At 46.3% G+C, this 128,274-nt stretch overlaps 1 pseudogene; it reads left to right on the plus strand.

Annotated features, from left to right (window-relative positions):
• The first annotated feature begins 13,866 nt into the window (after nt 1–13,866).
• On the plus strand, nt 13,867–112,646 carry LOC143786293 (FAST kinase domain-containing protein 1, mitochondrial-like; annotated as a pseudogene).
• Nucleotides 112,647–128,274: the final 15,628 nt, after the last annotated feature.

Raw genomic sequence — 128,274 nt, forward strand, 5'->3', positions numbered from 1 at the left:
AGGCCACTACTAGCTAGAAAGAATTAGTACAGGACAGAACACTGTGCGGTCAGTAATAAAAACTAGAAAAAGTCCACCGCAGAGAAATGCAAAAATCTCCACACCTGACTAAAGGTGTGGAGGGCAAACTCTGCTGCCCAGAGCTTCCAGCTTAGCTGACTAGATACATACTGATAAGCTGGACAAATGAGCAAAACATAGAAAGTGCAAAACAACAAAGTCCACAACAAGTGAACTGCAAAAAGACAAGCAAGGACTTAGCTTTGCTGAAATGGTCAGAGTGACAGGGAAATCCTCAGAGAGCCATGACTCCAAGCTCAACAATTGACAACTGGCATTGAATTAGGGAAAAGGCCAGACTAATATAGCAGAGCCAGAAAGACGATCAGTGAAAACAGCTGCTGATGCTAAATCCAAGAAGCAGCCATACCACTCAAAACCACAGGAGGGAGCCCAAGAGCAGAACTCACAAAAATGCTACTTATAACCACCGGAGGGAGCCCAAGAGCGGAATTCACAACAGGGACCACTGTTTGGGCGCACGGCAGAGCTCGAAAGGGAAGGAGCGCTGTTTGAAATGTAGACTTAGATGGATTGGTCTGCAGGCGTCATGTTGCATTTGCAGAGTCCCTGATGTACCTAAACAGTAGAAACCCCCCACAAGTGACCCCATGTTGGAAACTAGACCCCCCAAGGAACTTATCTAGATGTTTTGTGAGAACTTTGAACCAACAAGTGTTTCACTACAGTTTATAACGCAGAGCCGTGAAAATAAAAAATATTTTTTTTTTCACGAAAATGATTTTTCACGTTTTTATTTTCCCAAGGGCATCAGGAGAAATTGGACCACAAAAGTTGTTATCCAACTTGTCCTAAGAACGTTGATACCCCATATGTTCGGGGGGACCACTGTTTGGGCGCACAGGAGAACTCGGAAGGGAAGGAGCACTGTTTTAGTTTTTCAAAGCAGAATTGGCTGGAATTGAGATCGGACACCATGTCGCGTATGGAAAGCCCCCTGATGTGCCTAAACAGTGGAAACCCCCAATCATAACTGAAACCCTAACCACAGCCCTAACCCTAGCCCTAACCCCGACCTTAACCCTAGCCCTAACCCCAACCCTAACCCTGGCCCTAACTCTAGCCCTAACCCTAGCCCTAACCCTAATCCTAATGGGAAAATGGAAATACATACATTTTTTAAAATTTTATTATTTTTCCCTAACGAAGGGGGTGATGAAGGGGGGTTTGATTTACTTTTATAGCGTTTTTTTGGCGGATTTTTATGGTTGGCAGCCATCACACACTAAAAGACGCTTTTTATTGCAAAAAATAATTTTTGCATCACCACATTTTGAGAGCTATAATTTTTCCATATTTTGGTCCACAGAGTCATGTGAGGTCTTGTTTTTTGTGGGACGAGTTGACGTTTTTATTGGTACCATTTTCGGGCACATGACATTTTTTGATCGCTTTTTATTACGATTTTTGGGAGGCGGAATGAACAAAAACCAGCAATTCCTGAAATTCTTTTAGGGGGGGCGTTTATACCATTCCACGTGTGGTAAAATTGATAAAGCAGCTTTATTCTTCATGTCAGTACGATTACAGCGATACCTCATTTATGTAATTTTTTTATGTTTTGGCGCTTTTACACAATAAAAACTATTTTATATAAAAAAATAATTGTTTTTGCATCGCTTTATTCTGAGAGCTATAACTTTTTTATTTTTCTGCTGATGATGCTGTATGGCAGCTTTTTTTTTGCAAGACAAGATGACGTTTTCAGCGGTACCATGGTTATTTATATCCGTCTTTTTGATCGCGTGTTATTTCACTTTTAGTTTGGCGGTATGAGAATAAAGCGTTTTTTGCCTTTTTTTTTTTTACGGTGTTCACTGAAGGGGTTAACTAGTGATATAGTTTTATAGGTGGGGTCGTTACGGACGCGGCAATACTAAATATGTGTACTTTTATTGTGTGATTTTTTTTTTAAATTTAGATAAAGAAATGTATTTATGGGAATATTTTTTTTTTTTTTATTTATTTAGGATTTTTTTTTTAATTTTTTTTTTACACATGTGGACTTTTTTTTTTTTTTACTTTTTTACTTTGCCCCGGGGGGGACATCACAGATCGGTGATCTGACAGTGTGCACAGCACTCTGTCAGATCACCGATCTCACAGACAAGGGCAGAGGCTTGCCGGCGCCTGCTCTCAGCAGCTCTTGCAGGCGCCGGCAAGCCAGGTCAGTAAATGACCCGGAAGGAGTCCCGCAGCCATCTTGGATCCGGGGACTCCTTCCAGGTCACCGGAGCAGCGCGATCTCATCGCGTTGCTCCGGTGGGAGAGCGCAGGGAGCCCCCGTCCCTGCGCGATCCCCCTCTATGCCGCTGTCACTATTGACAGCGGCATCAGAGGGGTTAAATGCCCGTGATCGGCGATAGCGCCGATCGTGGGCATTGCTGCGGGGTGTCAGCTGTCATATACAGCTGACACCCGCACCCGATCACCGCGGCGCTCAGCGTGAGACCGCGGTGATCGGTCCGCCGTACTAGTACTGCGGCTGGCACAAATGCAGTGCCGGCAGCGCAGTACTAGTACGGCGGATGTCGCGAAGGGGTTAATATCTGACATTCTTATCCCCCTGCCTTGTTAGCAAATAGTTTCAGACATGCTGTGTATTTACATCACATGGCCAAAGAAATTGGGTGGGAGCCACTGATTTACTATATATCTAACTCCAAGTGACTGTACATTTACTTAAAGTCATAGGAAAGGGTCTAATGCTCAAATGACTTTATACAATTGTTTTCTTTGCATCCACCCAAGAACTGGTTGCAAATTCATGACCACTAGGGGTCTCACTAATCCACTGTCCACAGTCTGCGAGGCGTGGTCCTTCTGGGCAGCAAAAACAGGAACTATGGGAGTGTCCTACACGATCTGATTCTGCAGGGGAAGTGCATGTCTTCAGTGCCATCTCACAGATCTGCGGAGCATCATTTCTCTCTGTACGATATACCTTGATTCAACTTGTCCAAGTGTTTTTGCAGTACCATTATATCTCCATCCATGATTTCTCAAGCACTTTTCCAAAATTGTGTAGTCAAGCTAAGTGAATTCACTATATACCTTTCTGTTATTTCATAAGCAGTTGCGATGATCGGCATCTTCTCTGAAGTACTGATGAAAACAGAATCATTTTACTTCTTTTCAAGAACAGTTTAGTGCTTCTATTGGTTTCTGTTCTAACTTGGCTTGTCCCATGACTTCTATCTCACTAAGGCCAGTCTCACACGTCCAGATAATTACGGCACTGGAAAAATCGGTACCGGAGTTATCCGTGTCCGTGTGTCCGTGAGCTCACGTGGCACATCAGTGTGGCACACGTGCGGCAGCCGTGTGCCGCCCGTGTGCCAACTGGGTACCACACGAACCGTGCAGGAGACAGCGCTACAGTAAGCGCTGTCCCCTGCTTTGGGTGCTGAAGCCGCTATTCATTTCTTCTCTCCAGCAGCATTCGCTGGAGAGAAAGAATGAAAAATCATTGTTTTTTTATTTTTTTTTTCCGGTTAAAATAAAGTACCCTGTAACCAACCCCCTCCCACCTACTGTGCGCCCGCCCGCTGGAAATAAAATACTCACCCAGCTCCCTCGATGCGTCCTCTCAGCGCCGCAGCTTGTCCTGTATGAGCGGTCACATAGTGCTGCTCATTACAGTGATGAATATGCGGCTCCACCTCCCATAGGGACACACAGATGGCATACGGACAGCATCCGTGTGCGGTACGTGTTTTACACGGACCCATTGACTTTAATGATGTGTGATACGTGCGCTCCCACGAACACTGACATGTCTCCGTGTTTTTCAAACGGACACACGGTCCGTGAAAACACACTGACATGTGCAGAGACACATTGATTTTAATGTGTCTACGTGAGTCAGTGTCTCCGGTACGTGAGAAAGCTGTCACCACACGTACCGGAGCCACTGACGTGTGAAACCGGCCTAATGATACAAGGAGTTTTCCATTCTCTACCAATGATGTAGCAGCATGTCTCCCCAGTGTCAGACTGGGGTGTTTAGAGCCCAATAGACGAATGCGAAGGGTCACCCCACAGCTGCAAGAAAAGATTTTCTTTTTGATCTTATGCTCAAGGACCAAGTGTTCTACCATTCAGTACATGTGCAAAACAGGACCCTAATGTACATGCTCCAAGTTAAAAATTAGGTGTCCATCAAGCAATTAAAACCCTTTTTTAACAACTTCCACTGCCAATAATAATAATAATAATAATCTTTATTTATATAGCGCCAACATATTCCGCAGAGCTTTACAGTTTAACAGTTTCAAACACAGCAGTCATAGGTAACAACGTTAACAATACAGTAATAAAGCACAATAAGACGACCCTGCTCGTGAGAGCTTACAATCTACAATGAGGTGGGGAGATACAACGTACAGAAGCTTATTTACAATGATGGTCCAGCCATCTTCAGGGGGTGGGGGGTAGATGGAGATAGTGAATGGGCTACACACACACACAAACATAAAATGAGTTTGATTAGGGAACGTGACAGGCCGCTCTGAACAAATTTGTTTTGAGCGAGCGCTTAAAACTATGCAAGTTGTGGCTGGTCCTAATATCTTGGGGTAGAGCATTCCAGAGGATTGGCGCAGCACGGGAGAAGTCTTGGAGTCGGGAGTGGGAGGTACGGATTAGTGCAGAGGTTAGTCGAAAGTCATTTTGCAGAGCGCAGCGGTCGGTTAGGCCGATAATGGCAGGGAGTGCTGCTGTGTGCTGGAAAAAATCAAGGTAAAGTTTATTGTTACTGTTGTACAAATATGTATAAACCTAGATTTGCTATTTCTTTTAAAATCTTTGCATACCCTTTCCACCTTTTTCATAACTCATCACATTTTTCTCCTGTTAATTGTAATGTAGGCCAGCCTCTTGTCTCCGTACATTTCATAATACACTGTTGGGGGAACATTTATCAGGACCGTCATGTCATATGACGGTCTTGATATCTCCCTTGCAGGTGCAGGATGTCCCATAGGGTCACATGACTGATATTTTTGGTTCATGTTTTGGCAGTGTAGTGCGCAAGCTTCCTCCCTCCTTATTTTCTTCCTGACTTCTCGATGTATACATCCTGAATGCGCCCAGTGGCATGAGGTACTGCACTATGTGTGTCTTACAACACAATGAGTGTTATAAAGAGTAAAAATACGCGTGGAAAATAAAATTGAGTTGAAAATATTGTTTGCATGCAGTTTCAGATCTATCCAATATATTTTTTTGCTGTGTTACACAAAAGCATTCCACCTCAAGCCACAAATATTAATTACTTTTAATAACATATTGTAAAGTAATATCTTATAAAATTAAAAAAATGTATGTCTGTCTATCACCCTACCTGTTCCCTCTGTTCTGCTAATGACCTAAGGCCGACGTCACACTGGCATATTGCATCGGATGCGAGAGCACAGTCCTCTGCACAGTCAAAACACATGATCCAGTGTTATTGGGTTTTAGTAACGTCAGCTGATCCCCAGCTGTGTATGCGGCAATGTGTCCTGCAACCGCCACGCTGACACAACAACTGAAATTTAAGGGAACCTGTCCCCCCCACAAGCGTTTGTTACTGAAAGAGCCATCTTGTGCAGCAGTAATGCTGCACAAGGTACAGGTAGCTCTTTTAGTTTTGCTCCTTGCTCATGCTGAACTTAACACTTATACAATGTGTCCCCTGATGCCGTAAAACTGTCCCGGAGGTGGGACTTTCCTTCGTAACGGGACTTTCCCAGCCGTCATCCCTACCCCCTTGGCGCCATGCGCCACCTCCTTAGCGTTGTTTGAATCTGTCTAGTAGCCTGTGCTGTTTTGTTCAACCTTGGCCATGCGCAGTCTGCGCTGCCCGTCTTCTGACATCATTTGGTGTCAGGCAGACTGGGCCTGTGAGGCCGCGCTGCCCGAGATCCCTCCTCGCAGTCTCTTCTGATTTAATCATACTGCGGGCCTGGGATCCATGGGCATGCGCAGTGCATATCTTCACCTCAGGCTCTCACTCATCTCCCTCCGCCTTCTTCAGACTGGGCCACTGCCGTGACGCGCGGTGCATATATTCGCCTCTCACTCATCTCCTTCCGCCTTCTTCAGACTGTGCGGCTTCACGGCCGTGGCATGTGATTAGGGATCAGCTACCGCCGCACAGTCTAAAGCAGGCGAAAGGACGTGAGTGAGAGGCGAACATATTTACTGCGCAAGGCCATGAATCCCAGCCCCACAGTGTGAATAAATCACAAGACACTGCGGGGCTGGGATTCATGGGCAGCGCGACCGCACAGGCTGACATCAAATGATGTCAGAAGACAGGCAGCGCTAACAGCGCATGGCCAAGGGATAACAGCGCAGACTCCGGTACACAAAAAAGCAGCGCTCAGGAGGCTGCGCCCAGCGCCAAGGGGGTATTTTTAACAGCTGTGCTGCGTGTCATTAAGAAGGAAAGTCCCGCCTCCATGACGGTTTCACGGTATGAGTGGCACAATTTTAAAAGTGTTTCGTTCAGCGTGTGCAAGGAGCATAATTAAAAGAGCAACCTTTTCCTTGTGCAGCATTACTGTTGCACAAGCTGGCTCTTCTAGTTACTAACGCCTGGGGGTTTAAAGGTTCACTTTCAATTTGCTCCAATTAGGCCTCAGCCTATACTCTGCTCCTCCTGCTGACCCTGGGCTCCAACACCGCTAGTTGCTGCCTGGAAGTGCTGAGAAAAACAATTGCTCCTGTGTTAGTGGGGTTCAGTAACGTCAGCTGCTCCCCTGCTGTGTAACCGACAATGTGTCCTGCGACCGCCACGCTGACACTCCATCAGATATTAAAGTGCCTCCAGTGCAGGCTTCGGCCTGCACTCTGCTCCTCCTGCTGACCCTGGGCTCCAACACCGCTAGGGGCTGTAGGATGACAATCTTGAATAGGCCCCCATCCTGGTTCCAGTACTGTCAGCTGGTTCCAGGCAGAGCCTTTGGCTTAGGTGCCTCCTTCTGGGTATCCGAGTTCCACCAACGTCAGGTGGTCCTTGGTAGTGCTTTCTGGCACGGGTACATCCTGCTTACTAACCGGGTTCCAGTAACGTCAGCTGGTCCTCGGTAGTTCCATTGGCTCTTGGACCTTTGGGTAGCCATCCGGGTTCCAGTTCCATCAGCTGGTTCTCGGCATTTTCTCAGCCTTCATGTACCTTCTGCTACATTTCCAAGTTCAAGACCCTAAAGATGACGACCCTGAAGACCACCCCTAAGATGACAACGACACCAGAGACAACAACCCCTGAGATGACGACCCTGGAGACGACGACCCTGAAGACCACCCCGATGACAACGACGACCCTGGAGACGACGACACGGAAGACCGAGAAGCAGAAGAACAAGACGCTGCAGAACAAAGAGCAGAAGAACATTAAGCATAAGACTAAACATCAGAGCAAAAGATATTATCTAAATTATAAGCAGAAGAAGACTAAGCAGTGTATGGGGGTGAGTCCGTTCCTCCTCGTGGTGCCCCTGGATAAAGCCTGATGCTGCAGGCCTAACTGAACGCAGACAAATGTAACTCTTTTGTGACAGGCAGAACGGAAGGTGTAATCTTCAAACTTTTATAGACAACAACTACAGGAATGCCTGTCACAAATAAGAATATGATGAAGAAGTAGAATATGAAGAAGAATAATAGTTTAATAAAAAGAATATGAAGAATGTAACAAAAAAAATAATAGGTAGAAGATGAAGAAGAAGATGAATAAGGTGAAGAAGAAGTTGATGTCAAAGATGCTGCTGAGGATGATGAAGAAGAAAGTGTGGGAGAAGTAAAAAAGAAGGTGAAGGGCATGGAAGTAGTGAAAGATCAATATCTGACAAATTAAAAAAAATCTTAACATGGTCAATATGTTTGTAACTCCGAACGTCTTAAATTTTTTTTTAAATTCCTGCTATTCTATTTGATTGGGCTAAACCTCTGTGCCTTTAATGTCTCCGCCACCTCCCCCAATACATCCTACATTATTCTTAGCTGTTTTCCTTCATGTAGAATGAACCTACAAGGAAAGAAAGGGTTTATTTTAATTCCGATATTTTGGTCCCATTGACTTGCATTGGTATCGGGTATCGGTATCGGCGATATCCGATATTTTTTGATTATCGGCCGATCCAATCCGATACTGATACTTTCCGATATCGGAAGGTATCGCTCAACACTAATTGCGACGTATTGCCACACGTCGCAACCGTCGTGCGACGGTTGCGTCGTGTTTTGGGGACCGCCGCAACAAAAAAATGTTACATGTAACATTTTTTTGTGCATCTAGTCCGCCATTTCCAACCGCGCATGCGCGGCCGAAACGCCGTGCCCTCCTCCCTGGACCTTGCAATGGGGCAGCGGAAGCGTCGTAAGACTACTTCCGCTGCCACGTCGGGCATTTTTTTCACAGTATGCGTCGGTACGTCGGGCCGACGCAGTGCGACGACCCTGTACCGACGCTAGTGTGAAAGCAGCCTAATGGAACTGTTGCTGTATTGCAGGGTAGTCTGTAACCATGGAAATGAGAAGTGTATACTGCAATAGAAAGATGAGTCAACCCAACAAAGGAGGCAATGTGGACAATTACAAAATACTAGTAAGTGCCATAGATTTACTTTCTGTACACAGTCAATATCATTTATTAATGTGAAGCAGCCCGTTTAAGAAGCAAAAAAGGGACAATGAAGTTTGAGAAAAAAAGGGGAAAATAACAAAAGTTTATATTTTTGGTTTATCGCTTTCCACTCCCGCCATTCTCGCAGCCATAGCTTTATATATTCATATAGTTTTATGACCAGCTTATCTTTTTGCAGGACAATTTGTAAGTTCTAATGGCTGCACTTAATATTGGGTTCAAGTGGAAAGCAGAAAAAAAAGCAAAATGGGGTGCAATTTGAAAATTCAATTTTGTCACAATTTTATGACTTTTATTTTAATGCCGTTCCCCACGTGCTTTGTGGAACCTGTCAGCAGGATTGTGTTCAGCAAACTACACACAGTGTCAGGTCGGCGCCGTTATACTGATTACAGTGAGACCTGGTGCTGAAATCCGTCTTGTGGTTGTTGTTTAATCTTTATTTTCAGTATTGAGTTAATGATATGCTTGTGCTTCGGGGCGGCCTGTGGGGGTCTTCATGTGATGCTGTGATTAGCTATTCATAATGCAAAATGCTGACAGGTCACTGATCCCTCACTGACCCGCCCCCTAGTTTCCATAATGAATACAATCACATAGTGAATAAAAAAAAGAAACGCTTTTGCAGGCAGATGCCAGCCTTGGCCCCTGCACTGCAGCATAATCGCATGGTTACTGTGCACTTAATCCCTTTTGCAGATTTCCTTGAGCAAAAATAAAATATCAATTTTGTCAGTGGCACTTGGGGCACCTGTGCAATAGCAGCTATCGGTTTGTATAGAGATCCGATAGCTGCAACTGCGCATGCGCCAGCGTCACCATCTTACTAGAGAAGATTTTAAAAATCCTCATCAAATATGGCGCCGCTTGCGCAGTAGCAGCTGTCGGGGATCGCCAAGGGATCAGTGACCTGTCAGCAGTCTGCATTATGAATACCTAATCAGAGCACCACATACATGAACCCCGTGTTAGGACTCGAGCATATCAGCACCACAAAACTGAGAATAAAGATTAAGAAACAACAAGATAGATTTCATCACCAGGTATCATTGTAATCAGTATGACGCCGCCGACCTGACACTGTGTGTCGGTTACTGTGCACAATCCTGCCGACAGGTTCCCTTTGACGTCCTTCTCCAGGTCAGTATGACTACAGCAGCACAACAATAAGTAGAGCTTTACTTGTGTTTACTAGAAAAAAACTAAACGTGGGAACATTTTTATTCTGCTTGTTTCATTGCCATATTCTAATATATTTTTTTTATATTTCCGGATCTGTGTGAGAGCTCATTTTTTGGTGTCACAGCCTTTACTTTTTAATTATATGATTATATAGTGTGTATCACTTTTTGAATAATTTTGATTCGATATTTTCACAGATGTGACGTCACTAACCAAAAGGAGAATCAGCCATTTAGATTTCTTTTCTATTATGCTGTTTGCCGTATGGAATCCAAAAATATATTGTAATAGTGCAGGCAACTTCAGATGGTAGAACACTTGGTCCTTGAGCATAAGAGCAAAAAGAAAATCTTTTCTTGCAGCTGTGAGGTGACCCTTCGCATTCGTCTATTGGGCTCTAAACACCCCGGTCTGACACTGGGGAGACATGCTGCTACATCATTGGGAGAGAATGGAAAACCCCTTGTAGCATTAGTGAGATAGAAGTCATGGGACAAGCCAAGTTAGAACAGAAATCAAGAGAAGCACTAACCTGTTCTTGAAACGAAGTAAAATGATTGTGTTTTCATCAGTACTTCAGAGAAGATGCCGGTCATCGCAACTGCTTATGAAATAACAGAAAGGTAGATAGTGAATTCACTTAGCTTGACTACACAATTTTGGAAAAGTGCTTGAGAAATCATGGATGGAGATATAATGGTACTGCAAAAACACTTGGCCAAGTTGAATCAAGGTATAACTTACAGAGAGAAATGATGCTCCGCAGATCTGTGAGATGGCACTGAAGACATGCACATCCCCGGCGAAAAAAAAACGGATCCGGCGGAAAAAAACGGATCCGGCGGGAAAAAAACGGATCCGGCACAAAAAAAAACAGATCAGCAGGAAAAAACGGATCCGTCGGAAAAAACGGATCCGTTGGAAAAAAAACGGATCTGGCTTGTCAAAAAAACAGATCCGGCGCAAAAAAAACCCCGATTGGCGGGAACAAAACGGATTCGGCAAAAAGAAAAAACGGATCGGCGGAAAAAAACGGATCTGGCGGAAAAAAACGGATCTGGCGTAAAAAAAACGGATTAGGTGGGAAAAAACGGATCGGCGAAAAAAAACGGATTAGGTAAAAAAAAACGGATCGGCGAAAAAAAAACGGATCTGGCTTGTAAAAAAACGGATCCGGCGCAAAAAAACCCCGATCGGCGGAAAAACATGGATCCGGCGAAAAAAAAATGGATCTGGGGTAAAAAAAAAACGGATCCGGCGCAAAAACAAACAGATTGGCGGAAAAAAACGGATTCGGCAAAAAAAAACGGATCTGCGGAAAAAAACCGAATCCGGCGGAAAAAAAACCCGGATCCGGCGGAAAAACGGATCGGCGGAAAAATACGGATCCGGCGAAAAAAAACGGATCTGGTGTAAAAAAACGGATCCGGCGCAAAAACAAACCGATTGGCGGAAAAAAACAGATTCGGCAAAAAAACACGGATCGGCGGGAAAAAAACGGATCCAGCGGAAAAACAAATAGATTGGCGGGAAAAAAAACGGATTCGGCAAAAAAAAAACGGATCTGCGGAAAAAAAACGAATCCGGCGGAAAAAAAACGGATCCGGCGGAAAAACGGATCGGCGGAAAAATACGGATCCGGCGGAAAAACGGATCGGCGGAAAAATACGGATCCGGCGAAAAAAAACGGATCTGGCGTAAAAAAAACGGATCCGGCGCAAAAACAAACCGATTGGCGGAAAAAAACAGATTCGGCAAAAAAACACGGATCGGCGGAAAAAAAACGGATCCAGCGGAAAAACAAACAGATTGGCGGGAAAAAAAACGGATTCGGCAAAAAAAAACCGGATCTGCGGAAAAAAAACGAATCCGGCGGAAAAAAAACGGATCCGGCGGAAAAACGGATCGGCGGAAAAATACGGATCCGGCGAAAAAAACCGGATCTGGTGTAAAAAACCGGATCCGGCGCAAAAACAAACCGACTGGTGAAAAAACGACGGATTCGGCAAAAAAAACCCGGATCGGCGGAAAAAACGGATCCGGCAGAAAGATAAAACCAATCCGGCGGAAAAAAAAAAGGATCCGGCCGACAAAAAATGGATCCTGCGTCTAGAGACTACAGCCGTCGGCCTTACCATTGCACCACAAGGTCAAGTGATCCCAGGTACTAATTTTTGCTAATTTTACTAATTTTACTAATTTCCTGTATCAGAGTCAAGTATCAGACTCCGGTATCAGACAGAGTATTTCTGAGGTTTGACTTTCATTTGTGACTTTGATATGTGAAAGTCAGGTATCAGAATCAAGTATCAGACTCCGGTGTCAGAGTATTTCTGAGGTTATTTCTGATGTTACTGTGATTTGTGACCATGTTGCAGCGGTATACTGACTTATGTTACTGACTTTATGGCAGGTTCATCCTGCAGACACTAGATGGCGCTGTGGCTCCCGATGACGTCACGGCTCCTTGCAGCCTCTAGTCAGTAATAGCAGCACTAGACAATCGCCGGGCGCGGTGGCGTGCGCCTGTAATCCTAGTTACCAGGGAGGCTGAGTGCTGGAGCGCTTGAGTCCAGGTGTTCTGGGCTGCCCTGTGCTATGCCGATTGGGGTGTCAACATCAGGTCGGTATTTGTGACCCTGGGGGACCTCAGAACTAACCAGTGGTCCTGAAGTGGGAGGAGGCCGGACGCGGCCTAAGAGACCCCATGCCGATCAGCGGTGCGGATCGCCCCGTCCATAGCCCTCGTTGTAGAGTCTACAATGGGGAGCAGGCTGGACAACACAGCGTGACAACCACTTTTTATACACACAGAAAATATTCATTTTAGATCGGGAAATCATTATTAATGTAGAAAAAGATCCAATTTCTTAAAATTGTGATGTTTATTAGAAAATTCAATGCAAACATTCAAGACTGTCTATGTAAATACTATGCATTGAACTTTGTACTTAGTTCTCTAATAAACATCGACATTTTAAGACGCTGAATTGTTTCTACATTTGATCCCTTGGCTTCCGTGCTACAATGCCCCTAGAGTCGGAGCTGTTTTTTCTTTTTTCACCAGATCATTATTAACCCTCAGTCACATCTGCAATAATTATTATTCGGTTGCTGCTTTGAAGGTAAAAATAATGAACTATGCAAAATATGAAAATGTAAATATATATATATATATATTCCTCCTGTACTTTCTCACTATCTCCCCAGATTCTGATATTACGTCTCCTTATCTCTCTGTGATGCGGTTACACTGAGCGCTACTGACACCTACTGGCGAAACCAATAAAATGCTTCCATCTGTTGTGCAGTACTAGGTGTTACCAGCAGAGGCCACTCCAGCTCTAAACCTTCAGGACGAAACATGAATCACCTGCAAATATCACATTATAATGAGGTTACGCTGAAGGCCTCATGAGAAAATGACCTATTGTTTATATCAGGTTTTTTTTCTTCAATGTATTTTTTTCCATATAACAATCTGTATTAAAAATATAGTAGTAATATAATATATCAAAAATTATTAACACAAATAAATATATTTAAAAAATTACCAATAATAAGTATAAAATAAACAGACCACAAATCAACCCCCTAAAAACACAAGAAGATCCTAAGGGTGCGTGTCCACGTTCAGGATGGCCGGCGCTTTGGACGGAGCGGAAAACTCGCTCTGCCCTAAGCCCCGCCCCCTTCTGGAGACACGATGATGCCGGATGTGTTCATTGCACACATCCGGCATCATCGCACCCCACACATAGGGCCCTGTGATTTACCTTGCAGCGGCGCAGCAAGGTAAACGGACATGCTGCGATCTAAAAAGACGCGCCGCATGTCCGGAATCGCAGGGCCGCCGGGTGCGTATTAGCACGCATAGTGGAGAGACGGGATTTCATAAAATCCCCTCCACTATGCTGTAACATCTGGACGCGGCAGATTGAATGCTGCGGCTCTGCTCAGCGTTCAATCCGCTGCTATTCCGGATGTAAAACGGCCCGTGGACACATACCCTAAGACAAACACACTGACGAGCAAAAGAGTAACAATGTTTTGACCTTTTGACTTTCAGGCTCCATATCTCACCATCCACTACTGCTTCCAACGTGAGACTCCCATCATTTTATAGACAATCATCTTGGCTGTCTTATACACAAATGTATTGTTTATTGTTGATGCGTTTCAGATTCCACCGACTCCTTCCTCAGGATAACCATACAAAAATCAATCAATTGTCCTGCAGACGTTACACAAGTCTGGAAGCTGCAAATAAGGTGAGAGACTTCAACTTCACTATTGTGATGAGAAGCGTTGGCTTGAGTTTGCAAAAACGTATGACAAATGGACAGTATAAGATTGAAGATGGGTGATTTGGAGCGATGAGTTGAAAGGCAACAGACTAGTCTCTGATGGGTGCAAATGGGTCTGGAAGAAACAAGGGAAAACGGGGCCAATGGCTGCAATCATTGAAGGAACTGTCAAGTTTTGGTAGAGGAAACCTGATCATATGGGGTTGTTTCAGGGTATGTACACACTTTCCGGATTTTTTGCGTTTTTTCGCTATAAAAACGCATACATATGCATCCCATCATTTAGAATGCATTCCGCAATTTTTGTGCATATGTCACTTTTTTTTCCCACGAAAAAAATGCATCGCGGTAAAAAACGCAGCATGTTCATTAATTTTGCTGATTTTTTGCGGATTTCCCACCATATTATTGCATTTGGAACCCCCGGAAAAATCTGCAAAAAAATCCACACAAAAAATGCGAGAAAAACATGAAAAAACGCACAGGATTTCTTGCAGAAAATGTCCGGTTTTGGTCAGGAAATTTCTGCAAGAAATCCTGACGTGTGCACATAGCCTCACAGCCAAAGATGTTGGATACTTGACCAGGATCGATGGTGGTCTCACGGCTGAGCTATATGTGTATTTTGATCTGACGTTTAGATCGGACTCGGACATCACTAAGATGACAGTTCTGTTCGATTTTTACACAGACCCATAGACTTGCATTGACAATTTTGTTCTGACGTTTGGATCAGTATGGAACATATCTCCATGATTTTGTATGGACTACAAACAATCCCGGACATGTGAACTGCCCCATTCACTATTTTAGGCACAAGTGTTATCTGTGAAAAGCACGGATAGCACATCCCACCCTATTTCCTTATAGATTGTAGCTTGCGAGCAGGACCCTCACTCCTCCTGTACCTGCTGATCTGTGTCACTTTGTGATATATTTATTGTCTGTTCATGTCCCTGCTTAATTGTAAAGTGGTCAGAAAATGTTGGCGCTATAGAAATAAAAATATCATCATCACTAGTATAAGAAAATATAACGTGTGAATGAGCCGTTGATAATTATCAATTGTATTAATTAATTTAGTTCCAAGTTTATTAAGCTAATTTATAGATGAATGGGAAAGTGTCTAATATTTCTAGGGAAGACCACAAATGTATTACATAGGGCAAAAATGTGACGGGTTTGGCAGAGGTTTTAGGACAGTTAGGCCGGCGTCACACTAGCGAGTTTTACAGACGTATGAGCGCAAGAAAATACGTCCGTAAAATACGCATTACACACGGCCCAATGATTCTCTATGGCCCAGCTCCTATCAGCCGTATTTTACGGATCTGTATTATACGGCCGTAGAAAATCGCAGCATGCTGCGTTTGTCACCGTATTGCGCAAAAAAATTGCCAATGAAAGTCTATGGGGGCGAGAAAAATATGGATTTCTCACGAACCAGCAGTGTGACTTGCAAGAAATACGCAACGGTGTTATAGAGAAAAGCCGGCAATTCAATTGCCGGCTTTTGCTATCTCCTTCCCAAACCCGACAGGATATGAGACATGGTTTACATACAGTAGACCATCTCATATCCCTTTTTTTTTGCATATTCCACACTAATAATGTTAGTAGTGTGTATGTGCAAAATTTGGGCCCTCTAGCTATTAAATTAAAGGGTTAAATCACGGAAAAAATTGGCGTGGGCTCCCGCACAATTTTCTCCACCAGAGTGGTAAAGCCAGTGACTGAGGGCAGATATTAATAGCCTGGAGAGGGTCCATGGTTATTGGCCCCCCCCCTGGCTAAAAACATCTGCCCCCAGCCACCCCAGAAAAGGCACATCTGGAAGATGCGCCTATTCTGGCACTTGGCCACTCTCTTCCCACTCCCGTGTAGCGGTGGGATATGGGGTAATGAAGGGTTAATGTCACCTTGCTATTGTAAGGTGACATTAAGCCAGATTAATAACGGAGAGGCGTCAATTATGACACCTATCCATTATTAATCCAATAGTATGAAATGGTTAAGAAAACACACATTATTACAAAGTATTTTAATGAAATAAAGACAGATGTTGTTGTAATATTTTATTAGACTCTTAATCCACCTGAAGACCCTTGTCACCTGAAACAAAGTAAAAAAAAAACAAACAACAATATTCCATACCTTCTGTCGTTCTGTCCCACGTTGCAAATCCATCTGAAAGGGTTAACTAATTTTACAAGCAGAAGCCTGTTAATGCAGCCGCACCTGCCTGTAAAAACCAGGGGAATGAATGGAAAGCAGGGTGACCTGTAGTTACCTTGAGTTGCGGTGATGCGCCCTCTGCTGGATGTCCTCATGAACTGGAGCCTGTGAAAAGTTCCCACGCTCGAGTTCATATGAGGACATCCAGCAGAGGGCTAGGTAGTAGGTAGGGATGTGAACGCTGTGTTCTGGGATGGGTGGGCGCAGAGGAGTCTGCGGGATGTGCCGTGGTGCTGTGCCTGGATTTGCCATTGTGCCGCGTCGGGATGTGCCGTGATGCTTGGATGTGCCGTGATGCTTGGATGTGCTGTGGTGCCGGCATGTGCCGGTGCCTGCGCCGGGATGTGTTGGCGCCGAGATGTGCCGTGGTGCCGGCATCTGCCGGTGCCTGCGCCGGCATGTGTCGGCGCCGGGATGTGCTGTGGGGCTACGCCGGGCGGTGCGGTGGGTCCGCTGGCCGTGCTGGGGTCTGCTGCAGGCGTCATTGCTGTGTGTGTCTCTGTGTGCAGGCGTCGTCCGATGGGACTACAAGTCCTATCGGACGATGCCTGCTACAGTGACAGTGAGTGACACATTAGCCAATGATGGGACAGTAGTAGTCCCATCATCCAGCTAATGTGTTGAATGTAAAAAAAAACAACACACACACACACACACGTACATACATACAGACATACAGTACATACAACATGCAGACACAGTACATACAGACATACAACATACACCATGTGACATGCAACATGTGGCGACATGAGAGGGAATGCGACATATGACATGCAAAATGTTACATGCAACATGCGACGACATGCAACATGCCACATGCAACATGCAACAACATGTGACGGCATGTGACATGCAACGACATGTGACATGCGTCAACATGCAACATGTGACAACATGCGACATGCGACATGTGACATGAGATGACATGCGAAATGCAACATGTGGCAGCATGCGACATATGACAACATGTGACATGCAACATGCGACGACATGCAGCATTCGACGACATGCAGCATTCGACGACATGCAACATGCGACAACATGCGACGACATGCGACATGTGACATGCGGCGACATGCAACATTCGACAACATACGACGACATGCAATGACATGCAACATGTGACATGCGACGACATGCAACGACATGCAACATGCGACAACATGCAACATGCGACGGCATGCAACAACATGCAACATGTGACATGCGACGAAATGCGACATACAACATGCGAGGGCATGCGACATGTGACAACATGTGACATGCGACAACATGCATCATGAGACATGTGATATGCGACATGCACCATGCGACAACATGCAACATGCGAGAACATGCAACATGTGACGACATGCAACATGTGACATGAAACATGCAACATGCGACGACATGCAACATACGACATGCAACATGCCACATACAGTACATACATACAGTACATACATACAACATACATACAGACGTACAGTACATAAAACATAGAGTACATACTCACTATCACTTGTCACTTTGTTCCTCGAAGCCAGTGTTACCTGTAAAAAATATTAAAATAATAAACAAACACTATACTCCCTGATCCGCAGAAATCCAATTAAAACGAGTGTCCCTCGCCGATCTCCCGTGGAGAGCAGGAGCATCAGCTGATGCGACCGCTCTCCAGGGGCTCCAGGAATACAATGATGGAAGGTATCCTTCCACAATGTTTTCCCCACAATGTATTCCTACGCCCCTGTGAGATAATAGTCCCTAGTCTCACTTTTGGCATTGCTGTGTGAGAAAGTTCCCACGCAGCTTTTTGCCATAAAGTGAGACCAGTGAACTATAGTAACCTCTCAGTGATGCACTGCAGGAGCCATTGTCTCCTGTCAGTGTGTCACATAGGGTCCTATAGAGCAGTGACATCACCCGATGTCACTGTTCTATAGGGGAGATCGTCATGGGACACTCGTTATTAATTGGACTACGGTGGACAGGTAGTATACGGTTTATTATTTTACATTTTTTGCAGGCGCCGAAGTATGGTAAGTATGCTTAAATGAAGAATATTAACCCCTTTCTGCCAGCTGACGGAATAGTACGTTAGCTGGCAGATCCCCTGCTTTAAGGTGGGCTCCGGCGGTGAGCCCACCTTAAAGCCGCAATATGTCAGCTGTTTTGTACAGCTGACATGTGTGCGCAATGAGCGCGAGCGGAATCGCGATCCGCCCGCCCCCATTAACTAGTTAAATGTCGCCGTCAAGCGCTGACAGCGGCATTTAACTAGCGCTCCCGGCTGCACGGCCGGAAGTGCTCACACCGCTGACCCCCGTCACATGATCAAGGGTCAGCGGTGCATTGCCATAACAACCAGAGGTCTCCTTGAGACCTCTATGGTTGTTGATGGCCAATTGCTTTGAGCGCCACCCTGTGGTCGGCGCTCAAAGTACACCACCATTTCTACTACATAGAGGTGATCTGTACTTCACCTCTATGTAGCAGAGCCGATCGTGTAGTGCATGCTTTTAGCCTCCTATGGAGGCTATTGAAGCATGCCAAAAAAAAAAAAAAAAAAGTGTTTAAAAATATAAAAAATATATAAAAGTTTAAATCACCCCCCTTTCGCCCCAATCAAAATAAAACAATTAAAAAAAAATCAAACCTACACATATTTGGTATCACCGCGTTCAGAATCGCCCGATCTATCAATAAAAACAAAGGATTAACCTGACCACTAAATGGCGTAGCGAGAAAAAAAATCAAAACGCCAAAATTACGGTTTTTTGGTCGCCGCGACATTGCATTAAAGTGCAATAACGGGCGATCAAAGAACGTATCTACACCAAAATGGTATCATTAAAAATGACAGCTTGGCATGCAAAAAAGAAGCGCTTACCTGACCCCAGATCACGAAAATTGGAGACGCTACGGGTATCGGAAAATCGCACACTTTTTTTTTTTTTTTGCAAACTTTGGAATTTTTATCCACCACTTAGATAAAACATAAACTAGACATGTTAGGTGTCTATGAACTCGTAATGACCTGGAGAATCATAATGGCAGGTTAGTTTTAGCATTTAGTGAACCTAGCAAAAAAGCCAAACGAAAAACAAGTCTGAGATTGCACTTTTTTTTGCAATTTCATCACACTTGGAATTTTTTTCCCATTTTCTGTTACATGGCATGGTAAAACCAATGGTATCGTTCAAAAGTACATCTCGTCCCGCAAAAAATAAGCCCTCATATGGCCATATTGACTGAAAAATAAAAAAGTTATGGTTCTGGGAAGTAGGGGAGCGAAAAACAAAAACGAAAAAACGGAAAAAGCTCTGGGGGTGAAGGGGTTAAAATACTTTTTTCCTAATGTGTGTGTGTTTTATTAATCCTTTAATACTATTGGATTAATAACGGATAGGCGTCTTATTGACGCCTCTCCGTTATTAACCCGGCTTAATGTCACCTTACAATAGCAAGGTGACATTAACCCCTTATTACCCCATATCCCACCGCTACACCGGAGTGGGAAGATAGGGGCTAAGTGCCGGAATTGGCGCATCTTACAGATGCGCCATTTCTGGGGCGGCTGCGGACTGGTATTTGTAGCTGGGGGGAGGGCCAATATCCATGGCCCCTCTCTAGGCTATGAATATCAGCCCGCAGCTGTCTGCGTAGCCTTTCTGGCTATGAAATATAGGGGGACCCCACGTCATTTTTTTTGGGGGGTCCCCCTATTTTAATAGCCAGTAAAGGCTACGCAGACAGCTGCGGGCTGATATTCATAGCAGGCTATGTCATGGTTCCCTAATGGCAAGAGAACATAAATACAGACTAGCTCTTGGAAGATGGAATCTCGAGCTGACCGTGAGCTAAACCTATCGCACAACTAGCAGTGGCCGGGTAGCGTGCCTACGTTTTTATCCCTAGACGCCCAGCGCCAGCCGGAGGACTAAATAACCCTAGCAGAGGAAAGTACAGACCTGGCTTACCTCTAGAGAAATTTTTCCCCAAAGGCAGACAGAAGCCCCCCACATATATTGTCGGTGAATGCAGAGGAAATTGACAAACGTAGTATGATGATAGGTTCAGCAAAGGGAGGTCCGCTTACTAGATAGAAGAAGACAGAAAAGGGAACTTCACGGTCAACTGAAAACCCTTACAAAAAAACATCCTGAAATTACTTTAAGACTCTAATATCAACTCATGATACCAGAGTGGCAATTTCAGCTCACAAGAGCTTCCAGCCACAGAAATAATCAATCTCTGAGAACTGGAACAAAAATGCAAACAAACATAGGACAAAAGTCCAACTTAGCTGATAGTTGACTAGTAGCAGGAACATGCAACAGAAAGGCTTCTGGTTACATTGATGGCCGGCATAGGAATGACTGAGGAGCAAGGCTAAATAGAAAACTCCCACATCCTGATGGAAACAGGTGAACAGAGAAGGTGAAGCACACAAGTCCAGTACCACCAGTGACCACCGGAGGAGCCCAAAAACCAAATTCACAACAGTACCCCCCCCTCAAGGAGGGGGCACCGAACCCTCACAAGAACCACCAGGACGATCAGGATGAGCCCTATGAAATGCACGGACCAAATCGGAGGCATGAACATCAGAGGCTGTCACCCAAGAATTATCCTCCTGACCGTAGCCCTTCCACTTGACCAGATACTGAAGTTTCCATCTGGAAACACGGGAGTCCAAGATCTTCTCCACTACGTACTCCAACTCACCCTCAACCAACACCGGAGCAGGAGGCTCAACGGAAGGCACAACCGGTACCTCATACCTGCGCAATAATGACCGATGGAAGACATTATGAATAGAAAAAGATGCAGGAAGGTCCAAACGAAAGGACACAGGGTTAAGAATCTCCAATATCTTGTACGGGCCGATGAACTGAGGCTTAAACTTGGGAGAAGAAACCCTCATAGGGACAAAACGAGAAGACAACCACACCAAGTCCCCAACACTAAGACGAGGACCAACACGACGACGGCGGTTAGCAAAATGCTGAGTCTTCTCCTGGGACAACTCCAAATTGTCCATCACCTGCCCCCAAATCTGATGCAACCTCTCCACCACAGCATCCACTCCAGGACAATCCGAAGACTCCACCTGACCGGAAGAAAAACGAGGATGAAACCCCGAATTACAGAAAAAAGGAGAAACCAAGGTGGCAGAACTAGCCCGATTATTGAGGGCAAACTCCGCCAACGGCAAAAAGGCAACCCAATCATCCTGATCCGCAGACACAAAACACCTCAAATAAGTCTCCAAGGTCTGATTAGTTCGCTCGGTCTGGCCATTAGTCTGAGGATGGAAAGCAGACGAAAAAGACAAATCAATGCCCATCCTAGCACAGAACGCCCGCCAAAATCTAGACACGAATCGAGTCCCCCTGTCAGAAACGATATTCTCCGGAATACCATGCAAGCGAACCACATTCTGAAAAAACAGAGGAACCAACTCGGATGAGGAAGGCAATTTAGGCAAGGGAACCAAATGGACCATCTTAGAGAAACGGTCACACACCACCCAGATGACAGACATTTTCTGAGAAACAGGGAGATCAGAAATAAAATCCATCGAGATGTGAGTCCAAGGCCTCTTCGGAATAGGCAAGGATAACAACAATCCACTAGCCCGAGAACAACAAGGCTTGGCCCGAGCACAAACATCACAAGACTGCACAAAACCTCGCACATCTCGCGACAGGGAAGGCCACCAGAAGGACCTAGCCACCAAATCCCTGGTACCAAAGATTCCAGGATGACCTGCCAATGCAGAAGAATGGACCTCCGAGATGACTCTACTGGTCCAATCATCAGGAACAAACAGTCTACCAGGCGGGCAACGATCAGGTCTATCCGCCTGAAACTCCTGCAAGGCCCGTCGCAGGTCTGGGGAGACAGCAGACAATATCACTCCCTCCCTAAGGATACCTGTAGGTTCAGAATTACCAGGGGAATCAGGCTCAAAACTCCTAGAAAGGGCATCCGCCTTCACATTCTTGGAACCCGGTAGGTAAGAAACCACAAAATTAAATCGAGAGAAAAATAACGACCAGCGCGCCTGTCTAGGATTCAGGCGCCTGGCAGACTCAAGATAAATCAAATTCTTGTGGTCGGTCAATACCACCACCTGATGTCTAGCCCCCTCTAGCCAATGACGCCACTCCTCAAAAGCCCACTTCATAGCCAAGAGCTCCCGATTACCAATATCGTAATTTCGCTCGGCGGGCGAAAATTTTCGAGAAAAGAACGCACAAGGTCTCATCACGGAGCAGTCGGAGCTTTTCTGCGACAAAACCGCCCCAGCTCCGATTTCAGAAGCGTCGACCTCAACCTGAAAAGGAAGAGCAACATCAGGCTGACGCAACACAGGGGCGGAAGAAAAGCGGCGCTTAAGCTCCCGAAAGGCTTCCACAGCAGCAGGGGACCAATCAGCAACATCAGCACCCTTTTTAGTCAAATCAGTCAACGGTTTAGCAACATCAGAAAAACCAGTTATAAATCGACGATAAAAATTAGCAAAGCCCAAAAATTTCTGAAGGCTCTTAAGAGAAGAGGGTTGCGTCCAATCACAAATAGCCTGAACCTTGACAGGATCCATCTCAATGGAAGAGGGGGAAAAAATGTACCCCAAAAAAGAGATCTTTTGAACCCCAAACACACACTTAGAACCCTTCACACACAAGGAATTAGACCGCAAAACCTGAAAAACCCTCCTGACCTGTTGGACATGAGAGTCCCAGTCATCCGAAAAAATCAAAATATCATCAAGATACACAATCATAAATTTATCCAAATATTCACGGAAAATGTCATGCATAAAGGACTGAAAGACTGAAGGGGCATTTGAAAGACCAAAAGGCATTACTAAATACTCAAAGTGGCCCTCGGGCGTATTAAATGCAGTTTTCCACTCATCCCCCTGCTTAATTCGCACTAAATTATACGCCCCACGAAGATCAATCTTAGAGAACCACTTGGCCCCCTTTATTCGAGCAAACAAATCAGTCAGTAGTGGCAAAGGATACTGATATTTAACCGTGATTTTATTCAAAAGCCGATAATCAATACATGGCCTCAAGGAGCCATCTTTTTTAGATACAAAGAAAAAACCGGCTCCTAAGGGAGATGATGAAGGACGAATATGTCCCTTTTCCAAGGACTCTTTAATATATTCACGCATAGCAGCATGTTCAGGCACAGATAGATTAAATAAACGACCCTTAGGGAATTTACTGCCCGGAATCAAATCTATGGTACAATCGCAATCTCTGTGCGGAGGTAGTGAACCAAGCTTAGGCTCCTCAAAAATGTCACGATAATCAGATAAAAATTCCGGAATCTCAGAGGGAATAGATGACGAAATGGAAACCAAAGGTACGTCCCCATGAGCCCCCTGACATCCCCAGCTTAACACAGACATAGCTTTCCAGTCGAGGACTGGGTTATGAGATTGCAGCCATGGCAATCCAAGCACCAACACATCATGTAGATTAAACAACACAAGGAAGCGAATAATCTCCTGGTGGTCCGGATTAATACGCATAGTTACTTGTGTCCAGTATTGTGGTTTATTACTAGCCAATGGCGTGGAGTCAATACCCTTCAGAGGTATAGGAACTTCCAGAGGCTCTAAATCATACCCACAGCGCTTGGCAAAGGACCAATCCATCAGACTCAAAGCGGCGCCAGAGTCGACATAGGCGTCCGCGGTAATTGATGATAAAGAACAAATCAGGGTCACAGACAGAATAAACTTAGACTGTAAAGTGCCAATTGAAACAGACTTATCAACCTTCTTAGTACGTTTAGAGCATGCTGATATAACATGAGTTGAATCACCACAATAGAAGCACAACCCATTTTTTCGCCTAAAATTCTGCCGTTCGCTTCTGGACAGAATTCTATCACATTGCATATTCTCTGGCGCCTTCTCAGTAGACACCGCCAAATGGTGCACAGGTTTGCGCTCCCGCAAACGCCGATCAATCTGAATAGCCATTGTCATGGACTCATCCAGACCTGTAGGCACAGGGAACCCCACCATAACATCCTTTACGGCATCAGAGAGACCCTCTCTGAAATTCGCCGCCAGGGCGCACTCATTCCACTGAGTGAGCACAGACCATTTACGAAATTTTTGGCAGTATATTTCAGCTTCATCTTGCCCTTGAGACAGGGCCATCAAGGCTTTTTCAGCCTGAATCTCTAAATGAGGTTCCTCATAAAGCAACCCCAAGGCCAGAAAAAACGCATCCACATTGAGCAACGCAGGATCCCCTGGTGCCAATGCAAATGCCCAATCCTGAGGGTCGCCCCGGAGCAAGGAAATTACAATCCTGACCTGCTGTGCGGGATCTCCAGCGGAGCGAGATCTCAGAGACAAAAACAATTTACAATTATGTTTGAAATTCTGAAAGCGAGATCTATCCCCGGAGAAAAATTCAGGTAAAGGAATTCTAGGTTCAGATACAGGAGCATGAATAACAAAATCCTGCAAACTTTGAACCTTCGTAGCGAGATTATTCAAACCTGTAGCCAAACTCTGAGGATCCATTTTAATCAGGTGAGATCAGAGCCATTCAAGGATTAGAAGGAGAGAGAGACGAAGGCTGCAATATACACAGGGATGCTAGTGATTCAACTATAGAGCAAACTCTACCAAAAAAAAAAAAAAATTTCCTGCAGACTTCTTTTTCTCTCCTTTCTTCTGCCAATTATTTTAACCCTTGGCCGGCCATACTGTCATGGTTCCCTAATGGCAAGAGAACATAAATACAGACTAGCTCTTGGAAGATGGAATCTCGAGCTGACCGTGAGCTAAACCTATCGCACAACTAGCAGTGGCCGGGTAGCGTGCCTACGTTTTTATCCCTAGACGCCCAGCACCAGCCGGAGGACTAAATAACCCTAGCAGAGGAAAGTACAGACCTGGCTTACCTCTAGAGAAATTTTTCCCCAAAGGCAGACAGAAGCCTTCCACATATATTGTCGGTGAATGCAGAGGAAATTGACAAACGTAGTATGATGATAGGTTCAGCAAAGGGAGGTCCGCTTACTAGATAGAAGAAGACAGAAAAGGGAACTTCACGGTCAACTGAAAACCCTTACAAAAAACCATCCTGAAATTACTTTAAGACTCTAATATCAACTCATGATACCAGAGTGGCAATTTCAGCTCACAAGAGCTTCCAGCCACAGAAATAATCAATCACTGAGAACTGGAACAAAAATGCAAACAAACATAGGACAAAAGTCCAACTTAGCTGATAGTTGACTAGTAGCAGGAACATGCAACAGAAAGGCTTCTGGTTACATTGATGGCCGGCATAGGAATGACTGAGGAGCAAGGCTAAATAGAAAACTCCCACATCCTGATGGAAACAGGTGAACAGAGAAGGTGAAGCACACAAGTCCAGTACCACCAGTGACCACCGGAGGAGCCCAAAAACCAAATTCACAACAAGGCTACAAATATTGGCCCTCGGCTGTCGGCTTTCCCCCTCTGGCGCAGAAAATTTCGCGGGAGCCCACGCCATATTTTTTTTTCTTCGTTTTTTTTTAACTGAAACATATTGTTCATTAACCCCTTTCTGCCAGCTGACGGAATAGTACATTAGCTGGCATTATCCCCACGCTTTGAGGTGGGCTTCGGCGGTGAGCAACATGTCAGTTGTTTTCATTACAACAAAAAAAATTATGTTTTTTTGGTCGCCGCGACATTGCATCAAAATGCAATAATGGGCAATCAAAAGAACGTATCTGCACAAAAGTGGTATCATTAAAAACGTCAGCTCGGCGAGCAAAAAATTAGCCCTCACCCGACCCAATATCTCAGAAAATATAGAAGCTACGGGTATCGGAAAACGGCGCAATTATTTTATTTCTTTTTAGCAAAGTTTTGAATTTTTTTTTACCACTTAGATAAAAAATAATCTACACGTGTTTGGTGTCTATGAACTCGTAATGACCTGGAAAATCATAATGGCAGGTCAATTTTATGCTATGTGCACACGTTGCAGATTTGGGTTCCGCATTTTCTGCACAAAATCTGCATCTCCTTGCTGAAAACGCAGCTGCGTTTTTTATGCATTTTTTTCACGTTTTTTTCATATTTTTTGCGTGGTTTTCATGCGGGTTTTTTGTGTGGTTTTGCTGCAGTATTTGGTGCGGTTTTTTGCGTGGTTTTGATTCAGGTTTTTGATGCTTTTTTATGCAGTTTTTGGTGAAGTTTTGATGCAGTTTTTGATTCAGTTTTGATACAGTTTTTGGTGCGGTTATGATGCAGTTTTTGGTGCGGTTTTGATGCAGTTTTTGGTGCGGTTTTGATGCTGTTTTTGGTGCGGTTTTGATTCAGTTTTTGGTGCAGTTTTGATGCAGTATTTGGTGTGGTTTTGATGCAGTATTTGGTGCTGTTTTGATGCAGTTTTTGGTGCGGTTATGATGCAGTATTTGGTGCGGTTTTGATGCTGTTGTTGGTGCGGTTTTGATGCTGTTTTTGGTGCCGTTTTGCTGCAGTTTTTGATACAGTTCTTGGTGAGGGTTTGATGCATTTTTGGTGCATTTTTGATGCAATATTTGGAGCAGTTTTGATGCAGTTTTTGGTGCGGTTTTTGCGCGGTTTTGATTCAGTTTTTGCTGCAGTATTTGGTGCTTTTTTGCGTGGTTTTGAATCAGGTTTTTGATGCTTTTTTATGCAGTTTTTGGCGAACTTTTGATGCAGTATTTGGTGCGGTTTTGATGCAGTATTTGGTGTGGTTTTGATGCAGTGTTTGGTGCGGTTTTGAAGCAGTTTTTTGTGCGTTTAGGCCATGTGCCCACGCTGCGGATTTCGCTGCGGAATTTTCTGCAGCGGATTTGATAAATCCGCAGTGCAAAACCGCTGTGGTTATTACTGCGGATTTATCGCGGTTTCTATAGCGGTTTCCGCTGCGGATTTACACCTGCAGTTTTCTATTGGAGCAGGTTTAAACCCGCAGCGCAATCCGCACAAAGAAATGACATGCTGCGGAATATAAACCGATGCGTTTCCGCTCGTTTTTTCCGCAGCATGTACACTGCGGAATTCATTTCCCATAGGTTTATATTGTACTGTAAACTCATGGGAAACCACTGCGGGCCCGCAGCTGCGGAAACGCTGCGGTTCCGCAGCAAAATCCGCAGCGTGTGCACATACCCTTATGATGCCGTTTTTGGTGCGGTTTTGATGCAGTTTTTGGTGCGGTTTTGATGCGGTTTTGATGCAGTTTTTTGGTGCGGTTTTGATGCTGTTGTTGGTGGGGTTTTGATACAGTTTTTGGTGCAGTTTTGATGCTGTTGTTGGTGCGGTTTTGATGCAGTTTTTGCTGCAGTTTTGATGCAGTTTTTTGTGGAGTTTTTTCGCGCTTTTGATGCATTTTTTAATTTTTTTTGGTGCGGTTTTTGCGTGTTTTTTGTGCGTTTTTGTATGCATTTTTGAAAGCTAAATAAAGATGTATTATTGAACAAAAAAAAGATTTGTGATGTCATTATTGTCCAACCTCCTCTTTTACATTTGTCCAACCCACACTCAATTACACACAGATAGATAGACATATAGATGATAGATGAAATGGATAGACAGAGCTACATATAGATAGATCTATAGATGCATACATCTATCTATTCCTATATCTATCTATAGATATATCTGGATAGATATCTATTGATAGATGTATGGATAGTGTAGGGTGCGTGTCCACTGTCCAGATTACATCCAAATTAGCTGCAAATTGGATGCTGCGTACTTGTAGTCCCATCAGATGATGCCTGCACACACCCCAAAAGACCCCCCGCACAGCCCCGCACACACCCGAACAGTCCCGCACACACCCGAACAGTCCCGCAGACCCCGTCCGCACACACATACACGCACACCATCACCGCCCACACACTTCCCTCCTCCCGAACTGCAGCGTTTCTCAGACCCACATCCGCATCTAAACTGCAGCTCTTTTTTACATCTGCGGTTTTGCTGCAGATGTGCCCGACTCAATGAAAGTCTATGGGTACAGAAACGCTGCAGTTTGGCAAAAAAAGAAGTGATATGCTGCTGAAAAAAAAAAGCTGCGTTTCGGTGTGTCTTTTTCCGCAGCATGTGCACAACAAGTCTGCTGCTCCCATAGACTTACATTGGTTGAGCACTACACTGCGGATTTGATGCAACTCTGGGCAGCAAAAAACCCTGCGGATCTGCAATCAAATCCGCAACGTGTGCACAGCCTTAGCATTTAGTGAACCTAGCAAAAAAGCCAAGCAAAAAACAAGTGTGGGATTGCACTTTTTTTGCAATTTCATCGCACTTTGACTTTTTTTTCACATTTTCTGTTACACGACATGGTAAAACCAATGGTGTCGTTCAAAAGTAGAACTTGTCCCGCAAAAGATAAGCCCTCACATGGCCATATTGATGGAAACATTATGGCTCTGGAAAGAAGGGGAGAGATAAACGAAAAAAGCTCCAGGGGTGAAGGGGGTTTAGAAACATGGATATGGACATATCTATGGAAATAGACATAGATATATAGATATATCTGTATGTATCTATCTATCCATCCTATATCTCTGTATCTATCTATCTATCTATAATAATAATTTTTATTTATATAGCGCCAACATATTCCGCAGCGCTTTACAACTTATAGAGGGGACTTGTACAGACAATAGACATTACAGCATAACAGAAATCACAGTTCAAAACAGATACCAGGAGGAATGAGGGCCCTGCTCGCAAGCTTACAAACTATGAGGAAAAGGGGAGACACGAGAGGTGGATGGTAACAATTGCTTTAGTTGTTCGGACCAGCCATAGTGTAAGGCTCGGGTGTTCATGTAAAGCTGCATGAACCAGTTAACTGCCTAAGTATGTAGCAGTACAGACACAGAGGGCTATTAACTGCATAAAGTGTATGAGAACATGATGAGAGGAACCTGATAATGTTTATTTTTATTTATTTATTTTTTTTATTTTTTTTAGGCCACACAGGGATAGTTAGGTTAATGCGTTGAGGCGGTAGGCCAGTCTGAACAAATGCGTTTTTAGGGCACGCTTAAAACTGTGGGGATTGGGGATTAATCGTATTAACCTGGGTAGTGCATTCCAAAGAATTGGCGCAGCACGTGTAAAGTCTTGGAGACGAGAATGGGAGGTTCTGATTATTGAGGATGCTAACCTGAGGTCATTAGCGGAGCGGAGGGCACGGGTAGGGTGGTAGACTGAGACCAGAGAGGAGATGTAGGGTGGTGCTGAGCCATGGAGTGCTTTGTGGATGAGGGTAGTAGTTTTGTACTGGATTCTGGAGTAGATGGGTAGCCAGTGTAATGACTGGCACAAGGTAGAGGCATCGGTGTAATGGTTGGTGAGGCATATGATCCCGGCAGCAGCATTCAGGACAGATTGGAGCGGGGAGAGTTTGGTAAGAGGGAGGCCGATTAGTAGAGAGTTACAATAGTCCAGACGAGAATGAATAAGTGAGACAGTAAGAGTTTTTGCAGAGTCGAAAGTAAAAAAAGGGCGAATTCTAGAAATGTTTTTGAGATGCAGATAGGAAGAGCGAGCCAGTGATCGGATGTGGGGGATGAATGAAAGCTCGGAATCAAGGATGACCCCAAGGCAGCGGGCATGTTGCTTTGGAGTAATGGTGGAACCGCACACGGAGATGGCAATGTCAGGCAAAGGTAGGTTAGTAGAGGGAGAGAACACGAGGAGTTCAGTTTTTGACAGGTTCAGTTTCAGATAGAGGGAGGACATGATGTTAGAGAGAGACATCTGTGTGTAATGGAGTGTGCGTTGGACAAATGTAAAAGAGGAGGTTGGACAGAAATGACATCACAAATCTTTTTGAAGCTAGAGGAGGTTCCTGCTTAGTGGCAGTGCAATGCATCATGGAACTTGTAGTATTAGAGCACAATAACTCAGGAGAAAGGAAGTTGTCGATTAACCCCATGAGAGCTAGATCCAGCACTGAAGATGTGCTGCTACAGCATGATAAAAGGTAATATTGCTAAAATAAAGACAGTGGATGTTTTCAGTAGCACATAATTGCAAGATTTATGAAAAAAAAAAAATTATTGTAGTGGACAACTTATTTAAGTCTGAAGTTCCAGCCTGGACTCACCGGACTCAAGTTAGTCTGCAGTTAGCTATTAGTTATTAGCTATTCGATTTTCATGTATGGCAGTTAGCTGTTAGTTATTAGTTAGCTATTCGATTTTCATATATGGCAGTTAGCTATTTGTTATTAGTTAGCTATTCGATTTTCATGTATGGTTAATTATACATAGAGTGGATATTGTTTGGGTAAAATTTTGATCAGTACTTTGAGATGTTTATTTTGACTACTTGTGGTTAGGGTTGAGCGAAACGGGTCGATCATTTTCAAAAGTCGCCGACTTTTGGCTAAGTCGGCGTCTCATGAAACCCGATCCGACCCCTGTGCTTGTCGGCCATGCGGTACGCGACTTTCGCGCCAAAGTCGCGTTTCAATGACGCGAAAAGCGCCATTTCTCAGCCAATGAAGGTGAACGCAGAGTGTGGGCAGCGTGATGACATAGATCCTGGTCCCCACCATCTTAGAGAAGGGCATTGCAGTGATTGGCTTGCTGTCTGCGGCGTCACAGGGGCTATAAAGGGGCGTTCCCGCCGACCGCCATCTCACTGCTGCTGATCTGAGCTTAGGGACAGGTTGCTGCCGCTTCGTCAGAAGCAGGGAGAGCGTTAGGCAGGGTCCACTAACCACCAAACCGCTTGTGCTGCAGCGATTTCCACTGTCCAACACCACCTTCGGTGTGCAGGGACTGTGGAAGCTATTTTTTTTTTTTTTTCCCCTCAGCGCTGTAGCTCATTGGGCTGCCGTAGAAGGCTCCGTGATAGCTGTATTGCTGTGTGTACGCCACTGTGGAAACCAACTGCTTTTTTCAAAGCACATATCCTCTTGTTCCTTCCTTTCTGCACAGCTATCTTTTTTGTTTGTCCACACTTTTTATTTAATTTGTGCATCAGTCCACTCCTATTGCTGCCTGCCATACCTGGCTTAATTACTGCAGGGAGATAGTAATTGTAGGACAGTCCCTGTTTTTTTTTTGTTTTTTTTGTGGGAGATTAAGATTGGCATTTCTGCTACAGTGCCATCCCTGTGTGTGCCATCTCTCACTGAGTGGGCCATAGAAAGCCTATTTATTTTTTCCGTGATTTGTGTTCTAAATTCTACCTCAACACAAAAACACTACATCAATCAGTGGGAGAAAAATATTGGCCTCAGTCAGGGCTTGTGTGCCACTGCTGTGTGTGCTATCTCTCATTCAGTGGGCTATAGAAAGCCTATTTATTTATTATTTTTTTTAATATTATTTGGTTTCTAAAGTCTCCCTGAAAAAAAAAAAACCTAAAAAAACAGTGGGAGAGTAATATTGCCCTTTCAGCTTGTGTGCCAGTCTTGACTCCTGGGTGTGCCACCTCTCTCCCTCTCATTCAGTGGGCCATAGAAAGCCTATTTATTTTTTTTGTAAAATATTATTGGGTTTCTAAAGTCTCCCTTAAAGAACAAAAAATACATAAAAAAACAGTGGGAGAGTAATATTGCCCTTTCAGCTTGTGTGCCAGTCTTGACTCCTGGGTGTGCCACCTCTCTCCCTCTCATTCAGTGGGCCATAGAAAGCCTATCTATTTTTTTAAAAAAATATTATTGGGTTTCTAAAGTCTCCCTTAAAAAACAAAAAATACATAAAAAAACAGTGGGAGAGTAATATTGCCCTTTCAGCTTGTGTGCCAGTCTTGACTCCTGGGTGTGCCACCTCTCTCTCATTCAGTGGGCCATAGAAAGCATTTTTTTTTCTTTGATTTGTGTTCTAAAATCTACCTCAACACAAAAACACTACATCAATCAGTGGGAGAAAAATATTGGCCTCAGTCAGGGCTTGTGTGCCACTGCTGTGTGTGCTATCTCTCATTCAGTGGGCTATAGAAAGCCTATTTATTTTAATTTTTTTTTTAATATTATTTGGTTTCTAAAGTCTCCCTGAAAAAACAAAAAATACCTAAAAAAACAGTGGGAGAGTAATATTGCCCTTTCAGCTTGTGTGCCAGTCTTGACTCCTGGGTGTGCCACCTCTCTCTCTCATTCAGTGGGCCATAGAAAGGCTATTTATTTTTTTTGTTTTTTTAATATTATTTGGTTTCTAAAGTCTCCCTGAAAAAACAAAAAATACCTAAAAAAAACAGTGGGAGAGTAATATTGCCCTTTCAGCTTGTGTGCCAGTCTTGACTCCTGGGTGTGCCACCTTTCTCTCTCATTCAGTGGGCCATAGAAAGGCTATTTATTTATTTATTTTTTTTAAATATTATTTGGTTTCTAAAGTCTCCCTGAAAATAAAAATAAAAAAACAGTGGGAGAGTAATATTGCCCTTTCAGCTTGTGTGCCAGTTTTGACTCCTGGGTGTGCCACCTTTCTCTCTCGTTCAGTGGGCCATAGAAAGGCTATTTATTTTTTTATTTTTTTTTTATATTATTTGGTTTCTAAAGTCTCCCTGAAAATAAAAATAAAAAAACAGTGGGAGAGTAATATTGCCCTTTCAGCTTGTGTGCCAGTTTTGACTCCTGGGTGTGCCACCTTTCTCTCTCGTTCAGTGGGCCATAGAAAGGCTATTTATTTTTTTATTTTTTTTTTATATTATTTGGTTTCTAAAGTCTCCCTGAAAATAAAAATAAAAAAACAGTGGGAGAGTAATATTGCCCTTTCAGCTTGTGTGCCAGTTTTGACTCCTGGGTGTGCCACCTTTCTCTCTCGTTCAGTGGGCCATAGAAAGGCTATTTATTTTTTTATTTTTTTTTTATATTATTTGGTTTCTAAAGTCTCCCTGAAAATAAAAATAAAAAAACAGTGGGAGAGTAATATTGCCCTTTCAGCTTGTGCGCCAGTCTTGACTCCTGGGTGTGCCACCTCTCTCTCTCATTCAGTGGGCCATAGAAAGGCTATTTATTTTTTTGTTTTTTTTAATATTATTTGGTTTCTAAAGTCTCCCTGAAAAAAAAAAAAACATAAAAAAAACAGTGGGAGAGTAATATTGCCCTTTCAGCTTGTGCGCCAGTCTTGACTCCTGGGTGTGCCACCTTTCTCTCTCATTCAGTGGGCCATAGAAAGGCTATTTATTTTTTTTGTTTTTTTAATATTATTTGGTTTCTAAAGTCTCCCTGAAAAAAAAAAAAAAAAAACAGTGGGAGAGTAATATTGCCCTTTCAGCTTGTGCGCCAGTCTTGACTCCTGGGTGTGCCACCTTTCTCTCTCATTCAGTGGGCCATAGAAAGGCTATTTATTTTTTTTGTTTTTTTAATATTATTTGGTTTCTAAAGTCTCCCTGAAAATAAAAATAAAAAAACAGTGGGAGAGTAATATTGCCCTTTCAGCTTGTGTGCCAGTTTTGACTCCTGGGTGTGCCACCTTTCTCTCTCGTTCAGTGGGCCATAGAAAGGCTATTTATTTTTTTATTTTTTTTTTATATTATTTGGTTTCTAAAGTCTCCCTGAAAATAAAAATAAAAAAACAGTGGGAGAGTAATATTGCCCTTTCAGCTTGTGTGCCAGTTTTGACTCCTGGGTGTGCCACCTCTCTCTCTCATTCAGTGGGCCATAGAAAGGCTATTTATTTTTTTGTTTTTTTTAATATTATTTGGTTTCTAAAGTCTCCCTGAAAAAAAAAAAAACATAAAAAAAACAGTGGGAGAGTAATATTGCCCTTTCAGCTTGTGCGCCAGTCTTGACTCCTGGGTGTGCCACCTTTCTCTCTCATTCAGTGGGCCATAGAAAGGCTATTTATTTTTTTTGTTTTTTTAATATTATTTGGTTTCTAAAGTCTCCCTGAAAAAAAAAAAAAAAAAACAGTGGGAGAGTAATATTGCCCTTTCAGCTTGTGCGCCAGTCTTGACTCCTGGGTGTGCCACCTTTCTCTCTCATTCAGTGGGCCATAGAAAGGCTATTTATTTTTTTTGTTTTTTTAATATTATTTGGTTTCTAAAGTCTCCCTGAAAATAAAAATAAAAAAACAGTGGGAGAGTAATATTGCCCTTTCAGCTTGTGTGCCAGTTTTGACTCCTGGGTGTGCCACCTTTCTCTCTCGTTCAGTGGGCCATAGAAAGGCTATTTATTTTTTTATTTTTTTTTTATATTATTTGGTTTCTAAAGTCTCCCTGAAAATAAAAATAAAAAAACAGTGGGAGAGTAATATTGCCCTTTCAGCTTGTGTGCCAGTTTTGACTCCTGGGTGTGCCACCTCTCTCTCTCATTCAGTGGGCCATAGAAAGGCTATTTATTTTTTTGTTTTTTTTAATATTATTTGGTTTCTAAAGTCTCCCTGAAAAAAAAAAAAACATAAAAAAAACAGTGGGAGAGTAATATTGCCCTTTCAGCTTGTGCGCCAGTCTTGACTCCTGGGTGTGCCACCTTTCTCTCTCATTCAGTGGGCCATAGAAAGGCTATTTATTTTTTTTGTTTTTTTAATATTATTTGGTTTCTAAAGTCTCCCTGAAAAAAAAAAAAAAAAAACAGTGGGAGAGTAATATTGCCCTTTCAGCTTGTGCGCCAGTCTTGACTCCTGGGTGTGCCACCTTTCTCTCTCATTCAGTGGGCCATAGAAAGGCTATTTATTTTTTTTTGTTTTTTTAATATTATTTGGTTTCTAAAGTCTCCCTGAAAAAAAAAAAAAAAAAAACAGTGGGAGAGTAATATTGCCCTTTCAGCTTGTGCGCCAGTCTTGACTCCTGGGTGTGCCACCTTTCTCTCTCATTCAGTGGGCCATAGAAAGGCTATTTATTTTTTTTGTTTTTTTAATATTATTTGGTTTCTAAAGTCTCCCTGAAAATAAAAAAAAAAAAACAGTGGGAGAGTAATATTGCCCTTTCAGCTTGTGCGCCAGTCTTGACTCCTGGGTGTGCCACCTTTCTCTCTCGTTCAGTGGGCCATAGAAAGGCTATTTATTTTTTTTTTTTTTTTAATATTATTTGGTTTCTAAAGTCTCCCTGAAAATAAAAATAAAAAAACAGTGGGAGAGTAATATTGCCCTTTCAGCTTGTGTGCCAGTCTTGACTCCTGGGTGTGCCACCTCTCTCTCTAATTGTGGGCCATAGAAAGCCTTTAAATTTTTTTCCTTCATTTGTGTTTTAAAATCTACCTCAACACAAAAACACTACATCAGTCAGTGGGAGAAAAATATTGGCCTCTGTCAGGGCTTGTGTGCCACTCCTGTGCGTGCCATCTCTCATTCAGTGGGCCATAGAAAGGCTTTTTTTTTTTTTTTTTAAATATTCTTGGGTTTCTAAAGTCTCCCTGAGAAAAAAAAATAATAATTAGGTGGGAGATTAACATTGACAATAGTGCTTGAGTGACAGTCCTGCGTGTGTGTCATCTCTGTGATTTGGTGCCACAGAAAACAGAGTGTGTAACATTGTGCCTGATTTTCGTTGTGGTCTCACCAACCTGTTAAGGGATATAGAAATCATACTGAAGTTATAGCTCACCGTGTAAGTTGTTTGACAGCAACAAATAAAGTTACTTTGGTTAAGATTTTAAAACAATGAGGAAGTCTGGTGCAAGAGGTCGTCGTGGGCGTTCATTGTCAGCTGGTAATGATGGTAGTGGTAGTGGAGCATCAGGTGGTCGTGGGGATAAAAATATTCCACCTAAGTCTGGAGCTGTGGAGCCAGTTTCGTCGTCAGGCTACACAAGGCCTCGAACGCTCTCTTTTCTGGGAGTAGGAAAACCGCTTTTAAAGGCGGAGCAGCAACAGCAAGTTTTGGCTTACATTGCAGACTCAGCCTCTAGCTCTTTTGCCTCCTCTTCAGAAACTGGTAAATGTAAAAGCAGCGCGTCGCTTGTGGATGTTCACGGTCAGGGACAAGTCGCTTCCTTGTCCTCCTCAGCAAAAACTACAACAAGAGAGAAGGATGCAGCAGGCGACACAACGGGTCAATCCATGGAGCTCTTTACACATACCGTCCCTGGCTTAGAAAGTGAAACATTTAACAGGCCATGCCCATTACAAGTAGATTCTGACATGGAGTGCACTGATGCACAGCCACAGCCAGAGTACTATGCTGCTCCTTTGACTCAGACCACCACATTGCCCTCTCAGGGTACAGATCCACAATCAGACCCTGATGAGACTATGTTGCCCCGCCACGAACGCTATACCACCGACCGACACAGTGACACAGACGAAGTTGCACACGAGCTCGAAGAGGAGGTAATAGATGACCCAGTTGTTGACCCCGATTGGCAGCCATTGGGGGAACAGGGTGCAGGCAGCAGTAGTTCAGAAGCGGAGGTGGAGGAGGGGCCGCAGCAGGCATCAACATCGCAACAGGTTCCATCTGCCGGGCCCGTATCTGGCCCAAAACGCGTGTCAAAGCCAAAACCTGTTGGAGGACAGCGTGGCCATCCGGTTAAAGCTCAGTCTGCAATCCCTGAAAAGGGATCCGAGTCTAGGAAGAGTGCAGTCTGGCATTTTTTTAAACAACATCCAACTGATCAGCGCAAAGTCATCTGTCAAAAATGTTCAACTAGCTTAAGCAGAGGTCAGAATCTGAAAAGTCTAAATACTAGTTGCATGCATAGACACTTAACCACCATGCATTTTCAAGCCTGGACTAACTACCAAACGTCCCTTAAGGTTGTAGCACCCTCGGCCAATGAAGCTAGTCAGCAACGCAACATCCCTTCCGTCACTGTAAGGCCACCATTTTCCGCACCACCGGCAGTATCTGTGCAGGTTTCTTTGCCAGCCAAAAGCAGTCAGGGTCAGGGAATCACCAGTTTTGTAGGAGGAAATATTGCATCTAGGGCACCGGCGGAAACAATACCGTCTCCAACCGTCTCTCAGTCTGCCATGTACACCGGCACACCCGAAAGTTCCACGATCTCCAGCTCTCCAGTCCAGCTCACCCTACATGAGACTCTGGTTAGAAAAAGGAAGTACTTATCCTCGCATCCGCGTACACAGGGTTTTAACGCCCACATAGCTAGACTAATCTCGTTAGAGATGATGCCCTACCGGTTAGTTGAAAGCGAAGCTTTCAAAGCCCTGATGGAGTACGCTGAACCACGATACGAGCTACCCAGTCGACACTTTTTTTCCAGAAAAGCCATCCCAGCCCTGCACCAGCATGTTAAACAGCGCATCGTCCATGCACTCAGGCAATCTGTGAGTACAAAGGTGCACCTGACTACAGATGCATGGACCAGTAGGCATGGCCAGGGACGTTATGTGTCCATCACGGCACACTGGGTGAATGTGGTGGATGCAGGGTCCACAGGCGACATCAATTTAGGGACAGTTGTGCCTAGCCCACGGTCTAGGAAACACTTGGCTGTAGGCGTTCGCACCCCCTCCTCCTCCTCCTCCTCCTCCTCGTCCTCCTGCAGAAGCTACAGCTCTTCCACAGAACGCAGTCTGCCAACCACTCCATCGGCAGATGACACTGTTGCACACCAGTTGTCCCATTATGGGCCAGCTACTGCCAAGCGTCAGCAGGCTGTATTGGCTATGAAGTGTTTGGGCGACAACAGACACACCGCGGAAGTTCTGTCCGAGTTCTTGCAACAAGAAACGCAGTCGTGGCTGGGCACAGTAGATCTTGAGGCAGGCAAGGTAGTGAGTGATAACGGAAGGAATTTCATGGCTGCCATCTCCCTTTCCCAACTGAAACACATTCCTTGCCTGGCTCACACCTTAAACCTGGTGGTGCAGTGCTTATTGAAAACTTATCCTGGGTTCTCCGACCTGCTCCTCAAAGTGCGTGCACTTTGCTCACATATCCGACGTTCGCCTGTACACGCCAGCCGTATGCAGACCTATCAGCGGTCTTTGAACCTTCCCCAGCATCGCCTAATCATAGACGTTGCAACAAGGTGGAACTCAACACTGCACATGCTTCAGAGACTGTGCGAACAGAGGCGTGCTGTTATTTATTTGTGGGAGGATACACGGGCAGGCAGTAGGATGGCAGACATGGAGTTGTCAGGTGTGCAGTGGTCTAAGATACAAGACATGTGTCAAGTCCTTCAGTGTTTTGAGGAATGCACACGGCTGGTTAGTGCAGACAACGCCGTAATAAGCATGAGCATCCCCCTAATGCGTCTGCTGATGCAAAGTTTGACGCACATAAAGGAGCAGGCATCTGCACCAGAGGAAGAGGAAAGCCTTGATGACAGTCAGCCATTGTCTGGTCAGGGCAGTGTACAGGACGAGGTAGCGGGCGAAGAGGAAGTGGAGGACGAGGAGGATGATGGGGATGAGTATATTTTTAATGCGGAACCTTTCCCGGGGGCACAGGAAATTGGTTACGTGTCACGGCCGGGTTCTGGTTTTTGGAGGGACACAAGTGACGTAGATTTGCCTGCAACTGCCCCTCAACCAATCACAACCGGAGATTTGACAACTGGAACTTTGGCCCACATGGCGGATTATGCCTTACGTATCCTAAAAAGGGACACACGCATTACGAAAATGATGAACGATGACGATTACTGGTTGGCCTGCCTCCTTGATCCACGCTATAAAGGCAAATTGCAAAATATTATGCCACATGAGAACTTGGAACTAATATTAGCAACCAAACAATCAACTCTTGTTGACCGTTTGCTTCAGGCATTCCCAGCACACAGCGCACGTGATCGTTCTCACACGAGCTCCAGGGGGCAGCAGACTAGGAGTGTTAGGGGTGCACACATCAGAAGTGGCGTTGGACAGAGGGGTTTTCTGACCAGGTTGTGGAGTGATTTTGCTATGACCGCAGACAGGACAGGTACTGCTGCATCAATTGAAAGTGACAGGAGACAACATTTGTCCAGTATGGTTACTAACTATTTTTCATCCCTTATCGATGTTCTCCCTCAACCGTCATTCCCATTTGATTACTGGGCCTCCAAATTAGACACCTGGCCAGAATTGGCAGAATATGCATTGCAGGAGCTTGCTTGCCCGGCAGCAAGTGTCCTATCAGAAAGAGTATTCAGTGCTGCAGGTTCAATATTAACCGAAAAAAGGACTCGTTTGGCTACCCAAAATGTTGACGATCTAACATTCATTAAAATGAACCACAACTGGATTTCGAAATCTTTTGCCCCACCTTGCCCGGCCGACACCTAGCTTTCCTATGAAAAGCTCTTGCCTGTGAATTACTTTTCTAATGTCTAATTTGCTGCAGCTGATTGTACAGCATACGACATGTTTACACCTCCCTAAATGGCCAAACTCCCCACACGGGGCCGTGGTATCGCGACTTGGCGCAAGCACCCGTGAGACTGCTGTTTGTCTGAAGAGGTGGGTGTGCTCGCTTTTGGTTGACGGCATTGCCACTGGGTCCCTCATAGTACAATGTAGTGTCTCTGGCGGTGGTGGTGCGCACCCAACGTCAGACACACCGTTGTAACATGAGGGGCCCTGGGGCGGTCCCGCCGGCCTCAAGAGAGTTCCCCCCTACCCCAGCTCAAAATGTGCTCTACCACGTGCAAAATTATGTCGCACAGCTCCACCAATCTTTAGTCTATTCGCTGACATCATTCAATGTCTGGCACTGACAATACAAATTTGTAGACATCTATGATGCAACTTAAAGTAGTCTGTGTCTGTGTCCTATATTGGCACCATTAAATAGTTACTGCCAAATTACTATGTCTGAAACTCAGTAGATGAGCCCACCCCTGTACCTAAGTATGCCACCTTTTTTTTTGTTTTGGTTGTTTTGCGAGACATTAACATCTATTTATATTTTGGGAGTACTGGGACAGACACTCCTTGCACTACTCCTCCACTCACCACCAAGCTGCCTGTGTATCCATGTAACCGCTGTAAAACTGCCATGAGCCTATTGTTTGTTATTTTAGGCCTTTGATAGCCTGTCTGCGGTCCCTACTTTAAATACTCCTCCACTCATCACCAGCTGCCTGCCCGTGTATCCATGTAACCGCTGTAAAACTGCCATGAGCCTATTGTTTGTTATTTTAGGCCTTTGATAGCCTGTGTGCGGTCCCTACTTTAAATACTCCTCCACTCATCACCAGCTGCCTGCCCGTGTATCCATGTAACCGCTGTAAAACTGCCATGAGCCTATTGTTTGTTATTTTAGGCCTTTGATAGCCTGTCTGCGGCCCCTACTTGCAATACTCCTCCACTCACCACCAAGCTGCCTGTGTATCCATGTAACCGCTGTAAAACTGCCATGAGCCTATTGTTTGTTATTTTAGGCCTTTGATAGCCTGTCTGCGGTCCCTACTTTAAATACTCCTCCACTCATCACCAGCTGCCTGCCCGTGTATCCATGTAACCGCTGTAAAACTGCCATGAGCCTATTGTTTGTTATTTTAGGCCTTTGATAGCCTGTGTGCGGTCCCTACTTTAAATACTCCTCCACTCATCACCAGCTGCCTGCCCGTGTATCCATGTAACCGCTGTAAAACTGCCATGAGCCTATTGTTTGTTATTTTAGGCCTTTGATAGCCTGTGTGCGGTCCCTACTTTAAATACTCCTCCACTCATCACCAGCTGCCTGCCCGTGTATCCATGTAACCGCTGTAAAACTGCCATGAGCCTATTGTTTGTTATTTTAGGCCTTTGATAGCCTGTGTGCGGTCCCTACTTTAAATACTCCTCCACTCATCACCAGCTGCCTGCCCGTGTATCCATGTAACCGCTGTAAAACTGCCATGAGCCTATTGTTTGTTATTTTAGGCCTTTGATAGCCTGTCTGCGGCCCCTACTTGCAATACTCCTCCACTCACCACCAAGCTGCCTGTGTATCCATGTAACCGCTGTAAAACTGCCATGAGCCTATTGTTTGTTATTTTAGGCCTTTGATAGCCTGTCTGCGGTCCCTACTTTAAATACTCCTCCACTCATCACTAGCTGCCTGCCCGTGTATCCATGTAACCGCTGTAAAACTGCCATGAGCCTATTGTTTGTTATTTTAGGCCTTTGATAGCCTGTCTGCGGTCCCTCCTTCCACTAGTCCTCCACTGGCCAGACCACTGCTGCCCGTGTACCCCTGGAACCAATTATAAAGTGCCTACAGCCAGCCCATTTTTTTATGTTAGGCCTTTGAAGCCTGTCTGCGGTCCCTCCTTCCACTAGTCCTCCACTGACCAGACCACTGCTGCCCATGTACCCCTGGAACCAATTATAAAGTGCCTACAGCCAGCCCATTTTTTTATGTTAGGCCTTTGAAGCCTGTCTGCGGTCCCTCCTTCCACTAGTCCTCCACTGACCAGACCACTGCTGCCCGTGTACCCCTGGAACCAATTATAAAGTGCCTACAGCCAGCCCATTTTTTTATGTTAGGCCTTTGAAGCCTGTCTGCGGTCCCTCCTTCCACTAGTCCTCCACTGACCAGACCACTGCTGCCCGTGTACCCCTGGAACCAATTATAAAGTGCCTACAGCCAGCCCATTTTTTTATGTTAGGCCTTTGAAGCCTGTCTGCGGTCCCTCCTTCCACTAGTCCTCCACTGACCAGACCACTGCTGCCCGTGTACCCCTGGAACCAATTATAAAGTGCCTACAGCCAGCCCATTTTTTTATGTTAGGCCTTTGAAGCCTGTCTGCGGTCCCTACTTTAAATACTCCTCCACTCACCACCAAGCTGCCTGCCCGTGTATCCATGTAACCGATGTAAAACTGCCATGAGCCTATTGTTTGTTATTTTAGGCCTTTGATAGCCTGTCTGCGGCCCCTACTTGCAATACTCCTCCACTCACCACCAAGCTGCCTGTGTATCCATGTAACCGCTGTAAAACTGCCATGAGCCTATTGTTTGTTATTTTAGGCCTTTGATAGCCTGTCTGCGGTCCCTACTTTAAATACTCCTCCACTCATCACTAGCTGCCTGCCCGTGTATCCATGTAACCGCTGTAAAACTGCCATGAGCCTATTGTTTGTTATTTTAGGCCTTTGATAGCCTGTCTGCGGTCCCTCCTTCCACTAGTCCTCCACTGGCCAGACCACTGCTGCCCGTGTACCCCTGGAACCAATTATAAAGTGCCTACAGCCAGCCCATTTTTTTATGTTAGGCCTTTGAAGCCTGTCTGCGGTCCCTCCTTCCACTAGTCCTCCACTGACCAGACCACTGCTGCCCATGTACCCCTGGAACCAATTATAAAGTGCCTACAGCCAGCCCATTTTTTTATGTTAGGCCTTTGAAGCCTGTCTGCGGTCCCTCCTTCCACTAGTCCTCCACTGACCAGACCACTGCTGCCCGTGTACCCCTGGAACCAATTATAAAGTGCCTACAGCCAGCCCATTTTTTTATGTTAGGCCTTTGAAGCCTGTCTGCGGTCCCTCCTTCCACTAGTCCTCCACTGACCAGACCACTGCTGCCCGTGTACCCCTGGAACCAATTATAAAGTGCCTACAGCCAGCCCATTTTTTTATGTTAGGCCTTTGAAGCCTGTCTGCGGTCCCTCCTTCCACTAGTCCTCCACTGACCAGACCACTGCTGCCCGTGTACCCCTGGAACCAATTATAAAGTGCCTACAGCCAGCCCATTTTTTTATGTTAGGCCTTTGAAGCCTGTCTGCGGTCCCTACTTTAAATACTCCTCCACTCACCACCAAGCTGCCTGCCCGTGTATCCATGTAACCGATGTAAAACTGCCATGAGCCTATTGTTTGTTATTTTAGGCCTTTGATAGCCTGTCTGCGGCCCCTACTTGCAATACTCCTCCACTGACCACAATGCTGCCTGGAGTGCCTGCCTGTGTATCCATGTAACCGATGTAAAACTGCCATGACTGCCTACTGTTTGTTATTTTAGGCCTTTGATAGCCTGTCTGCGGCCCCTACTTGCAATACTCCTCCACTGACCACAATGCTGCCTGGAGTGCCTGCCTGTGTATCCATGAAACCGATGTAAAACTGCCATGACTGCCTACTGTTTGTTATTTTAGGCCTTTGATAGCCTGTCTGCGGCCCCTACTTGCAATACTCCTCCACTGACCACAATGCTGCCTGGAGTGCCTGCCTGTGTATCCATGTAACCGATGTAAAACTGCCATGACTGCCTACTGTTTGTTATTTTAGGCCTTTGATAGCCTGTCTGCGGCCCCTACTTGCAATACTCCTCCACTGACCACAATGCTGCCTGGAGTGCCTGCCTGTGTATCCATGTAACCGATGTAAAACTGCCATGACTGCCTACTGTTTGTTATTTTAGGCCTTTGATAGCCTGTCTGCGGCCCCTACTTGCAATACTCCTCCACTGACCACAATGCTGCCTGGAGTGCCTGCCTGTGTATCCATGTAACCGATGTAAAACTGCCATGACTGCCTACTGTTTGTTATTTTAGGCCTTTGATAGCCTGTCTGCAGCCCCTACTTGCAATACTCCTCCACTGACCACACCAATGCTGCCCGTGTACCCCTGGAACCTATTTAAAAGTTCATAGAGCCTAGTTATATATTTTATTTACTATTAATAAGGCCATGATGGACTACGCTGTACCACGCTACAAGCTAACCAGTCGACACTTCTTTTGCGAGAAAAGCCATCCCAACCCTCCACCAGCATGTAGAAGACCGCATTGTCCATGCACTCTGGCAATCTGTGAGTACAAAGGTGCACCTGACAACAGACGCATGGACCTGTAGGCATGGCCACGGAAGATTACGTGTCCATTACGGCGCAATGGGTTAATGTGTTGGATGCATGGTCCACAGGGGACAGCCTACTAAGTCTGTCTGCAGTCCCTAATTCAAATTGTCCTCCACTGTCTAAATCGGAGCTTCCACCTTCTGGCTTTCGGCCTATAGTATCAGAAATTAAACTGCATTTGGCCTTCAACTTTGGTTAGGGCCTACTACCGGCTTCTGCCCCTCCCTGGTGTTGCCCTCAACTAAATAAAGCTGAGCTTCAACCTTCTGCTCCAAATTACCATTTTAAAAAATGCAATAGGCTTTTCCGGCCTACTAAAGGTGTCTGTCTGTGTGCCCCTGCCTGGTGTTGTCCTCAACTGAATAAAGCTGAGCTTCAACCTTCTGCTCCAAATTACCATTTTAAAAAATGCAATAGGCTTTTCCGGCCTACTAAAGGTGTCTGTCTGTGTGCCCCTGCCTGGTGTTGTCCTCAACTGAATAAAGCTGAGCTTCAACCTTCTGCTCCAAATTACCATTTTAAAAAATGCAATAGGCTTTTCCGGCCTACTAAAGGTGTCTGTCTGTGTGCCCCTGCCTGGTGTTGTCCTCAACTGAATAAAGCTGAGCTTCAACCTTCTGCTCCAAATTACCATTTTAAAAAATGCAATAGGCTTTTCCGGCCTACTAAAGGTGTCCGTCTGTGTGCCCCTGCCTGGTGTTGTCCTCAACTGAATAAAGCTGAGCTTCAACCTTCCGGCTCTCATTAAGTGGTTTGTAAAAAACAAAATGGTGGTTAGGGCCTACTACCGGCTTCTGCCCCTCCCTGGTGTTGCCCTCAACTAAATAAAGCTGAGCTTCAACCTTCTGCTCCAAATTACCATTTTAAAAAATGCAATAGGCTTTTCCGGCCTACTAAAGGTGTCTGTCTGTGTGCCCCTGCCTGGTGTTGTCCTCAACTGAATAAAGCTGAGCTTCAACCTTCCGGCTCTCATTAAGTGGTTTGTAAAAAACAAAATGGTGGTTAGGGCCTACTACCGGCTTCTGCCCCTCCCTGGTGTTGCCCTCAACTAAATAAAGCTGAGCTTCAACCTTCTGCTCCAAATTACCATTTTAAAAAATGCAATAGGCTTTTCCGGCCTACTAAAGGTGTCTGTCTGTGTGCCCCTGCCTGGTGTTGTCCTCAACTGAATAAAGCTGAGCTTCAACCTTCTGCTCCAAATTACCATTTTAAAAAATGCAATAGGCTTTTCCGGCCTACTAAAGGTGTCTGTCTGTGTGCCCCTGCCTGGTGTTGTCCTCAACTGAATAAAGCTGAGCTTCAACCTTCTGCTCCAAATTACCATTTTAAAAAATGCAATAGGCTTTTCCGGCCTACTAAAGGTGTCCGTCTGTGTGCCCCTGCCTGGTGTTGTCCTCAACTGAATAAAGCTGAGCTTCAACCTTCCGGCTCTCATTAAGTGGTTTGTAAAAAACAAAATGGTGGTTAGGGCCTACTACCGGCTTCTGCCCCTCCCTGGTGTTGCCCTCAACTAAATAAAGCTGAGCTTCAACCTTCTGCTCCAAATTACCATTTTAAAAAATGCAATAGGCTTTTCCGGCCTACTAAAGGTGTCTGTCTGTGTGCCCCTGCCTGGTGTTGTCCTCAACTGAATAAAGCTGAGCTTCAACCTTCCGGCTCTCATTAAGTGGTTTGTAAAAAACAAAATGGTGGTTAGGGCCTACTACCGGCTTCTGCCCCTCCCTGGTGTTGCCCTCAACTAAATAAAGCTGAGCTTCAACCTTCTGCTCCAAATTACCATTTTAAAAAATGCAATAGGCTTTTCCGGCCTACTAAAGGTGTCTGTCTGTGTGCCCCTGCCTGGTGTTGTCCTCAACTGAATAAAGCTGAGCTTCAACCTTCCGGCTCTCATTAAGTGGTTTGTAAAAAACAAAATGGTGGTTAGGGCCTACTACCGGCTTCTGCCCCTCCCTGGTGTTGCCCTCAACTAAATAAAGCTGAGCTTCAACCTTCTGCTCCAAATTACCATTTTAAAAAATGCAATAGGCTTTTCCGGCCTACTAAAGGTGTCTGTCTGTGTGCCCCTGCCTGGTGTTGTCCTCAACTGAATAAAGCTGAGCTTCAACCTTCTGCTCCAAATTACCATTTTAAAAAATGCAATAGGCTTTTCCGGCCTACTAAAGGTGTCTGTCTGTGTGCCCCTGCCTGGTGTTGTCCTCAACTGAATAAAGCTGAGCTTCAACCTTCCGGCTCTCATTAAGTGGTTTGTAAAAAACAAAATGGTGGTTAGGGCCTACTACCGGCTTCTGCCCCTCCCTGGTGTTGCCCTCAACTAAATAAAGCTGAGCTTCAACCTTCTGCTCCAAATTACCATTTTAAAAAATGCAATAGGCTTTTCCGGCCTACTAAAGGTGAATGTCTGCCCCTGCCTGGTGTTGTCCTCAACTGAATAAAGCTGAGCTTCTACCTTCTGTTCCAAATTACCATTTTTAAAAATGCAATTGGCTGTTCCGGCCTACTAACGGTGTCTGTCTGCCCCTGCCTGGTGTTGTCCTCAACTGAATAAAGCTGAGCTTCTACCTTCCGGCTCTGATTAACTGCTGTTTTTAAAAAAAATTGGTGGTTCCGGCCTACTAACGGTGTCTGCCCCTCCCTGGTGTTGTCCTCAACTGAATAAAGCTGAGCTTCTACCTTCTGGCTTTGATTAACTGCTGTTTTTAAAAAAAAAATGGTGGTTCCGGCCTACTAACGGTGTCTGCCCCTGCCTTCTGTTGTCCTCAACTGAATAAAGCTGAGCTTCTACCTTCCGGCTCTGATTAACTGCTGTTTTTAAAAAAAATTGGTGGTTCCGGCCTACTAACGGTGTCTGCCCCTGCCTTCTGTTGTCCTCAACTGAATAAAGCTGAGCTTCTACCTTCCGGCTCTGATTAACTGCTGTTTTTAAAAAAAATTGGTGGTTCCGGCCTACTAACGGTGTCTGCCCCTGCCTTCTGTTGTCCTCAACTGAATAAAGCTGAGCTTCTACCTTCTGGCTTTGATTAACTGCTGTTTTTAAAAAAAAAATGGTGGTTCCGGCCTACTAACGGTGTCTGCCCCTCCCTGGTGTTGTCCTCAACTGAATAAAGCTGAGCTTCTACCTTCTGTTCCAAATTACCATTTTTAAAAATGCAATTGGCTGTTCCGGCCTACTAAAGGTGTCTGTCTGCCCCTGCCTTCTGTTGTCCTCAACTGAATAAAGCTGAGCTTCTACCTTCCGGCTCTGATTAACTGCTGTTTTTAAAAAAAATTGGTGGTTCCGGCCTACTAACGGTGTCTGCCCCTGCCTTCTGTTGTCCTCAACTGAATAAAGCTGAGCTTCTACCTTCTGGCTTTGATTAACTGCTGTTTTTAAAAAAAAAATGGTGGTTCCGGCCTACTAACGGTGTCTGCCCCTCCCTGGTGTTGTACTCAACTGAATAAAGCTGAGCTTCTACCTTCCGGCTCTGATTAACTGCAGTTTTTAAACACATTGGTGGTTTCGGCCTACTAACGGTGTCTGCCCCTGCCTTCTGTTGTCCTCAACTGAATAAAGCTGAGCTTCTACCTTCCGGCTCTGATTAACTGCTGTTTTTAAAAAAAATTGGTGGTTCCGGCCTACTAACGGTGTCTGCCCCTGCCTTCTGTTGTCCTCAACTGAATAAAGCTGAGCTTCTACCTTCTGGCTTTGATTAACTGCTGTTTTTAAAAAAAAAAATGGTGCTTCCGGCCTACTAACGGTGTCTGCCCCTCCCTGGTGTTGTCCTCAACTGAATAAAGCTGAGCTTCTACCTTCTGTTCCAAATTACCATTTTTAAAAATGCAATTGGCTGTTCCGGCCTACTAAAGGTGTCTGTCTGCCCCTGCCTTCTGTTGTCCTCAACTGAATAAAGCTGAGCTTCTACCTTCCGGCTCTGATTAACTGCTGTTTTTAAAAATAATTGGTGGTTCCGGCCTACTAACGGTGTCTGCCCCTGCCTTCTGTTGTCCTCAACTGAATAAAGCTGAGCTTCTACCTTCTGGCTTTGATTAACTGCTGTTTTTAAAAAAAAAATGGTGGTTCCGGCCTACTAACGGTGTCTGCCCCTCCCTGGTGTTGTCCTCCACTGAATAAAGCTGAGCTTCTACCTTCCGGCTCTGATTAACTGCAGTTTTTAAACACATTGGTGGTTCCGGCCTACTAACGGTGTCTGCCCCTCCCTGGTGTTGTCCTCAACTGAATAAAGCTGTGCTTCAACCTTCTGTTCCTGATTAAGATTTAAAAAAAAAAAAAAAAATGTTTAGGGCCTACTAACGGTGTCTGCCCCTGCCTGGTGTTGTCCTCCACTGAACAAAGCTGAGCTTCTACCTTCTGGCTCTTATTAAGATTTAAAAAAAAAAAAAATGTTTAGGGCCTACTAACGGTGTCTGCCCCTGCCTGGTGTTGTCCTCCACTGAACAAAGCTGAGTTTCCACCTTCTGGCTCTTTTTTTTTTTTTTTTTTTTTTTAATTGCTGGATGGGGCCTAATAGCTCTGTTTGCTCCTCCCTGGTGTTTGTCCTCAACTAAAAAAAGCTGAGCTTCAACCTTCTGGCTTTCGGCCTATAGTATCAGATATTAAACTGCATTTGGCCTTCAACTTTGGTTCCGGCCTACTAACGGTGTCTGCCCCTGCGTGGTGTTTGTCCTCAACTGAATAAAGCTGAGCTTCAACCTTCTGGCTTTTGGCCTACAGTAGCAGATATTAAACTGCATTTGGCCTATTAGTGTGTTTGGGCCCTTAAAACAGTGTCTGCTGCTCCTGGGTTTGCTACTCCACTCAACAAAGCAATGCCGCCTGTTTAGTCCTGTTACCAATTTTGAACTGCATTTAGCCTACTTTATTCTTTGGCCCTATATCTGTTTCCTCCTCATCCTGCCCACTGCCCAGCCACTGCTACATGAGTCTGCTGGTACATTGACCTAGACCACTACATTCCCCTTGCACTCTACACAGCCAGAATCTGACCCTGCTGAAAGTCAGGTTCCCCTTCCCGCATGTTATACCACCTTACACAGGGACAAAGAGGAAGGTGCAGATGAAAGTGCAGGTTCCTTCATCAGGTGGGGGGGGCATACTCGTTGGCGATGTCACTGGCACAGGGCCCCTCAGAGTACGCAAAAGTGTCGCTGCTGGTGGGAGGCGCCCCCGCCATGCAAACACACCGCCGTACTTTGAGGGGCCCTGTGCCAGTGCCAATGCGAACGAGTGGGCCCCCCCCTGCTTGCTCAGGATCACAGCACTTGCAACGTTTAAATACTTACCTTTCCCTGCAACACCGCCGTGACGTAGTCCGCATTTCCTGGGCCCACGAAAAACTTGAGCCAGCCCTACTCCCCCCACAACTTTTGCCAAATGACCCCCAATTCCCTATGCCCAACTATTATTATACAGTTAATTAAGATTGGCAAGCTTCAGAAACAAGAATGGATGTTTTTGGCATTAAAATGGGCACTGTAGGTGTTTTCCTGGCCTCCACTCACTGCCGACTATGCTTCCCCATTGACTTGCATTGGGTTTCGTGTTTCGGTCGATCCCCGACTTTTAGCGATAATCGGCCGACTGCACTCGACTCGACTCTGGACAAAATCGGGTTTCCCAAAACCCTACTCGATCTTAAAAAAATGAAAGTCGCTCAACCCTACTTGTGGTCCTGGGTTATTCACGTAAATCGCTTATGCCGCACATAATCAAACGCACTCAATCGTACGTAAATTCAATTTGAAAACAGGTACCCTTGACCACTAGTATTAAAAATGAACATATCAATGTCCTGAATAATATTTACCAAAAAAATTATCAACTCTGTGTAGTTCAGAAGTTATTCACGTAAATCGCTTATGTCGCGCATAATCAAACACACTCAATCATACGTAAGTTCAATTTGAAAACAGGTACTCTAGACCACTAGTACTCAAAATGACCAGCTCAATGTCCTGAACAATATTTGCCAAAAAAATGATCAACTCTATGTGTAGTTCAGAAGTTATTCACGTAAATCGCTTATTTTTGTATGTTAACAGAACCTTGGAAGAGTTTCACCAGTAACTTGCTAGAACTATCATCAAAATGTACTTCATGGCCAGAATGTTGTCAACTACATCCAGTAAGACATTAATTATTCACAGAATCAGCTTACCTTGAACCACAAGTAGTCAAATGAAACAAGTTCAAGTTCTGCACATAATCTGAAATAAAATATCAGAACTCTGTATAGTTCAGAAGCGAAAAGGAAAAATCACTTATTTCCATGTGTGAAAATAAACATGGTAAAATGTCGTTAATAATGTATTAGGTGTGTTTTCAAAATGTTTTATACCTTGTCAGTAAACAATGCAATCAGTTTGGGAGTTAGGCGGAGTCACACACAACATATAAAAATACAGTCCGTTTTTGATGGCCGAGATAAGCAGAAAATTTCCTGAACAGTGATCCGTATTCAATGCGAGGATGCAGTTTTTTCTCCTACAATTATCCGTGTGCCATCCGTGTGGCATCCGTATGGCGAAATTTTCTCGACGGCTTGCAAAATGGACATAGAATGGTTCCATGGCCTCAAATATTCCTTATAACATATATACAGTCTATATATACACTGTGTTCCAAATTATTATGCAAATAATATTTCCTCATATTTTCTCTAAATTACCTATCTGAATTGCAGTCATTGTTATTTTCCAGTCATCTACTATTCTAGTATAATTGCAATGTTTTGGAAAAAACTGCCTATGAAAACAGTATCTTTTAAAAAAAAAATAAACACTCAAAATGCATGTTCCAAATTATTATGCACAGCAGAGTTTTCAACCTCTTTTTTTTATTTTGAACAAAAAAAGGTCAATTGTGAAGTTATAAGCATTATCAGCTTATTACAAAATGAAATCAAACAGTTTTCAAGTGAAAACTTTATTCTAGGTGATGTTACATTTGCACATAGGACCCCTTGTTCAAAAAAAGCTTCTGAACTCTCTCGTCCATTGACTTTGTCAGTTTTTGGATGGTTTCTGCTTCATTTGTTTTGCATGTGGACAGAATACCCTCCCAGAGCTGTTGCTTAGATGTGAACTGCCTCCCGCCATCATAGACACTCCTTTTGATGATGCTCCAGAGGTTCTCAATGGGGTTGAGGTCAGGGGAAGATGGTGGCCACACCATAAGTTTGTCCTCTTTTATGCCCATAGCAGCCAGAGATGCAGATGTGTTTTTTGCAGCATGAGATGGTGCATTATCATGCATGAAAATGATCTTGCTGCGGTTCTTCCTCTTGAACCATGGCAGGAAGTGTTGTTTTAGAAACTCCACATAGATTATGGAGTTCATCTTTACCCCTTCAGGGATCATAAAGGGGCCGACAATCTCTCTCCCCATGATTCCAGCCCAAAACATTACTCCACCTCCTTGTTGGCGCCTTAGCCGTGTTTTCATGGGGTGTCCATCAACCAGCCATCCTCCACTCCATCCATCTGGACCATCGAGCGTTGCGCGGCACTCATCGGTGAACAAAACAGTTTGGAAGTCAGTCTTCGTTTGTTTTAAGTTTCTTTTTATTAGTTTTACACAAATAACAGATAGGTAAATGGTAACATGTGGATTTGAGATACATCAGTATGACATATAACCCAATCTCGGGAAGGCTAGTTCAATAATAACATGTAACATTAGTGATGAACATGTAGATAAACATGTGGATAAACATAAGATTACAGTAAGATGCAATCATTAAGAAAGTTCAGATTTGAAGTCTTGTGACTTCCCGAAGGCTTGACAACGGGTATCCGTGACTCCTGTGAGCTTCTAGTATTAAAACCTTCACCTTACCTCATATTACCCCTGACAAAAACAGCCGCCACCCCATTGTCTAAGAAGAAACAGAAAACGCCATTAAACACAAACAATTGGGTTGGATTAATTGGCCACAGCAGCCGTTTATTAACATTTAAACATACAAAATCATGAAACAATAAACCCCGGAGGTGGGTGACCCTCGAAGCCCGAAACATATGTCCAACATTTTTCCGCCAAACGTCCCGCCTATTTTGGCCTTATATCCGCCTTACCCCCAGCCGCTATGCACCAGCTCAGGGGCAAACTCCACCCGCCAGGCCAAACCCGTACACCTGTTTTTGTTCCCCTACTTATCCCTTCTGTTGTGAATTCTGTTTGTGGGCTCCCCCGGTGGTGTTTTATGGTAGTGCCACTTATGTGCCTTCTTCTATCCCTGATCACCTGTTGCCACCCATTAGGGGAGTTTCCTATTTAAGGCTGCTTGGCTGTTAGTCCTATGCCGGCCAACAATGTATCAGTAGCATTCTGTTGCATTCTCCTGCCTCAAGTTCCTGTTCAGCTAAGTTGAATTTTGTTTCTAGTTAATGTATTTCTTGTCCAGCTTGCTGCTATGTGACTCTCTGTAGCTGGAAGCTCTTGTGGACTGAAATTGCCACTCCAGTGGCATGAGTTGTCACTGGAGTTTTAAAGTAATTTCAGGATGGTGTTTTTGAGTAGTGTTTTGAAGTTGACCGTGAAGTAACTCTTTCCTATCCTTCTGCTATCTAGAAAGCGGACCTCACTGTGCTAAATCTGCTGTTCATCCTACGTATGTCATTTCCTCTGAACTCACCGTCAATATCTGTGGGGGGCTGCTATCTCCTTTTGGGGTTCATCTCTGGAGGTAAGGCAGGCCTGTATATTCCTCTGATAGGGGTAGTTAGATCTCCGGCTGGCGCGTGGTGTCTAGGGCATCGTAGGAACACTCCCTGGCTACTTCCAGTGTTGTGTCAGGTTCAGGTCACGGTCAACTTTAGTTTCCATCACCCGAGAGCTAGTCCGTTTTGTTATTTTTATTTCCCTGCCATTGGGGTAATCATGACAGTTTGGCCGGCCCACATGTGTTAAAACTATGCACTAAAGCAGGAAAGGATGTGAAAAGGTTTTTTTTTCTGTGTTTGGAAAGTGCACCTTAGTTGCTCATTTGTACTCCTTGCTTAAACTGCAGTCTTCAGCCTTTTTTTTTTCCTCTCCTCTTAATCTCTGAATGGCTTTGGTTACACCTGTTTGAATCATGGATCCACAGAGTTTGGTTGCAGGTCTGAATAACCTGGCTACAAAGGTCCAGAACTTACAAGATTTTGTTATACGTGCTCCAATGTCTGAACCTAAGATCCCTATGCCTGAATTTTTTACCGGAGACAGATCCCGTTTTTTGAATTTCAGAGAGAATTGTAAATTGTTTTTGTCTCTGAGATCTCACTCTGCTGGTGATCCTGCACAACAGGTTAAAATTGTTATTTCTCTACTGCGGGGTGACCCACAAAGTTGGGCATTTGCATTGTCGCCAGGGGATCCTGCGTTATTAAATGTAGATGCGTTTTTTCTGGCTTTGGGGTTGCTTTATGAAGAACCTAATTTAGAGATTTTGGCTGAGAAAGCCTTGATAGCTCTTTCCCAAGGGCAAGATGAAGTTGAGATATATTGCCAAAAATTTCGTAAATGGTCGGTGCTTACTAGATGGAATGAGTGCGCTCTAGCAGCTAATTTCAGAGAAGGTCTCTCTGATGCCGTGAAGGATGTCATGGTGGGGTTCCCTGTGCCTACAGGTCTGAATGATGCCATGAAATTGGCTATCCAGATTGATCGGCGTTTACGGGAGCGCAAATCTGTGCACCATATGGCGGTATCTTCTGAGCAAAAACCTGTGCACCATATGGCGGTATCTTCTGAGCAAAAACCTGTGCACCATATGGCGGTATCTTCTGAGCAAAAATCTGTGCACCATTTGGCGGTGACCTCTGAAAAGGCACCAGAGCATATGCAATGCGATAGTGTTTTGTCTAGAGGCGAACGACAGAATTACAGGCGCAAAAATGGGTTGTGCTTCTACTGTGGAGATCCAGCTCATGTTATATCAGCATGCTCTAAACGCATAAAAAAGGTTGATAAAAAGGTTGATAAATCTTTTTCTATGGGTACCTTGCAGTCTAAATTTCTTTTGTCCGTGACATTGATTTGTACTTTATCATCAGTTACCGTGGATGCTTATGTGGATTCTGGCGCCGCTCTGAGTCTCATGGATTGGTCCTTTGCCAAGCGTTGTGGGTTTGATTTAGAGCCTCTGGAAGTTTCTATTCCCCTAAAGGGTATTGATTCTACACCTTTGGCTAGCAATAAACCACAATATTGGACACAAGTGACTATGCATCTTACCCCAGACCATCAGGAGATTATTCGTTTCCTTGTGTTATACAATCTACATGACGTTTTAGTACTTGGATTACCATGGTTACAAATTCATAATCCAGTCTTGGACTGGAGATCAATGTCTGTGTTGAGCTGGGGATGTCGGGGGATTCATGGGGATGCACCTTTGGTTCCCATTTCTTCATCTACTCCCTCTGAGATCCCAGCATTTCTGTCAGATTTTTATGATGTCTTTCAGGAGCCTAAGATTGATTCTCTCCCTCCTCACAGAGAGTGTGACTGCGCTATTGAGTTGATTCCCGGTAGTAAATTTCCTAAGGGTCGCTTGTTTAATTTGTCTGTACCTGAACATACTGCTATGCGGGAGTATATCAGAGAATCTTTGGAAAAGGGTCATATTCGCCCCTCTTTGTCTCCACTAGGGGCAGGGTTTTTCTTTGTGGGTAAAAAGGATGGTTCATTGAGACCTTGTATCGACTATCGACTTCTGAATAAGATTACAGTTAAATACCAGTACCCGTTACCTTTACTGACTGATCTGTTTGCTCGCATAAAGGGGGCTAAGTGGTTTACTAAGATCGATCTACGTGGTGCGTATAATTTGGTGCGGATTAAGCAGGGGGATGAGTGGAAGACCGCATTTAATACGCCTGAAGGCCATTTTGAGTATTTGGTAATGCCTTTCGGTCTCGCGAATGCCCCTTCCGTTTTTCAGTCCTTTATGCACGATATTTTCCGTGAATATCTGGATAAATTTATGATTGTGTATTTGGATGATATTCTGATTTTTTCGGAGGACTGGGAATCTCATGTTCAACAGGTCAGGAGAGTTTTTCAGGTTTTGCGAGCTAATTCTCTTTTTGTGAAGGGCTCAAAGTGTATTTTTGGGGTTCAGAGAATTTCCTTTCTGGGATATATTTTTTCCCCTTCATCTATGGAGATGGACCCTGTTAAGGTTCAGGCTATTTGTGATTGGATACAACCTACTTCTCTAAAGAGTCTTCAGAAATTCTTGGGATTTGCTAATTTCTATCGCCGATTCATAGCGGGTTTTTCTGCCATTGCTAAACCTTTGACTGATTTGACCAAAAAGGGTGCTGATGTTGCTAATTGGTCCTCTGCGGCTGTGGAGGCCTTTCGGGAGCTTAAGCGCCGCTTTTCTTCTGCTCCTGTGTTGCGCCAGCCTGATGTGTCGCTCCCTTTCCAGGTTGAAGTAGATGCTTCCGAGATCGGAGCAGGTGCAGTTTTGTCGCAGAAAGGTCCTGACTGCTCAGTGATGAGACCATGTGCGTTTTTCTCTCGAAAGTTTTCGCCCGCTGAGCGAAATTATGATGTTGGAAATCGGGAGCTCTTGGCCATGAAGTGGGCATTTGAGGAGTGGCGTCATTGGCTTGAGGGTGCTAGACACCAGGTGGTGGTCTTGACTGACCACAAGAATCTAATTTATCTTGAGTCAGCCAGGCGTCTGAATCCTAGACAGGCGCGCTGGTCGTTGTTTTTCTCCCGATTTAACTTTGTGGTTTCATATCTGCCTGGGTCTAAGAATGTGAGGGCGGATGCCCTCTCTAGGAGTTTTGAGCCTGACTCGCCTGGTGATTCCGAACCTACTGGCATCCTGAAGGATGGGGTGATATTGTCAGCTGTCTCCCCAGACCTGCGGCGCTCTTTGCAGGAGTTTCAGGTGGATAGGCCTGATCGCTGTCCGCCTGGTAGACTGTTTGTCCCTGATGACTGGACCAGAAGAGTTATCTCGGAGGTTCACTCTTCCGCGTTGGCAGGTCATCCTGGAATTTTTGGCACCAGGGATTTGGTGTCTAGGTCCTTCTGGTGGCCTTCCTTGTCTCGAGATGTGCGTATTTTTGTGCAGTCTTGTGATGTTTGTGCTCGGGCTAAGCCCTGCTGTTCTCGGGCCAGTGGGTTGTTGTTGCCCTTGCCTATTCCTAAGAGGCCTTGGACGCACATCTCTATGGACTTTATTTCTGACCTTCCTGTTTCTCGTAGGATGTCTGTCATCTGGGTGGTGTGTGACCGTTTTTCCAAGATGGTTCATTTGGTACCTTTGCCCAAATTGCTCTCCTCCTCTGAGCTGGTCCCTCTATTTTTTCAGAATGTGGTGCGTTTGCATGGTATTCCTGAGAATATAGTGTCTGACAGGGGTACTCAGTTTGTGTCTAGATTTTGGCGGGCGTTCTGTGCCAGGATGGGCATCGACTTGTCTTTTTCGTCTGCATTCCATCCTCAGACTAATGGCCAGACTGAGCGTACTAATCAGACTTTGGAGACTTACTTGAGGTGTTTTGTGTCCGCTGATCAGGACGATTGGCTTGATTTTTTGCCATTGGCAGAGTTTGCCCTTAACAATCGGGCCAGTTCTGCCACTTTGGTTTCTCCATTTTTTTGTAATTCAGGGTTTCACCCTCGCTTTTCGTCCGGTCAATTGGAGTCTTCGGATTGTCCTGGAGTAGATGCTGTGGTTGATAGGATGCATCAGATTTGGGGACAGGTTGTGGACAATCTGAAGTTGTCCCAGGAGAAGACTCAACAGTTCACTAATCGTCATCGGCGTGTTGGTCCTCGTCTTTGTGTTGGGGACCTGGTTTGGCTGTCTTCTCGATTTGTTCCTATGAAGGTCTCGTCTCCTAAGTTTAAGCCTCGGTTTATCGGCCCTTATAGGATTCTGGAGGTTCTCAATCCTGTGTCCTTTCGTTTGGACCTCCCAGCATCTTTTAATATTCATAATGTTTTTCATCGGTCATTATTGCGGAGGTATGAGGTACCGGTTGTTCCTTCTGCTGATCCTCCTGCTCCTGTGCTGGTTGAGGGTGAATTGGAGTATATGGTGGAAAAGATCTTGGACTCCCGTGTTTCCAGACGGAAACTTCAAGTGGAAAGGCTATGGTCAGGAGGACAATTCTTGGGTGACAGCATCTGATGTTCATGCTCCTGATTTGGTTCGTGCATTTCATAGTGCTCATCCAGATCGCCCTGGTGGTTCTGGTGAGGGTTCGGTGCCCCCTCCTTAAGGGGGGGGTACTGTTGTGAATTCTGTTTGTGGGCTCCCCCGGTGGTGTTTTATGGTAGTGCCACTTATGTGCCTTCTTCTATCCCTGATCACCTGTTGCCACCCATTAGGGGAGTTTCCTATTTAAGGCTGCTTGGCTGTTAGTCCTATGCCGGCCAACAATGTATCAGTAGCATTCTGTTGCATTCTCCTGCCTCAAGTTCCTGTTCAGCTAAGTTGAATTTTTGTTTCTAGTTAATGTATTTCTTGTCCAGCTTGCTGCTATGTGACTCTCTGTAGCTGGAAGCTCTTGTGGACTGAAATTGCCACTCCAGTGGCATGAATTGTCACTGGAGTTTTAAAGTAATTTCAGGATGGTGTTTTTGAGTAGTGTTTTGAAGTTGACCGTGAAGTAACTCTTTCCTATCCTTCTGCTATCTAGAAAGCGGACCTCACTGTGCTAAATCTGCTGTTCATCCTACGTATGTCATTTCCTCTGAACTCACCGTCAATATCTGTGGGGGGCTGCTATCTCCTTTTGGGGTTCATCTCTGGAGGTAAGGCAGGCCTGTATATTCCTCTGATAGGGGTAGTTAGATCTCCGGCTGGCGCGTGGTGTCTAGGGCATCGTAGGAACACTCCCTGGCTACTTCCAGTGTTGTGTCAGGTTCAGGTCACGGTCAACTTTAGTTTCCATCACCCGAGAGCTAGTCCGTTTTGTTATTTTTATTTCCCTGCCATTGGGGTAATCATGACACCCTTCCTGGGATTATCTGTCCCCCTTTGACCAATTTAAAATCACCCCGGGGAGTCCAGGACCTATTGAGATCCCCCCCCCATCCATCCGCCATTTTCCACTTCCACCAACTTCGAGGATCACCACCCCATGCCATGCTGCCGCGACAGATCATTTACCATACTTAGTCATAATTAAATATCTTCGTAAACTATAAGCCTATTTTTAGTCCAAAGTTACTAACATCCGATCAATAATCTTAGGCTAATAACAATAAAAGGGAGGGTGGGTGGGAGCTTCGTCTGTGGCCGGTGAGTACCCAAAATGGTTGCCCCACTCACGTGGCCGCCCCTTTTTATAAGGTCCCCCCCCCCCCTGACCATAACCCCTCCTCCGTTTTCAAATTCAAAAAACTCTTCCCCTCCCCTCAGATCCTTTAACCTTATCACCCCCAGCAGTCCTAAGAAGCTCATTTACGTCGCACGTTCCCCTGTCATGGCGGCCTCCCCTAATTGCCAGGGGCCCAGTACGGCCTTTCTTGACAACGGGTATCCGTGACTCCTGTGAGCTTCTAGTATTAAAACCTTCACCTTACCTCATATTACCCCTGACAAAAACAGCCGCCACCCCATTGTCTAAGAAGAAACAGAAAACGCCATTAAACACAAACAATTGGGTTGGATTAATTGGCCACAGCAGCCGTTTATTAACATTTAAACATACAAAATCATGAAACAATAAACCCCGGAGGTGGGTGACCCTCGAAGCCCGAAACATATGTCCAACATTTTTCCGCCAAACGTCCCGCCTATTTTGGCCTTATATCCGCCTTACCCCCAGCCGCTATGCACCAGCTCAGGGGCAAACTCCACCCGCCAGGCCAAACCCGTACACCTGTTTTTGTTCCCCTACTAATCCCTTCCTGGGATTATCTGTCCCCCTTTGACCAATTTAAAATCACCCCGGGGAGTCCAGGACCTATTGAGATCCCCCCCCCCATCCATCCGCCATTTTCCACTTCCACCAACTTCGAGGATCACCACCCCATGCCACAAACATAAATGCCCTAAAACCTTAGACATTTATGTCCCGCCAAACCTTCAAAGCTGTTTCGATGCCCTCCTGGATCGCCAAACACCACATATCGGTACCAACCGCGTTCAGATGCACCCCATCCAATCTCCAATAACCTCCCGTACCGGACTCCAAGTTGACGTGCCGCACCACTACTGCTCCGTTCCTTGCCATGAAACGCGAAACAGCTTTGTTCACCTTAATCCGTGCTTTGTTTATCCCCTCCAATGACCTAGCACCCCGCCAAACCTTCCTCGGGACGATGTCGGACCACACTACCAAAACCTTAGGAAACATTGCCCACAACCTTAACAAATCGAACTTAATGTCTTTTATAAGTTCTCTACAAGGCCTTTCCTCCCAAATGAATAACCAAAATTTGCGGAAACTGATCCCAGCGCACAAAACGGTGAAACTCAGGTAAAAATTGGCTCCACGTCATTCCCCTTTTTCCAATCAATCGTAAGGTTGCCACGTCCCGTGAAAAACCCAACTGCCGACCATCAGGACGAACCGCTGCCCTCTCTGCCGCCCAGAACACGAATGAATGTCCCATAATCCAAACTAGCCTTGTGCCGTGTTCTGTAAGAGAATAAAGGAGAACATCTATCAAACTCAATACAAAAAAGACCCCGAAACATTGGAACCATGCGGTTATATCAAACTCGGGCGAACATAAGATCGGAATCTCTCCGATTCCCACCGCCCGATTCGTTTAACCACCTCATCCCCCAAACCTCTCCTGGCCGCCTCCGTCGCAGCCCCAATACGAAATGAATGCCCGCTGTATTTCGCCGGTGAAATTCCCCCTAACTCCAAACACTGCCGAAATATGGAAACAAACTGGAAACGAGATAAGAAAGAACCATCCGCATGAACCAACAATGGGTCAGATAGAACCCCTTCTCTTCTCAGCAAGTTACTCACACAGATTACCGGGCACAACGGACAACTCGGAACTTCAAATAACACTATTTTACAACCTTTACCGGTAACGTCCGTTTTTGATGACCGAATAAACACAACCACCCTATCTGATGAAACATCCACGTCTTCTCTCCTCAAACCCCCTCCCCTGTATCTGGAAGGGCTAACCAACTCCCCCAAACGAAATGCTCCGAAAAAGGCTAACGAAAAAGCCGCATGGAACAACGCTACTTCCCATTCTGAGAAACAAACAGAACTCAGGTGCCTACCAATTATTAACAACACTTCAAAGGAAACAGGTCGTCTGTCGTCCAACGACTTCTGCCCTTTCTTCCAACCTCTTACTAACTGCGCAACCAAAAAGGATTTCGTCTCATCCCGCAAACCTCTGGCCTTGAAGCCAAATGCTAGACCGGCTAGGAACTTACTCATCTTGGACACCGACCAACCCGACTCCCATACATGCCCTAACAACAACAACAGCTTATACTCATCGTCCATACCAGCCCCATATGACCCCTTCCAATTCTCCCAAGTGCTCCAAGCTTGATTGTATTGCAACCAAGACCTATCCGAAAGTGATCTAGCAAATAACTCCCCTACAGCCCGAAGGGCAGGTTCCACAGTTCCGCTGGACAATCCTGGCCCGCCGAATCCAAGCAAGGTCTCAGCCCTTGAGACTGATGCCACTGTGGATGGAAAAAGACATTATCAGCGTTAGTAGGCATGGTTGCCTTGCCATCTGCTACTATCCACAAATTAAACTTGAGGCCCAGGAACACCAGATGCTGCAGTACCCTAACCACTTCCGTAGATGCTGCCGATAGTGTGTTGATGGCTTCCACAACGCCCACATGTTCGCAAGAAAAACGGATTTTTTTGTTCATCACCATTCCGCCCCAAACTGACAATGCCACTACTCGAGGAAACAATTGTAGCAAAACCCGATTTTGCAACAAGCCGTGCTCACGCCACCTAGGTGGCCACTCCGCTACTACGCTCTGACCGCAATATTGCACATTGAAGCCAAACATTTCACTCACGTTAACGCAAAAACCTGAATCCACCGCATTCTCAACTGTTTGAATCCAGATGGATCTGCCATTATAGTCCTCCAAGAACAGGGCCCATATCTTCAAGTCCTACTTCAAATCTCTCGTCAATCTGATGAAGTGCAGAGGAGATTTCACTCCCACCGTAGCCAAAGACAAACGCCGACAAAATGGACGGCCCATCGGCATAATCCTGCAAGCAAAGTTCAGCTTGCCCAGCAAAGATTGTAAATCATGCAGCGTTATCTTACGCCGTGTACACGCTTTCTGAACTTCTTCCCGAAACGCAACCACCTTGTCCTCAGGCAATCTGCATTCCATCGCTATGGTGTCAATTTCTATGCCTAGAAAACTCAGCGTGGTCATTGGCCCAACAGTCTTTTCCGCCGCCAAAGGAACTCCAAATCCCCGAGCTACTCTCTCCATTGTGTGTAGTAAAATCGAGCAAATTGCAGACTGCGGTGGGCCCACAAACATGAAATCATCGAGGTAATGTAAGCAATTACTCAAACCAGATACATCCTTAACGACCCATTCTAAGAATGTACTAAAAGCCTCAAAGTAAGCACATGATAGCGAACAGCCCATGGGGAGACACCGATCAATGAAGAAACCTCCGTCCCAAAAACACCCCAACAAATGCATACTCTCCGGGTGTACTGGCAACAGGCGAAAAGCCGCTTCAATATCCGTCTTCGCCATCAGAGCCCCCCTACCGCATAGCCGCACCAAATTCATTGCTGCGTCGAACGACATGTAAGAAACCGCACACAGTTGAGGGTCAATCCCATCATTCACCGACAGACCTTTCGGGAATGACAAATGATGAATAAGCCTGAATTTGTTAGGTTCCTTTTTTGGAACCACTCCAAGCGGTGACACTCTCAGATTGCTGATCGGAGCCACTGAAAAAGGTCCTGCCATCCGTCCTAAATCAACCTCTTTTTTTAACTTCTCCGAAACTACATTAGGAAACTGCAATGCCGACTTTAAATTCTTTTTTGACAAACCAACAACTTGCTCAATAAACGGAATTTTGAAGCCGTAACCAAAACCCTCCCTCAACAGTGACGCTGCCGCTCTATCAGGGTATCTATTTAGATACACCTCCATCGCGTCCAGTCGCACCGGCGTCTCCCCTTTTTTCAGCAACTTCCCCGCCTCTTGTTTTCCCACCTCTGAAACATCTGGTTGCCCCATGTGTGCCCCCACAAGTTGAACATTCGTGCTTGAACTTACACTTGCTCCCAAACCTACAGGTCCCCTCATTAAAGGAAAAACACAGTCCCTTCTGCATTGCGGCCGAGTGTCCCGACTGCCCTGAACTCCCGGCGCCCCCATGAAATGGCTGATTTCCCTGGCTTGTTCTAGCCGGTGCCATAACCCTCATCCATAACGCAATGTCCTTATGGTCCCAACGTATGCTCGAGCGGACTGCTTTACGCTGCCTAAATTGCTCGTCATATCGCAGCCAGCCTTGCCCTCCATACACCCTATAAGCCTCACCAATTGCATCCATGTAGCAAAAGAGACCGGAACAATTTTCCGGTGCCTTTTCCCCTATGACGCTCGCCAATATAGCAAAAGCTTGTAACCAATTCGAAAAAGAACGAGGGATCAGACGATACCTCTTCTTTTCCTCGTCCTCTTTTTTTGAATCATCTCTCCGTAACCTATCAAGATTGAATCTCTCTAACGGTAGCAATGAAAAGATATCCACATAGTCCCCTTTCCAAATCTTTTCTTTCACCTCCCCCTTTAAATGTGACCCCAGAGGCCCCTCAAAGCACACGTATACCTCGCTCCTTGCTGAATCGTCCAAACGCACTGCCTCCTCGTTTTCCTTCTCTTTGCTAGCCCCTGCGCTCTGAGCCCCGCTTCCCAAATCAGCTGACCCAGACCCCCTTTCCGCATCATTGCTGCCTCCCCCCCGACGCAGCTGAGCCTGTCGTACCCCGGCCTCCACCCTGTGAAAGCGCTTCAGTGTCCGATAGCAGACCCACACCCGTCGCCCTTTCTGCGCTCCCTAGCCAAGCCGCTGTAGGTGACCCCACCCCAATAGGACCCCCGTACCAAATTCTAGCCAAATCTCTAAGGCCATGTAAAATTAAATTCATCCCCCCACTAGCCCCCCCCATAAATGCCTCCCGGTCCCTAACCTCATTAGGAGCTAAGCAGGGGTTAAATATAGAAAATTGCTGGCTCTCACCTGGCTGCCTGGGTGCTGTGAACCCAGCAGCCGCAGATCCTGGATCCTGATGAATGAGTGCTGGCTCCATGCTGGGTCTGGATACCGCTGGCTCCGCAGCTCCCGGGTCAACCTGCCTCACCAGCTGCCCACCGCCAGAAGCAGGCAAACCGGCGATAGTGGCAGGGCCCCTCGGAGCTGCCGCCGCTGTCCACAGGGCGCCGCCATCTTGGGGAGGTCCTGAGTCCTGGATTATAGATGCAGAGCTCCAGGATGCGGCGCCATCTTGGTGAAGATCCTGGTCACGTGACGCCGAGCTCCCTGCTGCGGCGCCATCTTGCCTGAGACTCCGGCCGTGTAACGATGCTGGAGCACCGCTGACAGAGGCAGCCGGCTGCTGCCCGCCTCTCACCGGAGCCGCTGCCGCTGTGTCCGGTCCCCGGTGTCCGTCCTGCGCCACTCTCCTCTGCGCACCTGAAGACAGGCCGGCCGATTGCCGGCCGCTGGATCTCCTCCGCATGGGGGCCCGTCCCCTGGCTCCTCGCGCTGCTCCACGCCGAGCAGGGCCAGCCGGGCTGCTCGCACCTGCCGCTCCCGGTCCTGAATCCCGACGCCTCTGTGCTGCGGGGGGGGGAGAAACCCGGCCCCTGTTGTGGGTCCCGCCTGGAGGAAGGATTCCTCCCAGCCTGTGGGCGCGGGGCAGGGGGAGTGCGCCCGCCGGCCCTGGCTGGAGGGTCCCCGGAGGGGCTCCTAACGCGGCGCCGGACCCGGGGGGTAGCCTCAGGGCTTAAGCGCGCCGGAGGGCGGGAACTCCGCGGCCAGCGTCCTGCTGGAGGAGCGATGGAGGCTCCGGCTACTGTCCCCTGGAGCAGGCTGGAAACCGAAGCCTGCAGCCAATCAGCGCCCTGAGTGCCCGCTGCGTCCCTCAACTGCTGCAGTAAGGCCTCCACATCCATCGTGGTGAGTACTCTGGAGCTTCGTCTGTGGCCGGTGAGTACCCAAAATGGTTGCCCCACTCACGTGGCCGCCCCTTTTTATAAGGTCCCCCCCCCCTGACCATAACCCCTCCTCCGTTTTCAAATTCAAAAAACTCTTCCCCTCCCCTCAGATCCTTTAACCTTATCACCCCCAGCAGTCCTAAGAAGCTCATTTACGTCGCACGTTCCCCTGTCATGGCGGCCTCCCCTAATTGCCAGGGGCCCAGTACGGCCTTTCTAGATCAGAAACCAAAAACAACTCCACATTAATGCGACATTTAACCAATACACACATACTGTAAATAGAAAGAAAGAAAGAAGAGGAGAAAGGGGGTAGGTGATAGATTCACTAGAAGGGGAGGGTTCGGCTTATCGTAAAATAGGTGCAAGGGATTTAGAGGGGGGACATCGACACGTTCATTTCTGGATTAGGAAGAGATCCAAACCTCTAAAGAGATTTCTAATTGTTAATGAGAGCCAAATACTCATCACTAGATCTGAAAGATTTCCAGGGGACCTATGTTGTGTGGAATTTCTCTTGTGAGAAAAAAGTGAAAGCAGAAATTTCTTCTATATAGTATAACTGGTCCACTTTGTTGACCCAATCCGAAATGCTCGGGCAGTTTTTAGTCAACCAGTGGACTGGGATAAGAAGCTTAGCTGCTGATAGAAGGAAAGCCAACAGGGATTTATTTTTATATTTCGAGTTGTCCCCCTTCCAGTTTAACCCCTTCGCGACATGCGCCGTACATGTACTGCGCATGTCGCATCCCCTGCTTTGATGTGCGCTCCGGCGGTGAGCGCACATCAAAGTCGCGACATGTCAGCTGTTTTGAACAGCTGACATGTGCGCGCAATAGCGGCGGGTGAAATCGCTATTCACCCGCCGCTATTAACCTGTTAAATGCCGCTGTCAAACCCAGACAGCGGCATTTAACTACCGCATCCGGCCGGGCGGCCGGATATGACGTCATCGCCGACCCCCGTCACATGATCGGGGGTCGGCGATGAGTCAGGAAGGTAACCATAGAGGTCCTTGAGACCTCTATGGTTACTGATCGCCGGTGGCTGTGAGCGCCCCCCTGTGGTCGGCGCTCACAGCACACCTGCATTTGAGCTACATAACAGCGATCTGATGATCGCTGTTATGTAGCAGAGCCGATCGGGCTGTGCCTGCTTCTAGCCTCCTATGGAGGCTATAGAAGCATGGCAAAAGTGGGAAAAAAAAGTTTTTAAAAATGTGAAAAAAACATTAAAAATATAAAAGTTTAAATCACCCCCCTTTCGCCCCATCCTAAATAAAACAATAAAAAAAAAAAAAACCTACACATATTTGGTATAGCCGCGTTCAGAATCGCCCGATCTATCAATTAAAAAAAAGCATTAACCTGATCGCTAAACAGCGTAGCGAGAAAAAAATCCGAAACGCCAGAATTACGTTTTTTTGGTCGCCGCGACATTGCGTTAAAATGCAATAACGGGCGATCAAAAGAACATATCTGCGCCAAAATGGTATCATTAAAAACGCCAGCTCAGCACGCAAAAAATAAGCCCTCACCCGACCCCAGATCACGAAAAATGGAGACGCTACGGGTATTGGAAAATGGCACTTTTTTTTTTTTTTTTTTTTTTTTTTTTAAGCAAAGTTTGGAATTTTTTTTCACCACTTGGATAAAAAATAACCTGGTCATGTTAGGTGTCTATGAACTCGTAATGACCTAGAGAATCATAATGGCAGGTCAGTTTTAGCATTTAGTGAACCTAGCAAAATAGCCAAGCAAAAAACAAGTGTGGGATTGCACTTTTTTTGCAATTTCACCGCACTTGGAATTTTTTTCCCGTTTTCTAGTACACGACATGCTAAAACCAATGATGTTGTTCAAAAGTACAACTCGTCCCACAAAAAATAAGCCCTCACATGGCCATATTGACAGAAAAATAAAAAAGTTATGGCTCTGGGAAGGAGGGGAGCGAAAAACGAAAACACAAAAACGAAAAAGGGCCGCGGCATGAAGGGGTTAGGCCGGCGTCACACTGGCGAGTTTTACGGACGTAAGAGCGCAGAAACTACGTCCGTAAAACTCGCATAACATACGGCACAATTATTCTCAATGGGGCTGCTCCTATTAGCCGTATATTACGGTTCAGTATTATACGGCTTTCTACGGCCGTACAAAATCGCAGCATGCTGCGTTTGTCAGCGTACTGCGCAAAAAAATCGCCAATGAAAGTCTATGGGGGCGAGAAAAATACGGATTCCACACGGACCAGCAGTGTGACTTGCGAGAAATACGCAGCGGTGTTAGTGAAAAGTCGGTAATTCAATTGCCGGCTTTTCATTTCTCCTGCACAAACCCGACAGGATATGAGACATGATTACATACAGTAAACCATCTCATATCCCCCTTTTTTTTGCATATTCCACACTACTAATGTTAGTAGTGTGTATGTGCAAAATTTCAGCGCTGTAGCTGCTGAAATAAAGGGTTAAATGGCGGAAAAAATTGGCGTGGGCTCCCGCGCAATTTTCTCCGCCAGAGCGGTAAAGCCAGTGACTGAGGGTAGATATTAATAGCCAGGAGAGGGTCCATGGTTATTGGCCCCCCCGTGGCTAAAAACATCTGCCCCCAGCCACCCCAGAAAAGGTACATCTGGAAGATGCGCCTATTCTGGCACTTGGCCACTCTCTTCCCACTCCCTGTAGCGGTGGGATATGGGGTAATGAAGGGTTAATGCCACCTTGCTATTGGAAGGTGACATTAAGCCAGATTAATGATGGAGAGGCGTCAATTATGACACCTATCCATTATTAATCCAATTGTAGGAAAGGGTTAAAAAACACACACACACATGATTGAAAAGTATTTTAATGAAATAAACACAGCGGTTGTTGTAATAATTTATTGTTCTCTCAAATCCATTTGCAGTCCCTCGCTTGGCAACATAATAAACGCACAAGATACATACCTTCTGATGTACTGTCAGGTCCAACGATGTAATCCATTTGAAGGGGTTAACTAATATTACAAGCAGGAGCCCTGCTATAATGCAGCTGTGCTCCGTGCTTGTAATTCCCCTGCGAATGAATGAAATGTAGGTCATTGACCTACATTTCCTTCATTCGCGGTGAGGCGCCCTCTGGTGGATGTTCTCATGAACTGCAGCCTGGGAACTTTTTCCCACGCTCCAGGTCATATGAGGACATCCACCAGGGGGCGCATCACCGCGACTGAAGGAAATGTAGGTCAATGACCTACATTTCATTCATTCGCAGGGGAATTACAAGCACGGAGCACAGCTGCATTTAGCAGGGCTCCTGCCTGTAATATTAGTTAACCCCTTCAGATGGATTACTTCGTGGGACGAGACGGTTCACCAGAAGGTATGTATCTTGTGCGTTTATTATGTTGCCAAGCGAGGGACTGCAAATGGATTTGAGAGAACAATAAATTATTACAACAACCGCTGTGTTTATTTCATTAAAATACTTTTCAATCATGTGTGTGTGTGTTTTTTAACCCTTTCCTACAATTGGATTAATAATGGATAGGTGTCATAATTGACGCCTCTCCATCATTAATCTGGCTTAATGTCACCTTCCAATAGCAAGGTGGCATTAACCCTTCATTACCCCATATCCCACCGCTACAGGGAGTGGGAAGAGAGTGGCCAAGTGCCAGAATAGGCGCATCTTCCAGATGTGCCTTTTCTGGGGTGGCTGGGGGCAGATGTTTTTAGCCACGGGGGGGGCCAATAACCATGGACCCTCTCCTGGCTATTAATATCTACCCTCAGTCACTGGCTTTACCGCTCTGGCGGAGAAAATTGCGCGGGAGCCCACGCCAATTTTTTCCGCCATTTAACCCTTTATTTTAGCAGCTACAGCGCTGAAATTTTGCACATACACACTACTAACATTAGTAGTGTGGAATATGCAAAAAAAAAGGGGATATGAGATGGTTTACTATATGTAAACCATGTCTCATATCCTGTCGGGTTTGTGCAGGAGAAATGAAAAGCCGGCAATTGAATTAGCGGCTGTTCACAGATATCGCACTGAATGAAATCTAAATACAGAATATATATATATATGTGTCTCAATGACATATATATATATATATATATATATATACTGTATATATGTTTTAATGAACATTTGAGCACATAAATCCATTAGATGTCGGTTTTGCAAGCCTGCGCGAAAATATCGCAGTACGGATGCCATACGGATTACATACGGAGGATGCCATGCGCAAAATACGCTGACACACCCTGCCTACGGATCACTATTTTGGGAACATTTCACCGTATTTCGGCCGTATTACGGCCGTAAAATACGGACCGTATTGTCTTACGCCGAGTGTGACGCCGGCCTTAAAAAAATGAGTGTCAGGGAGGGTGGATGTAGTAATTTTGCATATTTTAGTTATATGTTTTAATACTTCTTTCCAAAACGTTTGTAGTATTTCACAAGACCACCACATATGCAGAAAAGTACCAACGTCTTTAGTACATCTCCAACAGGTTGGTGAAGAATTAGGATACCAAAGATGAGATAGAGTTGGGGTAGTGTACCATCTAGTGACTATTTTATACGAATTTCCTGTACTCTTATACAACTAGATGGGCCATGCGAATTTTTGTAAATTTGATCTACCTCCCAGTCCTGAAATTCAGTATCAAGGTCTTTTTCCCAGTTATGTATGTAAGCTCTGTGATATATGTGATGCAGTAACCCCTGTAACAGGTAGGGGGCGCTGCATGGTCTCCCCGGAATCTGCACGGAGTTGTATTGAGGCCGTGAGAATTGACCTGCAGTGATGTCAGGATCACGTGACCAGTCCATGTGATCCATTACTGTGGGTGTGGTTACAGGTACATAACGTGACCAGAGTGTGGGTCACATGTTCCTGTGTGGTTCCAGTGTTTGGACCTGAAGGGTCCAAGTGCAAAATCCCTGAGGGAGTTCCTGAGGGCTCGGTGTGTTCCTGTGTTGGAAGCCTGGGAGGAGGCTTCCTGGAAAGCACCTGCTGGCGTGGGAGGTCCTAGTAGGAGGACCGGATCCCGGAGCCGTGCACAGTGGAACTGGGGAAGCTGGAGTCCTTCGGTGAGGTCTGGACTGACTAGTGTGTGCCGGCCAGGCAAGTTGGTGATCCCTGTAAGGCAGCTTACCCGGAGGTGTGGACTGGCGAGGAGTCAGCAGGTGGAGCCGGAGCTCCCGTCAGGTATCGTACAGGCCGTAGTGCTTGTGAAGTCTATGAACTATGTGGTCTCCCTTGGGAACTGGTTAAGGGAGGACCAGCGTGTTAGTGTCCGTGAGGCAAAGCCGTACACTGAAGTGTTAGAAGCTGCAAGTAAATATTACCAGTTGGTGCCTGTTGTGTTTCATGTTATGAACTGTGCGTAACCCGGTTTATGAGGCTTAATAAACCGCATGGACTGCTTTGTTTTATAAACCCGTGCCCGTGTGCTTGAATATCGCGGCCAAGTGAGTGTCCCCCAACACTCTCAGTGAGAGAAACCTTACAATTGGTGGATAATTTTGGCAACAATCCCGCTAGCACACGTGGAGTTAATTGCTGTGGCAGAGCCACGAAGGTGACAAGCGTCTAGCGGTAACTCGGCGGGGTTACGAAAGTGACAAGCGTCTGCTGTGACTCGGCGGGGTCACAAAGGTGACAAGCGGCAGCGGTGGAGCCGTGCAGAGCCGTGTGGAGAGTAGCCGTGGTTGCAGCGAGAGGTTCCACAGCAGGCGGAGCTGTAGTGGCTTGTGGTTGGCAGCACCTGGAGGTGCCGGTTGTGTGTGACTGCAGCGGGAGCTGTGGCGGTACCAGCAGGAGCTGGTGAAAGTGACAGAGAAAAAAAAAAAAAAAAAAATTCTTTTTGTGCAGACTCTTAAAAGGCCAGTACAAGCCCAGAGACATTGGGGTGTACTGTGTGAACTGGGGCCTGAGTGCCGTGGGGGAGTCCACGGGGTGTATCCCAGGGAGGGGAGTATCCCTAATAGTGAGCGGTGGCCTAAACGGGGATGGTTGCCCAAAAGGGGGCGGAGACCCAAAAAGGGGCGGTAACCCGAATAGGGGTAATGGCCCAAAAAGGGGTGGAATCCCGAAGGGGGGCTGAATCTCGAACCGGGGTGGTATCAAAAAGCGGAGCACTTGCCCAGAAAGGGGGCGGAGCCAAAAAAGGGGCGGCAATCAGTGAGGTGTCACGACTGTGTCCTTTTTGGCTGGATGGAAAGTGTGTGCAAGGGTTGATAGACCCGGGGAGAGAAGCGTCTGTGCTGGGAACCCGTCCAGGAGATTCTGTGTCACCTGGCGACACTGAATATCTCCAGGTAGCCACTATCTACATTGTCGCAGCGGAGGTTTCCACATACCATGAGGTGGTTGTAGACCCGATCTTGCCGTATCCTATGGTAATAGGACAAGATTTGGTAGCACTGTGGGAAAAGGCTGAAGTGTTTGTGGATATAATGTGGATGTCAGTTAGTAATGTTGAGAAGGCAGGCCTGACCAGAGGGAAAGGTGCGACTGTCCAACTAACTGACCTGACGTCACCTGAAGTGTGCCACAATACGACTGATAGTGGTCTGCTGGATAAAACACGTGGAGCTGACACCCAGACAGAGAGTGACTTGCAGGGTCATCAGACTGTGGGGTGTGACACAGATTCTGGGGGTGACTGTGACAAATCATGGCCAGTAACAAGCGCATATGCCCTGGTGACGGGTGGAGGACGGGGTCCAGGACCTGTGGTAACGGGTGGAGGACGGGGTCCAGGACCTGTGGTAACAATAATTAATAACAATAATAATAATAATTAGTAACAATAACAATTCAATACAATTAAATGTCATAAGGACTTCAAAAATGGCGTTATTAGACGTAGGCGCCACGAGCTAAATTTCCAGCGCTTTGCCTTTTGCTGATTCGTCAGACCGCTCGCGGTCGGTGGCCAGTAGGAATCGCTGGGAGAATTTAGTTGTGATTTTTAAGAGTTTTAGACGTGTGTGAAAGAAATACTGCAAAGTTAGAATGCTTTAATAAATAGAAGTGTTGATACTTTATTATTATAAATGAACAAAATGCAAAGAGAATGAAAAAGAAGGAAATCAAATCAGGATTCGGCATCCTTCGAAATCGCATCAAAGAACGTATTCTTCTGTGTACACTCGCACAAAGTCATGGATGATGTAGGATTATAGCCGGGTGTATAAACCATTATACAAAGCGGGGGGAATGATCATCATTTACATAGGAAGGTTAAAATACAGTCGTTGACTGAAACAGAAACAGCTGTGTAGGAGGCTTAATACTGGGCGAAGAACAGCCGAACTCTATACAAAGGTGAGGTTGTGGAAGACAGTTTCATGTTATAGATCTTTCACCATTAAAGTAGAGAGGAGTGCAGTGGATCCCGGGCGCTGCTGCTACTAAGGTTAATCCTCAGGTATGCTTAAGGGAGGAGTAGGTTCTACGCAAACATTTTTATTTATCCTCTGTTCCGGGATCCACCTCACTGATCTTTCCTTTCCTTGTTGTGTCCTCTTTCCATTTGGTCTGCATACGGCGGATATTGGATAATATCTAACTCTTTACATAGTTGTGCCGCACACAACCTGTTCAGATGAGCGACCAACCCTCTGACTTGCCCTGACTAGTGATGAGCGAATATACTGGTTACTCGAGATTTCTCGAGCACGCTCAGGGGTCCTCTGAGTATTTTTTAGTGCTCGGAGATTTAGTTTTTCGTGCCGCAGCTGAATGATTTACATCTCTTAACCAGCTTGATTACATGTGGGGATTCCCTAGCAACCAGGCAACCCCCACATGTACTTATGCTGGCTAACAGATGTAAATCATTCAGCTGAGGTGAGGAAAACTAAATCTCCGAGCACTAAAAAATACTCGGAGGACCCCCCGAGCATGCTCGGGAAATCTCGAGTAACGAGTATATTCGCTCATCACTAGCCCTGACCTGTTGCCCACAGTGTTACACAGGGAGCACCTCTTGTATTTTCTCTCTTCAGGTCTTTCACCATAGGCAGACCGAGCCATGGTCTTCAGCTGAGGACCATAGTTGGATGTGAGACTAGTCTGACTCTTCTTGGTATTTTGCAGCACTGCATCAGGTGATTCGCAGTCGTGGGACCCGTCAATCACCTGCTGTGGCACTTGGACTTTCTGGACTTGGTTTCTCTATTGCTATGGTCCACGGCCGGATCTTTAAAGTATATTATCTCTGAAAAAAATATCACTGGCTGTAATCAGGCAGCCAGGCTCTGATTAATGCTGCCTATTGTTTGGGCAGCATAAATCAAGCGACAGGTTTCTTTTAATGGTAACCCGAAGAAAGCCAGCAAGGATTACTATAAATAAAATGGCTCAGTGCTTTCCTAGCATTCTGTAGGGGTCCCAGTGACTTCACCTCCAGGCAATCGGCATAGGTGACATATCCTAGTTATATACCACCACTGTATAAGGCGGGCTGATTATGATACTAAAGATCACTCTCCTTCTTACTGGGCAGAAGTGTAAGTTTAAGGCTTTAAACATTCCAAAGATATTGCATTATTCCTTCCCATAGCATGCTGGTCTTTGGGGTTCTAGGATCCCTGGCGATCCTGAGGATGGGGCTCTTGATAAAGGGAACGAGGCTTGGCATAGTCCAATCTCGAAATGAGCGGTAGGTGCACATGCTCAACCTCCGCACCATTCATTGTGTATGGGACTGCTGGAAATAGCTGAGTGCTAAGCTTGGTTTATAAGCTCCAGTGTTCTTTTTTGGAGATTTTTTTGGGGTATGAGAAGTTGGGACTCCAGCAGCCAGTAAGTCAACCCTTATCTTTAGAAGAGGGGACGATTTACTAAACTAGAAATCACCCTTTAAACTCACCATGTAATTACATGGATGAAATGGGTCTGACACGTTCTCCACCCGATCATTCAAAGGGAGGGTAGGGTGCGATCTTCTTTGATGTCCTTATGCCTCAATAGGTTTGTTTTTATCACCAGATGCTAAAAAATGCTCTGGACAAATAACTTTAAGCTTCATATTCTAATATACAGGGGTGCATATGCTGGCATAAATGTCTATTCATATTATTATTTTTATACTATGTGGATAGGTAGATGCTGTCCTGCCGGTTGCATGGCCAGAAGGGTCACCAGACCTTACCCAGATTGACTTGATTTTTATTTGGGAAGTTATAAAAAATGAGGTTTGTTTAAGAAAATCATGCACAATTGATAACATTCAACTATTATTTAAACTGTACACCGACTTCTGCACCCCCTGTATACCAATACCATATAATAAGTATGTTAAAATGCTGATTGTATAATCTGTATGTGGAAAGAACACAGCCTTACATATAAGTTGTGGGTCCACTATTATTATTATTCCTTTTTTATCTCTTCCTTTACAGATGGCTTTAATCAAAGTGTCTTATCATATCTTGAAGTAACAAGATCTTCTCCGGAGAGAGGAATATCCACTTTCTAAGAAGATGTTGGAAGAAAAGACATAGAATATTTTTATTTCTCTAAGGTCCTAAGCCTTTCGTACAGTCCAGACATGTTCTGCTGGAGGAGGGCTTTGCCTCTTTCTCTGCGCTTCTTTCAGATGCGTAGTATCAGTTCGGATCCGCTCCTGGATCAGTTGATGACTAGCACAAACCAATTCCAGATTTTTCAACTCGTTGGCATCCATAAGTCTAAGCTTACAGTACATCATGTGGGTTGCGCCATCAATACATTATGGGAGCTTCAGAAGGGGAAGCCGAGTGCAAACGCAAATCATGAAACCGTCCGAAATCACCCGGAATTTATTGCTCTTCGGATCCTGGCAGAAAATAAAATTGACTTTATGAGCGACACCACCCTGGTGAATACGCTGTATGCCGTTATAAGGTACGAGCCACTTGCTCCATTGCTCGGTCCTTATGTTGCATCTCGTTTACCATTGTTGTATTCTGTATTTCAAGGTTTAATGTGGAAGCGCACGACTCTTTGGTGCAGCAGCTGCTAATGGAAGGCTGGAGAAGACTGGAAAAGTAAGGCTGGTGGAATGTTTGATTACCAATCCCAGCAGCCATTTTGCCATTTAGTTGCCCAGCATTAGCTCTTTGGCTCTTGAGGTTCGTCATGCTGTGTGTTGCCCAAAGGTTTTCCGCATTGTATCCCTCTTCTCCCACTAGTATACACGTCATAGCATTTCATTGTAGCATCGTAAACATGAGACAAGATGCACAGCCAGGACAGTGGAGTCCTGCACTTTTGCAACTGCGGACTGGAAAAACGAAACCTAAAAAGTTAGATCAATAAATTACTTTTTTATAAAGAAATCTTTTGGATTTTATCCTATATAACTGTATGGCGCATTGTTTGTTATTTTGTATTTATATGATTGATTGTATGTTTTTACCTGTTTCAGGTTTGAACCGGAGACGTTGTCGAAATTCTCAGTTTGTTTGGAAAAACTAGATCTGGGCAGCAGTCCGTTAATGGGAAAGGTAGCCAATGCCCTGAACACGGGCCTGGAGAACATACAAAATATTAGGTAAGCGGTCACCAGTATCTAAGACTACTGGAAGTGATTTAAAGGGATCCTGTCAGGTCACAGTGGCTCTCTCAGAGCTGAAATAATTGTCTTCACAGTCCTTATGTTTCCAAAGGTAATTTATTCCTATTTACTTATATCTACTACTTCCCTATTGTAGTATAACCTGATATGTTTGGTGATGGGTCGACTCCAAAGGGGAAAACTCCTCCTCAGGATGTGAGTTATCTCTGACCAGAGGTGTTGTTTTCATAGAACTATCCGGATAGTGAATGAGGGCAATACAAATGTGGAGGATATGCATAACTTTATGCTACAGGAAGGGCATGATTTTATTGCTGGATTATGGCAAGTAAATCATCATGTCAGCAGTTTGCGAGTCCTGAGTGACCTGACAGGTTTCCTTTAAGAAGCTAACGAGGAGTGGTCCCCATTGACCCCTTAAAGTGGACGCATCACTGTCAAACATATCAAGTTATTTTACAGCGGAGAGATAGCACATATAACTAAATATACAATAAATTACCTTTGGAAGCAATAGGACTGTTAAACAGTCATTTTAGTTCCGCCAAAGTCGTGGTAAATACAGCTCATGGGAGCAGCCATCTTGGCTCCGTCAGCTCTGCCTCTGGTGTTCTAATAGGACACGCCCCCAAATTCCAGCCTTGTTGTTATTTTTCTACTGAATCTTGCATATGTATATTTGTTTTAATTTCTTTTTCACCCATGGATTTCTATAGGCAGAGACTGGTGCAACTATCCTTCAATGTCATCACCCCACACACTAAATAAAAAAAAATAAATAAAAATAAAACATCATTTTTTAAATGTAAGGGTATGTATCCACGTTCAGGAAACGCTGCGTTTTTGACGCAGCGCTGAGCCGCAGCATCAAAAACGCAGCGTCCAGATGTTCCAGCATAGTGGAGGGGATTTAATGAAATCCCGTCTCCACTGTGCATTAAAAAACGCATGCGTTTTTCCTGCGAAAACGCACATGCGGAGCGTTTTTTCAGAACGCAGCATGTTGCTACTATGAGCAAAACACGCAGGAACACCGCAGGTGACCTGCCAGTGACCTCAGGTGCATTTTTGGTCAGGATTTTACCTGCATAAAATCCTGACCAAAGCCTGAAGCAAACCTGACCGTGGACACATGCCCTAAGACTTCCATTTACTGTCTGATGTTAAAAATATTACTAATAAATGCGTAAGGCAAAATAGTACTTGTCTACAAAAATAAGACCATATTGACCTGTGGTGACACGCGAATGAAAACAATGAAAAAAAAATTCTAGAATGCTGAAAAGGGAAAAAAATTAACGTGCTTAACTGTTTTTTGTTTTTTGTTTTTTTTTTTTAAAAAGCCAAATCTGGAAATGCTGTAAAATAACAAAATAAGTATAACTTCCCTGCTGAAGCCAATGCCGATCCCGCGTTACCTCTCTGCTGATACTTAGAGCAGGGAGATTAATTTGATTAACTTGCTATTTGGGCTCGTGCATAAGACGTATTTTCACAGATGAGTGCTATGTGTAGTTTTCACTTGTAGCGCTCGTAACTATGATATTCAATAGGGCTGTGCACATGTCCAAAATTTATTTAATCTTTTTATCGGACTCTGCGGGAAAAAATGCGGGAAAAAATGTGGGTTATGTCTGATTTTGACCCATCTGAGTGCAGTATGATGGAGGGGCAGAGACTCTGATTCCAGCGATGTGTCACTTACTGGGCTGCTTGCTGTAGTTTTGATAAAGTTCCTGTTTTCTCTGCTGCAGATCTTGCAGTGCTCTAAATACTGAGCTCTGTATAACCCGGCCCACACCTCTGATTGGCTGCTTTCTGCGTAGGGTGTCAGGATAAGCTCACTGATGGACTCTCAGTTAACTCATTTTGCAAGCCACTCTCTATATCACACACTTCATATGTGCTATAGATCACATTCATGATCCTTTTTAATCCTTTTCCAGATACCTGTCCAGCCTTATGATGAAGACATTCCCGGTCACCTCTAAGCGGTTGCAGCACCGACTGATCAGCAAGGCAGAATCCTTAATGGAGGGGGATAACTACATAGATGTGCACAGCGTGCGCCGGGTCGTCCAGTTTCTGTGCCTTATGAAGTATGACTACCAGCCCCTCTTGGATAAATGCAATCAGATTTTTGTGCGGGACAAGAATAAAATGAGCACGGACACCCTTAAAGGGATGTGATGAATCGGCCCCTTAAAGGGATACTACATATCAGCCCTGAACCAACAGAAAAAATCCCGTAATGCAATGATAATACTCAAATAGAACTCGTATTCCCTAATTAGAGGAAGCTCCTGATTATTTTGTAGTCTAATCTAGGAATTCAGTACTGTTAACAATTGCCAAATGTTGGATTTGTAAAGGTTTGAGCTCCTTTGCTCCCTCCAGGCTTGAAGACGACCTTGTCATACTGGCAGATAAGATCCATCACATCAGTCTGGTGTACGTCCTGGAGACCATGGCGGAGGCCGAGTGCAAGAACCCAATCCTCATTCAGAAGTAAGTGGATCCTCTAAGCCGTGAATGGTTTGGAGCTGGATCCTTCCTGTCCAATCTGATATTGTCCATATTATCACGGTCCGGGTACGGGCTGCACCCCGGCGAGGGTCTGCTGACCCAACTATACATGTGTGAGGCCAGGAGATCCTCGGCCAATTCGGTCCGTACCTGGATCATAATATATGGATGTCTGAATCCTGCTATATTTCCATTTACTGTTCAGATGGATGCTGTTGTTCCCTGTAATCAGCTATTTCAGACTCTTAGTATTCTCCTCCTAGCAAATAAGTACTGAGAGGTTTTATTTTTTTAATGTTTTTTTCCTGATCCCTTTGATGTACAGACCGATGAGTCCGATGGTGGATTTCTCCACTCCTCAATGCATGAGCCACCCTACTGAGCATTCATGTCCATGGGGGGAATAGAGTGAGAGCGAGCTGATGGCCAGATGAACGCTTGGCCGACCCTTACGGTATATGGGGCCTTTACAAACCTATGAGCCATTTTATATGGTGCACACTCGACGTTCATGCACATTCTTGAAGCATCTTTACACTGAAACAAGGAGCGTCCACCACTTATTAGAGACTCTGTCGGCCGTTTCCTAACCTATTGATGACACTGGCGCAGTGTGTTGTGTCGTTTTTGCCGTCAAAGTTACAAAAACCCATATGTACATCAGTGGGGCTTGTGGTCTGGGTGAGATATGTTCTGCCACACACGACACCCTGCGTGGGAGCGTCCCTTCTGGATGAGGACGTGGCACGGCGGTGGATGGAGTCTCGTTATGTTGCTTGATGACGTGTGATCTTTTTCTCTCCGTTCAGGATCTGCTCCGCCATCCAGGACAATCTGGATCATTACCATCGCCTGTATCTATGTAAGCTCACAGATGCCGTGGTTTGCCTGCCCTGCCAAAACTATCAACTGTTTGCGGATCTACAGAAACGTCTAACTGCGTAAGTGCAATTTCCATGCATGTGTGGTGAGTAATCGGGTTAAAGGGACATGTGGACGGCCCTATTAGAATGGCGCTGGGTTTACCATGCGGGTAAGACAAGGTCACTATTAAGAATACAAACATATGACTGGTATACCGTGAGGGCCAGGAGCGGACACAGACAGCAGAGGCCCCTGTGCAAGAACAATATATGGACCATTTGCAGCCGGAGAGCTCCTTATAATGCACAATGCCACCTGCTTTGGGGAAAGCAGTGGCCCCCGGACCTCTCGGGCCCCTGTGCGGCTGCACTGGTTGCACCAATGGTATGTCCGCTACTGGTCAAGGTGACATTGGGGAGTCCTCCAGCGTGTATGCGCACAGTGTAACTGCAGAGGCCTGTGCGCGCTCACTGACCGCGCTCACTGACCTCTCTCCTCTGCTGTGGCTGCTCGCTCCACGGAAAGATGCAGAAGTGTGGCGAGCAAGAAGCGTTAAAGAAAGAAGAGGGAGGAAAATCGCATGGCCGCAGCAGAGAGGAGAGAGATCTGTGAGCGCGTGCGCTGGCTCCTGCTGCTACATTGTGTGCTTTCTCCAAGCGAGCGCTGTCAATCAACACAGGAGGCAAAAAAATATCTTGGCCGTGCCAACAACGGACACCCGGATTTTAACATAAATATGCTCAACAATAATAGTTTATTACTACAAACATATGGGTTGTATAAGGACTATTTTATAAGGCTTATTTTAATTAGTAATTTTGGAGTGACACTCATCACAAAGTGTTTTTTTTTTTTGTTTGTTTTTAATAAATACGTGACATTTTTGTTCTATGGACCTTTTATTTTATCTTTTGCCTGGGGAAACCACAAAAATAAAGCCCACATTAATGTGTTTTGAGGGTTTTGGTGGCTTCTTTTTGTTCCCTTTGTCACATGTATAAATGATTTGATTCTGAGATGGTGACTTGTTTTTGGTGCCTGAAATGTCCCTTCCCGTAGCTTTATGAAGACGTCTCATGTCCCATCTATGGTGGTTATGATGACCAGGTCACTGTCGCTGCTGACCCTTACTAGAGTGGATGAAGCCGTCCTTAGAAAGATTGACGACTTCATTCCCCAGTGTGACCTCAGCGACCTGAATAGCATCGCGAACAGCGTCATCCGGTGGTTACAGCCCGTCCAGTCTGTCCAGGCAGAATAAATCCGGGATGTATGAGAAACTCCTCCATAAAGTGAGCCGATACGGACTGGAGAGAGTGAAGAATATGGACGACATTGATCATCTGTTGAATGAGCTGACGTACGTGATGAACGGGCAGTGGCTGCAGAATATGCTGATAGACGACATCCTGCTCACCTGCCAGCGCCTGCTGCACCAGGTCACCTGGAGGAACGCACCGTTTCTGGCGCTGGTTATTAGTTACTGTAATACTCTGTGTCCTCCGGTTCTGGACAAGATCGCAGAAGTCACCATGGAGAATGTCACAAAGGTAGAAGCCCCGTGGGTTCAGATTGGAAGGCCAGTCACTGGCCCAAACTAAACATCTGGTGGCCAAAGGTCTATTCAGTGCGTGCACCTGACAGCTGTCTAGGGGCGGCTTAAAGAGCACCAGTCCTGTGTGTTACACTATAGTACCCCCATGTAATAATTATTCTGGGGCATCTTTTCATTGTTGTTCCTCTGTTATTCCTCCAGGAAATCCTTAAAGGGATTCTCTCATCATGTATCTTTGGTAGCACCCATCTCCCCTGCCTCCCGATTTTTCGCTTGCAATGGGGTAAGGGGACAGGGGACAGTGGTGCGCTCCTAAGGTCCAGATGGCCTGCAGAGGCAGATGTGCATGCTGCTTGTCTGGGAAACTGGACACTTCTGACAAGCTGCAGGAGTGGCTGGTAACCTAAACAATGAGCAGTAAACTATAGAATTAAAACTCCTTCCATTATTGCAAACGGAGAGGATTTTAAAGTAAGAAGTAAATTGTTTTTACAAGCACTTTTGGCCACTATAGATGAGACAATTCCTTTAAATGAAGGATTTGGTGTTACTGTTCTACCAGTCAATACTTGTACTCTTAGGACACAATCAGATGACCGAATAAATTGGACTGTGATCGGACCACAATTCACAGACTGGCCGGCGGCTCTCCCGACCTGAGCGTGACCGCTTCATGTTTTCCTGTACAGCCATCATGCTCAGGTCGGTAGAGCCGCTGGACAGTCTTTGCATTGTGGTCCAATCACAGTCCAATTTATATGGTCGTCTGACTGCGCCCTTAGGTCTCAGACGTCTGGTTTTTTTCATACATGTTCTCAGTGTTTCTCACAGATCAGGTACCTGTAAGAGGGTGAACTGTAGTCCCACTGAGAGGGCACTAGGACCCTGTGGTTTTTGCCTGCTGCAGCAGAGAACAGACCCTGGAAGACTCCCAGAGACAATGTGTGCTGGGGGGTGGGGTCTGGTATCTCGTGTGTAAAGTGAAACAAGGAAGTGAGAGGAGAGAGAGAAAGGCGGGAAGAGAGAGCAGAAGCTGCTGTGAATGTGATATAACCAAGAGACTGTGGATTTTACTGTGAGTTTTTTTGGAGAAAAAGAAGCTATTGAGAGACTTTGCATTGCTAACGTTGTCCTGGAGAAAAGCTAACCTTTTGTTCAACTCTGTGAGACACTTTTGTTGCTAACCTTTTATTTTGGAAGACTGAAACTTCACTGCAAACCCACTACGTATTTGAGAGTCTGTGGAATACCTGTGCATTGATTGGAGAACAAGTCTGACAGATTGCTGATACAGAGACGGACGGGTTGTCGTGGAAGCATTCCTAGGAGCTACAGAAGAAGAGACAATATCGTGAGGCCACTAACTAAGTCCCCGGCGTTTGGGCTCGGCATCCGCCGATCAGACAAGAGGAGCTTGCTGTAACTTATTGGCGCTGAAGATATAGACTGGGCTGCAGCCTGTGCGGATTCCTACCTGAGAGGAGATCCATCTTAAGATACGGTACCATAAGTTATAGATACCCAGGTATCCCTGCTCATAGTGTTTACTTGTTACTTAGAGGTGTATCTTATATTAGAGTTGTGTAAGTTATACTCAGTGTGCCATTCCAGGGGCTCCCTTTATAACACTACAATCAATTTACACTTGTTCCTGTTTAGTTGCCCTGTTAGGTAAATTTCTTACTAGTCTTTGTAGCATACAGTTCTCAGGAGACCTTGGAGTGGCACAGTGATTTCAGCTGCTGCTGAGCTGGTGTATCTTTGGGGTGCATATACTTAAATATTTTCCATATTACCTTTATTATTTTGCCTTTGAGTAAAAATACCGTTGGAGATTTCTGCCTTAGTCTTGGTTTGTGACTCACTGGATCTTATTCGGACCTCTGGTCATTACATTTTTGGCGTAGTCGGCAGGATCCAGTGTTTGTCATGGACGAGGGCGAGGGTAGAAATGACCCCGCTGTATCCGCACCCTCCTCGGGGGTTGGGGTTCCCCTGGCAGCCGCGGCGATTTCGGGAGGGTATGTGCCTGTAGGAGCTTTACTTCAGCACATGCCGAAATACGACGGGCGCAATATGGCGTTGCAAGATTGGGCTGAGAGAATCCGGAGTATTCTGCGCATGTGTAATTTGACCCCCGCGTTACGCGCTGAGCTGGCATTAAATGCACTGGAGGGCGATATTAGACGTATGGTGATGGTGCGCCCAGAATCAGAGAGGGATACGTTAGAAAAGATTTTGGAACTGTTAGAGGGGAGTTTGGGGGGCCGAGCGCGTGTGGCCCAGCTTCGGTCCCTATTCTTTAATCGTCCCCAGAGAGAGTGTGAGTCCTTGATGCAGTACTCTAATATCTTGCAAGAGACGCTGAATGAGATGCAGCGACTAGACCAGGGGGCCATGGGAGCGTTCCGGGAAGTAGACCGCTTGCTCCGGGATCAATTCATCACCGGCTTAGCTAATAGACTTCTCCGGGACAAACTGTTGGAAATGGCCCGGGCTGCACCAGAATTATCCTTCTGGCAGATTTACCGAGCTGCAGTGGAAAGGGAAGAGAAATCTACCCATGTGCCCGAGGGGTCAGTGAACAGTGCCCAGCTGGAAGAAGGTGGGTCATCAGGGTCAGGGGGAGAGGGGCTGGTGAGCGTGGTACAAGCTTTGCGTGCTGAGGTGAAGGAGTTGAAGCTGAAATTCTCAACTGACAGTTGATCCCGCCTCTACCCCCTCACGGGGGCCTCCTGCCCCACCCCCTGGAACGGTGACCCCACAGACGGCCAGGTCGTCCTATCAGAATGAGTCAAGCCCTCGTCCACGAGGAGCAATCACCTGCTGGAAGTGTGGGCGCCAGGGACACATCTCTCGTTACTGCCGGACGCTTGCAGCCCCAGAAACCCCGTCGCCGGCTTTAAACTTCCGGCCGCTGCCATGAGAGGGCAAGCAGCAGCGGCCCCACCCACACAAAGCCCTCGACGGAATGAGCAAGATTTGTTTGCATGTAGTCCAGTGATAGAAGCAGAATTTGAAGGGCGGAAGATGAGGTGCTTGGTTGACACGGGATCCGAATGTACTATAATGCCACTAGAAGTATATGAGAGATACTTCAGTCGACTAGTGATTCCAGAGGATGGCCGAGTGATACGACTGACCGCCGCAAATAATGGTCAACTGTCAGTCAAGGGAATCGCGTGGATGCAACTAAAAATGTTTGGTCAAGAGCTGGGGCAGAAAGGGGTAGTACTGGTGGATCACCCCCCTAGAAGAGGGATGGAAGTGACGCTCGGAATGAACGTGCTGCGAGACTTGAATCACCAGATGTATGCCAGTGAAGGACCCCGATACTGGGCCCGTGCGACAAGACACCGACCCACACAGAGAATTCTACACCGTCTAGTGCTGAGTTGCGACTTGCTGAAAAGTGCGGTCCCAGGCGGCCGGGTGGGCCGGGTCCGAGTGCCATCGAGGGCCCCGATCCTGCTGGGACCAAGACAAGAGGAGCTCTTAATGCTGCCTGTGGGAGCTGCACAGAGATTGAATGGGCTTGAAGTGCTACTTGAGCCCGCCCGAGAGGGTTCCTCATTTGCCAAGGTACATGTGGCCCGGTCTCTGGCGATTGTGAAGAATGGACGAGTGCCGGTCCGATGCATCAATGTTTTAGATGAAGCTGTTGCAATTCCTGCTGGAACCATACTGGCTGAACTGTTCGTGCCGGCAGAAAAGGTGCCGGAAAATGCAGGATTCGAACTGCAACCAGACCAACAGTCATCCTGGACCTTTGCGGTCGAGGTAGGCCGGACTGAGCCTCCTACGGAGGAATGGAATGGTCATGTGATCATGGAGCAGATGGGAGTGGATCGGGAGAAGCTGACCCCCGTGCTGTTGGAGCAGTTGGAGAGAGTTTTGTGGGAACATCAAGAGACCTTTTCCCGACATGGAGAGGACTTCGGGTGTACCCAGATGATTGAGCATGAGATTCCAACGGGGGATACTCCACCCATTAGAGAAAGATATCGGCAAATTCCTCCAGCGCTTTATCAAGAGGTGAAGAGCATGGTGGCCAGTATGCTGGACAACCAAGTGATCCGAGAGAGCCGGAGTCCCTGGGCGGCTCCTGTAGTCTTGGTCCGCAAGAAGGATGGGACACTCCGATTTTGTGTGGACTATCGAAAATTGAACGCCCACACCGTACGGGACGCATATCCTTTACCCCGTATTGAAGAATCCCTGTCGGCCCTTGGTCGGGCCAGGTATTTCTCAACGTTGGATTTGGCAAGCGGGTACTGGCAGGTCCCAATGGCTGAAAAAGATCGGGCCAAGACGGCGTTTGTCTTGCCAATGGGGCTCTTTGAGTTCAACCGGATGCCCTTTGGCCTCGCTACCGCCCCGGGAACCTTCCAACGCCTGATGGAACATTGCTTGGGCGATCTAAATTTTGAATCAGTCCTGATATATCTAGACGACATTGTGGTGTTCGGAACCTCATTTGAAGATCATCTGGAGAAGCTGCGTCAAGTTCTCCGGCGGCTCAAGAGCTACGGTCTGAAAATAAAGCCAAAAAAATGTCAACTGTTACGAAACCAGATTGAATATTTGGGGCATCTGGTGACCCCGGACGGGGTACTACCTTTAGACAGTAAGATCAAGGCGGTACAAGAGTGGCCACCTCCTTGTGACCTGCGAGAAGTGCGGGCCTTCCTGGGCCTAGCAGGATACTATCGGCGGTTTGTGCCTAAATTCTCACAAGTGGTGAGTCCCTTGAATGAACTTTTGAGAGGGACAGCGCTGGGTCCTCGAAATCGCCCCATACCATGGGGGCCCCTACAGAAAAAGGCATTTGATGAAGTGAAAACCGCCCTAACGAGTGCCCCATTGCTGGCCTACGCCCGGTTTGACACCCCTTTTTTGTTGTATACCGATGGTAGTCTCCATGGGTTGGGGGCAGTACTAGCACAGGTGCAGGACGGCCGAGAGCGAGTGATTTCTTATGGCAGCAGATCTTTAAGAGACTCCGAGCGAAATCCGGCTAACTACAGCTCATTCCGGCTGGAATTGCTGGCCCTGGTGTGGGCAATGACAGAACGCTTCGCCGAGTATCTAACAGGAGCTGAGGTGCTAGTCATGACAGATAACAACCCGCTAGCTCACTTAGAGAATGCAAAACTGGGAGCGTTAGAGCAGCGGTGGGTCGCCAGACTAGCCAAGTTCAATTACCGCATTAAATTTCGCTCTGGTCGAGAAAACGGCAATGCAGATGCATTGTCAAGAGCGCCCCTTGGGTCATCAGGGGAAGATGTTGACGAACAACTTGAGGACACTGAAACTCCAGCTTTGGGGCAGATACCTATCTTCCAAAGTGTGGTACACTCAAGTGGGGTGGCCACCGGGATGCCCTGTGTTCTGGGTAAAACATCCTCAGATTGGACAAGAGTCCAGGATGAGTGTCCGGACGTTGCACTTGTGCGCCGTTGGGTACAAAACAAAACCTGGCCCAGTGCAGAGGACAAGGCTCAGTTGTCCATGGAAGGAATGAAACTCCTTCGACAATGGGATAAATTGTGTGTGGAACAAGGTCTTTTGTATCGTAAGGTGTACCTGCCATCGGAGCTGCAGCATCGGTACCAACTGATAATTCCTGTGGGAATGGGTCCAGTGGTCGCTCGTGAGGCGCATGAGAAGGGGGCCCATTTTGGAAGTGAAAAGACACTTCAGTGGTTGCAGCGAGTTCTCTATTGCCCTGAGTTGGGAGGGATGGTGGCCGACGCGTGTCGGCAGTGCCGAATTTGTGGGCTCAACAAAAGCCCTGAGCAGCGGGCTCCCACACAGTCTATTAAGACTTCAGCTCCACTGGAGCTACTCATGATTGATTACGTGTTGATAGGGTACTCTACGTCAGGGTACTCCTATTGCCTGGTGATGACAGATCACTTTACCAAGTATGCTGTAGCGGTGCCGACAAGAGATCAGACGGCCAAGTCAGCGGCTGAGGCAGTGTGCCGACATTTCTTCCAAGTGTTCGGGTGTCCGCAGAGAATACATTCAGATCAAGGGGCCTGCTTTCAGGGGACGCTGATGAAAGAGTTGCACCAGCTCTATGGTATCGAGCAGTCGAGAACAACGCCTTACCACCCTCAGGGTAACGGGGCGTGTGAGCGTTTTAATCGGACCTTGTTGCAAATGTTGAGGTCCTTAGAGAGTCAGCAACAGACATGCTGGCCTGAGTATCTCCCCGAATTGATGTGGGCTTACAATAACAGGGTGCACAGTACTACTGGTTACTCACCACACATGTTAATGTTTGGTAGACCTGGCCGAGACATTGAGGATTTGAACGTGCCAGATCCCTCCTCTGCCCCCCCTCGGACTGCATCCGAGTGGGTACGAGAGCATCGGCGGCGGTTGAGGGTGGTGCATCAGGTGGTGGGCGACCGCCTTCGCCAAGTGGTCCATAGAGACACGCGACCTGTACAAACAGAGCTGTTCTCTCCGGGAGACAGAGTGTTGGTGAGGACAAAACGACGGTGAGGAAAGCTGAGTGACCGATGGGAGGCGATACCGTATCTGATAAAAAAACAGGTGAACCCTGAGATTCCAGTGTACGAGGTCGAACCGGTGGGGACAGGGGGGCCAACCCGTAATTTGCATCGTAACATGTTACAACGGTGCTGGTTTGAAGATTCGGCGCTGACTCCCCTAGAGCCAGAGGCCATGTTCCAAGGGGCGGGAACTCTGAATGATCTTGAGTTTGATGGTGTACTTACTCCTGCGCCTGCTTATTTGCCCCCTGTGACCGATCTGGCCTCGGGTGATGAGAATGTTGGGGATATGGAGGATGTTGTTGAGGAGAGTGCATCAGGACAACTGCTTGGTCCTGACGCTGTATCACAGGACATCGAGCCGCAGGAGGAGACAACTCCACTTGCGCCCACTAACACGACCACGGAAGAGACTTTAGCTCCCTCTAAGGTTGCGCCTGTTGAGGTAGGACTCAGGAGAACTACACGATCTACGGCCGGAATACCGCCTCAGCGATATGCTCAAGATGAATTTGAGTGGGAAGGTATGTCGAGGACGCCAACCTCTAGTGGGGTGGCATGTAAGAGGGTGAACTGTAGTCCCACTGAGAGGGCACTAGGACCCTGTGGTTTTTGCCTGCTGCAGCAGAGAACAGACCCTGGAAGACTCCGAGAGACAATGTGTGCTGGGGGGTGGGGTCTGGTATCTCGTGTGTAAAGTGAAACAAGGAAGTGAGAGGAGAGAGAGAAAGGCGGGAAGAGAGAGCAGAAGCTGCTGTGAATGTGATATAACCAAGAGACTGTGGATTTTACTGTGAGTTTTTTTGGAGAAAAAGAAGCTATTGAGAGACTTTGCATTGCTAACGTTGTCCTGGAGAAAAGCTAACCTTTTGTTCAACTCTGTGAGACACTTTTGTTGCTAACCTTTTATTTTGGAAGACTGAAACTTCACTGCAAACCCACTACGTATTTGAGAGTCTGTGGAATACCTGTGCATTGATTGGAGAACAAGTCTGACAGATTGCTGATACAGAGACGGACGGGTTGTCGTGGAAGCATTCCTAGGAGCTACAGAAGAAGAGACAATATCGTGAGGCCACTAACTAAGTCCCCGGCGTTTGGGCTCGGCATCCGCCGATCAGACAAGAGGAGCTTGCTGTAACTTATTGGCGCTGAAGATATAGACTGGGCTGCAGCCTGTGCGGATTCCTACCTGAGAGGAGATCCATCTTAAGATACGGTACCATAAGTTATAGATACCCGGGTATCCCTGCTCATAGTGTTTACTTGTTACTTAGAGGTGTATCTTATATTAGAGTTGTGTAAGTTATACTCAGTGTGCCATTCCAGGGGCTCCCTTTATAACACTACAATCAATTTACACTTGTTCCTGTTTAGTTGCCCTGTTAGGTAAATTTCTTACTAGTCTTTGTAGCATACAGTTCTCAGGAGACCTTGGAGTGGCACAGTGATTTCAGCTGCTGCTGAGCTGGTGTATCTTTGGGGTGCATATACTTAAATATTTTCCATATTACCTTTATTATTTTGCCTTTGAGTAAAAATACCGTTGGAGATTTCTGCCTTAGTCTTGGTTTGTGACTCACTGGATCTTATTCGGACCTCTGGTCATTACATACCTATTATAGTCTATGGGGCAGTTTACATGTATGTTTTGTTTTTTTGCAGTGCCTGCAAAAAACCAAACTGAGATATGGCCACTTTTGATCTGAATCATGGATCAAATTCTCTGATGCAAGTCTATTGGTCTGTGAAAAAAAAATACAAGAAAATAAAATGCCACAATGGAGGAAAAAGCAAAAAAACAACGGACTTACAGATTAAAAATGGATGAAAATCTGATCCAGCACATTAATGGCAAACAGACCATTTTCTCTGCGATCACTTTATCATTAGCTATCACTGATGACCCAGCAGTAGCAGATTGATGGGTGTAGTGCTCCTCTGAGCTGTGATTTGCACTGATGGGGTATCCTTAGGAAAGATCATCAATGCTGTGATTGCAGAAATCCCTCTCATTTACTGGACTATGTCATGTACACACTGTGTTAGTAAAGACTATTTGTCAGATTAATAATGTATTTTTTTGTTTGTTTTTTTAAGATCCATCCCACAGACTTGAACAGAGTTTTATTTGCCTTTGTCAATCTGGGCTATGATCCCCCGCGAGAAGAAGAATTCTTTACAATGTGTATTCAGCATATTCTCGCTAATTTAAGTAAGTATTCATTGTATTCTCAGTATAAGTGGAGATCTGGCCACGCTTCACCCCAGGAGTAATCACAGCCCTGGAAGATTAAAGAGACACATTTTTCTAACTGTGATTTCCGCCTCCGCGTTGCAAAAAGTGAAAATATGCAAAAAATTCCACATTATCATTAACAAGCTGCAGATTAGAAAACCTAAACCCCACAACTTTTTTTTATTATTTTTAGTACATTGTGGTTATTGTGCAGATAATCACATCAGAATTTCAGTGATGAATTTCCCATATTATAGACTGTGGTCACACGGGCAAGTGAAGAAAAGAGAAAAAAAAAGAATTGTCCCGTTTTCATCTAAAAAATGTAGCCCTAATGTTATAATTTCCTTATCTTTATGGATTGGGCCCTTGTCTAAAATAATTGTTAATAAAGTTGCTACGTCATCCCATATTATGATCCTGAGCTGCAGATTATTTCTTTTCCCTGCCGCTGTCCAACCTATCATCCGAATACAGGCTGCCACGTACAGCAGTCATTGCTCTACACCGCTTCCCCTTAAAAAAAACAAACAAAAAAAAACATGTTCTGCACAAGAATTCTACCATTTTCTAATCTATTTCTTCCTTTTTCACAAAGAAAATGAAGGTATTGTAGCTGAGTGACATCGCCGCATTTACGCATTTTAAGCCCTAGGAAACAGACACATTCCATAAGGCTCCGTTCACCTCTGTGTCATCTGATCCCAGCGGCGGCTGTCATTTCCCATTGGTTTCTGACAGCAGTATCTTTTCCATTAAAGACTCCGTAACCAGTAGCCGAGCCGCCGGTGCAGATGTGAACAGATCCGTAAAAATGAATGGAATTTGCCCAGAGGGGTCGGGCTGATTCCTCCTCCTGCTAACATACCTTATTCTTAAAGAGTGACTGGCGATTTTGTAATATATTCTATGAGAGAAATGTGCTACTTCCCCTCCTTTCAATCTCCATTCTCTATATAGACAGATTTTCCCATTACTGTGAGATAGGTTGGTGCTTATAAAATTCTATGGAGAGGAGGTGGAGACGGACACAGACTTTCCGCTGTAAGTTCTTCTGAATCGTCAGTTACACTTCTCCATGGAACTTTATGAGCACCAGCTGTCTCCTATCTCAGTAATGGAAGATTTTACTCATGAACTGAGCGTGAAAGATCAGTCCAGGAGGAGAGGAAAAAAAAAGCCGATTTGTCTGATAAGACTTATTTTTATGAGTGCTATTGATTTATGAAATAAAAATGAAAACTCTTTAATACTTCAGCTTCGTCTAATATCAGATCAGGAATGAAAAAAAAAAATGTATAAGATAGTGGTTGTGTTATTTTTACCTTCCAGACTCCTTCCCTCCTCATCTCTTGGTTCTGGTGGGCTTCACTCTTGCTGTTGCACAGTATTTCCCAGAAGATCTGATTAAAGCCATTTTCAATATTCGTTTCCTAACTAAGGCCGGTTTCACACGTCAGTGGCTCCGGTACGTGAGGTGACAGTTTCCTCACGTACCGGAGACACTGACACACGTAGACCCATAAAAATCAATGCATCTGTGCAGATGTCATTGATTTTTTGCGGACCGTGTCTCCGTGTGCCAAACACGGAGACATGTCAGTGTTCGTGGGAGCGCACGTTTTACACGGACCCAATAGAGTCAATGGGTCCGCGTAAAACACGGACCTCACACGGACATTCTCCGTCTGGGGTCCGTGTGCGTGCAGGAGACAGCGCTACAGTAAGCGCTGTCCCCCCCACATGGTGCTGAATCCGCGATTCATATCTTCTCTCCAGCAGCGTTTGCTGTAGAGAAAATATGAAGAATAGTGTTAAAAATAAAGATTTAGGTGTCCGCCGCCCCCCCACCCCCTGTGCGCCCCCCCCCCGCTGGTCAGAAAATACTTACCCGCTGCCTCGCTGCTTCCTGGTCTGGCCGCGGCTCCTACTGTATGCGGTCACGTGGGGCCGATCATTTACAATCATGAATAGTCGGCTCCGCCCCTATGGGAGGTGGAGCCACATATTCATGACTGTAAATGATCGGCCCCACGTGACCGCATGCAGGAGAAGCCGCGGCCAGACCAGGAAGCAGGGAGGGAGGCGGGTAAGTATTTTCTGACCAGCGGGGGGGCGCACAGGGGGTGGGGGGGCGGCGGACACCTAAATCTTTATTTTAAACACTATTCTTCATATTTTCTCTGCAGCAAACGCTGCTGGAGAGAAGATATGAATCGCAGCTTCAGCACCATGCAGAGTGGGTACCACACGCTCCGTGTGGTACCCACTCGCCATACGGGCGGCACACGTGTGCCGCACGTATGGCCTCCGTGAGTTCCCAGGCACACGGACACGGATAACCCCGGTACCGATTTATTCCGGTACCGGAATTATCTGGACGTGTGGGACAGCCCTAAACTGGATTCCGAACTGGACAGTAAGTGTCATGTGAGCGAATGCTCCACCTTTATCCATTTAGGTTCTATATTGCTCATGTTGCCCCTAGGACTTAGGCTGGCCGTACATATGAGAGGCTTTGTCTTCTCTGATCTCCCAGCACCATGTATGCTCGTGTCTTCTGAGCGTGCATCTTTATTTTAATGGGGTAAGGGATCACTTTGCAAATATGCCCCATCCTCATTTCCCCAACATCTGTCATCAGGGTCGGCTAATATAAATCGAATATTTCTTTGCAGCTTTACCTGCATTACCCATCCTGGTGCGAGACCCGGCACAAAAAGCCTAATACCCTATAAAATTTAATAAAGCTTTTATTTAACCCTTACACAACTGGGCAATTTTTTTTTGTTTTGTTTTTAATTATTATTTATTTTCTGTTATTTTTTTTATCATTCTACTTTCAATTTTCAATATTAATTTGTTATTTTTGCACAAGACAAATTGTAATGAATTCAGTTAACCGTATAATGCACACACAAAATTCCAAGAGCAGTGAAATGGTGAAAAAAAGACGCAATTCTGCCATTGTTGTTGTTTGGTTTTTTTTAAACAATAACCCAGCAGTGTGACTCTTCAGGTCGGAACGTTTATAGTTGTCTTGTTTGTTTTAGTTCCTTTTTCTTTTTTTTCACCAATGGTGGGGGTTAGGTTCTTTATGGAGCGCCCCCGCACCGCCGCAGGGCCGAGGGGTACCCGGAGCCGGGCCTCTAGTTCTTTAGTCTCGGGGTTGTCACGGTGGCTAGACCCGGTCCGTGGCCCTGTCCGTCAGTGGGGGACGTCCGGTGTAATAAGTGGTAGTAATGGTAGCGATGTAGCGGTGCAGTTGTGAGGTGCAGGTCGCGGTAAATAACGAGGACACCAGGTTGCAGTCTCTTTACCTCTTTACTGGAGATCTCTGAGTCCTCAGTCCAGAATACGGTTCGCCAGGCTACGCAAGTCCGGCCGGTCCAATGGCACCTCCAGAGTTCTCCTCTCAGGTGGAAATCTGTGCCTTCCTTCTTAGCGCTATGTGTTGTAGTCCTTCCCTGCTGTGCTCACGGAAAGTGACCCCACAACGGTTGTGTCTGTTTCTTAAGTTCCCTCACAACTCGATTTGATGTTCCTCTGTAATCCACCCCTTCCCTGTATTCAGGTTGGAATGGCACCCGTTTGTCAGGTAGGCCTGGAGTTCTTCCGGGACCCTAGAGACGCCCCTCTCCCGCAATTGCCCCCCAAGACTTCATAGGCGATATGTGGTAGACAGCCCGCCTGAGACCGACTGTCCTGCCGCTGTTTGGAGTATGGCTTGAAGCTGTATTCTAATCCACTCCCTCGGCGTTCCGGCCACCGGTATTGCGCCTCAGCAAGGTGCTGCCTCTTTCAGCACAACCCCTGCTGGTATTCTCCTTCTGCTTGATCTCGTTTCTCACTCAGCACAATCTGTCTCGCTTCTAGTCCTTTCTTGGGCACCGCCGCTATACTGAGCAGGCACGGTCCCTTTACGTTCTCTCAATGCCAAGCCTCTGCCAGGATCCCACCCCTGGCAGAGACCCTACAGTCTCTCTCTTCACAACACCCTCTGCCACAGGGTGTTGCTCCGTTCAATCCCGTCAGCGTTCTCTTCTAACTTCCTGCCTGACCCCCAGTTTTACCCACTATGGTGGGGAGTGGCCTAATGAATAGCACCCTTAGCTCCCCCCGGAGGCCCTGCTGTGAAACATATTGGTGTCTGTGATACCTGATTGGAGGAACTCCTTCGGTGCCATCGAACGTGCTATGGCTCCCCTTAGCGGCGGAGCCACAGTACTGCAACGACCAGGACTCTGGGGCGCTGCACTCCCCCCTGGTTAAACACAGTACTCCGGGACTGGGAAGAAAAACAACAATACAGATTAGTAAACAGACATACAATTTTGGTTGAGTGCAAAACAATAAGGATACTTGAACAGGCTTCCCTTTATGGGAGGTGAGGACACTTGTAACGTTACAAACATAGTCAACATCATAAATTACAGGCTATACATAACTCCTGTTACCCAACCGGGTATTCTACTTAGTGCAAATTCTGGAACAATAAATTAACATTGCCTTTAAGAAACATACACTCTTAGTTTACCAAAGGCCTTCCTATAATCACATTACAGGGCAAGGTAACTTCACATTCTCCTACTTTGAACCTGCAGGACCGCCTGTCCCTAAGGCACCAGACCTACTGCCTCTCCTTTCTTTTACAGGACCGCCCCGTTCAGCCAGGGCCTACTGCCTTTCGCTTAAAGAACTCTGAGCCCGCTCTACTCGGCTCCTTTAAGGACTCACTCTCTAACCCCTACGGGTTCGCTTTCTGTCCTTAGTAACAAAGTAACTTTCTATGGGGACGCAGGGTTGACCTTCTATCCTCACCTTCATCATTACTTCCTTACTTTCAGCTATGCAGATCTCTATCTCTACCCCTACGGGCTCTCTGCATCTTTTCTTTCTGCAAAACATTATTTAGATTTCACATTTCAACAAATTCAACACATAAAACTTAGCATGTAAAACAGTTACATTTCTTTTTTTTTCAAGCTTCATTATCACATTACTGTTCTGCAACAGTATCTTTCTCAAGTTCAATTTCACACATCCCCTTTAAGAGGGGACCAAGTCTTTCTGAGGTAGCTCGTCTTCTCAGCCTACCAGCCCATGCAAAGGTTCCGGTATGGCATCTTCGCAAAGTGTCTTTAACTAGAACCGGTAGGAAAGGTATCTTCACAAAGTGTCTTTGGCTAAAACCAGTAGGGAGCACCTTTAAGAAGGTGCAAACTATTTATAAAAGAAAGTTCGAATCATGCACAGTCCATGATTTCTGCAGTTTGTGTAACTTTAAAACTTGTATAAACTTCAGGAAAACAACAGTGACCCCGGGTCAACAAAGGGGTCACCTTTTTAAAGTTTACCCTGGACGGGTTTAGCAGCAACAGGAACAGTTAAAGGAAAACTATTTACATTTCTCATTCAGCAATAGTACTTTTTCAAAACTCCTCACGAGGTGCCACCTGGCGGATGAACCCCTGCTGTTCAGGTCCCAGGTTCACTCCTGCAGCCAGGTACACCCCATGAGTACAGGTTTGTTGCACAACCAAATCATGGGCGGTGATGAGGGTCTGCGTTCCCATTTCTCTCCGTTCTGGTACACCAGGGACACCAGTCACTCGAAGGGGCACCTCCTTGGCCACTACGGTGGTCGTAGCGATCGGGCGGCAGACCACAAGTTCTGTGACCTGGCAGGTGGGGGCGACCAAGGTGGTGACAGATCGGTCACACGGTGGCACCTTGGCTACAGGGGCGGGTTTCTCCCTCTTGTAGACGTTCAGAGCAAACCACCCCTTCTCCCCAAAATGCCGAGTATAAGTAACACTGTCCCCTGGATGGAGGTCTCGATCGGGGTGACCCTCTCTAAGGTGCGACTCGACATCCCGTCGGTTGACGAAGACCTCTGCGTATAGCCCCGGTTCTTTAATGAAACCCCAGCCTCCTTGAAGTTTAAAGGTGGTGACGATGCCCTGCCTGCGCGGGGCCTGGTTAATGGTGGGGTCCTTACGGGCCCGGTCCTTAATCGCCAGATCTTTCTGATGGTAGGCCTCCCGTTTAGCCTTATGTATTTTCTCCTCCTCTTGCCACCGTTGCTCCAGCTGGATTTGGTATTCTTCCCAGCTTAGGGCCTGTACCATTTCTCCCTCCTGGGTTTCCACCCCGGGGAACCCCATAAGATTGGATCCAGGGTTCACCCAGCGGCATACCGTGCGCTCTGCGCTGACCTCGCACGGCAAGGGAGTAGGGGTGATTGGGGCCCGCATGCGGTGTTCCATTCCCGTGGCCTCTTCCCAGGGTAGCAGGCGCTGGAGTCTACGGGCTCCCGGGAGGGGTGGTGCCGCTACGGGACCCACCAACACACCCTCGGCTGGCGGGGCAGGATCGGCGAACTCACCCACGGGTACGGATCCGCTTTCCGCAACAGGTCCCGCTGGTTCTTCCGATGTCCGGGAACCCACTGCCGGTCCCACCTGATGCGGGGCCTGGACTCTTACATGCAGTTGGAGGAGCTGGTTATATAAATCCTCCATCTCGGCTCTCAGGAATTTGGTGTTATCCACGGAGGACAGGCTGCTGGGCTCATCCGGGTAGTCAGGGGAGACTTCCACTTCAACCCCGCTGTCGGGTTCGGAGCTGCTGGCCATAGCGTCCTCCACGTGGGTCGCTTCCTGGTCTTTTTCCCGCTCTCTCCTGCGTGAGCAGTTTCGTTTTCTCTGCCTCCGCCCCCCATTAAGGATTAGGAGGCGGATCTCTGCTGCTGACGGACACGTCCTCACTGCACAGAAATATTTAGACTGGGCGGCCATTATTCTTCGCGCTCTCCAGCTCGTCTACGCCCACTCCACGCCCCTCTTCTCTTCCTGCGCTCTCCTCAGCGCTGCAATGGCGGCGGATTTTGGCGGCAAATGGCGCAGCACACAGTCTTTGTAATAAAGTACAGTCCAAGCACAACAAATCACAGTCTCTAGGCACACATGACCTGATTCTTCAGGCTTAAGTAGATCCTGTTCGTGACGCCAAGATTTGGAGCACCGCCGCAGGGCCGAGGGGTACCCAGAGCCGGGCCTCTAGTTCTTTAGTCTCGGGGTTGTCACGGTGGCTAGACCCGGTCCGTGGCCCTGTCCGTCAGTGGGGGACGTCCGGTGTAATAAGTGGTAGTAATGGTAGCGATGTAGCGGTGCAGTTGTGAGGTGCAGGTCGCGGTAAATAACGAGGACACCAGGTTGCAGTCTCTTTACCTCTTTACTGGAGATCTCTGAGTCCTCAGTCCAGAATACGGTTCGCCAGGCTACGCAAGTCCGGCCGGTCCAATGGCACCTCCAGAGTTCTCCTCTCAGGTGGAAATCTGTGCCTTCCTTCTTAGCGCTATGTGTTGTAGTCCTTCCCTGCTGTGCTCACGGAAAGTGACCCCACAACGGTTGTGTCTGTTTCTTAAGTTCCCTCACAACTCGATTTGATGTTCCTCTGTAATCCACCCCTTCCCTGTATTCAGGTTGGAATGGCACCCGTTTGTCAGGTAGGCCTGGAGTTCTTCCGGGACCCTAGAGACGCCCCTCTCCCGCAATTGCCCCCCAAGACTTCATAGGCGATATGTGGTAGACAGCCCGCCTGAGACCGACTGTCCTGCCGCTGTTTGGAGTATGGCTTGAAGCTGTATTCTAATCCACTCCCTCGGCGTTCCGGCCACCGGTATTGCGCCTCAGCAAGGTGCTGCCTCTTTCAGCACAACCCCTGCTGGTATTCTCCTTCTGCTTGATCTCGTTTCTCACTCAGCACAATCTGTCTCGCTTCTAGTCCTTTCTTGGGCACCGCCGCTATACTGAGCAGGCACGGTCCCGTTACGTTCTCTCAATGCCAAGCCTCTGCCAGGATCCCACCCCTGGCAGAGACCCTACAGTCTCTCTTCACAACACCCTCTGCCACAGGGTGTTGCTCCGTTCAATCCCGTCAGCGTTCTCTTCTAACTTCCTGCCTGACCCCCAGTTTTACCCACTATGGTGGGGAGTGGCCTAATGAATAGCACCCTTAGCTCCCCCCGGAGGCCCTGCTGTGAAACATATTGGTGTCTGTGATACCTGATTGGAGGAACTCCTTCGGTGCCATCGAACGTGCTATGGCTCCCCTTAGCGGCGGAGCCACAGTACTGCAACGACCAGGACTCTGGGGCGCTGCATTTATATTTCAGTGGCAACAAGAAAATCAGAACTTTTTGTGCATGAACATTTTTAAGTTTGTGACTTTTTCTGAGATCTGGAAGTTTTTTGTTTTGTTTTTCCCATTGTTCCATTATTGGAACCAATGTATTAGGCCTTGTTTTTTTTTATCAAATGTTTGGGAAATGAGGATCTTTGATATCAACCAACCTGATCCTTTACTCCATTGAAATAAAGATGCACGATCAGTTGACAAGGTCATACATGGTTCTGGGAGGTCAAACAAGATTGTCACCATTTTGGGGTACTTAAAACCTTTTATATAGAAGGGTTCACATATGTAAGAAAAAAAAACACTAAAAAATATATATATATATATAAATAAAATGTAATGTAATTTTTATTTTGGGATTTTTTTGTATTTTAAAACTGGATAGTAGTACAAAGTAAAAATCTCAGTCTCCTATGATGCCTAAAACTTTACAGGAGTACTAAACTGATGACAATAATAGCCTTAATAGACCCCCACTGCACTAATAACCCATGGCCACCCCATGGTCTCTTGGGGGGTGGGGTACAGTGGGCAATCGAGGCTAGCGCCAGTCATAGTGTTACAGGCGGGTGCTGGCTGTGTAACGCCGCTGGCACCCGCTATGTACGGCGCAGGCTCAGTATCACATGTTGGGAACGCTTTTGATTTCTGTGTGTTGTAGATTTTCTCTTTCTTCACTAATTATATTATTTTTTAGCTTTTCTGCCTGACAAAAGTGCCAAGATACGAATGCGCCTGATGCAATTAAATCGGGCGGTTTGTCTCGAGTGCCCGGAATACCAAGCCCCATGGTTTCATGAAGAATACTGTCGACAGATGAAGCATAGAGGTGCGGGGCTCGTTTTATTCATTTAGTTGTTAGTTTGTTTTTGTATGCTTAAGAAAAAAAAAAAAAAATTGAGTGACACATGATAAAAAAAAAAAAATCAGCGCTCAAATTCCAATGCCGGCTCCCAGCTGAGGCTCTGGTCTCAGTGTTTTAACAGTGATGTTGCGTTGACAGTGCTCAGCACCACTGCAGCCAATCACTGAGCACAGAGGCTCTGCCGCCTACCTTGTTGAGCTTAGGCTGGTTTCACACTTGCGTTTTGATCTGCAGCGTTTTAGCGCTAAAAAACGCATGCGTTTTTTTTTCTGTACTTAACATTAAAAAAATGCATGCGTTTTTTAGCGTGCGTTTTGACGCGTTTTCGGCAACGCATGCGTTTTTTGACGCATGCGTTCATTTGCAGAAATGCAACCTGCAGTAATTTCTAGCTGCGTTTTTTCCCCGCAAAAAACGCATGCGTTTATTCGCGGCAAAAAAATGCATTGCTGTCTACGCATGCGTTTTTAAGCACATGCGTTTGCTTGCGTTAAAAACGCATGCGTTTTTATAGAAAAACACAAGAAAAAACAAGAAAACCCTAACCACAAGAAAAAACAAGAAAACCCTAACCCTAGGGTTACTAGGGATCCTAACCCTTAGGTTAGGATCCCTAGTAACCCTAGGGATCCTAACCCTAGGGATCCTAACCCTAACCCTAGGGATCCTAACCCTAACCCTTAGGGTTAGGGTTACGATCCTAACCCTTAGGGTTAGGATCCCTAGGGTTAGGGTTAGGGTTAGGATCCCTAGGGTTAGGGTTAGGATCCCTAGGGTTACTAGGGATCCTAACCCTAACCCTAGCTATTTCTGTTTTTAGTGGGTTTTCTAGTTGATTTTGATGATTGGCAGCTGTCACACACTTCTCAGCCTGCGTTTAAAAAACGCAAACGCAGGAAAAAACGCATGTAAATGCCGCAAAACACCGCGTTTTTTTTTCTGCATGCAAAAACGCATGCGTCTAAAAAACGTGGTGTTTTGCCGCGTTTACATGCGTTTTTTCACCACACGCGTTTTTTTTTTAAACGCTGCAGATCAAAACGCAAGTGTGAAACCAGCCTTAGTGATTGACTACAGCGGTGATTTGGGCTGTCGGACATAACGTCATCTCTGCAGCCCAAACTGAGACCGGAGCAGCGAGAGGGAACCGGCACTGAAACCGGGGAGGACATGTACCTGCTCTGTTTGTTATTTTAGAGTGTTTGGGGTCCACTTTTCTGAAAGTGAACAATCCCTTTAATATTCTCCACTGCAAAAGTATATTGTGCGATTTATGGATATGCAATAAGGAATAATCCTTAGAATATTAAAAAGTTGTTTTTTGTTTGTTTTCTTTTTTTGCTCAGAAGGTAACAGTAAGAGATCCATATACCATCAAATCCACTTATTTCTCGGAGATCTCTTTGGGGGAGTTAATTATGCCAAGATGTTTGTGACTACTCCATATTATTACACAGTAGGTAAGATTGTGAAATGTAAAAAAATATATATTTTGCTGCACTAAGAAATCACAAACGCCGCTCTGCTCTGGAAAGAAATGTTATAATTTAAAGATATGTCAAAATTCATCAAATATTGTGACTGTTTAATAACTTTTGTGCAAATAAAAGCAACACAGCCACAAGCAAAACACTGACATATGAGGCAATGGGAGATCCTGGGGGGATGTAATTCAGGGTGGGGACAGTTTGAGTTGCATTTTAGTATATGATATCACAGGATGACTTCCACACACATCTACTTCATATTATATCACGTTTCTTAGCGGAGGACCCACTGGTGATCGTTGTCTAAAAGCCCGCAGTTCCTTTATTTGTTTAGTTCTTCATACGGTTGTTGCCATAAAAAATTTTTTAAAACAAAAGTCTATACAGTCAATCAATATTCTGCACAGAATCGTAATTGAGCAGGGGTCGCCCACTCCTTTTATTCTTTACAGGACTGCTTGAAATGGCTGAGTGCGGTCAGACACCCCCAAGAGATCAGTAACTTGCCTCCTGTTTTATAGAAAGGGGATAACTTTTAAAAACCCTTTTAAGCTGTGTGCACACGTTCCAGATTATTCGCAGATTTTTTGCACGTTTTTTCGCAACCAAAACGCTTAAAAAACGCATACATATGCATTCCATCATTTATAATGGTTTCCACAATTTTTGTGCACATGTTGCGTATTTTTCCGCGAAAAACGCATGCGGAAAAATACGCAGCATGTTCATTAATTTTGCGGATTTTAAGCGGATTTCCCACTATATTATTACATTGGGAACCTCCGGAAAAAAAGCGAAAAATCCGCGCAAAATACGCGATAAAAACGCGTGCAGAATTCCTGCGGAAAACCTCAGGATTTTCTCAGGAAATTTCTGCATACTTTCCGGATGTGTGCACATACCCTTAAAGTGTTTTTCCGGCTTTTGAAAACAAGTGTCCAATTGATTGTAGTTTGTTTTAAAAACAAACAAAGTGTGCCTGGCTCACCCTCCCCAGGTCCAGCATTGAGCCTCTGCCGCTGTTGCCATTATGTTGACCATAAGTGAGCTCAGCGGCTCTGGTCAAGTTGATGACACTAATTGGCTGTTGATGTGACCTGAGCACTGCACACACCAGGAGCTCGCTGAGTGGACCCAGGGAGGGTTTTTGGAAGGTGTTGGACTGTGATTCTCCTAACATTTGATGCTTGCTTTCTATAGACTTCGAGTGCATCCTGAGCAAAAATAAAAAGCCTACCGCCTACATAGAGGAGAACAAGCTGTCCGCCAATGTGGCCGAAGTCCAGTGGGGCCAGGACAGTCAGATGTGTGATAACAAGTCTCTACCTCAAGGAGCCCAGAGGTCGGTGATTCTGTGTGTAGACATGTGGTGCTAGATCACGACGCAGCCTCATTCTCTTAAAAAATAGCCTTCATGTTAAGTTTTCTTACATAAATCCATAGAAGACATGCAAATAAGAAACTTTGTAATATGTCTGATCATAGAAATCTGCTTCTTTCTCCTCCTGAACTGATCGTTCATTCTCAACTTCCAAGTAAAATCTGTTTTCCGTGAATACAGATTTTCCCGTTACTGAGATAGGAGATGACCGTTAGTGCTCACAAAGTTCTATGGAGACTGATATAGCAGAATGTCTGTGTTCCGCTAGCTCCTCTCCCCCCTCCATAGAATTTTAAAAGCACCAACTGTCATCTCCTATCTTAATCGAGGAGGAGAAAAGGGCGGTTTCTCCATTGAGGAACAGAGGAGCTAGAGAGATGAGCAGTAAAATCAGTATAATTTTTTTTTTTTACAAATGAATGGCTTTTTCCGGTTCAGAAAAATAGCGGTTTGGGCAAATGGATGTTTTTTTGGAAAAATTTGAGTAGAATTCAATTCCTCTTGATTTTGTTTGTTGGATTCTAACATATTATTTCTTTCATCTTTATAGAGTTGCCATTGACTTTCTTAATCCAGTGGCATTTTGCAGAAACTCTTCCAAGATTAAAGGCTTAAATGCCATGAAGAAGAGACATTTGGAGATCCTGGGGTACTATGTAGTTCAGGTTGGTTACAATTCGAGTTGTGTTTTAGGATATTATATCATGATTAGTGTTGAGCGATACCTTCCGATATCGGAAAGTATCGGTATCGGAAAGTATCGGCCGATACCGTCAAAATATCGGATCCAATCCGATACCGATACCCGATCCCAATGCAAGTCAATGGGACGAAAATATCGGAATTAAAATAAACCCTTTATAAACTTGTAGGTTCATTCTACATGAAGGAAAACAACTAAGAATAATGTAGGATGTATTGGGGGACGTGGCGGAGACATTAAAGGCACAGAGGTTTAGCCCAATGTAATAGAATAGCAGGATTTTTTTTTTTTTTATGACGTTCGGCGTTAGAAAGAATTTGACTGTTAATTTTTTTTTTTTTTATGTCAGATATTGATGTTTCACTACTTCCACGCCCTTCACCTTCTTTTTTACTTCTCCCACGCTTTCTTCTTCATTATCCTCATCATCAGCTTCTTTGACATCAACTTCTTCACCTTATTCATCTTCTTCTTCATCTTCTACCTATTATTTTTTTGGTTACATTGTTCATATTCTTTTTATTTTACTATTATCTTCATCATATTCTACTTCTTCATCATATTCTTATTTGTGACAGGCATTCCCGTAGTTGTTATCTATAAAAGTTTGAAGATTACACCTTCCGTTCTGCCTGTCACAAAACAGTTACATTTGTCCGCGTTCAGTTTGGCCTGCAGCATCAGGCTTTATCCAGGGGCACCACGAGGAGGAACGGACTCACCCCCATACACTGCTTAGTCTTCTTCTGCTTATAATTTAGATAATATTTTTTGCTCTGATATTTAGTGTTATGCTTAATGTTCTTCTGCTCTTTGTTCTGCAGCCTCTTGTTCTTCTGCTTCTCGGTCTTCCAGGTCGTCGTCGTCTCCAGGGTCGTCATCTCCGGGGTCGTCGTCATCGGGGTGGTCTTCAGGGTCATCGTCTCCGGGGTCGTCGTCATCGGGGTGGTCTTCAGGGTCATCGTCTCCAGGGTCGTCGTCATCACAGTGGTTGTCGTCTCTGGTGTCGTCGTCATCTTAGGGGTGGTCTTCCGGGTCATCGTGTTTAGTCTCTTGAACTTGGAAATGTAGCAGAAGGTACAAGAAGGCTGAGAAAATGCCGAGAACCAGCTGATGGAACTGGAACTCGGATGGCTACCCGAAGGTCCAAGAGCCAATGGAACTACCGAGGACCAGCTGACGTTACTGGAACCCGGTTACTAAGCAGGAGGTACCCGTGCCTGAAAGCACTACCAAGGACCACCTGACGTTGGTGGAACTCGGATACCCAGAGGGAGGCACCTAAGCCAAAGGCTCTGCCCGGAACCAGCTGACGGTACTGGAACCAGGATGGTGAGCAGAAGGTACAAGAGCAAAAGACACTGCCGAGAACCAGCTGACGGTGCTGGAACCCGGATGGGTAGCCGAAGGTCCAAGAGCCAATGGAACTACCGAGGACCAGCTGACGTTACTGGAACCCGGTTACTAAGCAGGAGGTACCCGTGCCTGAAAGCACTACCAAGGACCACCTGACGTTGGTGGAACTCGGATACCCAGAGGGAGGCACCTAAGCCAAAGGCTCTGCCCGGAACCAGCTGACGGTACTGGAACCAGGATGGGGAGCAGAAGGTACAAGAGCAAGTGTCTGCGTGGCTTTTGCAGGACACGATGCCGGCTGCACAGCAGGGGAACAGCTGGCGGTGCTGAACCCCACTGACACATTGGCTGGTGTTTTTCTCTGTGCAGCTAGCAGTACCGGGCCCCAACTGGCGGTGTTGGAGCCCGGGCTCTGCAGGGGGAGCAGAGTGTAGGCCGAAGCCTAATTGAACCAATTTCAAAGGTAACCTTTAACCCCCCCTCAGGGGTTACAAAGTAGAAGAGCCACAGCTTATCCAGCAGTAGTGCTGCACAAGTCAAAGGTTGCTCTTTTAATTTTGCTCCTTGCACACGCTGAATGAAACACGTATAACATTTAGCCCTTTATACAGTCAAACTGTGTTGGAGGCGTGAGTTCTCTTCGTAAAGAGACGCAGTACAGCTGGCAAAAATGCCACCTTGGTGCTTTGCGCGGCCTCCTGAGCATCGTTATTTGTTGCACAGGAGTCTGCGCTTTTGTGTTATCCCTTGGCCTTCCGCTGTTAGCGCTGACCATCCTCTGACATCATGTTATGTCGGCTGTTGCGGTTTGCGATGACCATGAATCCCAGCCCCCCAGTGTCTTAACATTGTTAAAACACTGCGGGGCTGGGATTCATGGCCTGGCGCAGTACATATGTTCGCCTCTCGCTTGGGTTCTTACACCCGCTTCAGACTATGCGGCGTCAGCTGATCCCTTATCGCATGCCACGGCCATGAAGACGCACAGTCCGAAGAAGGCGGAAGGAGATGAGGGACAGGCGAAGAAATGCACCGTTCATGCCCATCAATCACACCCTCGCAGTACAAATAAATAAGACACCGAGGGGCGTTGTGTGGGGCAAGGCGGCCGCAGAGGCGCAGCCAGCCAAACAATGATGCCAGAAGACGGGCAGCGCTACCAAGGAGCTTGTTGCGTGTGTCAATACAAAGGAAAATCACACCTGAGGGACGTTTTAATGGTCGCAGAGGACTCATTTTTAGACGTGTTCACTTCAACATGGGCAAGGAGAATAAGTTTCTGAGCCACCTTGAACACATGCAGCATTACTGCTGTTCAAGGTAGCTGTAAAACATAGAAACACCTGGGGGAGGGGGGACAGGTTCCCTTCAATTTCAGTTCTTGTGTCTGCGTGGCGGTCGCAGGACACGTTGCCGGCTACACAGCAGGGGAACAGCTGGCGGTGCTGAACCCCACTGACACATTGGCTGGTGTTTTTCTCTGTGCAGCTAGCACATCTGGGCCAAAACTGGCGGTGTTAGAGCCCAGGGTCAGCAGGAGGAGCAGGGGGAGCGGAGTGTAGGCCGAAGCCTGCACTCGAGCAAGTTGAAAGGAAACCTTTAACCCCCCCCCCAGGCGTTTGTAGCTGAAAGAGCCATTGTGTACAGCACTAATGCTGGAAAAGGTAAACTTAGCTCTTTTAATTATGGTCCTTGCACATGCGGAACCTAACAGTTATGAAATGTGTCCCCTCACAGCGTTAAACCGTCCGGTAGGTGGAACTTTCCTTTGTCGTGTGACGCAGCACAGCCATCATTTTTACCCCCTTGGCGCCGTGCACCGCCTCCTCAGCGTTGTTTGAATCTGTCCCGGAGCCTGCGCTGTTAGGTTAGCCCTTGGCCATGCACACATGTTGCGCTGCCCGTCTTCTGACATCATTTGGTGTCAGGCTGGCTGCACCTGTGCGGGTGCGCTGGCCGAGATCCCGCCTCGCAGTGTCGTCTAATGTAATCCCACCGCGGGCCTGTGATCCGTGCCCATGCGCAGTGCATATCCTCGCCTCTCACTCCCCTCCCTACGGCTTTTTCAGACTGTGCGGTGTCACGGCCGTGGCATGCTATTAGGGATCAGCTGACATCGCACAGTCTGAAGAAGCCGTAGGGAGGGGAGTGAGAGGCGAGGATATGCACTGCGCATGGGCACGGATCACAGGCCCGCGGTGGGATTACATTAGACGACACTGCGAGGCGGGATCTCGGCCAGCGCACCCACACAGGCGCAGCCAGCCTGACACCAAATGATGTCAGAAGACGGGCAGCGCAACATGTGTGCATGGCCAAGGGCTAACCTAACAGCGCAGGCTCCGGGACAGATTTAAACAACGCTGAGGAGTCGGCGCACGGCGCCAAGGGGGTAAAAATGATGGCTGTGCTGCGTCACACGACAAAGGAAAGTTCCACCTACCGGACGGTTTAACGCTGTGTGGGGACACATTTCATAAGTGTTAGGTTCAGCATGTGCAAGGAGCACCACGAAAAGAGGCACTTTTTCCCTTTGCATCATTACTGCTGCACAAGGTGGCTCCTTCAGTAACAAACGCCTGGGGGGGGGCAGGTTCCCTTAAATTTAACTTGTTGTGCCTGCGTGGCGGTCGCAGTACACGTTGCCGTATACACAGCAGGGGAACAGCTGGCGGTGCTGAACCCCACTAACACATTGGCGAGGTGTTTGGCTCTGTGCGTACAGCACTTCTGGACGGCAACTGGCGGTGTTGGAGCCCAGGGACAGGTGGAGGAGGAGGAGGTAGGAGGGATTGCCACACACACAGCAGGGGAACAGCTGACGTTACTGAACCCCAATAACAGAGGAGGGACTGTTGACTGTGCGTACAGCACTTCTGGACGGCAACTGGCGGTGTTGGAGCCCAGGGGCAGGTGGAGGAGGAGGACGTAGGAGGGATTGCCACACACACAGCAGGGGAACAGCTGACGTTACTGAACCCCAATAACAGAGGAGGGACTGTTGACTGTGCGTACAGCACTTCTGGACGGCAACTGGCGGTGTTGGAGCCCAGGGGCAGGTGGAGGAGGAGGAGGTAGGAGGGATTGCCACACACACAGCAGGGGAACAGCTGACGTTACTGAACCCCAATAACAGAGGAGGGACTGTTGACTGTGTGTACAGCACTTCTGGATGGCAACTGGCGGTGTTGGAGCCCAGGGACAGGTGGAGGAGGAGGAGGGAGGAGGAGGTAGGAGGGATTGCCACACACACAGCAGGGGAACAGCTGACGTTACTGAACCCCAATAACAGAGGAGGGACTGTTGACTGTGCGTACAGCACTTCTGGACGGCAACTGGCGGTGTTGGAGCCCAGGGGCAGGTGGAGGTGGAGGAGGTAGGAGGGATTGCCACACACACAGCAGGGGAACAGCTGACGTTACTGAACCCCAATAACAGAGGAGGGACTGTTGACTGTGCGTACAGCACTTCTGGACGGCAACTGGCGGGGTTGGAGCCCAGGGACAGGTGGAGGAGGAGGAGGTAGGAGGGATTGCCACACACACAGCAGGGGAACAGCTGACGTTACTGAACCCCAATAACAGAGGAGGGACTGTTGACTGTGCGTACAGCACTTCTGGACGGCAACTGTCGGTGTTGGAGCCCAGGGACAGGTGGAGGAGGAGGAGGTAGGAGGAGGTAGGAGGGATTGCCACACACACAGCAGGGGAACAGCTGACGTTACTGAACCCCAATAACAGAGGAGGGACTGTTGACTGTGCGTACAGCACTTCTGGACGGCAACTGGCGGTGTTGGAGCCCAGGGGCAGGTGGAAAAGCAGAGGAACACAATGTAGGCCGAAGCCTGAGAAAGTCGAAAGGGAACCTTTAACCCCCCCCCAAGGCGTTTGTAGCTGAAAGAGCCAGCTTGTGCAGCACAAAAGATGCAAAAGGAAAAGGTGGCGCTTTTCATCATGCTCCTTGCAAACACAGAACTAAACACTTATAAAATGTGTCCCCTGAAACCGTGAAACCGTCCCGGAGGTGGGACTTTCCTTCGTAATATGACGCAGCACAGCCGTCATTCCTACCCCCCCGGCGCCGTGCCCCGGCTCCTCAGCGTTGTTTGATTCCGTCCCGGAGCCTGCGCTGTTATGTTATCCCGTGGCCAGGCACACTTAGCGCTGCCCATCTTCTGACATCATTTGGTGTCAGGCTGGCTGCGCCTGTGCGGCCGCGCTGGCCGAGAGCCCGCCTCGCAGTGTCTTCTGATTTAATCCCACTGGGGGCCTGGGATCCATGGCCATGCGCAGTGCATATCCTCGCCTCTCACTCCCCTCCCTACGGCTTCTTAAGACTGTGCGGTGTCACGGCCGTGGCATGCTATTAGGGACCAGCTGACACCGAACAGTCTGAAGAAGCCATAGGGAGATGAGTGAGAGGTGGAGGTTCAGATATGCACTGCGCATGTCCATGGATCCCAGGCCCCCAGTGGGATTAAATCAGAAGACACTGCGAGGCGGGCTCTCGGCCAGCGCGGCCGCACAGGCGCAGCCAGCCTGACACCAAATGATGCCAGAAGACGGGCAGCGCTAAGTGTGCCTGGCCACGGGATAACATAACAGCGCAGGCTCCGGGACGGAATCAAACAACGCTGATGAGCCGGGGCGCGGCGCCGGGGGGGTAGGAATGACGGCTGTGCTGCGTCATATTACGAAGGAAAGTCCCACCTCCGGGACGGTCTTACGGTATCAGTGAACACATTTAATAAGTGTTACGTTTTGCGTGTGCAAGGAGCAAAACCAAAATAGCTACCTTTTTCCTTGTGCAGCATTACTGCTGCACAAGGTGGCTCTTTCAGTAACAAACGCCTTGGGGGGGGGGGGGGGACAGATTCCCTTACATTTCAGTTGTTGTGTCAGCGTGGCGGTCGCATGACACATTGCCGGCTACACAGCTGGGGATCAGCTGACGTTACTGAAACCCAATAACACTGGGTCGTATGTTTTGACTGTGCAGACGGCACTTCTGAGCCTCAACTGGCGGTGTTGGAGCCCAGGAATTTAAGTTCAGGTGGTAGAAAGATGAACACAACAGGAGACCTGGATAACGTATACAGTGACCTAATTATTTAATCAGGAGGAGGAGTGGCAAATTCCTGCGAGATCCAGGCCTTGTTCATTTTCAGGAAAGTAAGCCGGTCAACGTTATCGGAGGATAGTCGCATGCGACGGTCAGTTAGAACACCACCTGCAGCACTAAAGACACGTTCCGATAATACACTGGCCGCAGGGCAAGACAGCACCTCCAATGCATACTGGCTTAGCTCTGGCCATGTATCCAGCTTTGAGACCCAAAACTTGAAAGGGGAAGAGCCGTCTGGGAGTACAGCAAGAGGGCAAGACATGTAGTCTGTCACCATCTGACGGAACCGTTGCCTCCTGCTGACTGGAGCCGTCTGTGATGGTGTAGACTTTTGTGGCGGGCACAGAAAACTGTGCCACAGTTGGGCCATACTGGTCTTGCCTTGGGCAGAGGCACTGCTTCTGCTCCCTCTTTGTGCAGAGCCTCCACCACTGCCTGGACGCACTGAGCTGCTTTGGAATGCACTAGCAGCACTTCTCTCAGTTGGAATGGAGAAGATGATGGAATTGACCAGTGTGTCTTGGTACTCCCGCATTTTTCGCTCCCGGTTCAACGGTGTGATGAGGCTTTCTACGTTGTCCCGGTAGCGAGGATCGAGGAGGGTGAACACCCAATAATCAGACATGTTGAGAATGTGGGCGATGCGGCGGTCATTTCTCAGGCACTGCAGCATGTAATCCACCATGTGCTGCAGACTGCCAACTGCCCAAGAAACGCTGTCCCCTGCTGGAGGCGTGATCTCTGCCCGCTCGTCATCACCCCACCCTCGCTGTACACACTGAGTACTGGACAATTCGGTAACTCCCTCCTCTGGACGGATGTCTTCCTCCTCCATTGACTCCTCCTCATCCTCCTCACAAACTGTCCCCTGCCTACGCGTTTGTGAGGAACCCCGTGGCGCTGACTGTCCAGAAGATGATGGAAATGGTGAATCCTCATCCTCCACCTCTTCCACAACATCATCCCTTAGCGCTTGCAGTGATTTTTCAAGCAGGCCGATAAGGGGGACAGTCATGCTGACTAGTGCATCATCTGCACTCGCCATCCGCGTGGAATAATCAAAGGGACGCAAAACCTGGCAGACGTCATTCATAGTGGCCCACTCTGTGGTTGTGAAGTCTGTACGGCGCTGACTGCGACTTCTTTGCGCCTGAAGCAGCTGGTACTCCATTACAGCTTGCTGCTGCTCACACAACCGCTCCAACATATGTAACGTGGAATTCCACCTGGTAGGTAGGTCACATATGATGCGATGTTCCGGCAGGCGGTGTCGGCGCTGCAGAGCCGCAATGCGCGCTTTTGCCGTGCTGGAACGCCGCAAGTGAGCACACTCTAGGCGGACCTTGTGCAGCAGTGCATCAAGATTCGGATAGTCCCTCAAAAAGCTCTGCACGACCAAATTGAGCACATGTGCCAGACATGGGATGTGAGTGAGGTTGCCGAGGCCCAGAGCTGCCACCAGATTTCGGCCATTATCACACACTACCATGCCTGGCTGGAGATTCGCTGGCACAAACCACACATCGCTCTCCTGCTTGATGGCATTCCAGAGCTCCTGCGCTGTGTGGCTACGATTCCCCCAAAAAATTAATTTCAAGACGGCCTGTTGACGTTTGGCCACGGCTGTGCTCATGTCGGTCGTAACAGGTACACGTTCATCACGGGTCCATGTGGAGGTGGACTGTGACGGCTCCTGCAGCGATGATTCTGAGGAACTGGTGTAAGAGGAGGAGTCAATGCGTACAGAATGGATTCCTGCAATCCTTGGAGTGGGCAGGACACGTCCTGCGCCACTCGCACGGTCTGTACCCGGCTCAACGACATTAACCCAATGGGCAGTGAGGGAAAGGTATCGCCCCTGTCCATGTTGACTGGTCCACGCATCGGTGGTGAGGTGGACCTTGCTACTGACGGCGTTCAGTAGCGCGTGTTTTATGTGTCCCTCCACATGCTTGTGCAGGGCAGGGACGGCTTGCCTGCTGAAGTAAAAGCGGCTGGGCACATTGTACTGTGGGACTGCCAATGACATCAAGTCACGGAAGCTGTCAGTCTCCACCAGCCTGAATGACAGCATTTCCAGTGACAGAAGTTTGGCAATGCCTGCAGTCAGAGCCTGTGCTCGTGGGTGGTTTGACGAGAAAGGCCGCCTTTTCTCCCATGCCTGTACTACCGATGGCTGTAGACTGGGCTGGGAGTGTGTGGATAACTGGGAAAGTGGTGCTGCGGGTGGAATTACAGCGGGTCTCTGGACAACAGGGCCAGAGGTTCTTCCACGGCGATCCTGGGAGGAAGCCGAACCAGCTGCGTGTGAGCTAGAGGAAGAGGCAACACGAGCTGAAGAGGTGGTAGCTGCCGCTGTTGGTTGGCCTACCTCTTCAGTGTGTTTTTCTAACTCCGCCGGGTGCCTGTTGCGCACATGTTTCCACATGTTGGAGGTATTGAGGTTGCTGACATTTCTACCTCTTTTGACTTTTTGATGACACACCTTGCATCTGACATAGCAAATGTCATCTGCAACTGTGTCAAAAAAGGACCAGGCACTGCAAGTCTTGGGAGCGCCCTTTTTTGCTTTTGGAAGAGACATGCTCCTAACGGGTGCCAAAGCGGAGGCTGCAGGATCCGCAGTCTTCCCCCTCCCTCTCCCTCTTTGGGCCGTACGGGGAATCTCTTCCTCAGAGCTGCTCCCACCACCTTCCTGTCCCTCACGCCAAGATGGGTCAAGGACCTCATCATCTACACTACCCTCTGCCCCCAACTGCTCCTCCTGGGTAGTCTCAGCAGCAGAGCACGCACCAGTAAGTGGCACCTGAGTGTCATCATCAGCTGATGCGGCCTGCGATGTGGTGACCGGAGCCACTGGCCCACCCGCCTCTTCAGAGGAAGACAGAAAAAGCTGTTGGGCATCACTGCACCCTGCCTCTTCTTCCATTTCTCCAATGCTGCTTGGCTGGCCCCCTGTTTCCAAGCCAAGAGATTCAGAGAACAGAAGTAGAGACGGCTCCTGTCCTGGGCTCTCTGTCTGCCTGGGCAATTTGGCAGGTGGTGAAGAGACAGATGGCTGCTCTCCAGTGCTCTGTGTCTGAGAGGATGTGGCACTAATGGAAGTTGATGCATTAGCTGCCATCCATCCGACAACAGCTTAAATTTGTTCTTCACGCAGCAGCGGTGTACGGCGCTCTGACACAAAGCTGTGCATGAATGACTGTTGCCTGGTGAAAGTGGGTGCTGATGAGTCACCGGTGCCCGCAGCAGGCACAGAATCCCCACGTCCCCTCCCTGCTCCGCGCCGGCTCCCACGCCCACGTGCCTTACTCACTGCCTTCTTCATCTTGGTTGACTGATAAAGATAAGCAGAAAAGTACTAACGGATTTGTGTGCTTATTCCTGAGCAACTCCTCCTAACAGGTATAAGAAACACTAATTTTCTAAAGTGTGGACTAGACTTTAATATGAGCTAATGTGGCCTACACAAATGTAAAGTGGTGTAACTGGTGTGTTTGGTGAACTTTATTATTTATTTCTTTTTTTGGGGGCTGAACTGACAACAGATAGAGCTGCAGTCACACGGAGACCGTGCAGACAGACGTAAACGGCGCTGCAAGGCCCAAAAACCCTCCTCTACGTTATCCTATGTAGTGTTTTTCCACAAGTTAGCTGGAGAGGGGTGGAAAGACACTAATAGGATTTTTTGGAAAAAATGTGCAGCAGCCTGCACTACTTAAAACAAAATGAAAATTGATTTGGCGGTATGACGCAGTGAAGAACCCTGAGCTGGAGACAACCAGGCTATGGCTGCTCACAGACTACAGGGCGAGCTGCAGTCACACGGAGACCGTGCAGACAGCCGTAAACGGCGCTGCAAGGCCCAAAAACCCTCCTCTACTTTATCCTATGTAGTGTTTTTCCACAAAATAGCTGGAGACGGGTGGAAAGACACTAATAGGATTTTTTTGAATAAATTAGCAGCAGACTACACTACTTGAAAAAAAAAAAAAAAAAAAAGAACAGTATGAGGCAATGAACCACCCTCCCTGAACTGAATACAACCAGCTATGGATGGCCTATGTGGCTGCACTCAGACTAGAGAGTGGGCTGCACTCACACACACACACACACACACAGACCTTGCAGATCGCTGTGAAAACAGCGCTACAAGGCAAAAGCAAGGTGAATAGTAGGTGAACACAGCGGTTGCTAAATTAGCCTTTGGAAAGCACAAAGAAGCAAATCGCTATCTCTAAACTGTCCCTCAGTCAGCAAACAGCGTCCTGTCACTAACTGAATTCACAGCAGAGTGATCGCAAAATGGCGCCAGCGACTTTTAAACTGCATCATGACATCATTTCAGCAGCCAATCACAGCCTTGCCAGTAGTTTCATGCCCTCCATGCTAAACAGGATGTGCCCACACTTGGAATCATTCTCATTGGCTGAATTTCTGCATTTTGAATCTTGGAACTTCCGATTCCGGTATCCGATACGCGGCAAGTATCGGAATCCCGGTATCGGAATTCCGATACCGCAAGTATCGGCCGATACCCGATACTTGCGGTATCGGAATGCTCAACACTAATCATGATGGGTTCCTCATGTCTGTATAATAGTATCTTCTCCTATGTCAGTCTGTGTGTTTTATATATATATATATAGTGCCTTGCGAAAGTATTCAGGCCCCTTTTCAACCTTTTCCCACATATGCTTCAAATCATGTTTGAAGCATGATATGTGGGAAAAGGTTGAAAAGTTCCAGGGGGCCGAATACTTTAGCAAGGCACTATATATATATATATAATTTTCTCTGAGACAATTTCTATAGATGACTTCCCGCAGTTACATGTTAGTTCTCTATTACAGATCCCTAGTTTTGAATGGAATTCAATGGACCTTGGAACAAAGGAAACGTGGATTAACTACCTCCGGAAGAAGATTTTTGCTAGTGAACTGTGAAATGTTTTGTGCCACCCTGTAAATAAAGTATATTTTTTATTCATTCATATATGTGTGTTCTCTTACAAAGGAGCAGTACTTGCACAACATGATTTTTGGCGAAAGGTCAATAAACATAGCTGTATAACGTAAGAAAAACATGGCTGGCATCTGGCACCAAGATATTATCAGCAGATTGGGTTCGTTCTGCTCCGTTCACTGTCGAATTGAGAAGCAAGCGGAGCAGGTGACGTCACATCTGGAGATCGGGGCACGTGTTCCAGCAGGTGGCTAATCTGATGTCAACTACCCCTACCCTTAAAGTTGTGAGGTTCGGGCTCCATGGATCAGACTCGTTTTTTCCTGCACGTCCCAAACACCCAATCTGATTGACATCCGGGAAGTTTGGAGCCCAAGTCATCACTTTGAACTTTTGTCATGTACCTGTCAAGTCCTCCTGGGAGATTTAGGGTTAGAAGATCACTACGTATTGTGAATCGCAGATCTTCCATTTAGCCTGTGTATTTGTGTCCCATGTTAAATTAATTTGGTGCTGAAGAGGTTAACAACTTTTTCTATGTTGGTCAGAAACTTGCAAGCTCCATTTTCAGCTGCTTCTGATCTGGTCATTGCCTCTCCCTGTTAAACCTGGCCAGACCTTCTCTGCATTGCCAGTGAAATCTTTCCTTCCTAGCTCCTTGGAGACTCTGTGCTGAGTTGTAGATCGTTGTTGCTGCTGGAGATTGTTGCATGCTGTTTTTGGGTGTATGCTTTCCTCATTGTCCTATTCCCATTTGGTTGGTACATTCCTATTCTTCCCTATATGCCTCTTTACCTTTGGTGAGTGTTTGTATTTCTGTTGCTTAGGCTAGGTTCCCATTGCGTTAATGGGAGAGCGCTAACGGACAGCGTTGCACGGCGAAATTAACGCCGTGCACCGCGTCCGTTAGCGCTCCCATTGCCGGCAATGTTAAAGCGCATTGCTAGCGCGTGTCATTTTCGGCACGCGCTAGCGATGTGCCGGTCTTTTGTAGCGCGCCTCGGACACTGCTTGCAGCGTTCGCGGCGCGCCAGAGGTCCGTTCCCCGCTCTCGCAGATCGGGGATCTGCGAGAGCGGGGACGTTAACGCGACCCCTAAACGCGGCCCCGAAAAAGACATTGCGTTAGCGCAATCCGCTAGCGCTAAACGGATTGCACTAACGCAATCTGAACCTAGCCTAACTTATCCCTGTTTGGTCTTTGTGTCCTGTTTACCTTACATTTCTGTCCCAGAGTGGAGGAGGAGACAGAACAGAGTTTAACAGGAGCATAGTAAGGTTGGAGACTTCTACCTTCAAGAGTACCTCCGGGACAGGGAAAGTTAGGGTCCCAGTTACAGGGACAGTTTTAGGCCCCCCCTTCCTTACTGAAGACGTCACAACGTGACATGAAGTTTTTGCAGCGTGGTACGGGCATTATCCTGCTGAAAGAGGCCACTACTATTAGGAAATTCCATCACTGCAAAGGGGGCTACTTACTTTTGCTGTATAATGTTTAGTTTGATGGTACCTGTCACATCCACATCATATCATTGCTGGGATCTGAGGTTTCCCAGCTGAATGTTGCACATCACTCTGCCGGCCTGTCTTCTTACCATAGTGCATCCTGCACCATCCCTAGTAAGTGACGCTTGAGGCCGGCAGTCCACATAAGATATAAGAAAACATGAACCCTCAAACCAGGGCCCCTTCTTCCATTGCCTCATTGTATGGGTCTGATGCTGACATAACATGCCCAGTACTGATGCTTGCAGCAAAGGACGGGTGAGCTCGGGCACCATGACCTGTCTGTAGCCCCATACATACAGCTGTGCTCTTAATCACAGCCGGAATTTACTTTTTTTTAGCAATTTTATCATTTTTGATCTTCTTGTGCACAACCATACCCCACGCCCCCCAAAAAACAAACCAAAACAAAACACCGACAAGTGTTTTCTTAAAGGTAATCTGTCATCAGAATTTTACTACCAATTTATATCCTCCTGTTTTGGGACGACCATAATGGTAAAATGTTGTGCTAGAGGTGTCACTAGTGAGCCTTTATCAAGTCTGATATTTTTTTTTTTTTCCCTGATTTTGGTTAAATTAACCCCTTCACCTCGAAGCCTGTTTTCACCTAAGTGACAGAGCCAATTTTTACAATTCTGACCACTGTCACTTTATGAGGTCATAACTCTGAAACGCTTCAACGGATCCTGGTGATTCTGACATTGTTTTCTCGTGACATATTGTATTTTATGATAGTGGTAAAACTTCTTCGATATGACTTGCATTTAATTGTGAAAAAAACAGAAATTTGTCGAAAATTATGAAAATTTAGCAATTTTCAAATTTTTCATTTTTCTGCCCTCAAATTAGAGAGATATATCACATAATATAGTTAATAAACAACATTTCCCACATGTCTGCTTTACATCAGCACAATTTTGGAAACATAATTTTTTCTTGTTAGGGAGTTATAAGGGTTAAAAGTTGACCAGCGATTTTTCATTTTTGCAACAAAATTTGCAAAACCATTTTTTTTAGGGACCACCTCACACTTGAAGTGACTTTGAGGGGTCTATATGACAGAAAATGCCCAAAAGTGACACCATTCTAAAAACTGCACCCCTCAAGGCACTCAAAACCACATTCAAAAAGTTTATTAACCCTTCAGGTGCTTCACAGGAATTTTTGGAATGTTTAAAAAAAAATTGAACATTAAACTTTTTTTTTACAAATTTTTTACTTCAGATCCAATTTGTTTTATCTTACCAAGGGTAACAGGAGAAATTGGACCACAAAAGTCGTTGTACAATTTGTCCTGAGTACGCCGATACCCCACATGTTGGGGTAAACCAATGTTTGGGCACATGGCAGAGCTCGGAAGGGAAGGAGCGCCATTTGACTTTTCAATGCAAAATTGGCTGGAATTGAGATCGGAACCCATGTCGCGTTTGGAGAGCCCCTGACGTGCCTAAACAGTAGAAACCCCCCACAAGTGACCCCATATTGGAAACTAGACCCCCCAAGGAACTTATCTAGATGTGTTGTGAGAACTTTGAACCAACAAGTGTTTCACTACAGTTTATAACGCGGAGCCGTGAAAATAAAAAATATTTTTTTTCCACGAAAATGATATTTTAGCCCCCACATTTTTTTTTCCCAAGGGAAACAGGAGAAATTGGACCACAAAAGTTGTTGTCCAATTTGAGCTGAGTACGCTGATACCCCATATATGGGGGGGGACCTGTTATGGTCTGGTGATTAAGGAGCGACATGCGACTAGCTCTGAGCAGGTGGTAACTATACCGACCGCAGTTCCTGATCTTAACACAGACACTAGCAGTAGCCGTGGGATGTTCCTGTCACTCCCTGGACACCTCGTCACAGCCGGAGAACTAGCTACCCCTAAAGGTAGAAGCAGGAAAGCTATCTTGCCTCAGAGAAAATCCCCAAAGGATAGGACAGCCCCCCACAAATAATGACTGTGAGAGGAGAAGGAAATGACATACGTAGTATGAAACAAGATTTAGCAAAGGAGGCCACTACTAGCTAGAAAGAATTAGTACAGGACAGAACACTGTGCGGTCAGTAATAAAAACTAGAAAAAGTCCACCGCAGAGAAATGCAAAAATCTCCACACCTGACTAAAGGTGTGGAGGGCAAACTCTGCTGCCCAGAGCTTCCAGCTTAGCTGACTAGATACATACTGATAAGCTGGACAAATGAGCAAAACATAGAAAGTGCAAAACAACAAAGTCCACAACAAGTGAACTGCAAAAAGACAAGCAAGGACTTAGCTTTGCTGAAATGGTCAGAGTGACAGGGAAATCCTCAGAGAGCCATGACTCCAAGCTCAACAATTGACAACTGGCATTGAATTAGGGAAAAGGCCAGACTAATATAGCAGAGCCAGAAAGACGATCAGTGAAAACAGCTGCTGATGCTAAATCCAAGAAGCAGCCATACCACTCAAAACCACAGGAGGGAGCCCAAGAGCAGAACTCACAAAAATGCTACTTATAACCACCGGAGGGAGCCCAAGAGCGGAATTCACAACAGGGACCACTGTTTGGGCGCACGGCAGAGCTCGAAAGGGAAGGAGCGCTGTTTGAAATGTAGACTTAGATGGATTGGTCTGCAGGCGTCATGTTGCATTTGCAGAGTCCCTGATGTACCTAAACAGTAGAAACCCCCCACAAGTGACCCCATATTGGAAACTAGACCCCCCAAGGAACTTATCTAGATGTTTTGTGAGAACTTTGAACCAACAAGTGTTTCACTACAGTTTATAACGCAGAGCCGTGAAAATAAAAAATATTTTTTTTTTCACGAAAATGATTTTTCACGTTTTTATTTTCCCAAGGGCATCAGGAGAAATTGGACCACAAAAGTTGTTGTCCAACTTGTCCTAAGAACGTTGATACCCCATATGTTCGGGGGGACCACTGTTTGGGCGCACAGGAGAACTCGGAAGGGAAGGAGCACTGTTTTAGTTTTTCAAAGCAGAATTGGCTGGAATTGAGATCGGACACCATGTCGCGTATGGAAAGCCCCCTGATGTGCCTAAACAGTGGAAACCCCCAATCATAACTGAAACCCTAACCACAGCCCTAACCCTAGCCCTAACCCCGACCTTAACCCTAGCCCTAACCCCAACCCTAACCCTGGCCCTAACTCTAGCCCTAACCCTAGCCCTAACCCTAATCCTAATGGGAAAATGGAAATACATACATTTTTTAAAATTTTATTATTTTTCCCTAACTAAGGGGGTGATGAAGGGGGGTTTGATTTACTTTTATAGCGTTTTTTTGGCGGATTTTTATGGTTGGCAGCCATCACACACTAAAAGACGCTTTTTATTGCAAAAAATAATTTTTGCATCACCACATTTTGAGAGCTATAATTTTTCCATATTTTGGTCCACAGAGTCATGTGAGGTCTTGTTTTTTGTGGGACGAGTTGACGTTTTTATTGGTACCATTTTCGGGCACATGACATTTTTTGATCGCTTTTTATTACGATTTTTGGGAGGCGGAATGAACAAAAACCAGCAATTCCTGAAATTCTTTTAGGGGGGGCGTTTATACCATTCCACGTGTGGTAAAATTGATAAAGCAGCTTTATTCTTCATGTCAGTACGATTACAGCGATACCTCATTTATGTAATTTTTTTATGTTTTGGCGCTTTTACACAATAAAAACTATTTTATATAAAAAAATAATTGTTTTTGCATCGCTTTATTCTGAGAGCTATAACTTTTTTATTTTTCTGCTGATGATGCTGTATGGCAGCTTTTTTTTTGCAAGACAAGATGACGTTTTCAGCGGTACCATGGTTATTTATATCCGTCTTTTTGATCGCGTGTTATTTCACTTTTTGTTTGGCGGTATGAGAATAAAGCGTTTTTTGCCTTTTTTTTTTTTTTTACGGTGTTCACTGAAGGGGTTAACTAGTGATATAGTTTTATAGGTGGGGTCGTTACGGACGCGGCGATACTAAATATGTGTACTTTTATTGTGTGATTTTTTTTTTTAATTTAGATAAAGAAATGTATTTATGGGAATATTTTTTTTTTTTTTCATTATTTAGGATTTTTTTTTTAATTTTTTTTTTACACATGTGGACTTTTTTTTTTTTTTTTTTACTTTTTTAATTTGCCCCAGGGGGGGACATCACAGATCGGTGATCTGACAGTGTGCACAGCACTCGGTCAGATCACCGATCTCACAGACAAGGGCAGAGGCTTGCCGGCGCCTGCTCTCAGCAGCTCTTGCAGGCGCCGGCAAGCCAGGTCAGTAAATGACCCGGAAGGAGTCCCGCAGCCATCTTGGATCCGGGGACTCCTTCCAGGTCACCGGAGCAGCGCGATCTCATCGCGTTGCTCCGGTGGGAGAGCGCAGGGAGCCCCCGTCCCTGCGCGATCCCCCTCTATGCCGCTGTCACTATTGACAGCGGCATCAGAGGGGTTAAATGCCCGTGATCGGCGATAGCGCCGATCGTGGGCATTGCTGCGGGGTGTCAGCTGTCATATACAGCTGACACCCGCACCCGATCACCGCGGCGCTCAGCGTGAGACCGCGGTGATCGGTCCGCCGTACTAGTACTGCGGCTGGCACAAATGCAGTGCCGGCAGCGCAGTACTAGTACGGCGGATGTCGCGAAGGGGTTAATATCTGACATTCTTATCCCCCTGCCTTGTTAGCAAATAGTTTCAGACATGCTGTGTATTTACATCACATGGCCAAAGAAATTGGGTGGGAGCCACTGATTTACTATATATCTAATTCCAAGTGACTGTACATTTACTTAAAGTCATAGGAAAGGGTCTAATGCTCAAATGACTTTATACAATTGTTTTCTTTGCATCCACCCAAGAACTGGTTGCAAATTCATGACCACTAGGGGTCTCACTAATCCACTGTCCACAGTCTGCGAGGCGTGGTCCTTCTGGGCAGCAAAAACAGGAACTATGGGAGTGTCCTACACGATCTGATTCTGCAGGGGAAGTGCATGTCTTCAGTGCCATCTCACAGATCTGCGGAGCATCATTTCTCTCTGTACGATATACCTTGATTCAACTTGTCCAAGTGTTTTTGCAGTACCATTATATCTCCATCCATGATTTCTCAAGCACTTTTCCAAAATTGTGTAGTCAAGCTAAGTGAATTCACTATATACCTTTCTGTTATTTCATAAGCAGTTGCGATGATCGGCATCTTCTCTGAAGTACTGATGAAAACAGAATCATTTTACTTCTTTTCAAGAACAGTTTAGTGCTTCTATTGGTTTCTGTTCTAACTTGGCTTGTCCCATGACTTCTATCTCACTAAGGCCAGTCTCACACGTCCAGATAATTACGGCACTGGAAAAATCGGTACCGGAGTTATCCGTGTCCGTGTGTCCGTGAGCTCACGTGGCACATCAGTGTGGCACACGTGCGGCAGCCGTGTGCCGCCCGTGTGCCAACTGGGTACCACACGAACCGTGCAGGAGACAGCGCTACAGTAAGCGCTGTCCCCTGCTTTGGGTGCTGAAGCCGCTATTCATTTCTTCTCTCCAGCAGCATTCGCTGGAGAGAAAGAATGAAAAATCATTGTTTTTTTATTTTTTTTTTTCCGGTTAAAATAAAGTACCCTGTAACCAACCCCCTCCCACCTACTGTGCGCCCGCCCGCTGGAAATAAAATACTCACCCAGCTCCCTCGATGCGTCCTCTCAGCGCCGCAGCTTGTCCTGTATGAGCGGTCACATAGTGCTGCTCATTACAGTGATGGATATGCGGCTCCACCTCCCATAGGGACACACAGATGGCATACGGACAGCATCCGTGTGCGGTACGTGTTTTACACGGACCCATTGACTTTAATGATGTGTGATACGTGCGCTCCCACGAACACTGACATGTCTCCGTGTTTTTCAAACGGACACACGGTCCGTGAAAACACACTGACATGTGCAGAGACACATTGATTTTAATGTGTCTACGTGAGTCAGTGTCTCCGGTACGTGAGAAAGCTGTCACCACACGTACCGGAGCCACTGACGTGTGAAACCGGCCTAATGATACAAGGAGTTTTCCATTCTCTACCAATGATGTAGCAGCATGTCTCCCCAGTGTCAGACTGGGGTGTTTAGAGCCCAATAGACGAATGCGAAGGGTCACCCCACAGCTGCAAGAAAAGATTTTCTTTTTGATCTTATGCTCAAGGACCAAGTGTTCTACCATTCAGTACATGTGCAAAACAGGACCCTAATGTACATGCTCCAAGTTAAAAATTAGGTGTCCATCAAGCAATTAAAACCCTTTTTTAACAACTTCCACTGCCAATAATAATAATAATAATCTTTATTTATATAGCGCCAACATATTCCGCAGAGCTTTACAGTTTAACAGTTTCAAACACAGCAGTCATAGGTAACAACGTTAACAATACAGTAATAAAGCACAATAAGACGACCCTGCTCGTGAGAGCTTACAATCTACAATGAGGTGGGGAGATACAACGTACAGAAGCTTATTTACAATGATGGTCCAGCCATCTTCAGGGGGTGGGGGGTAGATGGAGATAGTGAATGGGCTACACACACACACAAACATAAAATGAGTTTGATTAGGGAACGTGACAGGCCGCTCTGAACAAATTTGTTTTGAGCGAGCGCTTAAAACTATGCAAGTTGTGGCTGGTCCTAATATCTTGGGGTAGAGCATTCCAGAGGATTGGCGCAGCACGGGAGAAGTCTTGGAGTCGGGAGTGGGAGGTACGGATTAGTGCAGAGGTTAGTCGAAAGTCATTTTGCAGAGCGCAGCGGTCGGTTAGGCCGATAATGGCAGGGAGTGCTGCTGTGTGCTGGAAAAAATCAAGGTAAAGTTTATTGTTACTGTTGTACAAATATGTATAAACCTAGATTTGCTATTTCTTTTAAAATCTTTGCATACCCTTTCCACCTTTTTCATAACTCATCACAGTTTTCTCCTGTTAATTGTAATGTAGGCCAGCCTCTTGTCTCCGTACATTTCATAATACACTGTTGGGGGAACATTTATCAGGACCGTCATGTCATATGACGGTCTTGATATCTCCCTTGCAGGTGCAGGATGTCCCATAGGGTCACATGACTGATATTTTTGGTTCATGTTTTGGCAGTGTAGTGCGCAAGCTTCCTCCCTCCTTATTTTCTTCCTGACTTCTCGATGTATACATCCTGAATGCGCCCAGTGGCATGAGGTACTGCACTATGTGTGTCTTACAACACAATGAGTGTTATAAAGAGTAAAAATACGCGTGGAAAATAAAATTGAGTTGAAAATATTGTTTGCATGCAGTTTCAGATCTATCCAATATATTTTTTTGCTGTGTTACACAAAAGCATTCCACCTCAAGCCACAAATATTAATTACTTTTAATAACATATTGTAAAGTAATATCTTATAAAATTAAAAAATGTATGTCTGTCTATCACCCTACCTGTTCCCTCTGTTCTGCTAATGACCTAAGGCCGACGTCACACTGGCATATTGCATCGGATGCGAGAGCACAGTCCTCTGCACAGTCAAAACACATGACCCAGTGTTATTGGGTTTTAGTAACGTCAGCTGATCCCCAGCTGTGTATGCGGCATTGTGTCCTGCAACCGCCACGCTGACACAACAACTGAAATTTAAGGGAACCTGTCCCCCCCCAAGCGTTTGTTACTGAAAGAGCCACCTTGTGCAGCAGTAATGCTGCACAAGGTACAGGTAGCTCTTTTAGTTTTGCTCCTTGCTCATGCTGAACTTAACACTTATACAATGTGTCCCCTGATGCCGTAAAACTGTCCCGGAGGTGGGACTTTCCTTCGTAACGGGACTTTCCCAGCCGTCATCCCTACCCCCTTGGCGCCGTGCGCCACCTCCTTAGCGTTGTTTGAATCTGTCTAGTAGCCTGTGCTGTTTTGTTCAACCTTGGCCATGCGCAGTCTGCGCTGCCTGTCTTCTGACATCATTTGGTGTCAGGCAGACTGGGCCTGTGAGGCCACGCTGCCCGAGATCCCTCCTCGCAGTCTCTTCTGATTTAATCATACTGCGGGCCTGGGATCCATGGGCATGCGCAGTGCATATCTTCACCTCAGGCTCTCACTCATCTCCCTCCGCCTTCTTCAGACTGGGCCACTGCCGTGACGCGCGGTGCATATATTCGCCTCTCACTCATCTCCTTCCGCCTTCTTCAGACTGTGCGGCTTCACGGCCATGGCATGTGATTAGGGATCAGCTACCGCCGCACAGTCTAAAGCAGGCGAAAGGACGTGAGTGAGAGGCGAACATATTTACTGCGCAAGGCCATGAATCCCAGCCCCACAGTGTGAATAAATCACAAGACACTGCGGGGCTGGGATTCATGGGCAGCGCGACCGCACAGGCTGACATCAAATGATGTCAGAAGACAGGCAGCGCTAACAGCGCATGGCCAAGGGATAACATAACAGCGCAGACTCCGGTACACAAAAAAGCAGCGCTCAGGAGGCTGCGCCCAGCGCCAAGGGGGTATTTTTAACAGCTGTGCTGCGTGTCATTAAGAAGGAAAGTCCCGCCTCCATGACGGTTTCACGGTATGAGTGGCACAATTTTAAAAGTGTTTCGTTCAGCGTGTGCAAGGAGCATAATTAAAAGAGCAACCTTTTCCTTGTGCAGCATTACTGTTGCACAAGCTGGCTCTTCTAGTTACTAACGCCTGGGGGTTTAAAGGTTCACTTTCAATTTGCTCCAATTAGGCCTCAGCCTATACTCTGCTCCTCCTGCTGACCCTGGGCACCAACACCGCTAGTTGCTGCCTGGAAGTGCTGAGAAAAACAATTGCTCCTGTGTTAGTGGGGTTCAGTAACGTCAGCTGCTCCCCTGCTGTGTAACCGACAATGTGTCCTGCGACCGCCACGCTGACACTCCATCAGATATTAAAGTGCCTCCAGTGCAGGCTTCGGCCTGCACTCTGCTCCTCCTGCTGACCCTGGGCTCCAACACCGCTAGGGGCTGTAGGATGACAATCTTGAATAGGCCCCCATCCTGGTTCCAGTACTGTCAGCTGGTTCCAGGCAGAGCCTTTGGCTTAGGTGCCTCCTTCTGGGTATCCGAGTTCCACCAACGTCAGGTGGTCCTTGGTAGTGCTTTCTGGCACGGGTACATCCTGCTTACTAACCGGGTTCCAGTAACGTCAGCTGGTCCTCGGTAGTTCCATTGGCTCTTGGACCTTTGGGTAGCCATCCGGGTTCCAGTTCCATCAGCTGGTTCTCGGCATTTTCTCAGCCTTCATGTACCTTCTGCTACATTTCCAAGTTCAAGACCCTAAAGACGACGACCCTGAAGACCACCCCTAAGATGACAACGACACCAGAGACAACAACCCCTGAGATGACGACCCTGGAGACGACGACCCTGAAGACCACCCCGATGACAACGACGACCCTGGAGACGACGACACGGAAGACCGAGAAGCAGAAGAACAAGACGCTGCAGAACAAAGAGCAGAAGAACATTAAGCATAAGACTAAACATCAGAGCAAAAGATATTATCTAAATTATAAGCAGAAGAAGACTAAGCAGTGTATGGGGGTGAGTCCGTTCCTCCTCGTGGTGCCCCTGGATAAAGCCTGATGCTGCAGGCCTAACTGAACGTAGACAAATGTAACTCTTTTGTGACAGGCAGAACGGAAGGTGTAATCTTCAAACTTTTATAGACAACAACTACAGGAATGCCTGTCACAAATAAGAATATGATGAAGAAGTAGAATATGAAGAAGAATAATAGTTTAATAAAAAGAATATGAAGAATGTAACAAAAAAAATAATAGGTAGAAGATGAAGAAGAAGATGAATAAGGTGAAGAAGAAGTTGATGTCAAAGATGCTGCTGAGGATGATGAAGAAGAAAGTGTGGGAGAAGTAAAAAAGAAGGTGAAGGGCATGGAAGTAGTGAAAGATCAATATCTGACAAATTAAAAAAAATCTTAACATGGTCAATATGTTTGTAACTCCGAACGTCTTAAATTTTTTTTAAAATTCCTGCTATTCTATTTGATTGGGCTAAACCTCTGTGCCTTTAATGTCTCCGCCACCTCCCCCAATACATCCTACATTATTCTTAGCTGTTTTCCTTCATGTAGAATGAACCTACAAGGAAAGAAAGGGTTTATTTTAATTCCGATATTTTGGTCCCATTGACTTGCATTGGTATCGGGTATCGGTATCGGCGATATCCGATATTTTTTGATTATCGGCCGATCCAATCCGATACTGATACTTTCCGATATCGGAAGGTATCGCTCAACACTAATTGCGACGTATTGCCACACGTCGCAACCGTCGTGCGACGGTTGCGTCGTGTTTTGGGGACCGCCGCAACAAAAAAATGTTACATGTAACATTTTTTTGTGCATCTAGTCCGCCATTTCCAACCGCGCATGCGCGGCCGAAACGCCGTGCCCTCCTCCCCGGACCTTGCAATGGGGCAGCGGAAGCGTCGTAAGACTGCTTCCGCTGCCACGTCGGGCATTTTTTTCACAGTATGCGTCGGTACGTCGGGCCGACGCAGTGCGACGACCCTGTACCGACGCTAGTGTGAAAGCAGCCTAATGCAACTGTTGCTGTATTGCAGGGTAGTCTGTAACCATGGAAATGAGAAGTGTATACTGCAATAGAAAGATGAGTCAACCCAACAAAGGAGGCAATGTGGACAATTACAAAATACTAGTAAGTGCCATAGATTTACTTTCTGTACACAGTCAATATCATTTATTAATGTGAAGCAGCCCGTTTAAGAAGCAAAAAAGGGACAAAGGAAGTTTGAGAAAAAAAGGGGAAAATAACAAAAGTTTATATTTTTGGTTTATCGCTTTCCACTCCCGCCATTCTCGCAGCCATAGCTTTATATATTCATATAGTTTTATGACCAGCTTATCTTTTTGCAGGACAATTTGTAAGTTCTAATGGCTGCACTTAATATTAGGTTCAAGTGGAAAGCAGAAAAAAAAGCAAAATGGGGTGCAATTTGAAAATTCAATTTTGTCACAATTTTATGGCTTTTATTTTAATGCCGTTCCCCACGTGCTCTGAGGAACCTGTCAGCAGGATTGTGTTCAGCAAACTACACACAGTGTCAGGTCGGCGCCGTTATACTGATCACAGTGAGACCTGGTGCTGAAATCCGTCTTGTGGTTGTTGTTTAATCTTTATTTTCAGTATTGAGTTAAGGTACCGTCACACTAGGCGATATCGCCAGCGATCCGTGACGTTGCAGCGACCTGGATAGCGATATCGCTGAATTTGACACGCAGCAGCGATCTGGATCCCGCTGTGAAATTGCTGGTCGCTGCTAGAAGGTCTGCACATTATTTGGTCGCTAGGTCGCCGTGTATCGCCGTGTTTGACAGCAAAAGCGACGATACCAGCGATATTTTACACTGGTAACCAGGGTAAACATCGGGTTACTAAGCGCAGGGCCGCGCTTAGTAACCCGATGTTTACCCTGGTTACCAGCGTAAAAGTAAAAAAAACAAACAGCACATACTTACATGCGTCCCCCAGCGTCTGCTTCCTGATACTGACTGAGCTCCGGCCCTAAAGTGAAAGTGAAAGCAACAGCGGTGATGTCACCGCTGTGCTGTTAGGGCCGGAGCTCAGTCAGTGTCAGGAAGCAGAGGCTGGGGGACGCGCTGGTGAGTATGTGCTGTTTGTTTTTTTAACTTTTACGCTGGTAACCAGGGTAAACATCGGGTTACTAAGCGCGGCCCTGCGCTTAGCAACCCGATGTTTACCCTGGTTACCCGGGGACCTCGGCATCGCTGGTCGCTGGAGAGCGGTCTGTGTGACAGCTCTCCAGCGACCAAACAGCGACGCTGCAGCGATCGACATCGCTGTCGCTATCGCTGCAGCGTCGCTTAGTGTGACGGTACCCTTAATGATATGCTTGTGCTTCGGGGCGGCCTGTGGGGGTCTTCATGTGATGCTCTGATTAGCTATTCATAATGCAAAATGCTGACAGGTCACTGATCCCTCACTGACCCGCCCCCTAGTTTCCATAATGAATACAATCACATAGTGAATAAAAAAAAGAAACGCTTTTGCAGGCAGATGCCAGCCTTGGCCCCTGCACTGCAGCATAATCGCATGGTTACTGTGCACTTAATCCCTTTTGCAGATTTCCTTGAGCAAAAATAAAATATCAATTTTGTCAGTGGCACTTGGGGCACCTGTGCAATAGCAGCTATCGGTTTGTATAGAGATCCGATAGCTGCAACTGCGCATGCGCCAGCGTCACCATCTTACTAGAGAAGATTTTAAAAATCCTCATCAAATATGGCGCCGCTCGCGCTTGCGCAGTAGCAGCTGTCGGGGATCGCCAAGGGATCAGTGACCTGTCAGCAGTCTGCATTATGAATACCTAATCAGAGCACCACATACATGAACCCCGTGTTAGGACTCGAGCATATCAGCACCACAAAACTGAGAATAAAGATTAAGAAACAACAAGATAGATTTCATCACCAGGTATCATTGTAATCAGTATGACGCCGCCGACCTGACACTGTGTGTCGGTTACTGTGCACAATCCTGCCGACAGGTTCCCTTTGACGTCCTTCTCCAGGTCAGTATGACTACAGCAGCACAACAATAAGTAGAGCTTTACTTGTGTTTACTAGAAAAAACTAAACGTGGGAACATTTTTATTCTGCTTGTTTCATTGCCATATTCTAATATATTTTTTTTATATTTCCGGATCTGTGTGAGAGCTCATTTTTTGGTGTCACAGCCTTTACTTTTTAATTATATGATTATATAGTGTGTATCACTTTTTGAATAATATTGATTCGATATTTTCACAGATGTGACGTCACTAACCAAAAGGAGAATCAGCCATTTAGATTTCTTTTCTATTATGCTGTTTGCCGTATGGAATCCAAAAATATATTGTAATAGTGCAGGCAACTTCAGATGGTAGAACACTTGGTCCTTGAGCATAAGAGCAAAAAGAAAATCTTTTCTTGCAGCTGTGAGGTGACCCTTCGCATTCGTCTATTGGGCTCTAAACACCCCGGTCTGACACTGGGGAGACATGCTGCTACATCATTGGGAGAGAATGGAAAACCCCTTGTAGCATTAGTGAGATAGAAGTCATGGGACAAGCCAAGTTAGAACAGAAATCAAGAGAAGCACTAACCTGTTCTTGAAAAGAAGTAAAATGATTGTGTTTTCATCAGTACTTCAGAGAAGATGCCGATCATCGCAACTGCTTATGAAATAACAGAAAGGTAGATAGTGAATTCACTTAGCTTGACTACACAATTTTGGAAAAGTGCTTGAGAAATCATGGATGGAGATATAACGGTACTGCAAAAACACTTGGCCAAGTTGAATCAAGGTATAACTTACAGAGAGAAATGATGCTCCGCAGATCTGTGAGATGGCACTGAAGACATGCACATCCCCGGCGAAAAAAAACGGATCCGGCGGGAAAAAACGGATCCGGCGGGAAAAAAACGGATCCGGCACAAAAAAAAACAGATCAGCAGGAAAAAACGGATCCGTCGGAAAAAACGGATCCGTTGGAAAAAAAACGGATCTGGCTTGTCAAAAAAACAGATCCGGCGCAAAAAAAACCCCGATTGGCGGGAACAAAACGGATTCGGCAAAAAAAAAAACGGATCGGTGGAAAAAAACGGATCTGGCGGAAAAAAACGGATCTGGCGGAAAAAAAACGGATTAGGTGGAAAAAAACGGATCGGCGAAAAAAAACGGATTAGGTAAAAAAAAACGGATCGGCGAAAAAAAACGGATCTGGCTTGTAAAAAAACGGATCCGGCGCAAAAAAACCCCGATCGGCGGAAAAACATGGATCCGGCGAAAAAAAAATGGATCTGGGGTAAAAAAAAACGGATCCGGCGCAAAAACAAACAGATTGGCGGAAAAAAAACGGATTCGGAAAAAAAAAACGGATCTGCGGAAAAAAAACGAATTCGGCGGAAAAAAAACGAATCCGGCGGAAAAACGGATCGGCGGAAAAATACGGATCCGGCGAAAAAAAACGGATCTGGTGTAAAAAAACGGATCCGGCGAAAAAACAAACCGATTGGCGGAAAAAAAACAGATTCGGCAAAAAAACACGGATCGGCGGGAAAAAAACGGATCCAGCGGAAAAACAAACAG

Source organism: Ranitomeya variabilis, chromosome 7 (genome assembly GCF_051348905.1).
Source record: "Ranitomeya variabilis isolate aRanVar5 chromosome 7, aRanVar5.hap1, whole genome shotgun sequence".
Lineage (NCBI taxonomy): Eukaryota > Metazoa > Chordata > Amphibia > Anura > Dendrobatidae > Ranitomeya > Ranitomeya variabilis.